Raw genomic sequence first — 144,179 nt, forward strand, 5'->3', positions numbered from 1 at the left:
GGTAACCAGGTCTCAAAATATTGAGGCTTCGTGGTCTACTTTTGTGGTGGTGGTGGTTGCGTGACGGCTATGACCTCCATTTTCTTTACTTTCCCTTATTTCGCAGGAAGAACGGTGCAAGGTACCCTTAAAAATCACGCAGGACCTTTACTTACCTATTTCGAGACGTCTGGAAGCTGTTTGTAATGCCAACGGTTTTCCTGCACCGTACTAGGCGTGGTAATTGTAAAGTTTCCACATTTTCCTCAACCCTTTGTACGTGCATACTTACTTTACTATATAGTGCTTACCATTATCTTCTGTGAACCATCATATAAACTTCATATTTTCTCGCAATACTACTTCAGAGCAAATTTATCTGCTTTTACTCTGTTCTCAACTTTTTTCCTGAGTATTGTCAAGAATAGTGATCTTTGAGTTTCAATGATGGGTTTTTATATCTGTAACGGGTTACCACGTGCTATCCATGTTCTCAAACGATTTTTTTAGTTGTAAAATGTACCAAGCAATGAAGAAATAACGAGATGCATATTGCGTATTCGAGGAACTCTCCCAATTCACATTTCCCAACGGGTCTTCAGTAAGTACTGCAACTTTTTTTTCCTGACAGCAGGTTGGTTTATTCAGGATTCCAGTACATGATATTATTCCCCACTCCTTTGGCTATAATATCCTAGTTTTCAACATTCCGTTCAACGCGACGGCCTTAGGCCACCTAGTTGGGCCTGCCGCTCCACTGTCGCCGTCGGTGCCTACTCCTTGCTGTATCATTAACCTGCCCATTATCCACGTACTGCTTCTCGCGGAGTTCATCCTTCATTAGGCCACACAGACGGAAGTCAGACGGTACTGTAGGGTGGATGAGTAAGGACAGAGCAATGAAGTTACGTGAGGTCCTCTCGGTTGTGTAGTCTTTTGTGAGGCCTTGCGTTGTCATGGAGAAGTTGGTTTTAATTTTTGTTGCGACGATGACTCTGAAGTTGTTACTTCAATTTTCTGAGGGTAGCACAAGACACCTCAAAGATGATTTTTCCACCATGAAGGAGGACATCGAACAGAGTAGTCCCTTCAGAGCCACAGAAAATCGCCGCCATTACTTTACCGGTTGAGGGTGTGGTTTTCAACTTTTTCTTCGGAGAAGATGTGGTGTGGTGCAAGTACGTGGACTGCCGTTTTGTTTCCAATTCGAAGTGATCATCAAGTGTTCTGTGGACTGTGACAGTGTGCGTCAAAAAATTGTCACGATCAGCCTCGTGACGCGCTAGAAATTCCGCACAGGTGCTCCATCGTTGCTGTTGATGGTCGGCGAGGAACCCAGCGGGGGGGAGGAGAGGGGTGACATCTTTGAGTGCCCCAGCTCATGTAGGAGCGCGTCAGCGCAACCAACAGAAAAATCCAGTCATGCAGCGACGTGTTTAATCATCAGCCGGCGACCTTGTTGCGATTATGAAGACGCCTGGTCCAACGGCTCACCGTACTTCTGTTCGCTTCCAGGGCTGAGTAAACTCTGTCCAAGGGCTTTGGATATCTACAATTCCCTCGTTTTCCGTCGAAAGAAACCCAATGTCAGCCTTCTACTTGAACACACCTCTTTTACAGACGCCATTTTGCAGGCTACGTAAAACACCGCCACTTGTCGGAACTTTACGAAACTATAGAGGCTGAAAAAAAAAAAAATAATTCCGCGATGTCTCACAGCAAATTCCCATTTTCTCAACCGAAATCGGCCGAAAAAGCAGGTGTTGCATTACTTGCTGAACTCCGGCGTGCATTTTTAAAACTCATTTTACACATACAAATGCATTTTAACTGATACAGCAGTTGTCTTTTCAGTTGTTGGGTATGTGAGGAAATGAATCCATCGAATAAATGAGTTTCAAAAGATTATTAAACTTCCATTTCGATTCATTGTTTTATGTAAGGTTTAGGACTTTTTTCTCCGAAAGGTCATAACTCGCACACAGCTACCTAGAGCATAATTGGAAGGCTCCCGTTTACGAAGCGTTTGCGCTGCAAGCTTGTGCAATTGGAACTGCGGCGAAAATTCTGCGGTAGTCATGTGACAGTAAGGCGCAGCTCGGCTGCAGCCGATGAAACAAATCCGGCACTGGGGGACCTGCCGTGCTGCCGTGTTTCCTGCCGGACAATGTGGGCGCACGCGAAACAAAGGCAGCGCGCTGGGACAAGCATTCCATTGGCGCGCCATCTGGTCGGATTACTGGTCCGACGCGCCAGGCTCAGCACACAATGTGTGTTAGCGACGCACACAGAGCGCGGACCCACGCGACGTCTGAGCGACCCACTCGCCCTGTGGCACGGCCTCCCTCTCCGATGAAAAACAAAAAAAAGGAATAATTGCCCCGTCCAGTTTTCAGTATCGCTGCCCGTAGGCAGGCATATCTGCTTACTCTGTTCCTACGGATCCAGTTGTTGATGCGGAGGGAATGTTCTGACTGGAGACTCAGGGAGAAATACGGTGTGTAGTGTGAGCCAGCTATATGGTTCCTTTTCTAAAGCGGATACCTAGCTCTCCTTGACAAAAGGGATCCGTTGTTCCACTGTGCTGAATACCGCCGTTCGTGTGTCGTGATTTCATAGAACCACGTGCAGCTCTGAAAGCCAGGAAATGCGAATCGCTGTCAGCAGGGCTCCAGATTACTGAATAGCGTTGCCGCTTTGTGTTTGAACCGTCGGTAACGGTTTCACTGAAACAAAACGTTACCCTTGACAGTCTATTTTCAATCCATTCAGATGTTAATTCAGATTTTTATAACAAGAATAAGTCAGTCAAAAAGTGACTCCACGTGTTACAGGCCAGCCTGTATTAACTCTGAAATACCCAAGCTACTTTATCATAGTAGACACCTGAGATGAGTGTGCGAGAGTCACAGGTGTTTTTTCTTTGTGAAGTTATTTTTTCACTAAGACAACAATGAAAATGGGAGTAAATACTGTTTCAGCGAGGTTTCATTTATACCAGTACACATATTTAATGTGGTTAAGAAACATCATTCTCATTTATTTTTTTAAAATTCATTGAATTGTAAACCCTGGAAAAAAGAACCAGAATTTCTGTGATAAAAATTTGTGTCACATTCATAGACTTTATTTCTGTAAAAGTTCTGTTATTTCACCTTACTTTCTCAGAGGGCAGTTGTTGCACTTCACTACAGAGGTTGAATGCTCACCAAATACGTTGCTTCTGTTACTGCAAACGCCGGCCGGAGTGGCTGAGCGGTTCTAGGCGCTACAGTCTGGAACCGCGCGACCGCTACGGCCGCAGGTTCGAATCCTGCCTCGAGCATGGATGTGTGTGATGTCCTTGGGTTAGTTAGGTTTAAGTAGTTCTAGAGGACTGATGGCCTCAGAAATTAAGTCTCATAGTGCTCAGAGCCATTTTGTTACGGCAAATAATTTTCTGCATTCTTTCTTTTTAGGGTCACACATGTAACTATTCTTCTTTTTTGATGCAGTTTTTTCTTTTATTATTGTACTGAATTTTTGAGATTCATGCACACCACTTTACGTACTGAGCCATTAGTGGCTCGTGTTCGTGCCATCTCTTATTTTATATCCTGTTTTTCTTTTTTTTTCTGGTTTTTACCGTACTGCCACCTCTTTACGTTAGTTTCAATTTCTGTTGTCACGGAGTTGCTGCTTTGCCTGCCCGTGAGCGGCAGCAGCAGAGTTTATCTATATAGCCCTGCCGTATTATCTTTGCTGGCTGCTATTACTGCCCGGTTGACGTCTGTTGTGCAGCGAGTTGGAATGCGCCTGCAGTGCAGTTCGGACATGGCAGTCGTAGAGTTGGGACGCAGCGGAAGGCGGACGGGTTGGAGCAGTAGTGAGGCTTGGATAACTACGACTCGCCTGACTGTCGCCGGCACACATGACTTGAACTGGGGACGGTCTTGGTTGATCGTCGACTGGTCGTCTTACCGGACGACGTCTATTTGCTCGCCGGTCGCTTATGGGTTGGCGGTGTGCGTCTCAACTCGTGGTTCGGCCATGTCACTGCTTTTAGCATTGTTTGCGTTCTTCGTCCTAGTGTTGCTGAAACTGAGTGTAGTTTCTTATCTCGACTGGTCAGTTATTTTAGTGCTGTCTCCGTGCTGGTGTGCGAGCAGTCGGTCGGTTGGTATGGATTAGCCAGGAAATCTCCGCGCAGCGCCGTGGGCCAGGCCCGCTGGCGGGCTCTACGCAGCATCGGAGTGTGTGGGAGCTGTTCCGATTGGTACGAGGTTCGTGGCTCACCGACCCAGGATATCAAAGTTGAGTGGTGATTTAATTACCGAAGCGATTCCGTTCACATTATGCCGATGGTTTTCATGGTTGGCTGTTGGGGGTATTTCCGTGACCAACACCGATTCTTCGAGTTGGCGAAAGTTTGGCCACCATCCGGTGGAGATTAATTGTATTTTGGTTATTTGAAGTCCAAGTGCACCAGCGGAATTTTCTGCCTTGTGGCCGTTAGCGTTCCGGTTACCTGCTCTAGCCGCTGACGCAAAATTCAGGCAGTGTCCTTTCCTCACCTTGTTGTCGCTATTCAACAGGTGTGTGTAGTTTTGACAGCTTATGCATACATGGTTGTGGGCGGCTACGCCTTTTACGTTTTGGCTTTGGAGTTCCTTGTGTATTGGGAAGCAAGTCGTCTTGTCGATGGGTCCGTTGACTGTCTCTTGGCTGGGTTGCCGGCGGATCGGATATAGTTGGGCCGACTGCCTGTCTCCTCTAAGCGAACGTTAATATTTCAAGTGCAGACCGACCCCCGGGAACTTCTGAGTGCAGCTGGCCGTACTGACTTTTCTTATTGATTTTTGATTGTGTATTTTAATGGTTCATAGCTGATGGTTTGAATTTGTATGGTTTTAGCTGGGTTTTAAGTAATGGGTCTTCAGCCACTTTAAAATTGAAAGTTCCTTACTTGTCAAGTCTTTCATTGTTTGGGCCTTCAGCCTCATTTGAAACATTATTTAGGATAAAACCTTGCGGTTTGTGCCATTTGAAAATTTATTGTAGTTGTGTTTTAAATCATGGGCCTTAAGCCGTTTTAAAAATTAAAGAGGTTGTGCCCTTAGGCCATAAGATTGTGTGACATATTCAGTTGATTATTAAGCTCGGAAATTTGCTCTGTAATGTTTGGGAAACTAAATAAAGCTATATGTGTTCGAGTGTAACTGACAGCCGCTCATTTTCGGCTCCTATCCACAATTCCAACTACCTGTTCTGTCATGCGGATTTAACCAGGCGTCTCACATACATTGAACAATTTTGGTCTTCTTTTGATCTGTGGTTGAACCAAATCTTCAGCGAGATCGGCAAGAAGGTTCTGACCCCCAGATTTCATCTTTTTGACGTGATACGTCGGGTTTTTGTTCAGTTCTACATATGTCAATTGCTCTCATGAGTAATGCCTCGGTCAATAGTTTTTCTTATCTAGGAGTAAGTATGCTCCACCTGATGTAATCAGTCGAACCCACATTTAGTCTCATTGTAGTACTTCATTACGTCCTATTTACAATCATCTTCACTAATTGCATTTGATGTATAATGCATTGTAGAACGTAGCACTACATTTTTAACTTTTTTTGAAATTTGTGACCACAGAGTATGATCACTAGTTAAACCGAATGCTGTAGTGCTATAATGGGGTGTACAGCAGGGTAGGAAAAATGGTTCAAATGGCTCTAAGCACTATGGGACTTAACAACTGAGGTCATCAGTCCCCTAAGAACTACTTAAATCTAGCTAACCTAAGGACATCACACACATCCGTGGAAGGATTTGAACCTGCGACTAACAGTCACGCGGTTCTGGACTGAAGCGCCTAGAATCGCTCGGCCACACCGGCCGGCGGTAGGGTAGGTGTGGGCAGGTGGTTCTCTGCTGGTGGTCGTCTGTGGAATGAGTGAAGAAGGCAGCCAATCAGTTGACGGAACTCTCTATTAATGAACACGAACAGACTCGGTTCAGCATAACTGAAGCAGACTGCAGATTACTAGAGGCGAGCCTTGTACCCCAGCACGTCAGTATGGGCGCGCTGACACAGGTGTTTCCCGTCGACCGTAGGAGCGGCCCAGCCACCACGGCACGCTGGTGGGCGGTGGCTGACGGCTACAGGGTGGTGGTGCGGCTGCGAGGCGGTGTTCCTGCGCCAGAGTCAGCGGTCGTAGGTTCGAGGCCTGGAGAAAGCAGTGTTAGAGATGTGGCAATGACCGACACAGGCTGTGCGTCATCACACGATCCGGCTGTGACACTGATGTGTCGGTAGCCATGCCATAAATCCCGTTTCCACATGCTGACAGCTACAGACGGCCCCGTGTATCGATATTGCGTCCAAACGACTAGAGCGAGATCAATGGCCTGTTGTGGCGTAATAGGTAGATGGTCGGTCATACGGCGGGATTCTGCGTCAAGTCCCTGTTGTCAATACGCGGAAGCGCCGGTTGATGGAGAGGTGTCTTTGCTGACGCTGCTCAGCTGGCAGGGCATTGGTCGACGATATTCGACATGGTTCCGCTGCTGATTCAGTTGTCATTGTTTGAGCCGTTACACTATGTTTCTTCCGGATTTTCTTCGTCAAAAATTCCCTGCGCACAAATGCTTTATTTTGTCGAATTGTTCGTACGTCAACCCATGTCATAGTATGAAATCTGCCAGATCCGTGAATGCGATATTTCGGCAATGTTCTGATGCAAGATGACCGACAAGATTAAAACCAACACTTTTAGCTCTCTCATTTACTCCTTTTCCAAGACGTGGGAGTCCTTTCAGTGGAAATAAAGTTCGAGAGTCACATTTACAGAAAATATTTACTCCATACTTACCAGGTTATGAACTCATATACTGCCTAAATGCAAACCGTCAGAGGAATATAACTAACAGTTCACCGATAGCTTGGTAGATAATATTTCCCGAAAGTATTATTTATGTACGCCAAAAATCTGTGAAAGCAGCGAATTTATCTTTCTCTCTTCGAACACTTCTTCTAGCTGTACTATCGAACTCAGCAACAGTAACAATTCTTCCGATCTCTGACAACCTACTGTGGCTTTAAATATTATTGGAGCGCACTTCTTGTTCCACCACACTCTTATTTTTATACTATCACATTTTCTCCAACTCCTCTCAAAATTCTTTCCCTTATACACCCTTTCAGCTTAGATGTTACTAAACAGGACAATAATTTTCAAAGGATGGAGTTTGACTGTATCAGCATGAGATATTATTCTGTTTCCTTACCATTTTTTCTCAGGTGGAATTTTATTCCATCCAAACTCTCTCTCTCTCTTTTTTCCCAAGAATTACGCCTTCAAAACTTTCAGTAAGTGTCATCTTCATCTTCTAGGTTCGAAAATCTGCAAATTCACGCACATCGCTTCCTTCAATGATGTTGTTGTTGTTGTTGTGGTCTTCAGTCCTGAGACTGGTTTGATGCAGCTCTCCATGCTACTCTATCATGTGCAAGCTTCTTCATCTCCCAGTACCTACTGCAACCTACATCCTTCTGAATCTGCTTATTCATCTCTTGGTCTCCCTCTACGATTTTTACCCTCCACGCTGCCCTCCAATGCTAAATTTGTGGTCCCTTGATGCCTCAAAACATGTCCTACCAACCGATCCCTTCTTCTCGTCAAGTTGTGCCACAAACTTCTCCCCAATCCTATTCAGTACCTCCTCATTAGTTACGTGATCTACCCACCTTATCTTCAGCATTCTTCTGTAGCACCACATTTCGAAAGCTTCTATTCTCTTCTTGTCCAAACTAGTGATCGTCCATGTTTCACTTCCATATATGGCTACACTCCATACAAATACTTGCAGAAACGACTTCCTGACACTTAGTTCTACACTCGATGTTAACAAATTTCTCTTCTTCAGAAACGATTTCCTTGCCATTGCCAGTCCACATTTTATGTCCTCTCTACTTCGACCATCATCAGTTATTTTACTCCCTAAGTAGCAAAACTCCTTTACTACTTTAAGTGTCTCATTTCCTAATCTAATTCCCTCAGCATCACCCGATTTAATTTGACTACATTCCATTACCCTCGTTTTGCTTTTGTTGATGTTCATCTTATATCCTCCTTTCAAGACACTGTCCATTCCGTTCAACTGCTCTTCCAAGTCCTTTGCTGTCTCTGAGAGAATTAAAATGTCATCGGCAAACCTCAAAGTTTTTACTTCTTCTCCATGAATTTTAATACCTACTCCGAATTTTTCTTTTGTTTGCTTTACTGCTTGCTCAATATACAGACTGAATAACATCGGGGAGAGGCTACAACCCTGTCTCACTCCTTTCCCAACCACTGCTTCCCTTTCATGCCCCTCGACTCTTATAACTGCCATCTGGTTTCTGAACAAATTGTAAATAGCCTTCCGCTCCCTGTATTTTACCCCTGCCATCTTCAGAATTTGAAAGAGAGTATTCCAGTTAACATTGTCAAAAGCTTTCTCTAAGTCTACAAATGCTAGTAACGTAGGTTCTTAATCTTTCTTCTAAGATAAGTCGTAGGGTCAGTATTGCCTCACGTGTCCCAACATTTCTACGGAATCTGCTTTCTTTGGGATTGGAATTATTATATTTTTCTTGAAGTGTGAGGGTATTTCGCCTGTCTCATACATCTTGCTCACCAGATGGTGGAGTTTTGTCATGACTGGCTCTCCCAAGGCCATCAGTAGTTCTAATGGAATGTTGTCTACCCCCGGGGCCTTGTTTCGACTCAGGTCTTTCAGTGCTCTGTCAAACTCTTCATGCGGTTTCTTATCTCCCATTTCGTCTTCATCTACATCCTCTTTCATTTCCATAATATTTTCCTCAAGTACATCGCCCTTGTATAAACCCTCTATTTACTCCTTCCACCTTTCTGCCTTGCCTTCTTTGCTTAGAACTGGGTTGCCATCTGGGCTCTTGATATTCATACAAGTGGTTCTCTTCTCTCCAAAGGTCTCTTTAATTTTCCTGTAGGCAGTATCTATCTTACCCCTTATGAGACAGGCCTCTACATCCTTACATTTGTCCTCTAGCCATCCCTGATTAGCCATTTTGCACTTCCTGTCGATCTCATTTTTGGGACATTTGTATTCCTTTTTGCCTGCTTCATTTACTGCATTTTTATATTTTCTCCTTTCATCAATTAAATTCAATATTACTTCTGTTACCCAAGGATTTCTACTAGCCCTCGTCTTTTTACCTACTTGATCGTCTGCTGCCTTCACTACTTCATCACTCAGAGCTACCCATTCTTCTTCTACTGTATTTCTTTCCCCCATTCCTGTCAATTGTTCCCTTATGCTCTCCCTGAAACTCTCTACAACTTGTGGTTCTTTCAGTTTATCCAGGTCCCATCTCCTTAAATTCCCACCTTTTTGCAGTTTCTTCAGTTTCAATCTGCAGTTCATAACCAATAGATTGTGGTCAGAATCCACATCTGCCCCTGGAAATGTCTTACAATTTAAAACCTGGTTCCTAAATCTCTGTCTTACCATTATATAATCTATCTGATACCTTTTAGTATCTCCAGGATTCTTCCAGGTATACAACCTTCTTTTATGATTCTTGAACCAAGTGTTAGCTATGATTAAGTTATGCTCTGTGCAAAATTCTACAAGGCGGCTTCCTCTTTCATTTCTTCCCCCCAATCCATATTCACCTACTATGTTTCCTTCTCTCCCTTTTCCTACTGACGAATTCCAGTCACCCATGACTATTAAATTTTCGTCTCCCTTCACTGCCCGAATAATTTCTTTTATGTCGTCATACATTTCATCAATTTCTTCATCATCTGCAGAGCTAGTTGGCATGTAAACTTGTACTACTGTAGTAGGCATGGGCTTTGTGTCTATCTTCAATGATAAAACTTACATTACCGTCTTCTCAACTTGTCTTTATCATTTCGTATGTTGTCCGAACACTGCTCACTGAAATTACTGAGATCACCGGATTCTTTCAATGCTTGAAGAACTTCTTCATTTGTAAATCAACGTTTTCTAGTCATATAAGAACTCCAGCGTATAAGTCTACACTTAAGGGGGGAAGTACGAGAAACAGACCAAAAGTATGAAAAAAAATTTATTCGGTCTTCGTATACTAAATTGTATTGAAATTTCAATTTGGGAATTAAACGCTCAAGTTCCACTTTCAAGTATGATAAAAATAGTAAATAAGAAAGCTAGCACAGGGTCACGCCTCATTATTGTTCTATAATTCCGCATATTATTTATTTCTGCGGTGAACTCTTCCAGTTTCACGCAGTCTGTACAAGTACATGATGAAAGGCCCCCAGGATGCCACAAAATTAACATTATTAAAAAAACAAAAATTGAATCACCGAGTAACCAGAGGGTTGTCAAAGACGTTAATTATGAATGCGCGGTAAAGTGCAGAGAAATGAACGAAGAAACAGTCAACTATTGTACAGGTTTCTTTGTTTTCTTCACACTGACAGACTCTCTCCTATGTACAAGGACAATGAGGATGTGCGATTTTAGATATGAAGTATTGCGATCTCGATGTATCATATGTGTGCGTAAATAATATGATCTTAGAAAACAGGATCAAACATTTTATTTATTGAAGTAAGTGAAGAGGAAAATTACAGGAATAGGATTTTCGTGATTGTGACAAGCGCCGGTGTTCCCGGAGTCCTCCACCACCTGCAGCTTCAACTAGGAGGTCAGCGAAGTCCGATCGCGAAGAAAAATTAAGATAAGCACAAACATTTTAACAACCCAACCATATTCAAAAATATTTATTTATATAATTTTTTTTATTATAACTGTCGATCTGTGTGCCAGGACATCTGGACACTGGTCGTGAACAATGTTTATTAACTATTGTTATCGTAAGAAATTTCTATGATATTGTTATGAATTATAAAAACTAAGTGCCTGTATTTTCTACCTGCATGAATCACGACGGGGAGCAAGTATTACAAAAAGGCAAAAACTGAGGAGAAAAATTTTGAAACGAATAAGAATTGGACCCCGGTCACGTAAGATTTTCCATAGTAAGCTGTTTTGTTCGGCGCAGCAAACGCAGGAAAGCTACGCAAGCTGCTTGCATGGTTGCGCTTGGTAACGCCTCTTTTGATGTAGATAGAAACTTTCCCGCATTATCCCCTTCCTTGAATTTTATTGGCGAATAATTTACAGGAATTTTTCAATGTTTCATTTGTCTGTAAAACATAAAGAATTGTGACACAATAGCTTGCACGTTATAATAGACGAAAAACAGGCTTTGACATTACGTTATTTATATTTATCTAGTGTAATAACTAGTGTATGAAATTTTTAACGTTTTGGTGAAATTTATGTTTTTTGCATTTTCATATAGCATGGCTGAAAAATTATGTCCATTGTAGATGGCGATAGCGGAAACAGAATTAGCCAAGATAGCGCAGAGTTGCGAGATCGAGTAATTGAAGTTCAGGCGCCAGGCATGCCTACTGAGAAAGTTTAAGTAGATCAGAGATGAGTGTCGCAGGAGTGACAAATGATAGAGACGCTCCACAGCAGAACGACCTTGACGACACAATGTTGACAATTGACAAGAGAATGTCACGCATCTCCCAGTGCGGCATACTGCTCATGAATGAAACACTGGAGAGCGATTCCAATAAGAATTTTGACAACACGTTACAAACACCACTTATTCGCAACACAAACACTAACTTTGAAAGTACAGCTGACAGCAACCACAGTAGTTCAATTAACGCATTGCTATGGCAGTTACTATTTAACATGTACACGAAATTAAATAGTATCAATACCAATTTCAGTAATTTGACACAAGATATGAAAACGGTAAAACAGGAACAAAACACTGTTACTGAAGATATGTCACAGTAAAACAGCAAACAAACACTGTTACACAAGATCTAAATGCAATGATGCAAGGGCAAAGACATGTATTCATTGATTTGCAAGACACGGTCTCACAGAAATTCGATGACTTAGCCAAAATTTTCGCACTGAAACCGAGGAAAAATTGAATGATATGAAAACACAGATAAAGCATGAAGTACTTTCTGAAGTTAATCGTAACTTGGCGGAGTTAAAACAGAAGGTAGATTCTTTTAATGACCATCACGATGGAGTAGAGCAACAGATAAGGAAAATCACAGATGCAAACACAAACATTGAGGTCACGCAAAACCAGTTGTGTTCGACAGTAAAAAAGGTAACCACTGTAGTTAACAAAATAAATAGAGACTATGAAGGTGTACCTCTAGCTGTAGAAGAGCTTACGTTAAGGGTAGCAACATTAGAAGTTGACACAGCATGTGCTAAGAAAGAGAGAGAGAAGATTAATGAAAATCTGAGTGATATGATTACTCAAGCTGACGCAGGTAGGCTAGATAAGGGTAAAACCATTGCAGGGAAGTTAGTAACCGGTTGTAAGTTATACACAGATCTAGTAGAAAAGGCTATTCAGAAAAAAGAAAATGAAATCCTTAAAAAGGTAAACATTAACCTACAAGCCGCGGAAAATAGGATCCGTAATCTTTTAGAAGTACAGATTACCTGATCTCGAAATGTGCGTGCAAAAACTACACAGGCTACAGTGCACAAACCACAACCTGTTGGTATATATACACAAATTGTCACGAGTCCCACAGCAGGTACTAGTGACAGTAGTAGATTACAAAATGTAAACAGACCCACAACTCCAATACCTGAACAATTACCAGCCGGAATTAAAGGTAACTACAATAACAACATAAATACGATCGAAAGTGCCACGAGTCTATCTGCTTTTACGGGCGATGGTTTGCTGAGACATCGACAATATCCTATATTTACTACCGAAGGCAAAAGAATGAGTCCCGTAGTACTTATTAGTGCTTTTTGTCATGTATTTCCACGCAACTGAACGGAGACACAGAAAATAAGATTTGTCGTGGGATATACGCTAGGTGATGTGCTTTTATGGGCAACCGAAGTGGCCGAACGTTGGAGCACTTATATCTAATTTGAACGAGATTTCCTCGACTATTACTGGTTTGAGGCAGTGCAAGAAACACTCAGACGCGAGGTTTTCAATCCTGCATCATTCAGTGGCAAATACGGTAGCCTACGTGGATACTTTGAACGCCGGCCGCTATGATCGAGCGGTTCTAGGCCCTTCAGTCCGGCGCCACGCCTCTGCTACGGTCGCAGGTTCGAATCCTGCCTCGGGTATGGATGTGTGTGATGTCCTTAGGTTAGTTAGGTTTAAGTAGTTCTAAGTCTAGGGGACTGATGTCCTCAGGTGTTAAGTTCCATAGTGATTAGAGCCATTTAAACCATACTTTGGAAATTACCTGAACAAGACGCGCTAATGGACGAACCCAATATCACAGGTAGATGTGTTAAAAATTTTGAAAAGTCGTTTACCATCGCATATTAGAAGAAAATTAGTCACAACACTCGGGCACGATACTGAATATTTTCTGTCAGTGCTCGATTCTGCTTAATCTATGAGGAAACACCTGTACCCCATGTTGTTGTTGTTGTGGTCTTCAGTCCTGAGCTGGTTTGATGCAGCTCCCAATGCTACTCTATCCTGTGCAAGCTTCTTCATCTCCCAGTGCCTACCCAAGCCTACATCCTTCTGAATCTGCTTAGTGTACTCATTTCTTGGTCTCTTTCTACTAATTTTACCCTCCACGCTGCCCTCTAGTACTAAATTGGTGATCCCTTGATGCCTCAGAACACGTCCTACCAACCAATCCCTTCTTTTGGTCAAGTTGTGCCACAAACTCCTCCCCAATTCTATTCAATACCTCCTCATTAGTTATGTGATCTACCCATCTAATCTTCAGCATTCTTCTGTAGCAGCACATTTCTAAAGCTTCTATTCTCTTCTTCTCTAAACTACACTCCTGGAAATTGAAATAAGAACACCATGAATTCATTGTCCCAGGAAGGGGAAACTTATTGACACATTCCTGGGGTCAGATACATCACATGATCACACTGACAGAACCACAGGCACATAGACACAGGCAACAGAGCATGCACAATGTCGGCACTAGTACAGTGTATATCCACCTTTCGCAGCAATGCAGGCTGCTATTCTCCCATGGAGACGATCGTAGAGATGCTGGATGTAGTCCTGTGGAACGGCTTGCCATGCCATTTCCACCTGGCGCCTCAGTTGGACCAGCGTTCGTGCTGGACGTGCAGACCGCGTGAGACGACGCTTCATCCAGTCCCAAACATGCTCAATGGGGGACAGATCCGGAGATCTTGCTGGCCAGGGTAGTTGACTTACACCTTCTAGAGCACGTTGGGTGGCACAGGATACATGCGGACGTGCATTGTCCTGTTGGAACAGCAAGTTCCCTTGCCGGTCTAGGAATGGTAGAACAATGGGTTCGATGACGGTTTGGATGTACCGTGCACTACTCAGTGTCCCCTCGACGATCACCAGTGGTGTACGGCCAGTGTAGGAGATCGCTCCCCACACTATGATGCCGGGTGTTGGCCCTGTGTGCCTCGGTCGTATGCAGTCCTGATTGTGGCGCTCACCTGCACGGCGCCAAACACGCATACGACCATCATTGGCACCAAGGCAGAAGCGACTCTCATCGCTGAAGACGACACGTCTCCATTCGTCCCTCCATTCACGCCTGTCGCGACACCACTGGAGGCGGGCTGCACGATGTTGGGGCGTGAGTGGAAGACGGCCTAACGGTGTGCGGGACCGTAGCCCAGCTTCATGGAGACGGTTGCGAATGGTCCTCGCCGATACCCCAGGAGCAACAGTGTCCCTAATTTGCTGGGAAGTGGCGGTGCGGTCCCCTACGGCACTGCATAGGATCCTACGGTCTTGGCGTGCATCCGTGCGTCGCTGCGGTCCGGTCCCAGGTCGACGGGCACGTGCACCTTCCGCCGACCACTGGCGACAACATCGATGTACTGTGGAGACCTCACGCCCCACGTGTTGAGTAATTTGGCGGTACGTCCACCCGGCCTCCCGCATGCCCACTATACGCCCTCGCTCAAAGTCCGTCAACTGCACATACGGTTCACGTCCACGCTGTCGCGGCATGCTACCAGTGTTAAAGACAGCGATGGAGCTCCGTATGCCACGGCAAACTGGCTGACACTGACGGCGGCGGTACACAAATGCTGCGCAGCTAGCGCCATTTGACGGCCAACACCGCGGTTCCTGGTGTGTCCGCTGTGCCGTGCGTGTGATCATTGCTTGTACAGCCCACTCGCAGTGTCCGGAGCAAGTATGGTGGGTCTGACACACCGGTGTCAATGTGTTCTTTTTTCCATTTCCAGGAGTGTATTTATCGTCCACGTTTCACTTCCATACATGGCTACATCTCATACAAATACTTTCAGAAACGACTTCCTAACACATAATCAATACTCGATGTCAACAAATTTATCTTCTTCAGAAACGCTTTCCTTGCCATTGCCAGTCTACATTTTATATCCTCTCTACTTCGACCATCATCAGTTATTTTGCTCCCCAAATAGCAAAACTCCTTCACTACTTTAAGTGTCTCATTCCCTAATCTAATTCCCTCAGCATCACCCGACTTAATTCGACTACATTCCATTATCCTTGTTTTGCTTTTGTTGATGTTCATCTTATACCCTCCTTTGAAGACACTGTCCATTCCGTTCAAATGCTCTTCCAAGTCCTTTGCTGTTTCTGACAGAATTACAATGTCATCGGTGAATCTAAAAAAGTTTTTATTTCTTCTCTATGGATTTTAATACCTACTCCGAACTTTTCTTTGGTTTCCTTTACTGCTTGCTCAATATACAGATTGAACAACATCGGGGAGAGGCTACAACCCTGTCTTACTCCCTTCCCAACCATTGCTTCCCTTTCATGTCCCTCGACTCTTATAACTGCAATCTGGTTTCTGTACAAATTGTAAATAGCCTTTCGCTCCCTGTATTTTACCCCTGCCCCCTTCAGAATTTGAAAAAGAGTAGTCCAGTCAACATTGTCAAAAGCTTTCTCTAAGTCTACAAAAGCTAGAAATGTTGGTTTGCATTTCCTTAATCTTTCATCTAAGTTAAGTCGTAGAGTCAGTATTGTCTCACGTGTTCCAACATTTCTACGGAATCCAAACTGATTTCCCCGAGGTCGGCTTCTACCAGTTTTTCCATTCGTCTGTAAAGAATTCGCGTTAGTATTTTGCAGCCGTGACATATTAAACTGACAGTTCGGTAATTTTCACATCTGTCAACACCTGCTTTCTTTGGGATTGGAATTATTATATACTTTTTGAAGTCTGAGGGAATTTAGCCTGTCTCTCACATCTTGCTCACCAGATCCTCTGCTGCCTTCACTATTTCATTCCTCAAAACTACCCATTCATCTTCTACTGTATTTCTTTCCCCCATTCCTGTCAATTATTCCCTTATACTCTCCGTGAAACTCTGTACAACCTCTGGTTATTTCAGTTTATCTAGGTCCCATCTCCTTAAATTCCCACCTTTTTGCAGTTTCTTCAGTTTTAATCTACAGTTCATAACCGATAGATTGTGGTCAGAGTCCACATCTGCCCCTGGAAATGTCTTACAATTTAAAACCTGGTTCCTAAATCTCTGTCTTACCATTAAATACTCTATCGGATACCTTTTAGTATCTGCAGGGTTCTTCTATGTATACAACCTTCTTTCATGATTCTTGAACCAAGTGTTAGCTACGATTAAGTTACGCTCTGTGCAAAATTCTACCAGGCGGCTTCCTCTTTCATTTCTTAGCCCCAGTCCATATTCGCCTACTATGTTTCCTTCTCTTCCTTTACCTACTGTCGAATCCAGTCACCCATGACTACTAAATTTTCTTCTCCATTCACTACCTGTATAATTTCATTTATCTCATCATACATTTCATCAATTTCTTCATCATCTGCAGAGCTAGTTGGCATATAAACTTGTACTACTGTAATAGGCATGGGCTTTGTGTCTATCTTGGCCACAATAATGCGTTCATTAAGCTGTTTGTAGTAGCTTACCCGCCCTCCTATTTTTTATTCATTATTAAACCTACTCCTACATTACCCCTATTTGATTTTGTATTTATAACCCCGTATTCACCTGACCAAAAGTCTTGTTCCTCCTGCCACCGAACTTCACTAATTACCACTATATCTAACTTTAACCTATCCATTTCCCTTTTTAAATTTTCTGACCTTCCTGCCCGATTAAGAGATCTGATATTCCACGCTCCGATCCGTAGAACGCCAGTTTTCTTTCTCCTGATAACGACGTCCTCCTGTACCCCATAGAGCAACAATAAAATCAGGCACAAAAACAACCTAATTATGTAAATCAGTCAGTAAAACGTGATTTAAACACACAGCAACGTTGGTACACACAACAGCAAAATTACTTACCGAGAGGTAATGAGTACAATCACGGGAACGGAAAAAACAAACTATCTAAATGAGATTTCCATAACATCAGGGGTAATTTCAACGCACGAGAGAATTACATTTCACCATCACAAGGCCCTATGTTGAATATGAATAGAAACTATCAGCCGCAGCAGTGGCCGATGTGCGGCAACATCGCCATACCTTATGCTGTGTCGCAGCCGACTTTTGAGCAGCAAAATAACTGCACAGCAGCTAACGACACAAACTAGCAAAGTACACACACAGTGCAACTCACTGAAATTTTTCGAAGTAATAAACTAAGTCACTCTACGCCGGTCGTAGTTAAGCCCCAGCGTATTGACCTCTCAGAAAGTGGAGGCAAGACAGAACTACTAATCATAAGATTTGACAAGAGAGGTGACATCAAGGACGATTTGTATCAACATGAGTTAGATACAGTAGACAAACTTGTATTTAACTGTCTCATTGGCATGGGCACGTTTAGAACGTACAGAACACAGATTGACATACATAATGGTACATGCCACTTTTATGTAAAGGATCAGATCTTTTCTCTTGATTTAATCAAAACACCTGATGAAAGTAACAAAAACAAATCAGAGTTAAATGTAGTAGTTCAATATTCCTTTCCAGCTGTGTATTTCACAAAATAATTTGGTACTGAACATGAAGCGAAATCTGGGGTTAGTTGCGAAATGGTAGAGACGAAACTAAGTGAATCACAGGTGCTAAGTGATATACAACGATAATAACTTTCTAACTTATTATTTAAGTATGCCGATGTTTTCAGTAAGGAGCCAGGAGTAATCAAAGACTATGGATATAAATTTGAAGTTTATCCACATGAGGCATTTTGTGTTATGTCATATCCTATTCCATGGGGAAAACGAGAGGCGGTAAGGAAAGAGATCAATCATATGATTAAATGGGGAATCATACAACTTTCATTTTCACCCTGTTATAGTCCAATATTACCAGAAAGCAAACCAGATGGATCTGTTAGTTCTCGTTGATAAAGGTATCAGTAAGATTATAGTACCAGTTCACATAAGACGAGACAACTTGGACGAACAGCTTCTAAGGTTTTACGATACAAAATATTTCAGTATACGTGATCTCAAGATGTCCTATGGGCAAATAAAGCTCTACGAAGAAATACGAAAATCTACTGTATTTGTTTGTGGGGGCAGAAGTTACGAATTTCGTGTTCTATCTTTTGGACTGAACATTAGCGCATGAGTGGTTGCATCTGCCTTGGACAAGGTTTGCGGACCAGAATTGCTTAGCAAAGTCACTGTCTATGAAGACGACCTCCTAGTAGCTACACCCACTTGGTTAGAACATATCAGGCTCATTGAACAGGTTCTTAAACGACTTCCAGATTACAGACTGATCCCCGCTCAAGGATTGGGTGTTGTGTTGTCCTTATCGTCTTCATTTCATCCCTATCGACACGCAAGTCGCCGACGTGGCGTCCACTTGAATGACTTGCACCAGGCCAACGGTCTACCCGACGGGATGCCTTAGCAACACGGTATTATGTTTCCCTCTATCCGAAACGGTCAAACGCCAAATACTTGAAGGAAAGAAGAAGATAAAACTATATGTGTACATTTCATAGTCATACATACATGCCTACTACCGGACAAGCCTACACTTAAATGCTTTTTTACACATTTATTTAAAACTCAAAAGATATTCCCTGAGGTTAACACTGTTATAGTGTTTATAGTTCTATAAGTGTTTTTATGACAATTACATAATACATATAAGAACACACTGATTATCAAAACAGTAAATACAGCCATACATATATCCGAAGCTAATCTGTTTAATGTTAACTTGGTCTCCCTGGGATCTTTTTCGTAAGAACAATCTTCTTTAGATTTTCTTTAGTTTTGCTTATAGGTGTTTTTATTTGTTAAATTCTTCATATATTCATATTTATTTTTATGTAAATTGTACACAAATGTCTACTACAGAAGACCCTATGTTTGTCAACAAGAAATATATATAAAATGCAGTAAGAGAAATTATAAACTGTGTTGTGTTTATATGATTGTGTGCTAATTATTTTCGTATAGGCAGCATGCTATGTTGATGACACTTGATTGCCCTCAGCCTCAGGGAGACAGCGACCAAATGGCGATTGAGTTTACAATCCTACGTATGCCGACGAGATATTAAACAGTGACAGATGGCATTTGATTTCGTTTTTACTTGATTTAAGACATTGTTTAAGTCTATTTACGCGGGTGTTAGTTTCTATGTGAGCTCTGATGGTGCAGTCACTATGTGCTGATGTGTAACGCGACATTTTAAAAAAGGTCCCTAGTGTCTCCCACTTACCATTTTAAGCAGAATTGTTTCACTTTTATGTATAACTGTTGCAATATTACTCATAATCTGTATGTTTTTTTTTTCAAATTTTTATATAATTTTCACACAAAAATGTTGTATAACCATGTTTAGCTCAGGTAACATCTTTTGAACTTTAAATAAAAATTAGAATTGGTTGCGAAACAAGGGCATCTTTGTAAGTAAATGTAATCTGATAACTAATTTGGACGCAGAATAGTCGTGTAACAAAAGTTTACATTAGGTAATGTTTCTGCACCTTAGATAAAAATAAAAAATATGACTGTAAAACGTACACGTGGTATTTCTATAAAAACAAAAACATGTGTTCTTTGCAAGCAGTGCCATCTTACATCAGCGCCATCTAGCGATGCTTTCCTTGTAGTTTCGTGTCCACACGTAAGGTAGTGTGCTCTTATGATTCATGAAATTAGCTTTGATGTGACGTTTGTAATAATAGAACTGTGGTAGGTGCAACATCTGCGCCGGCCGGAGTGGCCGAGCGGTTCTAGGCGCAACAGTCTGGAGCCACGCGACCGCTACGGTCGCAGATTCGAATCCTGCCTCGGGCATGGATATGTGTGATCTCATTAGGTTAATTGGGTTTAGGTAGTTCTAAGTTCTAGGTTACTGATGACCGCTATAAGTCATCACCCCATTTGCTGGACAGGGCACCCTCTTGCCATGGAAATGAGAAATCGTTTCCAAAGGTGGAAGAACCAGCTGATGGTCAACGGCATAGGTTGTGGAAGGCAACGGGAAACCACCATATTAAAGAATTACGTTTATCCCAAGCGTCAGCAGTAAACCATGTCAGTATCTTCAGTAAAATTTTCCGGAGATAAAATAGTCCCCCAATCGGATCTCCGGGTGGGGACAGCAGAAGACACAGAAACGTGAAGGAAAAGAATCCCAATTTTAACCAATCCGCTTGGAATGTGAAAACATTCCTTCAATGTAGCAAGCTATAAAATGTAAAACTTGAAATGGAACGACAGCAAATCGATATCCTAGGCATATCGGAGATGAGATGGCCCCAACCAGGTGATTTCCGGTATGGAGAAAACAGAGTCTTTCACACCGGAACTGACCAAGATAGACCAGGAATGGGAGGAGTTTGAATAATTTTGAGGAAAAAGCATGGCTCACGTGTCAAGGGTTATGTGCAGTGTAGCTCTGGAGTAATACTAGTCAAACTTGAAACTAAACCAAAGGACAATGTGATAATACAAATATACATGACAACATCCAAAGAAGAAAATGCAGTCATTGACGAAATATACGAATAAATAAGTAATGCAATGTTAAATGTTAAGGGAGATGAAAACCTGATTTCCATGGGGGACTGGAACGCAATTGTGGGTGAAGAACCGGAGAAAGGAATATTAGCAAATATGGACTTGGAAGAAGAAATGAAAGAGGAGTTCGACTTATCGAGTTCTGCTCAAGGAACCAATTAATTGTTGCAAACACACTTTTCCAACATTAGAAACGAAGAAGATACACATGGAAGGCCCTTGGAGACCTGAGGAGACAACAGATTGATTACATTCTTGTGAAAGCACGTTTTAGGAACCAGATAAAAGATTGCAGTAGCTATCCATCTGCAGACATAGGCAGTGATCATAACCTGGTCCTGATGAAAGTTCACTGAGATTCAAACGTTTGAAGAAGAAGCCAGTAAAACTTAAATGGGAACTAGAAAAACTGAAAACTGAGGGACTGCAAAGCGCTATGCTCATGAAACAGACAACCTAGCTAAGAATTTTCAGCTTGGTGGAGTAAATGAAGACTGGGATCAAATTAAATCTGGTATATACAAAGCAGCAGAAAAGATAGTTGAAAGAACTGAACCGAAAAACAAGAGGAAATGGATTACAGCAGATATTATTGAGCTTATAGAAAACAGAGATTATACAAAAATGCAACTGATGAACAAGAAAAAGGCGAATACAGAATTTAGTTAACAGAGAGGCCATGAAAGCAAAAGAAAATTTTCTTGAAGAAATGTGCAGAGAAGTGGAAGAAAATATGCAAAACGGAAGAACTGATTTGGCCTACAGAACAGCAAATAAATTTTTAACAAACGTAAAACAACACTCTCAGGCACAATAGAAAATAAAGAGGGGAAAATGCTGTTTGGTGAAGACATGGTGAAGAGATGGAAAGAATACATAGAGGAGTTGTAGGCAGGAACACCTCTTTCGGATAAAGTAATAGGAAGAGAAGAGCAAGTAGACGAAGATGACAAGGGACATGACATTCTGCAAGAAGAATTTGACAGAGCTCTAAAAGAACTATAGGACAACAAAACAACGGGTATTAATGACATAACTAATTAAGAATGCTGGTGACAGCATGAAAATGATGCTGCTTAAATTTATTAGGTCCATCTATAATACAGGAGAGATACAACAGACTTCCAGAAATGTACCATTGTTCCTATACCAAAGAAGGCAGCAGCTACAAAATGCGAACAGTACCAAACTCTAAGCCTAAAATGACATGCATCAAAAATTCTCATAAAAATAGTTCTGAAGCGAATTTAAGAGAAGGTGGAGGATATGCTGAGTGAACATCAGTTTGGTTTCAGAAGGGGATTGGGAACAAGACAGGCGATTCTGGAACTGAGACTCGCTATCGAAAAGCAATTACAGAAAAATAAACCAACTTATATTGCCTTTGTAGACATGGAAATGACATTTAATAACGTTATATGGCAAGAGATGTTCAGAGTGGAATAAAGTACAAAGTGTGGTGTCACCGCCAGACAGTACACTTGCTAGGTAGTAGCCTTTAAATCGGCCGCGGTCCGGTAGTATACGTCGGACCCGCGTGTCGCCACTATCAGTGATTGCAGACCGAGCGCCGCCACACGGCTGGTCTAGAGAGACTTCCTAGCACTCGCCCCAGTTGTACAACCTACTTTGCTAGCTATGGTTCACTGACAAAATACGCTCTCATTTGCCGAGACGATAGTTAAGCATAGCCTTCAGCTACGTCATTTGCTACGACCTAGTAAGGCGCCATATCCAGTTACTATTGATATTGTGAATCATGTACCATCGAGAGCGACGTTCATCATTAATGGATTAAAGTTAAGTATTCCACCAGCTACGTCCGTTTTTCTAAATTCTAATTTCCTTGTCCTGTTCCAGACCTCACGACAGCCTGCGTGAGCTAAAACGCGTGCCTTTCGGCCTCTTCTAGTAACATGGTGTTGGCTCTCTTGCCAACCACAACACAAAGACATCCATGTGATAGTTTCTATAAGAATGAGGTGGGAATGGTTAGGAACTGTCACCATGAACAAGAAGCAAATATTAGAAAAGGGGTTAGGCAAGGATGTGCGCTCTCTCCTCTCATATTCAGTGCTTACATCTAGGAAGCTATAGACCAAGTTCGAGAAACTGCTGAGGTGGGGATCAAAATTAATGGGCAGAAGATAGACATGCTACGTAATGCAGATGATATTGCTATAGTCACGGAGACAAAAGAAGATCTAAAGGAAGTCCTCAGAACAATGGAAAAAATTCTATGCAATCAGTATGGAATGAGAATAAACAAGAAAAAGACTAAAGTGATAGTATGCAGTACAGGAGTAGAATATGAACCTCTGAGAATGAGAATTGGAAGAGAGGAGCTGGAAGTGATAGATGAATTTACTTACCTGGGAAGCAAAATCACAACAGATGGTAGAAGCCGGAAAGAAATTGCGACCAGAATACAAAAGGCCAAAATTGCATTTAATCGCAGAAGGAACTTACTCACCAGCAACAACATCAGTTTAAAAGTAAGAAAACGTATCATGAAAGGTTTAGTTTGGCGTGTGGCTCTATACGGATGCGAAACTTGGAAAATTGACGAGAGGAGAGAAGACGGCTAGAGGCCCTGGACATGTGGTGCTATAGAAGGATGTTGAAGATCAGCTGGAGAGACAAAGTAGCAAATGAAGAGGTGCTTAGAAGAGTACAGGAAACCAGATCTCTGTGGAGGCACATCCAAATAAGAAGAGACAAACTTGTAGGGCACATCCTACGACACAACAACATCATTGGAACAATAGCAGAAGGAGCTATTGAGGGAAGGAATCGGCGGGGGGGACCAAGGATATACATGAAACAGATGATGAATGACGTTGGTTTTAACACATATGTGGAAAGGAAGAAGAAGGCAGATAGAAGAGAGGAACGGCGCTCTGCTACAAACCAACCTCAGGGTTGAGCGCTAAAAGAAAGGAAAGAAGTTCTACGTGATTGATGACCTCAGATGTTAAGTACCATAGTACTCAGAGCCATTTGAATCATTTGACAATCCATGTTCATGAGTAGAAAGTGTGATACTGGTGAAATACCATCAGACTTTCGGAAAATCGAATCTTCCACACAGCTCCAAAGATAGCAAGAGTCGACAAGTTCCTGATCATTTGATTTTCGATCAATCAGGTGATATAGTGTGCTGGGTGTGTTTTCACGTTTGGTAGAGTGGAGCGATCTTATGGTGAATTAGCGCTCTTAGTCCGTATTTCTGTGTGAGAACACGCAAAAATGTGACAGTAATGCCGTGAATTACAATTTCCTTAACCAAACGCATCGGAAACAAGCAGCCTCATGGGGACAAACACAATGTTTAGCCATACCTCATGTATTTCTTAATCTATTGCCTGATGCATCTGAGAATGATCTGGGGGAGGGAGGGGCTTTGTAAGGTGGCTTAACTATTCACATAGCTGCACTCTAAATATTTTATTCGTATTTTTATGCTCTAATTTTACTTTCCAGTTCCATTAACATAAATTATGGGTAACTGCGACGTTGTTTTCACAATTCGTACCACTACTTCTCAAAAGCATATATAATTCCACATGTTGCCTACAGTCAAGCGACGAACTGAATTTGCTGTTCATTTAGATTTGGGAGAAGCTGTATTGTTCATTTATTCGGCACAGCAGTCTATCAGAGGGAGACGGTGGAGAGACACAAGCATTCGACCTTCGCCACATCCATCAACATTTAGCTCTAAGTGATGTTCAGAGTGGATGCAGTCCCCTTCCCTCAGACTTCCCACGACTCAGGGTTGGCCATGTTAACGTGATGGGAGGTAATGTCCCGGGCAACTTGAAAGCTCTAGTGCGAAGACGCGAAGCCCACATGGCGGAATGTGTCCTTCATTTAAAGAAAGTGGCAGTCGGAAGTTTTCCGAGGAAACTGCAAGACATAGCGCCTCAACGGCTGCTCTGGGATGTGGCTAGAAAGATAGTTAACTTCTGCACATGTTCCCACCCACAATATAAACAAAACGTCTCACTCTTGCTGGCACTATGTCGAAATCTTGATATTTGACTGGGCCGATGGCCGCAGTCTCGGCTGAAGGTTGGATGGCACTGAGAATCATTACAACCACTGACAGATGATTTGGAGCTCTTACAAAAATGGCGAGAGAAGTTAGAATTTCTGTTTGGTGATACTCGGCCTTCTACCTCCATGGACGACAGTGTTGCTTTCATCCTCACGGCCTGCACACGTCAGCGTTGGGCCAGTACACTATTAATCGCCGTTTGCAGCCGGGGCACACACAAACAGGTACTGGAAGTTTATTTGGCGAGATTCGATCAGCAATGCTTTTCTGTGGAATATTTCAGGGGGTGCGGTATTTGTAGAACTAGTCGTTTCGGTAACTGATGACCGAACTTAGTTTGAATTGTTGGATACACTTTGCAGCTGGAAATTGTGTTTGTTCCTCAGCGTTCACTTTTCATTAACACGTTCTCTTACGCTCTTCACTTGACCATTGGCAAATTTCAATACGCGATCCTAAAATTGATACCAACATCGGAATTATATATAATTTGTCTCTTTAACTTTGCTTTCATTGTTATCTTGTTGAGGGTTTTCCCACTTGAATTGCTCACTAAGGGTAATTAATAGAATCCAATGATTAGTTGCATCCCCTAATGAAATGTGGTGTTGTGTGGTGGTCGACCTGTGTATTTGATGCATGACCATTAACCTTCAAGATACCCAGGAGCAGGGGGGAGGAGGGGGGCAGAATAGATACATTACGTCCGTCTTTTGAAAATATTAAATAATGTAATCTAGTCGGCCGTTGTGGCCGAGCGGTTCTAGGCGCTACGGTCTGGAACCACGCGACCGCTACGGTTACAGGTTCGAATCCTGCCTCGGGCATGGATGTGTGTGATGTCCTTAGGCTAGTTAGATTTCAGTAGTTCTAAGTTCTAGGGGACTCATGACGTCAGCAGTTGAGTCCTATGGTGCTGAGAGCAATTTGAACCATTTGAACTGTAATCTAGTGAGATATTTTATATTTTAAAATTTAAAAAAAGGGTTTTAAATGAATTATTTTACTATATTACATATAGATTTTAAATTATTCAGTTAGACTTGAGACAAAATTTAAGTCTTAATAGTACATGTAACTTTCTGCAGTGAATGTTGTATTCGATATTTTCAGGGTCAGGGCCTTGCTTACACGTCGGTATCGACATAGTACACTGTCAGTAAAGCTCAACAACAATCAACGAAATTTGATTTTTTTATATTTTTTGAAGTTATCATAAAGTCGGTAGTACACATTATTGAAAGCGCATTGATATTGTTAAAGGAGCACTAAAAGGACATTCAACTTCCGCACCTTAGTTACACGTTAGTGCCTCTTTAAGAAGTTTGTTGTTAATATAATTCGACAATAATTAACGAGTTTTTCTTCTTTTTAAATTTTGTAGGGTGTGCACATAGTACACCTTCCCCCCCCCCCCCCCCCCCATGGTAATGTGTACTATGGAAAATGCCTCTGTGTTGCTGGTTTCAACTTTCAAAATTGGACCTACCGCTGTTCATTTCAGATTAAATAAGACGTTATGCGTGCCCGCATCTCGTGGTCGTGCGGTAGCGTTCTCGCTTCCCACGCCCGGGTTTCCCGGTTCGATTCCCGGCGGGGTCAGTGATTTTCTCTGCCTCGTGATGACTGTGTGTTGTGTGATGTCCTTAGGTTAGTTAGGTTTAAGTAGTTCTAAGTTCTAGGGGACTGATGACCATTGATGTTAAGTCCCATAGTGCTCAGCGCCATTTGAACTAAGACGTTATGCGCTACACGACTTGTTACACTATTTTTCAAAAGTAAATTCAAGGAGCGTCACTCCGTTTTCAGATCATAGGACTTTAAATTTGCATCTCAGGGGTATGTAATCTACCGTCACTACCACCGCACCTCACAGCTTGAAGTAAATTATTGAATTCAAATGGCTCTGAGCACTATGGGACTTAACATCTGAGGTCATCAGTCCCTTAGAACTTAGAACTACTTAAACCTAACTTCTTGGCAGATTAAAACTGTGTGCTGGACCGAGACTCGAACTCGGAACCTTTGCCTTTCGCGGGCAACTGCTTTACCGACTGAGCTACCCAAGCACGACACACGCCCCGTCCTCACAGCTTTACTTCTGCCAGTACCTCGTCTCCTACCTTCCAAACTTTATAGAAGCCCTCTTCCGGCCTGCGGAAGTTTGGAAGGTGGGAAACGTGGTCCTGGCGGAGTTAAAGCTGTGAGGACGGGCGTGAATCGTGCTTGGGTAGCTCAGTAAGTAGAGCACTTGCCCGCGAAAGGCGAAGGTTCTGATTTCGAGTCTCGGTCGGGCACACAGTTTCAATCTGTCAGGAAGTTTCATATCAGCGCACACTCATCTGTAGAGTGAAAATTTCATTCTACTTAAACCTAACTAACCTAAGGACATCACACACATCCATGCCCGAGGCAGGATTCGAACCTGCGACCGTAGTGGTGGCGCGGTTCCAGACTGTAGCGCCTAGAACCGCTCGGCCACACCGGCCGGCTGAATTCAAACGTCTAGATGTATTAACTGTTACTTTGATATAAAGGAAAGTTGAATTGCGTGACAAGCGATGTTCTTAAATGCTGCTGTCACTTACGGAATGAAGACATGACAATAGCTTAGCAGAGAAAATGATCAGCGTGGTGGATGCCTCTATGAGAAGAAGGAAAAGGATGTTATAGGCTTGTGCTTGAACCAACATGGTGCGACAGAGAAAGTGTTGCTGAGGACCGAGAACAGGAGAAAATGTTGCTATTACTCACAGAGATTTGCAGGGCTGATAAACTTGCAAATTCGTTAACCGATCTGCACGGAACAAGAGAACAGCAAGAGAAAAACGGTTGTTGGTTACAGATATTGGAACAAGAGAACGAACGTAAAAAGTGTTGTGGCTACAAAAAATCTCTGATCGTGATCTAACAATCAGTACGCCAACAAACAGTGACACTGCGAGTCACAATCATTACCTCGTGGTACAGCTACTCAGTGTGTCGTCGCCGGTCAACAGCAGCTCCGACAGGGACAGACTGTAGTCTCACCTTCAACTGCCGGCCACTTGCTCCTCAACACCCCCGAGAGGATGCACTTTTTAGCGCAAGTTCTGGCCAATCACGAGCCTAGCTACTGGGCGCAGGCCCGTTCGATTCGCGTCAAGATCATGCGCTACGGATCCTTTTCCTTGCCTTTATCTGACAGATTTCCTAAAAGGAACACGGAGCTTCTGCCATGAACTTACGTGCTCCAAGTCACGAATGCCAAGACAGAGACGGCTGGGGTCTTCTGCCACTATTCTCTCCTCATTCTCAGATTCCTCCCTTCCCCTACTCCTCGTCCTTGCTATTGTCCTGTACATTCGGACAATTCAGCGCTACGTTTCTAAGCTGCGAGGGAGTAGAAAATACGCCTTAGCCCACGTCCAAATTAACAGAACGTATTTCATGCAAGAGAGGGAGTGTTCATGAAGTAGAGGCTGCTGATTATAAAGAGAAATTTAGGATTAAGTAAATCACTTACCCTACAGACTGGCACCTTATCGTATCCAGTCGATTTGATGTACTCGTATGATACATGTACTCAAATGAACGAATGTCTTTACTGAACTCAATTCCCAACTTCTCCATAGTGTCTCACGAGGGGACACTGTCGGTGAGGACGTTAACCTCTGTGGTCCTGTTGATGTCATTTTAATGGGATATGTGCTGGCACCATGTATCGCACTCCGTTGATCCGTAACATCACAGTACAACACTCCACCACACAAGGACTTATCACATCAGTGCATACGAAATAAGGACACAGCTTGGACTATAACCATGGTAATGACATTCACTGGGAGGTAGTCATCTGTGCCTGTTCCCAATGTTCATTCCTATGTAGGTATCTCAGCTTCCTCACAATGTTCATTCCTATGTAGGTATCTCAGCTTTCTCTTTCGCTTTAAATTATTAGGCAAATAGACTGCATAAGTTATAGACGTGGCAGTGGTAGATCGCTTCATTCATTGGCAAATAGATGATCAATTAAGAAGCATGACGTAGTAGGTCGAAAGTGAAAGTAAGGAAGGCGATGTCATTAATAAAAGTAATAAGCAAGGAAGACGATACACTACATTGTGTACGTTTCTACGTACGCGCTGTGGACTAAAACGGAAACAACATTCGTGAAAGCGTTAAATCATATGTTGTGAACAGCCTGTCGCGCGTTTATACAGAGAGGGACAGGACTACGTGCCCGTGAATAGCCCCTTGGCGCAGAAATAACTACTCTGTATCACAGGAGAGGCATCCGGCCCGTCGATGGGGACAAACAGACGCTGACAAGCCGGACAGGTGACTGCGTGTTTGCAGGCGGCGCTGCGCTGCTAATCCTGCAGGCCGGTGCGCCGCTGTGTACGCTCGCCCCGGTGTCAATACGCACAGTGCGGACGCGACGTCGCGCGCCACGGGACGCGCTGATCAGCCGCTGCAGGGGCGCCTGCGCTACCGGTTGCCGAAGTCGCAGGGGCGGATCACAGGCAGCGCGCGCGTCTCGTCCCTCTACTAGAGAGAAACACTTGTCTAGTCAAGTCTCCAGCCTACGGCCCGAGCTGAGCTACAGTTGGTCACCCTTGCCCCCCCCCCCCCTCTTCTCCCCCATCACTGTTCAACCACAGCCTCTCTTCAACATTCCCACCGAACACCTCATCCTTATCTTTTTCAGAAACGTGTCACCCGTGCTGACACGTGCACGATGAACCAAAACGCACGCGCTATAGCATCACAGAACAATTCCTTGTGTGCTAGCAGTCATAAAATGCTTCTAACACAATTCCGTGCCACACGTATTATCAGTAGAGAACGAACGTCAAAGGAAAGCAGTTTGGCAAAGTTTGCCATTCAAAACTCTGTAGCTGTGCTGCTCATCTAGCACAATGGTTAGAGCTTTATGATCAAATAATGAAGTTCTAGAATTCAGCTCCATGCCTAGGTACGCATTTACTTTTAATTTTAGACAGCGTGATATAAAATTTGGGTTCTTAACTGTTACACAGCTATTACAGCAGCTCTGACACAAAACACGTGCAATTAATTAATACTAATATAAGAATAAGAGTACATTACTTTTTATCATTTTGCTTAAAAGATTTTATGTCTTGGTTTTGGGAGGTGGCAAGTGACAGCACATAAATAAGTCGCTGCACCGTTTACAAGAAAGAAATTCCTAAAACGAAAAATAAACAGTTCACGATTCTGATGCGAAGGTTGAAAAGTAAAGCTACATCTTGTAAAAATAAACATTCTCGCGATAAATCGCTATTGGGTCGAAATTTGGTTTGTGAGCTGCTTGGGGATATATCCGATGTCGCCGATGAGGCCGGTGTCCTTGCGCCTTGCTGGGTCGACGTCCAGTCGATGGTCGCTTCCGACGTCGACCAAGGAGCAACAGCGTGTCTCGCTGCTAGAAGGCTTCTTCTGAGTAGTCCCTCTAGTCCATCTTTCCGGAGTTGGTTGCGGGACTCTGCTGTTCGGTACAGGATGTTAGATCGAACACCTTTCAGTCTTCTAATTTCCGAACTGCTGTTTTATTTGGCTACAAGTTTCGGTGATTTAAGTACAGCGTCTTCAGGTCCCCTGACTGACATGTAGAGTTCCGCTCAAAATAGGGCCAGCATTCAAATAATGATATCTGTAGATTTCTGCTTGATATAGATGGCAGATGATGGCTGAAGAGATTGAGCAGATTTGTGAAGCGTCAGGATGGAATGCTCCCTTTTCAGTGTTGTTGGATACGTCTAATGATTTTTAGTCAATGATAAACTTTTGATACCTTTTCTAATCTAAAGAAATCGACAATGAAATGCTTTACGCCACGTAATGAGTTTTCAGTGTTTCACCCACATAGCTGCATTGGAAATAACGTAATTTAATAACTGGTCGATCTAAACGACTTCATTACTCACTAGACCCACCAGCTGGAAGTGTTATATTATTCCCCTACACTTTACTTTGCACCGGCCGGAGTGGCCGAGCAGTTCTAAGCGCTACAGTCTGGAACCACGCGACCGCTACGGTCGCATGTTCGAATCCTGCCTCGGGCATGGATGTGTGTGGTGTCCTTAGGTTAATTAGGTTTAAGTAGTTCTAAGTTCTAGGGGACTGATGACCTCAGAAGTTAAGTCCCATAGTGATCAGAGACACTTTACTCTGGTTGCCTACTGGTAATAGCTTTGAGATAAAAACTGCCTGCTTTCCCAAATGTTATCGTTGAAGATAGAAATTGTTTTGTTGAAGGTTCAGTGACCTCTTTAGAACCCTTCTCGTCTATTTAGAGGGTTGGCTGAAGAGCTAAAATTACACGCCAAGAATAAAATCACATTATGGGAGTGAGCCGTGGCGGCTCGGGTTTGATCTATCGAACGTACCACGTATAATATTATCGATGTGTCGCGAAGGAAAGAGAGAAGTGGCGCCCCCTCGTGGGGGGAAGTCGGTGAGGCACCTGGGACAGTCGAGTAGTTGGATTTTGGAGGGCGAGCAGAAACAGTGATATAGGCAGTAGTTCGCGGAGCGTGAAGCCGTGTTTGCCGACGTCGTGTGTGGTGGCGAGAGGAAAGTTTGCCACGTTACCTGATTGTGTTTGGGCGTTTGCGGCGGACTTGGTGGGTAGAGGCGAGGATGCTGTCGGGAACATGCTGCTTCCTTGTTTATGATGGATTTACCGTTTCCTTCTAGTGACTAGATTCTCGTCTCTATGGCTCTGTGACTGATGTGATGCCATTGCGAGCACAGTTGGTTTGGATATAAGCAGCATTTTGTTCTCAGTGTCCATCGTTCTGGGGATTACTGAGTGTGCTTGCCGTTGTGGTGTATTTATTGAGCAGCGTGCTTTGGACGCTTGACCTTACTATTAGGAGTCCATTGCGTAAGGCCGCGTTTATCCTGTGAGGACTTGTGTTCTGCATTTAAAAACTCAGTTGTTGTCAGTCACTGAATTGCTGAAATGCATTCATACTTCTCTACTTAAGTGTTATTGTTTTACGCCCCTCTGAATGGGAAAATGATAACGGGCCTTACTATTACTGACCTTCTTGTGTGCCACTGACTTAGTTGTGTTTTTCAGCCACGTAATTTGTGCGTTTATTGTAACGAACCGATGTCTGTTTCTGATTAATGTTTCCCTGTGACATTGAGTGTTAATCTTGTAACGAAGACTGTTTTAGATATTTTAATCAGTGTGTTGCAGAACATATCCTATTTGTGCCTCGCAAGTGGAGAGGGGGGGCGGTTTATTGGCCATGATGATGTGTTGGTAGATCCATTTCACGAGTCCAGGCCAGTCACGCGGAGATTTAGAAGTTGTATGTTGTGTTAAGTTAGTACTCCTTATCTTAAGCGTAGTGTGTTCATGCACAGGAAGTTTATGTGGTTTTGCGCAGATTGCGCGGTATTTTTAGATGACTCTGAATTCACTGTGTTAAGTGGTGTTCTCTGAGGTGCTGGAAGTAGTGGATAGACAGCTGTTTTGGACACGTTGTATATGCAAATAATTTATGTCCTTATTACGTTGGTGTGTTGCTTGCCCCTTGTGTCACAGGTGGTGCTAATTTCATTAATTTCGCCACCGGTCTTCGCAGAGGCTGCGGGAGGAAACGACCCACTGTGGCAAGCATTTACGTAGTCGCGCTCGCCCGCCTTAGCGGGCGTTGTTTACTAGCCCAACGCCTACCTGTACTTGGTGGCGGGAGCGTGTTGACTGGTTTCTTACAGCTTGCAGTCTGGAAAACCGTGCCTTTGGTGTACACGTGGAAGACTTATGTTATGATTCCAGTACCTCGGAGTGGCTCTGTGTGGGTAATGAGAACGACTTATGTTGTTGGTGGCTCAGGCCGAAAGTGGTTCATTTGCTAAACAGAAGGTGTATATGCATTTCTTTCCCATAATTCTGTAAACATGTTTAGGTGGTTGTGTTTTATAAGTCAATTGAATTGTTGTTCAGAGGTTACTAGGTATGGCATTTAATAGCAAAGAAGTCTATTGAATTATGGTTGCGAGTTGTGTTGATGATGTGGGGAAATTGCCTCGAACAGAGATTTAATTAATTAGTAAACAACTAAATGCTATTTGTGAGTTGAAGTTTATTGTGTTCCTAAACATATTAACTATTATTTTTAGTAGTTCACTTCTGCAGTTAGGCGATTTACAAGGCCTGTTGTGTTGTTTCCTTTTAAAAGTATTACCAGTGTTATTAATAAAGAAATGTGTTGTAAAAAAATAAACAGTGAATGAAGTGCCTCAAATCCCTTTGGTCCACACCTTCCGTCATTCCCCGTTGGGTGGTATTAACAAACTGTGAAAGCCCATTTCAGGGAGAGTATAAATGAAATGGCAGTGAGAGTTTCTGTGTTTCGATAATCTACTGCCGAGACAGCGAATGATCTACAGATTCATCTGTATCCACATCTACATAATACTCCACAATCAACCTAATAGTGTTTGGCGGAGGGTACTACTAACCGATCCCCCATTTCCTGTTCACTTCGCGAATGGCGCATAGGAGGAACGATTGTCAGTAAGCCGGTGTACTGGCTCTAGTTTCTCGATTTTTCTCTTCTTGGTCATTACGCGATAATATGTGAGAGGAAATAACACATTGTTCGACTCTTGCTGGAAAGTACTGTCTCGAAATTTTGATAGTAAACCCCTACCTGATGCACAGTGCCTTTCTTGTAAGACCTGCCAATATGGAGTTTGTTGAGGATCTCGAAAACGCTCTCGCACCGAGTAATCAATCCCGTGACGATATGCGTCGCTCTTCGTTGAATCTGCTCTATCCGTTCCATCAGTTCTACTTGGTAAGGATCCCATATTGATGAACAGTACTGAAGAGTCGCTCGATCAAGTAACTCGCTTCCTTGGATGAATTCCTTAAGATTCTTACTATGAATCTCAAATTGCTATTCCTACTATTTGTTTTATGTGGTCATTCCACTTAAGGTCGCTCTGGATAGTTACTCCTATGTATTTTATGGCAGATACTATTTCCAGCAGGTTCTCATCAACAGAGTAGCTGTACGAAAGACACCGCAGAGGTGGCAGAGAATGACTACAGCTGTCTTGAAGGATCAGATATGTCGGCGACGTCAGCAACACAGGGATTTGACGGGGACGACAGTGGGGCTACGATTATGAGTGCGAACTCCGACCACGATGACTGAGATGACGCTGGACGATCGTTGACAGGTACGCTACAGCGAAAGACGGGGTAACGAAGGCAAGACAAGGGATACTCGAATGGCATCTATAGAACTACCACTAGAGAGTGGTCCCAGCCTGTCTTATAGAATATTTGAGTGGAAATGGGAATGTAAAGAACTAAAACTAAACTCCTCCCGAACAGGCCATGAAGGCCCAACGGTACCGACCAGCCGCCGTGTCATCCTCAACCCACAGGCGTCACTAGATGCGGATATGGAGGTTCATGTGGTCAGCACACCGGCCATATGTCAGTTTACGAGACTGACGCCACTACTTCTCAATCAAGTAGCTCCTTAGTTTGCCTCACAAGGGCTGAGTTCACCCCGCGCCAACAGTGTTCAGAAGACAGGATGGTCACCCATCCAAGTGCTAGGGATATGCGAATCAAGCTCACCGATATGTGCTTAGCATTCGTCTTCCCAGCAGTTTGGAAGCTCTACAACAGGTGTGTCCGACCCGCGGGACGCGGGGCTCCTGCGGCCCAAAGCAAATATCAGTCCGGCCCAAGAAGTAAACATCTGTCACACGATCGGTAAATAAAAGAAACTTAAGAGACCGTTGACGTAAATTTATGATACATTCTACAGTTCCAATTTGAATGTTCCACTACACGATGCTCTTCTCTCATTGGTCCGCCTCGTTCTTAACATTGCCTCCCGTGCTATATTGAACCCAAGAATTTCGTTCTCGTGAGACCAGTCCACTACACGAGCTGGTCTGTTAGCTTACGGCAACTACAGGTGCAGCTGTAAAACTAGTGATTTACTTATTGCTTATATGTAATGTTATTTATTACATGTATCTAAAATTATTTTGAAATATCACGTTGAAAATGTCAGATTAATCACATTTTGAATTTTTAGAATAAATAACCGTAAATTAATTAATTCTAAGTTACTTAAATGTGTTAACTGTATGTTTCGGTTCGTTCCTACTTCTTTTTCTCAGCGGTTATTGCTAGCGTTATATATATGGTTGGTGCATACGTTCGTAGCGTTTTTCCATACGTTTAATAAACGCAGCAGACACACATAACACAGACTTTAGTCATCGATACTATATTCTACTTCATTATTTATAAAAGTCTACCGACGCTGGGGTAAATTTTCTATTCCACGGCTGTATAAATCACGTAGCATTGACGCGAAGAACTCGTCGAGCAATGTTCGGAGTGAATTTGCATCCAGAAAGGAATGTCTTTGAAGACTGCTCAATACAGAGCGGAAGAGGTAAATATTTGAGGGAGCAAGATCAGATGTTTTGTTTTTTGTCCGTGTACCAGAATGCGGAGCAAGCGAGGTGGCGCAGTGGTTAGACACTGGACTCGCATTCGGGAGGACGACGGTTCAATCCAGCGTCCGGCCATCCTGATTTAGGTTTTTCATGATTTCCCTAAATCGCTCCAGGCAAATGCCGGGATGGTACCTTTAAAAGGGCACGGCCGACTTCCTTCCCCAACCTTCCCTAATCCGATGAGACCGATGACCTCGCTGTCTGGTCTCCTTCCCCAAAACAACCCAACCCAAAATTCAGGTTGGCGTTATCGTGGAGTAGCATCATTTCACGAAGTCTTTCTGGTCGTTGGTTTTAGGATTGCAAATGCAAGACGTCTCAGTTGTTAACAATAAATATTAGCAATGACGGCTACAACTCGTGGGAGCAGTTCGTGGTACACCTCACCATCGCTGTTCGACCAGATGCTGACCGTTATCGTTATGGAGGGGCGCAGGTCTTTGTACGGAGAGTAGCTGCTTTGTTTCGGCTCAACCATTCCTTTCTTTTCCCTATGTTGGCATAAAGACACCATTTACATTCACTAATAACGGTACAAGATAGGAATGGTCAATGTTGTTCACGAGTCAATTGACGACAAGCAAGCAGAGATGCTCTTATGGGCTCCCGCTGATTTAGAGCATACGGAACCCACACACTCGACTTCTGATCCTTCCTCGTTGGCAGCAAATGTTGCACGATGGTAAAGTGTTCATCATTCATCACATTTGACCGTTCTCGAGTACACTGACGGAGGTCATTGTGGGTTACAGCATTTGAGAGATCTTCATCAAACCATGGTGTTCCTGAAGGTGGAGAGTCACAAATGTCAAAACGATCCTCCTTAAAACTAGAAAACCATTTCCTTACCTTCCTCTATCACCATACACATCGCAGATTCTGGCTGCCCCTGTTACAGTCACGTCCATGTGAACTCAATCAGAAGAATATGACGGTTATGTTTCGATTTTTCCACCAGGCACTCCATTTTTTAGTATCCGCAGCCCTACTCACTATATCCAAATGATAAAATGAAAATACTGAGATTATATAACTAGAAATAGTGAACTACAAATAAAAAATGACACTTGATAGGTAAACTCATAACAAACAACATGCAAAATAAGTACGCTACGAACTTATGCACCAATTTATTATATTGTGTTCGGCCCAAAAATAATCGTCATATTCCAGCTTGTCCCAGGTAAGCTATACGGTGGGACACCCTGCTGTACAGGGGCTCATCGTCGGCGAGAGTTCTGCTGAACGTTGAGCAACTGTCGCCTTGTAGAGGCCGTTTATTAGAGGCCGTTATCGAGGTTTAGGCGATATTAGCGTAATCTTTCCTCTAGTGCTCTGAGTGCTCATTTGAATGGATGGAATGGAAGTGGTATGGCGAAGTACTCATCTACTCTATCACTTAAACTCGGTAACAGATGCTATTGCACGCGTCCCACGGGGTGTACCAGATGTGCATTGTCGCTGTCTGGAATGCTAGCGCCAGCGGTGGGCGGCACCCGCATGAGAGGAGGCCGGCCAGCTAGTATGCAAATAATCACATTTCCGCTGCCAGCCCTTCACCCCCCACCCCTCCACCCTTCTCCTCATCCTCCTCCGCTTGCGGTCCGCATTCGCCGGCCGCCGGCAGTGCCCCTCGCCGCCGGACCGTACTTTGTATCCGACAAATAATTTAATTAAACTGGGGGCCCGGGACCATTGGCGGCCCCAGTCTGCGCCATCGCGCAAAATAGACCGGACGTGTTTTACACGGTAATCTGTAATTTGCCGCAAGCCACGGCGCGCCGTTGTGTACCACTGGACCGGAGTGTCGCCAGAGCACACAGCTACGAATTTTTGCTGCTGCGATAGTCCCCACGCGGGCGCCTCTGCCCTAAATCCCATTAAAACAGGACGCAGAGCGGCGCTGCCGGCGAATCTCACTTGCAGATTTCGGAACGTGATTCACTGAATGTATGTATATACCGGGGGAGCGCGCAGCTGGAGGAAACAGGGCGCTGATTATGCAACCGTTCTTCCGTTCCCACTCCCCGTTACGTATTCGATGGGTGGTGTAGAAGGGGGAAGTGGGGGGGGGGGGGGGGGGGGCGGTCGCACTGTCCCAAATTGGGACTGTATATACACTTTGTCCACTGCCGAACTCTTTCTCGCCTGATTGGAGAGATCAAGCGCTAATATTTCGAGTGCTTCCGAAGTTAATTCTCTCGAAAACCGTAGGGTAGATTACGCTCCGACCCGAATGCATTAAACGCGATATCGGATTACAGCATCGAAGCATAACACTTGTATCAACGCCGTTATAAAACGGGTCCTGCTGCTGGTGGAGCGATACTTTCTAATTTAATGGACCATTTATAGCTACAGCATTCCGTGCTGCGTAATGAATCCGACTTATAGTACACTGCTTGCAAATTCTAAAAGATTATCTAGTTGTCGGGATGATTGTGTGTGGGTTGTGTGGGTGGGTGGGTGGTAATCGGCGAACTAGTGGGGAATCGAGAAATACGTTGTGTTCGCTTATGGGCGAAATAATCCTGCATTAGCAACGAGATGATATTTTTTCCAAAATATGTGTTTCTGTCATATTTCTCTCATAGGTTGTCGCCGGGCTGGTCCTTACAGATTGAAAAACTGCCCACATTTAAAATGAGAATTGGTGTTGCTCTGGCTGTGCCTGGACAACTTTTCAGATACCGGATGATGCTATGTAGAAGATTAAATAAGGATAGCCTCCTTCATACCAGTAGCGTCCTATTCCAATGCCCTAGAGTAGTTATATTTAATTACACGTCTACATCCACTTATGCAACATGTACTGTGCAAGTAATTTTGAAATAATTGCCATAAAACAGTTAACGAGCAACTAAATTATAGACACATACCTAATGATGTAAAAATTGATTGCCAAACTTTCAGGAAGATTCCTCACGCTTAAAGGAAAAAGATATCTTAAACGTACATGAGTTTGGAAATTCTTGATTTCCACATTAGAGCTCAATCACATTAGTAGTAGTAGTAGTAGTAGTAGTAGTAGTAGCTTTATTCATCCATAGATCTCTTTTTACAAGGATACTGGACGTGTCAAAATATTTACAAATTTACATCAATTTAAAATAAGCTAATTCGTATACACATATGGGTAATGCCACACTGTTCTCTCATATCGCACTATCAGTCACTCCACACACTACGCGCAAATTGTCTCATAACACTTCACTCACTACACACACACACACACACACACACACACACACACACACACACGCACACACACACACACACACACACACATATCCCTACATAATGAGTGAGATGCTGAGCTCAGAAAGAGGAAGAGGTGTTAGTATTGTGTTATACATAGCTTGGGGGTAAATATTTCTAGAAAGGAAAAATGAAGGAAAAAAACATAAAGTGAAGGTATTGTGTGGAATGTTGGATATTTTATAACCATTAATATTATTATTTATTTGTATAACTTTTTTATCAAACCCCTCCTCTGTTATAGCTAAGTAATCCTTCAAAGTATAAAATGTACTGCGTAACAGTTACTTTGTAGCTGCATTTTTAAATAAGGGTATTTCTGCAATTTCTTTAATCTCTTTTGGTAATTTATTGTACAGCTTTATTCCTTGGTAGAAAATGCTGTTTGGAATCTTATGTTTATTTTTTCTTGGCAAATGTAAGTTGAGTCTATCTCTTGTTGCATGGTCATAGACAGAGCTGTTGGTTCAGTAATTACCAATGTTAATTTTGATGTATACAACTGACTGGTAAATGTATTCACATGGAGCAGTTACAATCCCCAGTATTTTGAACGCTTCTTTACAATGAGCTTGACTAGTATTTTTGGCTATTATTCTTATGGCTCTTTTCTGGAGTTTGATAACTGTGTTCATATTTTTGGCATTTGTTCTCCAAAAAAGAACGCCATATGAATAATATGTAACTAGAAGACACTGCATGCTACACACTGATGATAGGATTCTATGGGCATAACATGCTGATGACATTCTGTTTGCAAGTACCCTTGTGGGTTCACACCACTTCAGCTGAGAATCAATATTCATTCCTAGAAATTTTGCATTTGTTACACAGTCTATAGAGGTGCCATTGACATTTAATTTAACATAGTCATTTTTCCTCTTTAAACTGAAATTTTTAGTATTAGTTTTCTTTATGTTCATTGTCACTTTATTGCTTATTGACCGATCACGAGCTTCCTTGAGAGTTTCATTTGCTTTCCCGACAAGGAGTTCTCTTGTTTTCTCAGTGACTATAATAATGCTGTCATCAGCAAAGAAAATTTTTTCACCATGAGTAGCACTACTGTGAAAGTCATTGATGTATATCACGAACAGCATTCGTCCTAAATTGCTACCTTGCAGAAACCATTTGATAGCAACCCCTCTTATTCCTAATGCTTCTAATTTATTTAATAGAATTTTGTGGTGGACTGTATCCAAAGGCTTTAGAAAGATCCAAAAATATGTATGTGAGAGTCTCATCTTCACCAAGACCATCAAGTACAACTACTGGGAATTCTACTATGGCTGATTCCGTATTTTTGCCACTTCGGAAACCAAACTGTGAATCACTTGAAAGATTGTATTTATTCACGTAATTCATTAATTGTCTTTCATAATTGCTTCTATTATTTTTGCAAATGGTGACAGCAGGGAGTTGAGCCAGTAATTTTCTATGTCTTCTGCATTTCCTTTCTTAAGCAAAGGTACAACTCTTGCCTGTTTTAAGGGGGGTCGGATGGTTTTATCTCGGCCTTGTTAAATTATATGACGTTAGGAACATTTTGCTCCCTAACCAGTTGACAAGTTATGATGATCTTTCTTGTTGTGTTCCCTATATTTTATCCTCATTTTAAACTGATAAGTCTTAAAATAATACAAACATATATTTTAAAAAAATATTTTTTTAAAAATTGCCTGTATAAAGTGCAATTTTTTTACTTTAGTAATTTATGCCATAGTTCTTTAAAAGATATTCATATTTCCTCAGTTTAAATTAACAACTAACAAATAAGGAACAGTTTTAAAAAATCATGTCGATAACATTAATAGTAGACTAGAAAAATGCTCCTAACCATTGAAAAACAAAGTTGTCAGGGAAACGCAAATAAAGATAAGACTATTAAATAATGATTTTATTCTTACTTTAGTACATTCCAGTTTCATATGAAGGTCTATCTGGATCTTTTAGTTCTTCAAACTGGTCCACAGTCTTTCTTCTTGCTTGCTGTGTGGCCTGGCGACACTTTTTCTTAATTTCTGTGACAGCTTTGTCTGCTTTTTTAATCTGAAGTTCGTCGTCCTTTTTCAAACACTTGACACAGTTCTTAAATGGAGATATGCCTAGATGATTCAAAATTTTACACTTTGCTTAATTTCCTTCATTGAAACTTGTAATAGCTTCGTACACTCCCAACTGAAATGTAGTCCATACAATATTGTTGAACGACTCTGATTTTGCGTTTCACCATGTGGGTCACAAGAGGTCAGGATGGGCCAAGTCCCTGAATATAGGTTTTATTTGTTCCATGACAGCGAAAGAAAGATGAGTGTGGTCATGGTGGTCATAAGGCTCATTTTTCTCTTGGGCTCTTCGGAATTTGCACCAGCTTGTCTCACCTTTGGGCCATGGTCCGTGTCCAGATGCGTCTTATTTGGTAGCCGTCAAATGAAAAAATTCTGCGCAGACTGCTGCTTCACGTCCTTTAGAGTTTTTGTAGCATTCCTTCCTATAGCTAGGCCATAGTATAGTTATATCTGATTTACAGCCTCACGAGTAAGGCGGCCACGACATCCGATGGTCTTGCTGTGTCTTTATTCGCACGAAGTAATGGCCGCTATCGACAAGGGATCTCAGGTTGATTCCGTATTTCTAGATTTCCGGAAAGCTTTTGACACCGTTCCTCACAAGCGACTCCTAATCAAGCTGCGGGCCTATGGGGTATCGTCTCAGTTGTGCGACTGGATTCGTGATTTCCTGTCAGGAAGGTTGCAGTTCGTAGTAATAGATGGCAAATCATCAAGTAAAACTGAAGTGATATCAGGTGTTCCCCAGGGAAGCGTCCTGGGACCTCTGCGGTTTCTGATCTATGTAAATGACCTGGGTGACAATCTGAGCACTTCTCGTAGGTTGTTCGCAGATGATGCTGTAATTTACCGTCTAGTAAGGTCATCCGAAGACCAGTATCAGTTGCAAAGCGATTTAGAAAAGATTTCTGTATGGTGTGGCAGGTGGCAGTTGACGCTAAATAACGAAAAGTGTGAGGTGATCCACATAAGTTCCAAAAGAAATCCGTTGGAATTCGATTACTGGATAAATAGTACAATTCTCAAGTCTGTCAATTCAACTAAGTACCTGGGTGTTAAAATTACGAACAACTTCATTTGGAAACACCACATAGATAATATTGTGGGGAAGGCGAGCCAAAGGTTGCGTTTCATTGGCAGGACACTTAGAAGATGCAACAAGTCCACTAAAGAGACAGCTTACACTACACTCGTTCGTCCTCTGTTAGAATATTGCTGCGCGGTGTGGGATCCTTACCAGGAGCGATTGACGGAGGACATCGAAAGGGTGCAAAAAAGGGCAGCTCGTTTTGTATTATCACGTAATAGCGGAGAGAGTGTGGCACATATGATACGCGAGTTGGGATGGAAGTCATTAAAGAAAAGACGTTTTTCGTCGCGGCGAGATCTATTTACGAAATTTCAGTCACCAACTTTCTCTTCCGAATGCAAAAATATTTTGTTGAGCCCAACCTACATAGGTAGGAATGATCATCAAAATAAAATAAGAGAGATCAGAACTCGAACAGAAAGGTTTAGGTGTTCGTTTTTCCCGCGCGCTGTTCGGGAGTGGAATGGTAGAGAGATAGTATGATTGTGGTTCGATGAACCCTATGTCAAGCACTTAAATGTGAATTGCAGAGTAATCATGTAGATGTAGATGTAGAAAGTTATGTTTTCCCAAGTTTCTGTTTCAAATTCCTGAGGCGACCACCCAGCCGCTTCTGGACGTGACCGCAACATTCCAATTTCTCAATTAAGAAGTCGGGATCATATTGTTTTGGCCTCACAAACCTGAGAGTAAGAAGCACTGTCCCCGTCTCCTAAATAATACTTGTACCTCACTCCGTATTTCGGCAGCAATTCTTGGAACATTTGTACAACTCCTTTTACCTCCATTGCTCCACATCAATTACCTTGCCTGTGTTTTCTGCTTTACAATTCCATTAAGTGAAATGTGGCCCCTACGTTGCCACGATCATTCAAATATTGCTATCAAGTCTCTATTACCATCATTTTCACCGACACTTTCTTCAACAGCAGCCTTCATACTCTCTTCACAGACCACTCCTGCAGTATCTCGAAGCATCTTATTGTAATATTTGAAAGCTGACGGAGTCGGCAGGTTCATTATACCGCAGAAAGTTTTCGCCACATCTTGACTTTTTCCAATACATCGGAATGCGTAGACTAACCGAACATTCACTTCTGATTGTTTAGAGTCTGGTAAGCATGGAGAATTAGTAGTGGACACTTCAAAAGTACAGTCATTGCAGTTTATTACTATCGGTACTCGTAAGCCTAGCAAGGTTCCAGTAGAGACGGTAAGGGATCCTTTACATTTTACGCACACCGAAATTTGGCTAACTAAGCTTCCTAACCTGTTGATATTAATAGTAGCATAGCAACCTTCTTCTTTTCCATATATCTCATATTTAGCCAAGTTACGGGTAAGCTTCTTAGAAGAAGAGCTTGTTTTAGATGCACAAGCAGCTTCAGTACTAGTACTAGGCTTAGGCTCACCTTCAAAATGAACTTCCACTTCAGATTTACCACTATGCAAAAACTGTTTTTGGTTGCATCTCCCCCCACTGAAATCAGGTTTCCTTTTCTGTTTTGTATTCGCGGCATTTTTACATAATACAAACTTTTTGCTGAGATCTAAACACTCAAATACGAATATCGTAATCAAACTTCACTTTCAACCACCACAAACAAAGAACTGAAAACAATGAAGTAAACTGGCAGCTATTTTCATCATTGTTGCCATCAGTGTTTCATCAGTGCTTTCAAACAGCTGTACTGTAACAAGTAGTCAATAGCGAGTAAAAAGATGGTTGAGTTCATGAAAAGTGTGCGTTGCAGGGTTTTACTAAAACGCTTGTAAAACGGAAACCCGTCAACATAAATTAATAAATTTGGTATCAATTTAAACCCAAATATATGCGTAACAAAAAAGTGCAAAAAATAAAAATCAAAAATTTTGAACCAAACAACCATTCGACTCTCCTTAACTGCTCTGGAAATGTCCCTGATGTGAAGCATTCAATTATTACAATTGTTAAGGGGCCTTGTACAATCCCTATGCAATGTTTCAGTATACTCATTGGTACTTCATCTAAGCCTACTGACGTTTAATTTTTTGTTTTTAGAACAGTTTTATTGACTCCATTCTCTGTGGTTGGAAGTAACATCATTGTACGAGGTGCGGCTAGAAAGAAACCGGACTTATGCTGGAAAAAACATTTATTTACAATTATTTACAATTTCATGCTATCTCCTTCAATGTACTCTCCTCCTCGGTCTCTACACCGCTCCATACGAATTTTCCACTGTCCATAGCAATGCTGCAGATCATTTTCGGTAAGTCCATACATTACTTCCGTCGCTTTTTCTTTTACTGCTTCAACAGTCTCAAATCTAGTTCCTTTCAAAGCTGACTTGACTTAAGGGAAAAGAAAAAAGTCACAGGGGGCCAAATCAGGTGAGTAGGGTGGATGATCTAAGATGGGAATGTTGTGTTTTGCCAAAAACGTCTTCACTGACAACGCACTGTGAGCTGGGGCATTGTGTTGGTGAAGGATCCATGACTTTTTTCTCCACAAATCGTTCCGTTTTCTCCGTACTCGCTCACGTAGGGTAGCCAGGACGCTAATGTATTAATGCTGATTCACTGTTTGGCCCTCTGGTACCCAATCAATGTGCACAATCCCTTTGATGTCAAAAAAAAACAATCATCATTGCTTTGAATTTCGATTTTGACATTCGTGCTTTTTTTTGTCGTGGAGAACCAGGAGTTTTCCAATGCATCGATTGGCGTTTAGTTTCGGGATCGTAAGTAAAAAACCACGATTCATCGCAAGTAATAACATTTTGTAAGAAGGTGGGATCACTTTCAATGTTTCCCAGGATGTCAGAACAAATCATTCTTCGGCGTTCCTTCTGTTCAATTGTGAGACACTTTCGAACCATTTTTGAACACACTTTGTTCATGTTAAAACTTTCATGAAGAAACTGCCTAACACTTTCCTTCTCAACTCCTGTTAACTCAGACACTGCTCTGATTGTTAAACGGCGATCTTGTCGAACAAGTTTACCGATTTTTTCAACGTTTGCATCAGTTTTTGCTGACAATGGTCTGCCAGTGCGAGTATCATCACTGGTGTCTTTGCGGCCATCTTTAAATCGTTTAAACCACTCAAACACTTGTGTTTGCTATAAACAATCATCACCGTACACTTGTTGTAAAATTACAAACGTTTCACTTGCAGATTTTCCTAGTTTGAAACAAAATTCGATGTTAACACGCTGTTCTTTCTGTACACTCAACATTTTCCGACGCACAGACAAAACGTCAACTACTTGAAACAGACGCCACGGGCAGACTGAGTGCAGGAGGCAGATGAAACTCGAGCAGTAGGCGGAGCGAATCTGCAATAGTGAATCGGCGATCTTCACGAATTTTTTTGTCAACCGCATTGACCAAATCGTCTGAAATCACTGATGGTCGGCCACACCGTGGCAGGCCACGCGACTTTCAGCTTTATTGCATTCGTTTTATTGTTTCACCAGTACTAGTCCGTTTTTTTCTAGCCACACCTCATATTTAGTGCAGCATTATTTACAGGTGTTATATTTGTTTGGGAGGATTTTTGCTGTAACCTCTCAGCAATACTTGAAAAATGCTCGTTTACATGGTTTGCTAAGTGCTATGGATCATTTATTACCTTATCCTTCTCCCTTAGCAGAATGTTATTCTGCGTTTGTTTTCCTCTCCCCGTTTCTTTTTATAACATCCCTGACTGCTTTGCTTTTATTCTCTGCATACTATATTATTTTGTCATTAAATGACAATTTTCAAAATTCTTTCTTAGCAGGACATCTTAAATGCTTCGATTTTCTTCTTTTCCTGTTTTCTATTCGTCAACTGAAAGTCAGCACTTGTATTCTACTTTCACCTTTTGTCATGTGCTATTTTTCTGCCTACTAGCAGAATTTTCTGACTTCATCTTGTTCGTGATTACCAATGCTGATCTTAAACTTCTCGCTGTTCTCATTTCTGCTACTTCTCATCACTTCCGTCTTGCTCCGATTTACCCTCAAGTCAAACTCTGTACTGATTATACTGTTCATTCTGAACCGTAACTTATCTCTGGAGTGTTAATGTGTCGTTTCTTTCTTATGCTCGCGAATTGTCGTGGTGTGATTGGTCGCGATCGCCTATGTAGTCGAGCTCGGAATGATTCGGGGGGGGGGGGGGGGGGGGGGGGCTCAGAAGCGACACGCGGTGGAAGTTACTCTGGTTACGAGAGAGGGCAGTGACCACGTCACTCGTCGACAATGCAGTACTAGTTGTGCCATGGTCCGTGGTGGGCCGTGCAAGCCCGGAGTTCGTTTTTGCCGAATACGGAAGCAACGCTCATGGGTAGATGATACAGCGCGAGACTTCACGCTAATATCGGAACTGCTGCCTTTCTACTTCTATAGGACAATGTAGCCGTGCAGAGGTCTGAATCCAGCCGTTAGCGCCTGAATACAACCGTCTGCATACTATCACCATGCCAAGACTTCTGGCTGTCGCTGCCATCTCCAGCTGTGTTTATTCTGGTGGGTAAATTGTTTTCTCATCGAGGATCGTTATTGTACGATTAACTGTTGTGTTTCTCGTTGAGCTGTGGACCTCAAACGTGCTGTGGCGTTTCCTTTGTTGAAATTCCTCGCTCTGTAGGTGCCGTTTTACTTACGAGTACAAGTACTGCCTGTGTCCAATGCGTAATTTATTTTGTCTAACATACGAAAGTCCGCAGCTCGTGGTCGTGCGGTAGCGTTCTCGCTTCCCACACCCGGGTTCCCGTGTTCGATTCCCGGCGGGGTCAGGGATTTTCTCTGCCTCGTGATGACTGGGTATTGTGTGATGTCCTCCGGTTAGTTAGGTTTAAGTAGTTCTAAGTTCTAGGGGACTGATGACCATAGATGTTAAGTCCCATAGTGCTCATAGCCATTTGCACCATTTGAACCTAACATACGAAAGCCGCGCAAATTGTTCAGACATGTAATGCTTGCGTCCGGGAAATTTATTTGGGGTAATAACTGTTGATTTCAAGTCCAATACCTGGTAAATTGTATAACCGCGACTGTGGTAAGGTCCGTTATGTTATTTGAAGTATGTTGTATTGAATAGCAGCATGTGTAGCCTTAATTCCAAGTCAGTCAAATTACTGCTAACGGTTGGTCTTGCAGTACTTGATGCGTACCGGTTACCTGTGCTCAACCATATGCGCAAGCGGCTCACATTGTGCAATGCCATTTAAATGTAATTTTAAAGGTGTTATCTTAACGCCATAGTGAGCTGTGCGTTTATTTCTTTGCGCACTGCTCGAGTATTTCAATAAGACTCCTAATTAAATAATTTGACGGTTTAAACCGTTTTACTTCTTGTAACCCCCCCCCCCCCCCCCCCCCCATGAACCACGGACCTGGCAGTTGGTGGGGAGGCTTGCGTGCCTCAGCGATACAGATAGCCGTACCGTAGGTGCAACCACAACGGAGGGGTATCTGTTGAGTGGCCAGACAAACGTGTGGTTCCTGAAGAGGGGCAGCAGCCTTTTCAGTAGTTGCAAGGGTAACAGTCTGGATGATTGACTGATCTGGCCTTGTAACAATAACGAAAACGGCCTTGCTGTGCTGGTACTGCGAACGGCTGAAAGCAAGGGGAAACTACAGCCGTAATTTTTCCCGAGGGCATGCAGCTTTACTGTATGATTAAATGATGATGGCGTCGTCTTGGGTAAAATATTCCGGAGGTAAAATAGTCCCCCATTCGGATCTCCGGGCGGGGACTACTCAAGAGGTTGTCGTTATCAGGAGACAGAAAACTGGCGATCTACGGATCGGTGCGTGGAATGTCAGATCCCTTAATCGGGCAGGTAGGTTAGAAAATTTAAAAAGGGAAATGGATAGGTTGAAGTTATATATAGTGGGAATTAGTGAAGTTCGGTGGCAGGAGGAACAAGACTTCTGGTCAGGTAACTACAGGGTTATAAACACAAAATCAAATAGGGGTAATGCAGGAGTAGGTTTAATAATGAATAGGAAAATAGGAATGCGGGTAAGCTACTACAAACAGCATAGTGAACGCATTATTGTGGCCAAGATAGATACGAAGCCCACACCTACGACAGTAGTACAAATTTATATGCCAACTGGCTCTGCAGATGACGAAGAAATTGAAGAAATATATGATGAAATAAAAGAAATTATTCAGATTGTGAAGGGAGACGAATATTTAATAGTCATGGGTGACTGTAATTCGAGTGTAGGAAAAGGGAGAGAAGGAAACATAGTAGATGAATATGGATTGGGGCTAAGAAATGAAAGAGGAATCCGCCTGGTAGAACTTTGCACAGAGCACAACATAATCATAACTAACATTTGGTTTAAGAATCATGAAAGAAGGTTGTATACATGGAAGAAACCTGGAGATACTAAAAGGTATCAGATAAATTATATAATGGTAAGACAGAGATTTAGGAACCAGGTTTTAAATTGTAAGACATTTCCAGGGGCAGATGTGGACTCTGACCACAATCTATTGGTTATGACCTGTAGATTAAAACTGAAGAAACTGCAAAAAGGTGGGAATTTAAGGGGATGGGACCTGAATAAACTGAAAGAACCAGAGGTTGTAGAGAGTTTCAGGGAGAGCATAAGGGAACAATTGACAGGAATGGGGGAAAGAAATACAGTAGAAGAAGAATGGGTAGCTTTGAGGGATGAAGTAGCGAAGGCAGCAGAGGATCAAGTAGGTTAAAAGACGAGGGCTTGTAGAAATCCTTGGGTAACAGAAGAAATATTGAATTTAATTGATGAAAGGAGAAAATATAAAAATGCAGTAAATGAAGCAGACAAAAAGCAATACAAAAGTCTCAAAAATGAGATCGACAGGAAGTGCAAAATGGCGAAGCAGGGATGGCTAGAGGACAAATGTAAGGATGTAGAGGCCTATCTCACTAGGGGTAAGATAGATACTGCCTACAGGAAAATTAATGAGACCTTTGGAGATAAGAGAACGACTTGTATGAATATCAAGAGCTCAGATGGAAACCCAGTTCTAAGCAAAGAAGGGAAAGCAGAAAGGTGGAAGGAGTATATAGAGGGTCGATACAAGGGTGATGTACTTGAAGACAATATTATGGAAATGGAAGAGGATGTAGATGAAGATGAAATGGGAGATATGATACTGCGTGAAGAGTTTGACAGAGCACTGAAAGACCTGAGTCGAAACAAGGCCCCCGTAGTAGACATCATTCCATTGGAACTACTGACGACCTTGGGAGAGCCAGTCCTGACAAAACTCTACCACCTGGTGAGGAAGATGTATGAAACAGGCGAAATTCCGTCAGACTTCAAGAAGAATATAATAATTCCAATCCCAAAGAAAGCAGGTGTTAACAGATGTGAAAATTACCGAACTATCAGTTTAATAAGTCACAGTTGCAAAATACTAACGCGAATTCTTTACAGACGAATGGAAAAACTACTAGAAGCCAACCTCGGGGAAGATCAGTTTGGATTCCGTAGAAACACTGGAACACGTGAGGCAATACTGACCTTACGACTTATCTTAGAAGAAAGATTAAGGAAAGGCAAACCTACGTTTCTAGAATTTGTAGACTTAGAGAAAGCTTTTGACAATGTCGACTGGAATACTCTCTTTCAAATTCTACAGGTGGCAGGGGTAAAATACAGGGAGCGAAAGGCTATTTACAATTTGTACAGAAACCAGACGGCAGTTATAAGAGTCGAGGGACATGAAAGGGAAGCAGTGGTTGGGAAGGGAGTAAGACAGGGTTGTAGCCTCTCCCCGATGTTGTTCAATCTGTATATTGAGCAAGCAGTAAAGGAAACAAAAGAAAAATTCGGAGTAGGTATTAAAATTTATGGACAAGAAATAAAAACTTTGAGGTTCGCCGATGACATTATAATTCTGTCAGAGACAGCAAAGGACTTGGAAGAGCAGTTGAATGGAATGGACAGTCTCTTGAAAGGAGGATATAAGATGAACATCAACAAAAGCAAAACAAGGATAATGGAATGTAGTCTAATTAAGTCGGGTGATGCTGAGGGAATTAGATTAGGAAATGAGACACTTAAAGTAGTAAAGGAGTTTTGCTATTTGCGGAGCAAAATAACTGATGATGGTCGAAGTAGAGAGGATGTAAAATGTAGGCTGGCAATGGCAAGGAAAGCGTTTCTGAAGAAGAGAAATTTGTTAACATCCAGTATTGATTTAAGTGTCAGGAAGTCATTTCTGAAAGTATTCGTATGGAGTGTAGCCATGTATGGAAGTGAAACATGGACGATAAATAGTTTGGACGAGAAGAGAATAGAAGCTTTCGAAATGTGGTGCTACAGAAGAATGCTGAAGATCAGATGGGTAGATCACATAACTAATGAGGAAGTATTGAATAGGATTGGGGAGAAGAGAAGTTTGTGGCACAACTTGACGAGAAGAAGGGATCGGTTGGTAGGACTTGTTCTGAGGCATCAAGGGATCACCAATTTAGTATTGGAGGGCAGCGTGGAGGGTAAAAATCGTAGAGGGAGACCAAGAGATGAATACACTAAGCAGATTCAGAAGGATGTAGGTTGCAGTAGGTACTGGGAGACGAAAAAGCTTGCACAGGATAGAGCAGCATGTAGAGCTGCATCAAACCAGTCTCAGGACTGAAGACCACAACAACAACAACAACTTATTTAAAATATTGCAGTTTGCTTTAAGAAATTATGACTCATTGACTGTTTGCAAGGCTGTACGTAATTATCTGATTTAACATCTTTCATATAAAAGGCTGGCTGGTTTCAATATTGGCGTAAAACGGGCCATGTTTTATAGTTTGTCTGGTGTGTTATAAAAGGAACCTCTTTTCTAAGCCGGCTGGGCTGCGCCTTAAGCGCTGCCGCGTGACCAGTGTAACTGAGAGGGTCTACGACAGCCACAGGTTTCCAAGTTTGAACACTACCGTAATTGAGGAATGTATTCTGCCTTCAAGAAATTTTTTTATAACTTAAAATTGTAGCTTGTAATTAATGTTTCTGGTTTTTTGAACAATTCAGAAGATGTCAAACCCTTTCGGACCTGCGAGACTTGTCAGTCCTCTGTCAAATAATTTTGTCTATAGTACAGAGTTATTACAAATGATTGAAGCGATTTCACAGCTCTACAATAACTTTATTATTTGACTTCGAAAGCATCATTGATGGGAGCTCGCAGTTCTGGCACGTTTCTTGGTAGAGGAAGTTTAAACACTGAATCTTTCACATAATTCCACAGAAAGAAATCGCATGGGGTTAAGTCGGGGGAGCGTGGAGGCCATGACATGAATTGCTGATCATGATCTCCACCACGACCGATCCATCGGTTTTCCAATCTCCTGTTTAAGAAATGCCGAACATAATGATGGAAGTTCGGTGGAGCACCATCCTGTTGAAAGATGAAGTCGGCGCTGTCGGTCTCCAGTTGTGGCATGAGCCAATTTTCCAGCATTTCCAGATAAACGTGTCCTGTAATGTTTTTTTCGCAGAAGAAAAAGGGACCGTAAACTTTAAACCGTGAGACTGCACAAAACACGTTAACTTTTGGTGGATTGCGAATTTGCTGCACGAATGCGTGAGGATTCTCTACCGCCCAGATTCGCACATTGTGTTTGTTCACTTCACCATTAAGAAAAAATGTTGCTTCATCACTGAAAACAAGTTTCGCACTGAACGCATCCTCTTCCATGAGCTGTTGCAACAGCGCCGACAATTCAAATCGTTTGACTTTGTCATCGGGCGTCAGGGCTTGTAACAATTGTAAACGGTAAGGCTTCTGCTTTAGCCTTTTCCGTAAGATTTTCCAAACCGTCGGCTGTGGTACGTTTAGCTCCCAGCTTGCTTTATTCGTCCACTTCCGCGGGCTACGCGTGAAACTTGCCCGCACGCGTTCAACCGTTTCTTCGCTCACTGCAGGCCGAACCGTTGATTTCCCCTTACAGAGGCATCCAGCAGCTTTAAACTGCGCATACCATCGCCGAATGGAGTTAGCAGTTGGTGGATCTTTGTTGAACTTCGTCCTGAAGTGTCGTTGCACTGTTATGACTGACTGATGTGAGTGCATTTCAAGCTCGACATACGCTTTCTCGGCTCCTGTCGCTATTTTCTCACTGCGCTCTCGAGCGCTCTGGCGGCAGAAACCTGAAGTGCGGCTTCAGCCGAACAAAACTTTATGATTTTTTCTACGTATCTGTAGTGTGTCGTGACCATATGTCAATGAATGGAGCTACAGTGAATTTATGAAATCGCTTCAATCATTTGTAACAGCCCTGTATTTGCATTGAACAACTAGAATATCTCTAAAGTGTTTTCTTAAAATATCTTTTTTCTTAACAAAAAAGCTATACTGTCCTACTAAGTTTTGTCACAAGCACAAGCATAAATTTAAAGTTTAAAAATATTCTTTTTTTGAAGGAAGTCACTTGCCATTTGTCTTAAATTAAAATTAGTACTCTCAAAGGTTACGCTTCTTACCTTGCAAGAGTTTTCTGAATTTTTGACTTGGTGTATTATTTGAAGAAGTAGTAAGTTTTAATATCATTGTGTCTCTATGTTTGGCTGTTCCGATGCCTAGTAAATACTGAACATTGTTGGGAAACCTCAATGGAATTTAATTTCGCAGAAAGTTGTTTTGACTTTTGAGTATGCTGAGTCAGGGCTTCCGACAACATTTTTATTTTATTTTTCTTTATTTCTTCACATTTTTCATGCAGACATTTCGCCTTAACTTCCCTGCACTTGTTATTTATATAATTTCTGACTCGTATTTCTGTGTTCCTGGATTTCCCTGAAAATTCTGTGCTTCCTTTTATCGTCGATCAACTGAAGTATTTTTGTGTTGGCCATGGTTTCTTCCAGTTACCTTCTTTGCACCTTTCTGTTTATTCCCAACTTCTGCAATTGCCTTCTTTAGAGATGTCCATTACTTGTCAGACAAACTTCTTATGAGATATTCCTTATCACAGTATCTATAGCCTAAAAGAGCTTCAAGCGTATCCACTCATGGCTTTGTACCTCCACACTCTACTTCTTTGCGCATTGATTCTCCGTGGCTGGTCTCTCAAATTTCAGCCTGTTCTTCATCACTACCGAATTTCGATCTGAGTCTTGTCTACATCTGCATCCATCTACATGATTACTCTGCTGTTCACAATTACGGTAGTGTTCAAACTTAGCTACCTTTCGCTGTCGTAGACCCACCTGCAAGCTGTCTCTCTACCGTTCCACTCTCGAATAGCACGCGGGGAAAACGAGCCCCGATTTCTCTTATTTTATAGTTCTGATTTCTCACTGTGTAGGTGGGTGCCAACAGAATGTTTTCGCAATCACAGGAGAAAACTAGTGATTGAAAATTAATGAGAAGATGGTTGCCACTCCACGTATCATGTCTGTGGTACTATCTCCTCTATCTCACGATAACACAACGAGCTGCCCTTCTTTCAACTTTCTCAATGTCATCCGTCAGTCCCATCTGAGGCGGATCCCATACCGCACAGCAGAACTTGAGAATAGGGCGGACAAGCGTGGTGTAAGCAGTCCCTTTAGTAGACCTGTTGCCCCTTTTAAGTGTTCTGCCGATGAACGGCAGTCTTTGGTTTACTCTACCTACAACACCGTCTATGTGATCGTTCCACTTTAGCTTATTTGTAATTGTAATCGTTAAGTACTTAGTTTAATTTACAGCATTCCGGTGTGGGATATATCGCGTAATCGAAATTTAGCGGATTTCTTTTAGTACTCATGTGAATAACTTCACACTTTTGTTTATTCAGGGTCAATTGCCACTTCATACAGATATAGTATGTAGATCATTCTCCAATTTTGGTTATCTGATGACTTTACAAAAAGATAAATGACAGCCCCATCTGAAAATAATCTGTGAGGGCTACTCAGATTGTCTCCTATGTCGTTAATATGGATCAGGAACAAAAGAGGGCCTATAACACTTCTTTGGGGAACGCGGATATAACTTCTGATTAACTCGATGACTTTGCGTCCATTACTACGAACTGTGACTTTTCTGAAAGGAAATCACGAATCCAGTCGCACAACTGATGCGATATTCCATAGGAACACAGTTTGGTTAGAAGATGCTTGTGAGGAGCGGTGTCAAAAGCCTTCTGGAAATCTAAAAATATGAACTTAGTATATGTTCCAAATCCCTACTTCAAATCTACGTTAGTGATATGGGCCTGAAATTCAGCGAATTGCTCCTATTTCCCTCTTTGGGAATTGGTGTGACATAAGCAATTTTTCAGTCTTTAGGTGCGGATTTTTCTGTGAGCGAGCGGTTGAATATAATTGCTAAATATGGAGCTATTGTATCAGCATTCTCTGAAAGGAACCTGACTAGTATACAATCTGGACCGGAGCACTTGCCTTTCTAAGTGATTTAAGCTGCTTTGCTACACAGAGGATATCTACTTCTACGTTTCTCATCTTGGTAGTTGTTCTTCATTGGAATTCAGGAATACTTACTTCGTCTTCTTTGGTGAAGGAGTTTCGGAAAACCGTCTTTAACAACTCTGCTGTCATCAGTAACTTCACTGCGCAGTGAAGGAATTGATTGCGTGTTTCCGCTGGTGTGCTTTATGTATGACCAGAATCGCGTTGGGTTTTCTGCCAGATTCCGAGAAAGAAGTTTGGTTGTGGAAATTATTATAAGCATCTCGCACTGAAGTATGCGGATCTTTCGAACTTCTCCAAAACTATGCCAATCTTGGGGATTTCGCGTTCTTCTAAATTTGGCGTGCTTTTTTCGTTGCTTCTGCAACAGCGATCTGACCCGCTTCGTGTACCACGGGGAATCAGTACCATCACTTATTAATATATGTGGTATATATCTCTCAATTGCTGGCCATACGTTCTGTTCGAAATCATTCCACATCTTTTCTACGCTTACAGTGGATACTGTCTCTTAAAAAGGCGTCACGAGCATGTCTGATCCCAGATACGCCTTAGAATCCAGTATCTGATTTCGGAATCTGTCTGACCATGATGCGATCTAAATGAACTTTACCCATGTCTCCCGGTCTTTTCCAAGTATACATCTCCCCCCCCCCCCCCCCTCCCTAAGAAAAAAAATGGTTCAAATGGCTCTTAGCACTATGGGACTTAACATCTGAGGTCATCAGTCCCCTAGAGCTTAGAAGTACTTAAACCTGACTAACCTAAGGACATCACACACATCCATGCCCGAGACAGGATTCGAACTTGCGACCGTAGCGGTCGCTCGGTTCCAGACTGAAGCGAATAGAACTGCTCGGCCACAGCGGCCGGCCTGGATGCTGCATTTGGTGAGGTTATTGTCACGGCATGGATTCATACACACACAAGATTGTAATCAGTACGTGCACCAGATTTGACTGATGTCGTCCCTGTGGCTGAGGTGAGATTGAGCCTGTTGTTTTGCCCACGTACGCACATGGTGAAAACTAGGGATTTGTGGCGCTCGCAGCATTGCACAAACGTGAGACGGCCGTTGGTATTCTGCCCGCTCTTTTCAATCAAAAAAGTGGCCACTTTGCCTTGAAGTAACTAGTCACTGGCATCGAAATGACACAGTTCAACCACGTTTATGCTTAGGTTTTGTTAATAAAATAGCGTTTCCCCATTTATAGATGAGCGGTGTGTACTTCCATCTTTCCACGGCTCATTTCCTGAGCGTCGTGTGGAGCCAATATTTTTGGTAATCGACAGTTTTGGGCGCTATCGGGCTCTAGCATCTCTTTGCTGTCTTTTATTGCTTCGCTTCTATTTGGTTTTTCCGCGGTTGTTCATGGTTGGTCTTTTATGAAGGTCTTTCGTTTGAACTCCCGCCCGTAGCGTACCCACTATCGATTGCGAGTTCTGTCCTCGGTGTATTTAGAAACCGTAGGTTGGTAACACGACCGACTCACGTGTTTACTGCAGCAGACCCTTTGGCCTGTACTATTTATAGGTGAGCGCGGTCACGGTGGAGGAGGTTGTCGCGCAGTGGCCTTCGTGTCTGCTCTGGTGACGTCCACATCCTGCCTTCCGCATACGGGTGTTGTTATCGAACCCGCACTTCTACCCGTTGAGCAACGCCGGCCTGGTTGGGCCCCTCTGTCTGCTCTTCACTGGTTGTTCGCGAGAGGCGGATGGCAGGCTAATCATCGCTTGCGTCGACGAAGGCAAACAATCAGTAACCATCATGGGGCGTTGAAGCTGCCGTTCGGCGAGGGATTCAGTCCGGGAGCAGTTCGGTTGGGTCGGTGTCTGCCGGGACGACTGGGGTCGGCTCAGAATGGTGCACAGCAGTCCCGGACAAACGACGAAGTGCGCCGAGGGAAAGGAGAAAAGAAGTTAGGTGTGAATGTTTCAAGTTGATCGTCCTTTGGGATTGAGTTCATCCAGTCGTCTTTCCCGCCTTGTGCCCACCGCTGTGGCAAACCTCTGTTCTGTTCACTGGTGCAATTTTGACAATGCAGATTCCTCCACGCATCGTTGCTAACCGGTATAGTGGTGTATTTTGGTAGTTATTTGTGTACGTTTGCACTTTTATGTTTTGGTAGTTCATCCTCCCGCCCTGTGGTTGTAGAATTTCGGGTGGGGAGTTAGTTCCTTGTCTCCCAAGATCTAGTATTATTAAGGTTAATTCTAGTTCAGTCTAGGGTTCTGTTAATTCCTGGGTATATGTGTCCGCCGTATTATTTGCGCTGTATTTATTCTAAGTGAGTTGCACGAACAGTAGTTGGGGGTTCAAGTTCTGTCACCGAGCTGATAAGGGGCCACATTGGTTTCGGCTTGTCAGTTGGAGGGTGTTGCCTTAAAGGTTTGTTAACATTGGCATGTCAGCGTTGTATAGAGCTACCGGGACCTAAAGAAGAATATTGTACTCATTACGGAATGTTGTTACACGTTCTTGTTTTCATTTCGATACCTGTATTTGTGAAGGCAACCGCATGAAGTAAGATCTGTTCTGAAGCTATGCTGGATCTTGCGCTCTTAAGATTTTTGGTTTTGTTTTGATCCCGATTATTTGGGTGTCAGGAATATGGAACTGTGTTGTTAATGTTTGGCTTGAACAGCGGATACGCGGCTAGTTTAGTACGTGTGTAATGGCATGGCGTCCTCGTAAAAGCGTGCCCGCTACATTGCTATTGCGTCTCCTCAAAGTGTAATTTCGACCTTACTAAAACCCCCTTGTTAAAAGGAAGGAAGGAAAAAAATACCTTTAGAAATGCCTTCTATTTGCATTAACTATCTTACCTGTCGCTTTAGTAAATATCTGCTCAGTGATTAAGCTAATGGGAGCACCTATCCTAGAGGCAGCTAGCGCACTTCTGTTATGGTGGCCCTCGTGCCTATTTTGGTCCGAAAGATTGTATAAACAGGCTTACATGCTCCGTATCGAACTTCCGATGTTGTTTTTCGAGTGACTGTGGATTATTAAAATTGATTATAGTGCAAACGTTAATATTTTACCAACCGTGCTTATAAGTTATTAATGTGATTGGCTGGAATGTAATACGAAAGTTTAAGGACCATAGGTTGTCCAGGTAGTTGTGAATTCATGTATTTATGTTTTATATTGCAATAAGAATTTAAATGTGGTAAACCCACGCTTTGTGATTAATAATTAAAGATTTTAGAGTGCGTTCACTTAGCGCTTACTTATGTGTTGTGTTATTATTATTTTTAAAAATTATAATGGGTGTTTTAGTTTCTTAAATTAAAGCCTTTCCAATTCGAAAGTGGTGGCCCTCACATTTTGGGCAATTGTAAGCATCGAAGCAGGATTTACGTAGTTGATGTTATCTATTGTATGTTATGAATAAATTATTTATGTGTTAAATCACGTCTGATATGTCATTTCCTTGGCCGCGTCCACACCTTGGTCGTAATCTTTTAATATTAAATGATCAGACCACCGGTCCAATAGAGATAGTCAGATTGGATTGAATAACACCTTTTATAATCCGCAACCGTGCCTGTTAAGTTTCAAGCAGCATGAAAACGCAAACGAAACTAGAAGCGAGTGAAACCTCCCAGACGTTACCTCCTGCAGAGAAGGTTATCAACTGTGAGATCGAGAGGAAGAATGTACAATCCACTTCATATGTTAATACGTAAAAAGGGTGAAGATCACATGGATCATAAAAGAAGTCAAGAATCTGACTCTCAAACCGAATATAAAATGGGTTGGTATGAAAGCACAGGACAGATACGTTTAAAATAAGAAAGACACGAGATGGTAATCAACAAACACGACTGGCTTCACGCATGACTTACAATACGTTAAAAATCACATGCCATGCTAGGAGACATAAATTATACAGCAACCACAATGTTTTGGAAAAGCCTAGTGGCTGTGTGCAGCCGTTGTTATTCCGTGTTTCGCCATCTTCCGGATCAGAAAAAGGAATACCAGAATCAAATTAGTTGGAGAAGATGTAGCCAGGTTGTTGGCCACATGGGCTACAGCGCTCCTAGTGGCAATATTAATCGAGTGATTCGTGAAGAGGACCAGCACCCACACTTTCATTTAATCAGAAATTAAAGTCTGCAATTAAAATCTTTAATTGTTTGGAACTGCAAGGTCAGTTCATAAAGTGGTATACACGAATTTTATATTCTGACTTGAATTTCCTTGCCCAAGATAATGACGCAGCAAATGTAAAATCTTTGTTGATCGTACGTTTATGGGCGGCAGCTGCAGGTAACTCATCACATATCACAAGCCCCAAATAATAAAATGTCGCCAGCTGCTATTTTTCTGATCTTACATGGCATATATTTGTGTGGATCATGTTACACTCTTAGGAAAACTTGTTATGGAACTGTTAGCTTCCCACACAACTGGTATGTATCATACTTAGGAAGGAGAATGCGTAAAGTTGTGCTGAATAATTCAAGCTTTGTTGTAAGGGTAGAAAATTTTATTGACGGAGCAGAAATCTCAAAGAGAGTCCTGCATGGTTTAATTTTGGATCCAGTACCGTTACTTATGTGACTGAATGATCTCATATTGAGCATCATGAATCAGACAGGGTATTTTTTGCAGAGATCCCTGGTGTTGTATATAATAACATAAAATACCTGTCAGTTAGCAAAGCAAGTTTTAAATCTAACCTAATTTATTTCACCTAGACGCCCCTTCTATTCCATGGAGGAATGTCTGTCTGAAACTTGTAGTCTATTTTATATATTGTTTAATGCAAGTACAGCTGCATGAGCAGAAGTAAAACTTAATGTATCCATTAATGTTAGCATCGAATTGTTCCATATGGTTTCGATATAAATGTCGATTAAATAACTAAGAAGCACATAACTAACTAACTAACTGATTTTTCCTCGTTTTCATATTCTCCTATAGACGACGAGATTATACAAGTGGATCGAATGTTCAATTATCATCGATTGGTATTCGTCTGATATGCTCCATGTTTTACCATTGTCTCTTTCCCAAGATATCACATGCTTCTGCTATTCCAAAGCCATTGTTGTTCCTTTCTTTAGCAAGATTTGAAGGTCTAGTGTTTTTACTCCGTAGCCAACGTTATCGCTTCAAACGATATTTCTCTGCAGTTCGATCGTTTAATTGCCATCTCATAATCCTCACCCAGAACAAATGAAACAGATCATGATTGCAACATTGAGGTATCCGAAGCGTTATGAGTAATTTGGGATTCATTACGCTTTCAAATTCATACCCCTCTACTTCGTCTTCGTGATACATTTCTTCAACGTCGTTTCTGTCTTCAAAAAACACTAGGGAATAGCTGCTCCTAATTGGAGTGGAGAGAAATAGAAGTGCCTGCTTCGGCTAATACGTTGATAATACATTTCGTCTTGCAATTTTTGCACAAATCAAAACACAGCGTCGGCCACCTCCTGCTCGAATTCTTCTGTAACAGGCTCATAGCTCGCCGAAGGCTGCGCGTACTCAATTACTGAAGCTGACTAACTGAGAAGTTATAGTAACCAACACGGTGTTAGCACGTAAGTAAATATGTGATTTACTACAAAATACTGCTCATTGATTCTATTACTTACTGAAGAGCACATGTTTGTCAAGTGTAACAATACTACCACCACATTGGAAATACGTAAAACTAACTGACATTTAATTTTGAGTATGTTATTGGTATTTCATTGTACCAATTGATAAAACGTACCGCTTATATACATTTTTTTTAGAAATATTTCACTTAGCACGTTCCATTTTATGGGGGATAAAATGCATCATGCTCTACACTAGAAAACATGGTCGATGTTGTTAAATGCCTGTTATTGATTTTTCTTTGCGCTTTAATTAGACGTACTATAGGTTATGTACAAAAAAGATTTTCTAAGATTTCTGCGATATTTACCGACTGGATTATGGTAGCGATGCTCTTCAAGAAATTTACAAAACAAATGCCTTATAACAGCTACTACATAGCATAAAAATATTGAAGTGGACTGACAAGGCAGCCAGTCCACAGTGACGGGTAGCCGATAGAAAGGCACGCGTACACACTCACGCCGACGGGCGTCAATTCTGGAACAGGATAACTATTGAATGGTAGCAAGAAAAGTACGTAGCTGCTTTATATTTAACTTTATTATTTGATGACTACAGCATTCTTCTTGAGACATTTATACTATAACTCTCAAAGTAGGTAAGGCTAATGGCGCCTTGCTAGGTCGTAGCCATGGACTTAGCAGAAGGCTATTCTAACTGGCTCTCGGCAAATGAGAGGAAGGCTTCGTCCGTATGGTCGCTAGCAATCTCCTCGTACAACTGGGGCGAGTGCTATATCGTCTCTCGAGACCTGCCTTGAGGTGGCGCTAGGTCTGCGATCACACAGTGGCGACACGCGGGTCCGACATGTACTAAATGGACCGCGGCCGATTTAAGCTACCACGTAGCAAGTGTGGTGTCTGGCGGTGACACCACATTCCTCCCCCGCAAATCGGCGAACGGTCGTGAGATAAGGCTTCCGCCCGCCGTGGGGAGGACCCCATGTTGACGTATGCGACGGGGTGGGGAGCCTAACAACAGGCGAGGCTGTGCCACCCGCACCCGGCCATTCGGTCCGAGGGGAGCTAGGAAACGCCTGAAAAGCTAGTCCAGGGTGCACGTCAACATGCGGTGTATGCGCCCGTAAAGAAATATGAGGGCCGAAGTGTCGAACTCCATGGCGTCGGGGTAGCCGACGCGCGGTGACGTCATGTGGTCCGGAGCGGGCAAGAGTTCCATGGCGGAGGACAGCTGGTCACGGGAAGCGATCGGCGGCGCGTGACCCAGGGAGGTGCGTGGCGGCTGCAGCGAAGCATCTAATGCGGGCGGCGCCGGCGGGAGAACAGGCGGCGGCGGCGGCGGCGGCGGCGGCTGCGGCTGCGGCTGCGGCGGCGCGTCGCCATGGGGCAAAATGGAAGGCATCGTCGGTAACACCTGGGGATGAGGCGAGCCAGTAGATGGGTCCCCAGGGCGCTGACCGGACGGCACCGTCGCTGAAAGCAGACGGGGAGCTGCAGAACCCGTGCGACGACAGAGGCGCAGCTGATTGAGATGCCGACGCACCTCACCAGAGGCCCCCAAAACCAAATACATCGCGCGGTCGAGGCAGCGAAGAATGCGCCCTGCGAGCCAACGCCGTGAACCGCGATAGTTGCGATAAAATACAACGTCGCCTGGAGCAAAAGCAGGAGTCTGCCGCTGCAAAGGAACCTGATGCGGCGGATGCAGCAAAGACATCAAGGTGCGATGAGGACGACCGTGGAGCAACTCAGCCGGCGAGCGACCATCTCGGGGCTGAGAGCGATACGAAGACAAAAAGAGCAACAATGCGTCCTCCCGAGAATGCGACTCTTTCAATTTCAACATCTGTGACTTGAAAGTCCGGACCAATCGTTCAGCGGCACCGTTGGACTGAGGCGAAAACGGCGCGGATGTCAGATGTTGAATACCATTGGCCTGGCAGAATGACTGAAATTCTGCGGACATGAATTGTGGGCCATTGTCGGAAACAATAGTCTGCGGAAGTCCTTCAATGCAAAAGATAGCAGACAACGCTTGGATGGTGGCGGAGGACGTCGTGGAAGACATCCGGACCACAAAAGGAAAATTACTGAAGGCATCGACCAGAACCAACCATCGAGCATTCCAGAATGGACCAGCAAAATCAATGTGCAAGCGTTGCGAAGGGGAAGTGGCTTTTGGCCATGCAAAGACTTTCCGCGGCGGTGCGGATTGTTGTTCGGCACACGCCATGCAAGAAGAACACATATTCGTAATCGCAGCATCGATTCCGAACCAAGTACAGTGCTGACGAGCAAGTTGTTTCGTTCGCACTATACCCCAATGTCCTTGGTGAAGAAGCCGTAAAACAGAGGACTGTAACGAACCTGGGCCCACGACCCTGGACTGATCATTATCAGAACGCAACAACAAAACACCACGTCGAACAAAAAGTCTCTCCTTGTGAGCAAAAAATCGGCGAACCAACGGATCCTCGATCCGAGACTTTGACAAAGGCCATTGCGTAGCAACAAAACGCAAAACAGTAGCAAGGACAGGGTCAGCAGCTGTGGCTGTAGCTACACGACGAAAATCAATCGGAAACGATTCGACCACTTCATCGGTTTCCGAATCAATGAACATGCAAGCAAGTTCGGAAGAATCGAATGCTTTATCCTCAGCAACAGGCAAACGGGACAACGCATCGGCGTTTCCGTGCTTAGCAGTGGACCGATACAAGATATCGTAGCAGTACTGCGAGAGGAAAATAGACCAGCGAATGAATTTCTGCGCTGTACGTGGAGGTACAGGCTTGGTCGAATGAAAAAGCGATGTCAAAGGTTTGTGGTCTGTGATGATGGTGAAGTGACGACCATACAAGAAATCATGGAACTTAGTAACACCAAACACGAGAGCCAAAGCTTCTTTCTCTATCTGTGAATAATTTCTTTGCGCAGACGAGAGCAATTTGGACGCAAAGGCAATAGGGCGATCATGGGAGCCAACTTTGTGCGCAAGCACAGCACCGATCCCGAAATCCGATGCATCTACCATCAACAAAAGGGGTTTCTGGGGATCGAATGGCGTAAGGCACGTATTAGAAAGCAACGCCGATTTCAACTGGCGAAAGGCGCGTTCGCATTCCGTCGTCCAGACGAACGGAACACCTTTACGGCGTAAGCGAGGAAGCGGAGCTGAAATGGAAGAGGCATTGCGCACATTCACTTACACCTTGTGATGCTATATCCTTTAACGGTCGTGCGACCGCATCACGCAATGCGTGGGGAACATTGCGCGCTCTGAAAAATTTCGGTTGCCCGTTTACTTGCAGTCCCAACTGTGCTTCATAGTTTTTAGCGCAACCTAAGCCTGGTGCCAAATAGTCTGCAAATTCGTCACATAAGCGAGAAACGCTGTCTGAAGGCACAGTCTGATTCACTGAGAGGACCTGATTTACAATAGACATGTTAAACAACTGAAATAAATCTAAGCCAAACAAGTTCACTGCCGTAGAAGAACGAAGAACGTAAAATGACACCAGTTTTGTTTGTCCCTTGTATGTGGCAAGAAGGCTGCACTGTCCTAATACAGGTATTGTCTGTCCTGAATATGTGGTTAGCTTAACATTTGCGGAACGCAACGGAGGTTTGCCCAGTTGTTTGTACGTGTCGTGATTGAGCAATGAAACTGCAGCTCCGGTATCGAGCTGGAATGGTATCACTTTGCCTTCAAAGTCTAAGTCCACAAAAAGTTTATTGTTCTGCTGACGACAAGAGCGACTGTTTTGTGCAATTTGAACAGACACTGGTACAGAATCACTTGCTAATTGACGTGATTTCCGGCGACGTCGACGCACAGTTTTTGTGGGACGAACACAGGCACTGTTAGAGAAAGTGTCACTGGACGAATCGGAATGAACGACATGAATGTCCATGGGCGAAGGTCCACGAGCCTGAGTGTCCTTGGTTCGATTCCGGCGCGAAGCAAAGGGCCTGGAATGGTTGTGATTGTCTGAACGGAGCTTTTTCTGGCAAACACTTTGAACATGTCCTTTCTTATTGCAGAGAAAGCAAATAGCTTGGCGTGACGGGCAATGTTCACGCGAATGTCTAGTAGCACACCGCGGGCATGATTTCACTGCATTTGTGTGCTGGCGCGGCACACCTGGCTTAGCGCGCGGCGGCAGCTGTGCGGACGTATGCGAGGGCAGTTGACTGGGCCGCGCAGCTCGAGAGCGCCCGGCGGGCCGGTTAATGTTACACACAGCTGGCGAAGTTTCAAAAGATTCCTGAGCACAGTCAAGTGTGTCCTGTCTATCCAATATGTCTATCACTTGTGGAAGGGAGGGATTAACTAGTTTCAAAATTTGCTCCCGTATGCGAACATCAGAAACGTTCTGTGCAATTGCATCACGCACCATTGTATCTGAATAAGAAAGACCACAGTCACATTCAAAGGCACAGTCCCTAGTAAGTCCTTGCAATGTTGCTACCCACTCCCTATTAGTTTGACCGGCCGTACGTTTTGTACGAAAAAACGTATACCGTTTTGCAACCACATTAACTGTTTCTTTGAAATAGACATCTAATGCAGACAAAATTTCCTCGTAGGACAGAGTTGTTACGTCTCGTCGGGGAAACAATTTCACTATCACACGGTAGGTGGACACACCGACACAAGAAAGCAAAAACGGCTGCCGCTCATTACCTTGAATTCTGTAGGCAGCGAGGTGGAAGGCAAACTGGCGGGACCACTCTTGCCAGGTCTCTTGGTTCGGGTCGTAGTGCCTAAAAGGCGGTGCAACGGCAGGTTGTGGCTGCGGTAGCGGTGAAGCGGCGGCGGCCGCATCGGTGTGCAGCTCACGTTGACCCTGGACGAGCTGTCCAAGGGCATTCAATAACGCCTGCGTCTGCTGATTCTGCAAGCGATAAAATTCGGACAGTACATCTGGCGAAGCCATGACACAAATAAATTAGGGCAAAGCAAAACACAAGATCCTTTGTAGACTCGTCGCCAATGAAGTGGACTGACAAGGCAGCCAGTCCACAGTGACGGGTAGCCGATAGAAAGGCACGCGTACACACTCACGCCGACGGGCGTCAATTCTGGAACAGGATAACTATTGAATGGTAGCAAGAAAAGTATGTAGCTGCTTTATACTTAACTTTATTATTTGATGACTACAGCATTCTTCTTGAGACATTTATACTATAACTCTCAAAGTAGGTAAGGCTAATGGCGCCTTGCTAGGTCGTAGCCATGGACTTAGCAGAAGGCTATTCTAACTGGCTCTGGGCAAATGAGAGGAAGGCTTCGTCCGTATGGTCGCTAGCAATCTCCTCGTACAACTGGGGCGAGTGCTATATCGTCTCTCGAGACCTGCCTTGTGGTGGCGCTAGGTCTGCGATCACACAGTGGCGACACGCGGGTCTGACATGTACTAAATGGACCGCGGCCGATTTAAGCTACCACCTAGCAAGTGTGGTGTCTGGCGGTGACACCACAAATATAATGCAATTACACTGCGAAAATACACACACGCACACACGCAGTACTGGCAATACATAAACGAACTGCCTTGACACGCTTTTGTGAATGAACGAAGAATGTGTTTTCACGAGATTACTGTGATGCATCAGAAAAACTGCTTATTTTCGTAAGATGCAAATGTAAATTTGCAATACTCCGAATACTGATGTACACAAATTAGTCATAACGGAAGACGGCTTTGGTGGAACAAGGCAGAGATGGAACATGGTTCAATGTATTTGAAATGGCGGACCTCTTCGATGGAACATGCAAGCAGGATACAAGAATCCTGGTGTGGAAAGCTGCTGGGCCGGACTAATCGAATAACCTTAAAAATTTTTTTTACTAACAACAACTCCACAAGTAACACATGTGGATATTGTGAGCACATGAACAAACAATTTAAACTGATATTTTGTAGTCAAAGTATTCAAAACAGCAACGGCCACTGGCCTCCAAAATATTACCATAAACAAAAACCAGCTATAAATGTATAATTCAAACAGCGTCTGACAGTTTTTACACGTTCACTGGATTGTAAAATACAGCGTTTTGAACAACAGCGAAAGTCCCTAAAAATATTATTTACTCAAAAGGCAAAAATAAACACTATTTAATAAAGCAATTTTAAGTAATGTGGTGGTCATAGGTGTTTACAGGGAAGAATAGTTCATTTAACTGAAGGAATGTGGCAATAGACCCATGAAAATTTACAGTAAACAAAGACGTCATCACGTATTACTGAATTTTTTGAATTTTATTCAGCAGCGGTTGGTTTTTCACTATAGGTAACATTCAATAACAATAGTGGACTGCCAATGGCCTAAGTTACTTTAACTATACTTAGCAGGTTTTACTAAACTCTGCAACATTTGACAATTTAAATGCAAGAGTAAATTATTAAAGGAAAAGTTTCACGCTATTCTTTTACTGAAACATTACATTCACAACATGACTCGAACATATGTGTTTTCTGACACCAGCGAAATTTTAGGAAATGATAGAGACAAATTATTTCAGTGGAAGTTGTTTACAATATCAGTGCTTGACCAGGGGTGCCGAATGCTTAACATTTTCGAAGATTAAATGGAAATAATTAAAGAAATAGCAATAAATAACAGTAGTAATATCGTGTAATAGTGTCTTGGAAAGTTAATTGACGTCACCATATTGGTTTACACTTTTTTATTTCATGAATTTTCACATATTGATACTCAAATCACAAGATGATCATTAGAGGAATAAACCAACAGCCGTCTTACGTACGTTTGTGATTAAGCACTGAGGTCATAAAGAAAGAAAGTAAAATAAAAATGTTTCGTAATGTCAAGCTGCAGCTATTGACACATTTGTAAGTCTAGGTCTTGCAAACAAAGTGTAGACCACCAATGAAGCAGAACTTTGTAAACTTAGTCTGCCTTTCATTCACGATTCATTTGACGTTAGATGATGATGACATAAGACAGTAAATAAACCGTGCAGTATCGAAACCCAACGAGAATAGGAAGAACATACTAATAGCTCCCACATTGCTCTATTGGGTCGACTAACATTTATTTACTTTTTATACCAGACCAGAAGGATTGACACCAGGAGCTGAATTCTGTGTATTTATATATATATATGTTGATCAGCTCTTACGTACTTGCTTGTCATACTGGTTAGAAAGTATTTATGAATAAATAATAGGAATCATTTGCTTATGAGGACAGAATTCTAGGAATTGACAAAACAAATTAGAAGAAGACTAGCAACCGTGGAAATGGATTTTCTGAGAAGTCGTAGAGTTTCTAGGCGAGATAACATCCCAAATGAGGGAACAGGGAAGCGAATGAAAACCACCTCTTACAATACCAAAAATTTAGAGAAATGGCTTCTAAAATGGCACGAGTGTGTGATGAGGTTAGGGGATGAACCATAGCCAAGGAAAAATACTTTTTTGGCCATCTCCATTCAAGAGAAAAAAAATGGAGACACAGTACAGAATGGAAAAATGATGTAATGGAGGTTATGCAACGAAGATTTATAGAAAGATCGAGAGGCTTGGTTACGAGGTTGCGAGAAAACAGCAATAGCGAACTCGCAGATACATGGTGTAACGGGCATGGGTGCGTATATTTTTGCGAATGGTACCTTAATATGTACTCTTATCGGTGGGATGTTTTTTTTTTCCCTGTGCCGAACAGTCTTACCACAAACACTCCACATTGTGCTCCGCATGGTCGTTTCACACTGGTAGAGACAAACTGTTTTGTGTCAACGCTTCAACACTGACGTGCTGCGCAAATAAGCTTTAATAGCTTGCTCTTGCCACATGTAGTAAGAGGGTTGGGGTTGGGTTGTTTAGGGGAAGGAGACCAGACAGCGAGGTCATCGGTCTCATCGGATTAGGGAAGGAAGTGGGCCGTGCCCTTTGAAAGGAACCATCCCGGCATTTGCCTGGAGCGATTTAGGGAAATCACGGAAAACCTAAATCAGGATGGCCGGACGCGGGATTGAACCGTCGTCCTCCCGAATGCGAGTCCAGTGTCTAACCACTGCGCCACCTCGCTCGGTACATGTAGTAAGAGATACTAACCAAGCTAAAAATATACGACTTTTAATGGCTACAATTATTATTCTGCAGATGACGAAAATTTTGATGTAACGTTGTTTAGTATACTGTTCTCAGTCACCAACAGAGATATCTGCACTTACAACCGTTACACCCTGTATAGAGAACTGGATAAGGAGGTCTTGTATTTATTCGACATGTGCACTCCCTTCGTATTGCAATATTACGAACTCTCCTAGAAGAAACAGCCATATGTACCGCAGTGTCTCTGAGCAGTGCGCAGCTGTCGCCGTTCCACTCAGGCGCGGTGGGCGGTACGCCGCCGAATCTCGAGGCCTGGCCACGCTCCCAATCTGCCGGAAGGTGGCGCCGCTTGCTGGGGAGGGCCGGAGTCAGTGGCCGCCGAGGGCACTCGTCGACGCAGCGTGGAACGGTAGATAAATCAGGGGCCGAGTGGAGGCCGTAAGTAATTGAGAAATTGCGTAAGTTGGCGGATAAACCGTCGGCGCGCTTGATTCATGGCCGCCATGCTTTACCCCGGGCATTAAATGTCTATTAACCGGCGGAAGGCGGCGGGCAGGGGATATTCCTTAATACCGGGGCTCTGCGAGGCAGCCGGCTAACTGCGACCTGAAGCGTCGCACGCTGCCGCTGCTGTGACGAGGCGCGCCTTCTCCCCTCAGACCCTTGCTGTGCCTCAGTCAACTTCATTCATGATACGTGAGAGAGGAATCCTCATTACCCCTTTCAGTTGGCGTACTTGACTTTCTACAGGGTGAAACCGAGCTACATATGGTTGTTCGGGATTATTTTCTATTTTCGTGCAAGATACCACTGCGCCTCCTGTGGCTTGTTACTGAGTAAAAATGGAATCACGATATATTCGGCTTCTTAACCCAATTACCTTTGTTTCTGTAAGACTTTCGAGAAGCATGTGATACGCAATCACCGAACCGTACTACACAAAACACAGAATAGTACAACAACCCTGGGGTTCCAAGGTAGTGTTGCTTTCGGTAGAAAATCTAAAACATCTGTGGGAAACGGACACTGAATACAAAATTTAGCTAGTCATTTTCTCATAAGAAATCATAAGGGGACAAATAAATCCATCACAGCCGGCATTTTTCCTGTATTCTGTGGACAGTGCCCACGGTTTGTTATTCAGAGGGCGTGAGGACACTTTAATATCAGTTTTCAGCAGATACAGTCAAGCAGACGTTGATCATAGTGATTGTCCATGAACATTTAACATGGGAAAACCCATTATTAACTTTCAGGCGTTTATTATAACCCTATGTATCTACTGCTATAAGTCTCTGACCATCATCACAAAACCTAAGGTGAAAGCAAATCTGCTGAAGGTGTATTTCTTTCTTATGGGGTCATGTAATATCAAAGTTATAATAGCGAATGAACACCAACATAGTAAAATGCACACTATCGTAATGATTAATACCCAGTAGCCGGCCGGGGTGGCCAAGCGGTTCTAGGCATTACAGTCTGGAATCGCGCGACCGCTACGATCGCAGGTTCGAATCCTGCCTCGGGCATGGATGTGTGTGACGTCATTAGGTTAGTTAGGTTTAAGCAGTTCTAAGTTCTAGGGGACTGATGACCTCAGAAGTTAAGTCCCATAGTGCTCAGAGGTATTTGAAGCATTTGAATACCTAGTAATTAATAATTTCTGTGATATTACTCTATTACTGTCAGTATCTGCACTTTACTACTCACTGGGAATTCTCACCGTTATTATACTGAGGTTATACGCTGAAGCGACAAAGAAACTGTTATAGGCATGCGTATTCAAATACACAGGTATGTAAGCAGGCCGAAAACGGCGCTGCGGTCGGCAACTCTTATATTAGACAACAAGTGCCTGGCGCAGTTGCTAGAAAACGTTCAAATTTGTGTGAATTCCTAAGGATCCAAACGGCTGAGGCCATCGTATAACACTATCATCTGCTACTGTTATACCTTAACCTCAAAACTGGAGGAAGTTCGTATAGTGAAATTATTTTTATTCAAGCAATTATAGTATAAAGAAGCAGAGCAGTGTTATCCTCTGACAGATTTTAGTTGTGTTGACCGTGAAATACCTAACGGAGGTAGCTTATCGGAAGTGAATGTCAGAATTACGGCCCGCAGCTCGTGGTCGTGCGGTAGCGTTCTCGCTTCCCCCGCCCGGGTTCCCGGGTTCGATTCCCGGCGGGGTCAGGGATTTTCTCTGCCTCGTGATGGCTGGGTGTTGTGTGATGTCCTTAGATTAGTTAGGTTTAAGTAGTTCTAAGTTCTAGGGGACTGATGACCATAGATGTTAAGTCCCATAGTGCTCAGAGCCATTTGAACATTTTTTGTTCATAATTACGTAAATATTTAAACAGTAACAAACAATAATGGGACACAGTATCTCCGAGGTACCGATGAAATGGGGATTTTCCCGTACGACCATTCCACGAATGTACCGTGAATAACCGGAATCCGGTATAACATCAAATCTCGATCATCGCTAAGGCCGGAGAAAGGTCCTACAAGAACGGGACCAGCGACGACTGAAGAGAACCGTTCGATGTGAGAAAAGTGCAACCCTTCCGCATATTACTGCAGATTTCAATACGGGGCCATCAGCAAACGTCAGTATGGGAACCATTCAACGAAACATCGATATGGGATTCCCGAGGCGAAGGCCCACTTGTGTAACCTTCATAACTACAAGTCACAAAGCTTTACGCCACGCCTTGGCCCGTCAGTACCAACATTGGACTGTTGATGACTGGAAACATGTTGCCTGGTCAGATAAGTCTCGTTTCAAATTGTATCGAGCGGATGTACGTATACGTGTGTGGAGACAACCTCATCAAACCATGGACCCTGCATGTCAGCAGGGGACTTTTCATGATGGTGGAGGCTGTGTAATGGTTTGGGACGTGTGCAGTTGGGGAAATACGGGACCTCTGACAAGTCTAGATGCGAGTCTAACATCTGACACGTACGTAAGAGCCGTGTCTCAACACCTGCATCCATTCATGTACATTGTGTATTCCTATGGACTTGGCCAATTCCAGCAGGAATGGGCGACACCCCACATGTCCAGAATTTCTACAGAGTAGCTCCAGCAACACTATTCTGTGTTTAAACACTTCCGCTGGCCACCAAACTCCCCAGACAAGAACATTACATAGCATATCTGGGATGCCTTGCATAGTGGTATTCAGGCACGGACAGTCCTGCAGGATTCATGTCGTCAATTCCCTGCGGCCCTACAGGATATTAAGCAGGTATAGAGTTTCTTTGGTTCTTCAATGTATGAGCCCACAAGCAACGTGAAATATGCTTTCATCAAATCTGATTTCACCTTACGTTCTATGTTGATGATCTATGAGTGAAATCGGAAGACACATTAACTGTAAACATTTGCTTTTGCGAAACTGTATTGTGTTACTTCTAGGAGCTCGAGCCAGTTTTGCTTGTCGTAATAGTAGTCCCCCTCAGGTGCCTAGCATCTGCAAGATTCTCTTACAACCTTATCTTACATTCGATCGAAATATGTTCGAGAAACTCTTTTCCTTAACAATAACAGCTAGCTAATCACAGAAATAAAGCATCGTGTTGAAGATATTATCCTGCACGCCTAAATGATCGATTTCGTAATCTAAAACCCAAATTTCTATACATTAATAATGATAAATTATACTTTGCGATTCAAGATGATAGACCTCCCATACAAAAATTCGTTAGAAATTGTAGTCAGTGTTGCTCTACTTATTTTTACTATCTTCCATTACATCCCCTGTGACACAACTGCACCTCTATCGTTGCATGACGAGAAAATTCGTACGCACAGCTCTTCCCTATATCTTGGCACATTTTATTTAGCACAGCGTCTTTATGTGGTACCTATATTATAACTTCAGCCTATTGCTGCACTCAGAATTATTGAACAATATCTTTTGTAACTAATTATTATTAAATATGCCACCAATAATTGTGAGTCATAGAATAGTTAAATTTTGTTACAAACACATAAAAATGTGCGTATACAGTACATCATCAGGTATGTGACATAAAGAGGTAAAACATATAAAGTTATACTTCACGTATTTATGAAGTCAGATATTTTTCCATCGTGTACAAACTCTATTGGTATCGATGAGGGAACATGGAGCAAAAAAGGTCTAATGAACTAATGTCCGGAAATCAATGGTTTCCATGCCAGAGACCATATATTCAATAATAGATTATAACAGAGACTGCCGTCTAAACGCATTGTACCATGCAGCCACAGTTACAGTATATGTGGAAAATGGTTCCCATGTGCCTAAACGCATGCGTGTACGCGCCGTAGCATGATCGGTCTCACACGTTCACATCGACCAGGCTGAATCCGACCAAAGGTAACATGAATACGCTATTCCAGTGTCTCCACATCTGGAATGGGCTCTGTATATACGATACTTTTGAGGTGGCCCGCTAACAATAAATCGCAATGGTTGAGATCCGGTGAACGAGTAGGCCATGTAACTGGACCCCTTGTCCGATCCGTCCACCAGATAAGGCACGACTGAGATGCGTTCGGACGTTAACGTGGGCTGGAGCACCACCGTGTAGCAGCCACGTAACTCTTCTAAACATCAATGGCCTTTCTTCCAGCATGGGAGGTAAAGTCACCCGCAAGAAATATCGGTAGGTCCGGCCTGGCAGGCGACGTGGAAGAAAGACTGGCCCCAATATACGCTCGCCAATTATCCCCGCTCACACAGTCCGGTTGTACCGACGCTGACGATTCGCTGTCAGCATAACATGTAGGTTCTGCATGCTATACCACAGATGACTCTTATGGAGGCTGAAGATTCCACCCCACGTAAAGGTCGCTTCATATGTGAACAGGATGGGTGACAGAAACCCTAGAATCGTGGTTGCCTGGTGCAGAAATCAGCAACAAAACCGCTCCCGATGTGGAAAGTCTGTCGCTAGTAAGCACTGCTCACGCTGTAAGTGATAAGGGAGTACCAACTGTCATGGAGAATGTTCCACACTGTCGTCTGGCTTAACCTGTACTGGTGGGCCAAATATCTGGTACTGACAGGCGGTTGCCTTACACAGTGTTACTCACATTTTCCTTCAGGTCTGGTGTCTGAACATTTCGGGTATGTCCTTCATGATTTCCTGCTTACTGTCAAATGGCGAAACGCTATTGAATGCTGTGGCTGTTGTCGGCGGGGATAGGCCTCCTGGTACAACTTTGCTGCCCTCCGCCCGTTGCCATTTACTTTTCCGTGAGTAAACACCACTTCGGTAAGCTCTTCATTCGAAAACGAAACCATTGTGTAAAACGCAACACACCCACTGCAAGGTGAGTCAGTAAGGGAAGTGAATCTGACTCAACATTACCGATTACTGTGGCAGGAGAGGGCGCTAGGGAATGACGTAAGAGGAACAGTACCGCCGTCCAGGAGGAAACCATGCATACTGTATCAGTGGCTGCATGCCTCAGCGAGTATTATATCACAGTCTCGTAACAAAGTATGATTGAATAAATGGTCTTGAATATGGAAACGGTGCATTTCCGGACATAAGTTTATTGTAGACTTTTTGTTAATTATCTTCTCATCTACCAGTCCATAGAGCTTGTAAACGGTGAAAAAAATCACTCAGTATAGCAGTGCACTGCTTTCTTTTGGAGAAGATGGAGGACACAGCATGAAGTGTTGGGGGAGGGGCTCTAGAATATCGTAATGTGTTAGTAATGGTATCGGGTCGTTTTAATCCCGTCTTAAAAAGGCTACGTTGGCAATGTTTGTGGGTGATAGGGAGACATTATTACAAAAAGGAAGTTAACCTAAACTTGCTTGATCTATGGCCCTGACATTTCTAGTGTCACCACACCACCACAAAACATGCAGATTCTTATTTTTAACTTTTTGGTTCTCGTAATACGCCAGAGTAGTTTGAATGAAAGTAGCACATTTCACAAGCAGACTCTCTGTAGATATAAATTTTTGTTTTCATTTAATGCAAACGCGAATACTGATCGACATTACACTCATAATGGTGTTATGTGGTGGTGTTTCACAAGTTCAATCGACGTATTGTTAAAGATGGTCAAATCAACAAAGATGTACAAATCTAAATAATACATATTAAATGGTTGTATTTGTATCTGGTAAATGATTAACACAACCGTCGCTAAGACCAGCATGAAAACTGTAAGGAATTTTGAAATTTTAAGTTCTTTCTTTTCTCACTGAAATCATTTATTTTAACTTTAGCCTTAAGCAACAAACTTTACTTGTTACTGAATAGAATCATTTTCTTCTGTCAAAAAGTGACGGATTTTTCAGAGCGTTGCCTGTTGTGGAATACTGTGTGTTTGTGGTGATTTTTTGCGAGAAACAAGAAAACCAGTAAATGCACAGCTTTATTGTTTCTATTGTGTGAGAATCTGGGTGCACTGCCTGAAGTGAATTGTGGAGTATAGGTGTAGAAGTTTTACGGAAGCATTGACTGCATTTTAAGGTACAACACAATTCCATTTATTGAGTCCATTAACACGTTTACTTCATCCACGTAGGTATTAAATAAGATACCAATATCGATAAATCCCAGGATTCATTTTATACTCATAGAAAGTTCTGAATGATATCGGTAGCTGATTAAGACGGTATCTTGTTCGATCACGTAATTGAAGCGGGTTGAGGACAGCTTAATGCTGAAGATTCTTTCAGTATTTGAGATTGAGTAATCTGACAGTGACAGCGTACGTTTGATATCCAACATACGTGGAAGTCAATTAAGAACATCACTAATGATGTAGCTTGTTATTGACGCCCCACCAAATTGTATTAAGAATGGCATTTCACTGGCGCCTCTAATTGCTTGGGATGCCGATGTCGATTCGATCGTGTGTCGTGAGCTGAGGTCTTTTGGTCGAGGTGTGGTGGTGTTATTTTGGCAGAGCCTGGAGGGTTGATTGGATGGAGGACACATGGCTGGAGATATGAGGCTTTTAGGAGACTCCAGCTGTCCGTCGGTAGGGGCAAAGCTGGCCGTCTCGCTTGAGGATTGGTAGCGGCAGGCTGCTCGAAGACCTACGGCCCTCGCACGCAACCTGGATGGCAACCTCCCGACTTGCTCTGCAAGCTTAAATTTCGCGGGAAGTCGACGACAGCCTCTCTGGTTTGGAGGCAGTAACACCCCGGCTGGAATCCTGAATGTCACGGCTCTTTCACGCCTGAGTGGAGTTAAGTGTCGTTCTCTCATTTTTGAGTATTTCGTAGTGTATGGCCTTGTCTGTGTTACATGGAATTGGACGTGTTATATTGATGCTCCTACGAGTGATTCAGCGCAGGACCATTGGTCAGTATTACTTAGTGCAATTTGTGTTTTAGTACATAAGTCATACAAGTGTAAGCGTATTCCCTGTTATACGTAATTTGAAGGGGATCAATTGTAAGATACTCAGTATGGAAGGTAAAGCAATCTTGGTACATGTGTATCCTTGAGTTACTACATCAGCAGACGACGATATTTTCGCTTCTGAATAATAGTAATTGTAAAGAGTGTTAATCTTAGTCTGTATCGGTATCCACTTGTGCCGTTAGTTCAAATTTTTCTACTCCTTGGCCATTCTCGCGTTCCCTTTCGGTATGTGTTTGCTCTGTTGATATCTGTATGCAAGGTAGCTTTCGCGGCGAACGGCGCTTTTCTGTTCCCTGGGCCCTGTGCATGCATTTGCCACGGCGGCACTTCTATCGTCGTACGTCGTCTTGGTTGACCAGGAGTCTGCCACCCCTACCAACCGCGTCTTGGTGGCCTCAAGTAAAGTACAGTTGATCGTTTGATGCGTGCCAGGACGAGGTGTTGCCATTTATGCGGATGAATCGCCCGCTAAATACGATGGGCAAAACTGGTGATTAGGATTGTGGAAAGGGCCAAATAAGGTGGCTGTCAGTTTCACCTCATAATTGTAATTTGTTGTAATTTAATAACACATTTAAACGAAAACAGCACATAGCCGAACCTTTACAACTACGAGTTTCAAAATCCAGATCTTTCGCGGCTGAAGGCCTCCAAACAAGTAATCTTAAAAATCAATAAAATAAATTTCAAGTGACTGAAGAGACGCAGTTAAAATTACAAATTATATATATATATATACATATATATATATACATATATATATATATATACATATACAGACACACACACACATATATATATATATATATATATATATATATATATATATATATATATATATATATACAGGATGAGTCACCTAACGGTACCGCTGGATATATTTCGTAAACCACATCAAATACTGACGAACCGATTCCACAGACCGAATGTGAGGAGAGGGGCTAGTGTAATTGGTTAATACGAACCATAAAAAAATGCACGGAAGTATGTTTTTTAACACAAACCTACGTTTTTTTAAATGGAACCCCGTTAGTTTTGTTAGCACATCTTAAAATATAAACAAATACGTAATCAGTGCCGTTTGTTGCATTGTAAAATGTTAATTACATCCGGAGATATTGCAACCTAAAGTTGACGCTTTAGTACCACTTCTCCGCTGTTCGATCGTGTGTATCGGAGAGCACCGAATTACGTAGGGATACAAAGGGAACGGTGATGGACCTTAGGTACAGAAGAGACTGAAACAGCACATTACGTCCACATGTTAACACCTTTTTATTGGTCTTTTTCACTGACGCACATGTACATTACCATGAGGGGTGAGGTACACGTACACACGTGGTTTCCGTTTTCAATTACGGAGTGGAATAGAGTGTGTCCCGACATGTCAGGCCAATAGATGTTCAATGTGGTGGCCATCATTTGCTGCAGACAATTGCAACCTCTGGCGTAATGAATATCGTACACGCCGCAGTAGATCTGGTGTAATGTCACCGCTGGCTGCCACAATACGTTGTTTCATATCCACTGGGGTTGTAGGCACATCACGGTACACATTCTCCCTTAACGTACCTCACAGAAAGAAGTCCAGAGGTGTAAGATCAGGAGAACGGGCAGGCCAATTTATGCGTCCTCCACGTCCAATGAAACACCCGTCGAACATCCTGTCAAGGATCAGCCTAGTGTTAATTGCGGAATGTGCAGGTGCACCATCATGCTGATACCAGATACGTCGACGCGTGTCCGTTGGGACAATTTCGAGCAACGTTGGCAGATCATTCTGTAGAAACGCGATGTATGTTGCAGTGCTCTCCGATACACACGATCGAACAGTGGAGGAGTGGTACTCAAGCGTCAACTTTAGGTTACAATATCTCCGGATGTAATTAACATTTTACAATGCAACAAACGGCAATGATTACGTATTTGTTTATATGTTCAGATGTGTTAACAAAACTGACGTGGTTCCATTTAAAAAAACGTTGGTTTGTGTTAAAAAACATACTTCCGTGCATTTTTGTATGGTTTGTCTTAAACAATTACACTAGCCCCTCACCTCACGTTCGGTCTGTGGAATCGGTTCGTCAGTATTTGATGTGGTTTACGAAATATATCCAGCGGTAACGTTAGGTGACTCACCCTATATATATATATATATAGGCTGAAAGCCTCAAGGTTAAAGTGGATAGAATAAACATATACAGGGTGCAATACAAATGGCTGAAGGTCACGATTAAATTTCAAAATTTTAAAATATAATACAATAATCATTTAAGGGAGAAGGCCGCAATGTTGCGCTTAAGGGGAAGTTTTGAGAATAAGGCTTTAAGCGACTGAAGGCCCACAGTCGATTTCCCAAAAACTCAAAAAATACCTGAACCTTTAAGTTTTAAGTGGCCGAAAGCTCACTAAATTAAAAGCAACGCAACGACAATAACTAAATTTAAGAATAAGGATTTAAGTGGTTGAAGGCCCAAAACTGATTTTACAAAAATTCTAAATATGTGAAACCTTTAAGTTTTAAATGGCTGACAGCGCACTAAATGAAAAGGCAGCACAACAGTAATTTTCAGCAAAGTATCCACTTCCCAGAATTCAAACTTAGTGATACGGGCTGAAGGCCCTTGATTTACAAAAAACACAATATTTTTTTTTTCTTTTAAAGCACTGGCTATACCAGATTACTATCAAACCAATAAACACCAAAGGAAAGGAGAGTATAGACATCGGCACCCTGACGTCTCCATGGGGGGGGGGGGGAGGGGGTGTCGTTGGCCTGCCCACAAAACATAAACGTTCACTTAGGTGAGACAGATGGTGGGCCCTCTTACACTTGATCCGTTGGTAACCCAACCAAGAGCCAGTCACGGACCGACAGAGCAAACGACTTGCTAGCCACCAATCGGTACATGAACTCAAGGACCAAACTGTTACAGACATGATTATCCGTGATGATATATGTATTAAGCTGTCAAAACTACAAACCGTGTTGGACAGCGACAACAGGTGAGGAAAGGACACTGCCTGAAATTACGTTAGGACTAGGGCAGGTAACCGGAACACTAACGGCCACAAGGCAGAAAATTACGCTGGTACACTTGAGTTTGAAGTAAGGTTATATAGTTATCTCAACCAAAAAGAACACTACCTGAATTTACGTCAGTGGACAGGGCAGATAAGCAGAACACTATTGGCCACAAGGCAGAAAACTCTGTTGGTACACTAGAATTGTAGTGAACCAATATACACTCCTCGAAATTGAAATAAGAACACCGTGAATTCATTGTCCCAGGAAGGGGAAACTTTATTGACACATTCCTGGGGTCAGATACATCACATGATCACACTGACAGAACCACAGGCACATAGACACAGGCAACAGAGCATGCACAATGTCGGCACTAGTACAGTGTATATCCACCTTTCGCAGCAATGCAGGCTGCTATTCTCCCATGGAGACGATCGTAGAGATGCTGGATGTAGTCCTGTGGAACGGCTTGCCATGCCATTTCCACCTGTCGCCTCAGCTGGACCAGCGTTCGTGCTGGACGTGCAGACCGCGTGACACGACGCTTCATCCAGTCCCAAACATGCTCAATCGGGGACAGATCCGGAGATCTTGCTGGCCAGGATAGTTGACTTACACCTTCTAGAGCACGTTGGGTGGCACGGGATACATGCGGACGTGCATCGTCCTGTTGGAACAGCAAGTTCCCTTGCCGGTCTAGGAATGGTAGAACAATGGGTTCGATGACGGTTTGGATGTACCGTGCACTATTCAGTGTCCCCTCGACGATCACCAGTGGTGTACGGCCAGTGTAGGAGATCGCTCCCCACACCATGATGCCGGGTGTTGGCCCTGTGTGCCTCGGTCGTATGCAGTCCTGATTGTGGCGCTCACTTGCACGGCGCCAAACACGCATACGACCATCATTGGCACCAAGGCAGAAGCGACTCTCATCGCTGAAGACGACATGTCTCCATTCGTCCCTCCATTCACGCCTGTCGCGACACCACTGGAGGCGGGCTGCACGATGTTGGGGCGTGAGCGGAAGACGGCCTAACGGTGTGCGGGACCGTAGCCCAGCTTCATGGAGACGGTTGCGAATGGTCCTCGCCGATACCCCAGGAGCAACAGTGTCCCTAATTAGCTGGGAAGTGGCGGTGCGGTCCCCTACGGCACTGCGTAGGATCCTACGGTCTTGGCGTGCATCCGTGCGTCGCTGCGGTCCGGTCCCTGGTCGACGGGCACGTGCACCTTCCGCCGACCACTGGCGACAACATCGATGTACTGTGGAGACTTCACGCCCCACGTGTTGAGCAATTCGGCGGTACGTCCACCCGGCCTCCCGCATGCCCACTATACGCCCTCGCTCAAAGTCCGTCAACTGTACATACGGTTCACGTCCACGCTGTCGCGGCATGCTACCAGTGTTAAAGACTGCGATGGAGCTCCGTATGCCACGGCAAACTGGCTGACACTGACGGCGGCGGTGCACAAACGCTGCGCAGCTAGCGCCATTCGACGGCCAACACCGCGGTTCATGGTGTGTCCGCTGTGCCGTGCGTGTGATCATTGCTTGTACAGCCCTCTCGCAGTGTCCGGAGCAAGTATGGTGGGTCTGACACACCGGTGTCAATGTGTTCTTTTTTCCATTTCCAGGAGTGTAGGTAATTCCACCTCACGGCAGCTCAATGATTTCACCACTAAAAACATTCGGTGTTGCTCACAGGAAAAGCTCCCGAGAAGCGAACCACCGAAACGAACGACACAACATGCACGGACCTGGCTTGGGTACTTAAGACACCAGTCAACTTTGACGTCCTGAGTCGTTGAGCCACGAAGCTCGTGGCGATTGGACAGCTCCACACACGCTCCAACACTGTGCAGCGACCGCCAGCAGACCCAGCCGACCGCTCTGCGCGGAGATTTCCTCCCTGGTCCGCACCAAACGACTGACTGCCCGCACACACCCTAGCTAGAAACTATATGCACAAGACCAAAGATGGTACACGGTGAAAATATCGATACACATCGCTACTGCCACACGTAGAAGGAGGAAGAACCACGGCATAACCGCAACAACGGCGGGAACCGAACGCAGATAGACAGCCAAGTTCAAGAAATCGCCTAGTTTGGAGTGAGCACGGCTGAACCTCCTCCTCCCAAACTTAACCCAGGAAGGGGTTAATTCAAACCCCAAGCTACTTGAACTTAACTTAAGGTGAACCCGATATTGCTTGCCTGAGCTGTTCTCCTTAACCAAGAGATTTAACGGGCTGATATACGCATAGTATTGCAAGGCACCAGAAAACGAAGAGTAAATTTACTGAGTTTACCGCCGCGCACCTACCTCCCTTGGAAATTGCGGACAAACTTGGTCCCCCAGCCTACCCATAAAGGTTTCCCGATTACGATTATAACGCTCGGCTTGCTTATTATGAGCCCTGAGTATATTACACCTGGCCGGGTTCCAGTTTTCCTTGATGACCTGAGGATTAACGTCAGGTGGAATAAGATCCTGAATTTGCCACAAGTTGGAAAAAGGGGAATTAACTGGGTAGGAAAAGGTCAAGGACACAGGCGTAACTCGCGAGGCTTCATGAATGGCGGTATTAAAGGCAAAACTGAGCCAGAGAAGTCTGGAGTCCCATTTGCTGGGTATTTTCTGATGATAAATAATCAAAGCGGAGTTAAGATTCCGATTAACCCTTTCCTCAAAGGACCCCTGGGGATAATACGGTGTGGTGGTGACATGCTTAACATCTTTCAGAAAGTAGAAGGCCTTAAATGGCCCCGAAAGAGAGGCAGGAGCGGTATCACTAACCGGCTGCTTAGGGCCCGATAACACTGAAGGCACTAGTCAAGTGATTAATCATGGTAGTAGCGGTAGCGGTAACGTTACGGCTCGGAAGGAGCCACGTAAACCTAGAAAATGCATGAATCATGATGAATACATATCGGTGACCCCTTTTAGTCCGAGGAAATGCCCAAAATAATCAATATAGATAAAGTGCATGGAAGAGGACTCTCGTTCAGGACTAAGTCAGCCTTGTTGAAGGGCATTGCTGGGTTTGGCTACGTTACACAAGCGACATTGAGCTATCATTTGGCTAACATCCTGGTCCATAGATGGCCAAGTTAAATGCTCCCTGATCTCTTGGAGCGTCTTATAAGTCCATAAATGGCCAACCACCAATGAATCATGAAAACAACGGAAGCCCGGACGCACCTAGGTAGCAGGAAAACAGATCTTGGACTGCTTAGCATCGCCCACCTTCCTGCAAAGAATACCCCTCTTAATTTCATATTCTTCCGAGAGATCTCCTGCCAACATGCGTTCCTTAATACCATCCCACACAGGGTCCTGATCCTGTCTTCAAACAAAAGGGGAATTTCACCTAACACCATACAATTAAGATTGTCACCGTCTACTTGCTCCCTTCCCTGACTAGGCATGTCTTCGGTAAACATCCGGCTGAGAACATCAAATTCAAATGGTTCAAATGGCTCTAAGCAGTATGGGACTTAACATCTGAGGTCATGAGTCCCCAAGACTTAGAACTACTTAAACATAACCTAAGGACATAACACACATCCATGCCCGAGGTAGGATTCGAACCTGCGACCGTAGCAGACGCGCGGTTCCAGACTGTAGCGCCTAGAACCGCTCGACCACAGCGGCCGGCGGCTGAGAACATCCGCCAAGATATTTTCAGGAGCTTTAACATGTTTAACTTCGAACTGAAATGCCGAAATACGTACTGCCCACCTAACAATACGGGGAATCTTACGCGGCCTCGCTAATACCCAGCTCAGCGCTTGATTGTCGGTTTCCAATTGCAAAACACGATGCTCAAGGTAGAACCGATACTTCTGTAATGCAAACAAAACAGCCAAGGCCTCACACTCATAGACAGAGTACTTAAGCTCGGCATCTGTTAACCGCCGAGACGCGTAGGCTAATGGTTGTCTCTGCCCCTTAAATTCCTGGAGTTCAACAGCTGAAATACCGACATTAAAAGCATCAGTCTGCACGATAAACCTTTTGCCAAAATCGGGTACCCCAAGAATCGGCGCGTTGGCTATTGCTGTCTTAATATGCTCAAAGGCAGCCTCCTGGGCAGGTCGCCATTCAAAACGCACGTCTTTACGGCGTAACTGATTTAAGGGTGCCGCCAACTGAGCAAAATTGGGCACAAAACGCCTAAAGTAACTATAAATCTAGCGATTCTCCGGTTATCAACAGAGGACGCAATGCCCACAGGGCTCTTGTCCGCTGTTGGCCAATGCGAATATTCTGACCTGAGACTATATGGCCTAAGAAAGGTACCTCCCGCCTAGCTAGAGTAATTTTACAAGGTTTAACAGTTAGACCAGCTCGCTGTAACCTCAAAAGAACGTGCCGGATATGCTTGAAATGATCCTCAAATGAACGACTATAGATAACCAAGTCGTCCAAATAATTGTAGACCCAGACTAACTTAAAAGTCCCCAAGAATATTATCCAATAAAAGTACCGCCGCTCCGGTAGCTAACCCAAAGGGGGCTCTGTTAAACTCGAGAAAGTCACAATCAGTACAAAAGGCAGCGACATGTTTACATTCCTCAGCCAACGGAATTCGATAATAGGCCTGATTTAAATCAAGAACAGTAAACCAATTAGCGCCGTCAAACCGTAAAAGAATTAAGCAAATCCGGCAAACGTACTGATTCAAGTACAACGTTGGCGTTCAAACGCCTGTAGTCAACTACAGGTCTAAAATCCCGCCCTCGACCCTTGGGCACAAGAAAAATTGGAGAAGCGCCAGCAGAAGTAGAGGGTCTGATGACTCCTTGTTGCAGCATTTGAGATATCTTAGTCCTGAGTATCTTAACTTTCGGAGGTGAGAGGCGGTATGGAGATTGCCTAACGAGGGTGTCATCGGACAAACGGATATGATATTCAAGAACGCTGCTGACACCCAGCAGTTGAGAAAAGCTGTGCAACAAATCGCGCAGCTGAGACGCCTGATTGGGCAAGAGATGGGCCAGATCAAACTCATTAGCTGCAACCTCTACGCCAAAGGTACCGGCAGATCGCCATACACCAGGTTTAGCGCACTTGCAAAGTCCCAACTTCTCACCAGGGGAGAACTTATAGGAAAATGTGTACCCGGAATGATCCAAGATGAGCCCGGTTTTATAAATGAAATCACACTCCAATATTAGATTAACAAGCAGTCCATTAACCAAGGCTAAAGATACAGGAGAGGAAAAATTGGCAACCGATATACTCCCGTGGCCCCCACCCTGCAAAGGGAGCACCTGACGATTTGCCACCCAACCTCTATGCACCGGAGACAGTCTAGTAAGATGCCCAAACTAGAGAAACCACTCAAAACTCAACAATGACAAGGAACTACCGGAATCCAAGAGAGCGCAAACAGGCTCGCCACTTACCCGAGAACAAATATAAGGCAAAGTGGATGATGCAGGGGTGGCCACGCGAGTACACCAAGTCCTAAAGTTTCGAACCCGGGTTCGCGTGCAAATTCTGCGTCATCTATTAGCTCTAGGAGCATGAGGCTGATCACAAGAGCGTAAAAAATGAGCTGTCCTGCCGCATCTGAAACAACGCCTGGGTTCCCTTTTGCTAACTTCAACGGATGTGGATAATCCGGAATCGGCCCCTATGTCGCGCCCTGCAACCTCCCGACGCCTGTGGCTCTCAAGGGGTAATGCGGATGCTGCTATAACCTCAACACGGAGTTCTCCCCAGGTCTCAGGCTGCCTACGGAAAACCAAATGCGACTTATCCGCCTCACGCATTCCTTTGAGGACGATAGACACTAATTCGCGTTCAGGTAGTTCAATCAGCAAGGCCAAGGAGGCTGTGTGGACTCTATCGACATACTGATATAACTGCTCGTCATCCCACTGCACTTCCCAATTGTGGTGGCACTCAAGTTGTTTCCGAACCCCGGTGGTTAATCTTTGACTAATTACGAGCCCCCTTAATTGTTGCAAGGTAAACTCTTCGGCCATGGCTCGCGAGAGGATATTCTGCAATTCGCCTCTAGCTAGCGGGTATAGCAACGACAGGATCACGTGGTGCGGAACGCCAAAAGCGGCCGCGTGCTGTTGGAGACGAACCAACAACCACAATAGATTTTCCACTTGATCAATTCGCTCTACAATCGATTCGGTCAGACCCTGGAAGAAATAAGCCAGAGGGTTAGGCGACTTAGCATACACGGCATCTAACTTAACAGCCGCTGGAACAATGCCACCCCGGCCTGGCCCCCATATTCCGTCTGACAGCGCAAGTTGCTTACTTCAACCTTCCTCCCATCCAACTCCAAGCATGTAAGCTTAAACTGCAACACGCTCACCAGAGTTCCCAACTCAGCGGCCGATTTTTTGTGACGCTCTCCCAGATATAACGTACTCAGATCAGCCACCCGATTAGTTAAATGCGCCAACTGTGCCCGCACCCGACCCAACTGACTGTCACTAGGCTGGGTTCCTTCTAGGAGACCAATAGTAAGCTCAAGACCTTTAAGGGCCACATCGAGAAATTGGATGGCCGCACCTGTCTCACCGATCAATTCCGAGGTGGCGTCAACCGGCTGCAGCACTGCAGCTCGCAAACGGGCTACCAATTATGGAACACTACCCTCCGTCGGTTGGCGCCTTACTGCCAACGCGTAAACGAGTAGAGGCCAATCCCCGAACACTGCCTGACTGCCATTATCTTAACACCTGAAACAACGACAAGCAAAACAATACGATGCCACAGACACAATAGAATCAACAGTGAAACTGACCGCAACTACGTTTGTAAGCACAAGCAAAACCACTCTCTGCTACCAGTGACACACCCTCTAAACCCGCTGGGCAGAACAGGTGGCGGTCAGTTTCACTTCAAAATTGTAATTTATTGTAATTTATAACACAATTAAACCAAAACGGCACATAGGCGAATCTTTACATCTATGAGTTTCAAAATCCAATTCTTTCACGGCTGAAGGCCACCAAACATGAAATCTTAAAAATCAACAACATAAATTTCAAGTGACTAAAGACACGCAGTTAAAATTGCAAATAAAATAACTAAAATACTTAAGTATATGTGGATAGTAAAAACATAGATAAGGTGCAATACAAACGGATGAAGGCCACGATTAAATTTCAAAATTTTAAAATGTATTACCATAATCTTTTAAGCAGAAGGCCGCAATGTTTTCGCTTAAGGGGAAATTTTGAGAATAAGGCTTTAAGCGGCTGGAGGTCCACAATTGATTTTCCAAAAATTCTAAATACCTTAAACCTCTAAGTCTGAAGTGGCTGACAGCGCACAAAATGAAAAGATAGCACAACAACAGTAACTTTCAACTAAATATCCACTTCCTAGAATTCGAACTTACTTATATGGCATGAAGGACCTTGATTTCTTTTAAAGCACTGCCTATAACAGATTGCCAAGTGACCATTAAACACCCATGAAAAGGACAGTATAGACATCGGCATCCAGACGTCTACAGGGGGTCGGGGGGGGGGGGGGGGTCGTTGGCCTGCCCTCAACGTGTCGCTGAATGTGCCCACAGTTAAGTTTCGGTTGGGTGCCACTTTGAGATTGTGCAGATTACTTGACGCACTTTTAAAAGCTTTTATTTAAAGGCCTACACCGTTAAAATTAAATTATCTTGCTCTCAAATGCTCACTGAAGTAAAGTGCATATGGTAAATTTCATCATATCTAAGTTTTTGCTTTTCTGTGATCTTAATTTGGAAATTGCTAACTACTCATTTCTTTCTTGGAGGCTACCCTTTTAAGTTTGCCAATTATGTGAACCATGTGGAACTTTGTAATTTTAATAATTTGTAGTTCAAACATGCATTAAGGAATTATGTTAATTATGTTCAATCCCTGTGTGGCTAGACATTCCTTGTACTTCCTAGTACAGTTGTATTGAGGAGTCCCAAGATTCTTCTCCAGATTTCCGTAGCCAAACGAAGACAGGGAGTTGAAAAAGTTGGGTATCAAAGTGGCCAAAGTGAGGTCCCGATTTGGAAAAATAAAAAAAACATGCTTGAAAGCAATCAGGAGCAAGAACAGCTGCTGCTAGCTAATTAAATGTAATGTTAAGAAATATCAAATAACAGCATAAATTGAAAATTTTCTGCCTACTCTGTATCTACATAATCATAATAATAAGTGAATACCAATCATTATTTAAATGTACTATATTTCAAGGTCCTTGAAAATAATTTGAAAAAAAATGAAGTCAAACAGTCAAATGTTTTTGAAACGATTTGGCTAAAAGTAGGAAATGGAATGCAGAAACATTTGACATGCCTTTAAGTGACGTTCAAGATCAGGTACATCAAATGAGATCTAAGGTTTAATGTTTAACTCTGAATCTCAGAATTTTAAAGAGCGCTAGAGGGTATTCGTTTGGTGGCATTTCACGTAGTGGTCTCCATACGTCACTAACGTATGAGCATCTCAGGTGCTGTACATAATTTCGTGCATCATTCAAACGCACGTCAATTGTTTCTCTAATCTGTTTTAGTCCTAACTTATGGACAAACCATTTCACAAAACAGTTGACATCTTTTTCCATTTTTTAATGGATAATGTCTGTTAAGCAAGAAAAAGATGAAACCTTTAGAGTAGACGAAACCCTTAGAGTACTTCCCGGAGAAGTTATTCTTTCACTCCAAAAGGAGAACTGGGGTACTCAGATGATTAGGCTCGCTCCAGGAGATACTGTTTTGCTCTACTTCTAAGGGGCGAGTGCCCCAATATGCAACGAACTCATTAGGAAATGCAGCAGTTTATTTGAGCAAGTGGAACAGCTGGTATATATTCCAAAAGGAGGCAGACGCATTGACTGAATCTTTGCTAGAAGGTTGACCGTATTAGTACCCCAGCAGTCTGAATCCAAAGGCTACAGAAAGTCACCAGACCTATCACGGTGGATACCTTACAATTATCCGGTCCTCCGAAAACTTACCACCATTGTAGGATGGGAAAATGCCTACTGCTGCCCAGCGTCATCCGTTGTACAGTAATCAGGTGCCACCACCCAGACTTCGGTGGAAGTAAATGTTTTAAAGAAAAAGCGACATACTTAGATTAGGGAAACGAATGGAACTGCCATTGTACATGATGAACGACGCTGCTGGCTCTGAGCTTCCTTATCTGACCTTCAAGATCCACAATCGTGTATGGATGGCAGTTTCAAGAAGTGAAGCCAAAATTGTTAAATAGGGATAGCCGAATGGGAAGGTGTAACTGAGGACAGTCTAAGAAAGATGACCATCATGACTTTTTCCAAATGAACCATTAAAGCCTCTCTCCCTGTGTGTGTTCCTGAAATAACCTGTGACAAAATTGTTTCCGAAATAAGTTATTATTGTATGACTCTGTACTAGTTTATACTAGTATACCAAACGATATTTCATCCCATAGAGGTGATTCTGAAATTGCCTCGATGCTCTCTCAGTGGGCACATGTTGGAGGAAAGGAGACGTGAGCATATTGGCGAATGCTGGCACGTTGTACTAATATGATAATACGGTAAACGACGGCTGATTGCGGATGCAGATGTATTCCTGCTGATTGGCCACAGTCAGGCCTGTTTACTCAGTATTAGGCTGCTGGAGATGGGGCATATGCTTTGTGGCAGACTAACGTAAGTGTAGCAACTTTATGCTGTGTATGTTGAGAACGACACTTTCAGATCCACTTAGCAGAACAGAAGGTGAAGTCTGACAGTAGTGTGATGTGTTTAAGCGCTACTTAACAATTACGTGTACCAAGAGTATTAGTCTACAGCTTTCATTAGTTACTTATATCGATGAACAATTCCTTAGGAATTTGCTTCAGGATTGTGTTTCTATTTATGAAACAACTCTTCAGGTGAAATGTCTATGGCAGTCCTTTACTAGAAGTGACACTTTTTAATAGCTCCTTTGTTTGGATGCCAAACATTAATTAGTTAATTAATTTCCTACATGAATGGGCTGTAAAGGAGAAGTGTTTCAGGTGAATAAAAATGTTAGTGTATGTAAAATAATACTGTATATTGCATGAGGCAAGTAGATATAGAAGAAAGAGCTGTATAACGCTAGGAGCAAATTGGGAACAGTATGAAAACAGTCGAAAAACTGACTATTTTTTTGCACAGATGCAGTGTAAATAACTATAAATGAACATACCGGATTCAACAGAATTAAATCGGATTTAGAAGTTACAGGTGTATTGTTCTAACGTTGCAGATGTAACTCATAAACTATTTATAAGGAAAATAGTAACTCCAAAATTAATGCTCCTAGTACTTATTGCGTATCCTCGCTTATTTATTACGTCCTTATTGGGTATCATAGCTTATGTTTTACGAAAGAAGCTGTGATAAAATAAAGTTTAACCTGTGTCACAAAATAGATTTTGTAAACATGAAAGTTGTAGAATATTAAAATTAAAAATGTGTGCAAATGACATTTGAAACGTAACTGCAGTCTGAAATTATTAGTGTCCGGCACGTATTTGATAATCAATATTTTTCCTGATCGGTGTTGTAGTAGAGAATGTTCATGAGGCTAGCAGACTAATGCTTTGTGACCTATATTCTCAGAGTTGGAACGGGGAAGCACTGAGAAAGTACAAGGACGCAACACAGGGTTGAATGTGCTTATCCTTAGATTTTTAATGCCGCAATATGTACAGTAAATTTCATGCAAAATGAGCATGCATGTATAAAGTGACAGTGTAAACATAAATGCAAATTTTTTCCATTTCTCTCTGCCCAACATAGGTTCATCACGGAGAGAGGGTGGTACCTTGATCTTGTTGAGGTTGTTTGAAAGAGTTTTATATATATTAATAGGCATGTCCTGACCTATTTTCTACACCTTAGTATTCAGTATATGATAAGAGAAGTACGTTTTCTTGCCCATTCACACCATCATGTTGGGCTTTGGTGGAAGTAGGGGAAATCCGTTACACCATACAGTAATTTTTATCCTCAGAAAAAGAAGAAAACAGTATCTGTTTTCTATCGAGAGATTTCTGGCGATGTTTCCAGTCTGGGCAACAAGAGTCTGAGCGATGCATTACTAACATTTTGAATCGTTGTTTCGCTATCATAGCCTCACATATTTTGCTAGATAATAGGACATGCAAATGCATCATCCAGTTTCCAGATATGACTAAATGAGAATCGCCAAAATATGATTTCTCATAGTTATTGTTAATGTTTTAGCCTATAGTACATTTCTGCAGCTTTCCACGTTAGTCTGTCCTGTAAAAGTCTGTTCATCTATTCGTTTCTACTGAAATCAACATCCATTTCAATGTGTTCACTGGATTTTACATTTACTTTGCAGCTTTAAACCCCCCCCCCCCACACACACACACACTCGCAAACACATACATACATAGAATTCTATTACCAAACTAACTATTACCTGTTGGCTCATGATGTGTCCTATTAACCGGTAGTTTCTTTTAGTCAGATTGTGGTAACGTAGTTTTACTTTCTGGCTTGTCTTGACTGACTTTAATAATTGAGATACGTATTTTTAGTGTATCTTTGACCTACCAATGTGACACACAACCCTTAGAAAGCATTGTTAGAATGGTATTTTTGCTGTGTAAAAGGATAGTACTACACCCACAACAATGCCTCAGTGTATGCGACGTTCTCTACACAAACTAGTGCCGCCCCCCAGAAAGCAGTATTTGACCGTGTTTGCAACATCTCCCTCGTCCTCTGGTAATTTCTCTTCAGCAATAATCCCACGTTCCATATACTGAGGGGAGGTCACTAACTAATGTGGGAATCGTAGAAGTTCAGTCTCAAGGGACACGTATGTGATTATGGTTGATAATTCTCAATTTTTAAAGAGCCGCGCTCCATACATAGTTTTTATGATTTAAAATAAATATATACATAGTTGAGGAAATACTTCAGAGCCAATATTGCATTTAAATATTTGCTTCGAAATGGCTGGTTTCGGCAGTACTTTGGTGTCATCTTCGGCTCTCGTTATGCCATATATTTTAACAATATCGACAGCTAGCTGCTGTGGACACTGGTCATTAGTCCAAAATAAATATTTAAATGCGATATTGGCTTTGAACTATTTCTTCGAAAATTACAATTTGCAGATCTACCCCTGATCATAATGTCTCTAATATATAAATATGTACATCTTATTCTATGTAGCGTGGGCTCAATACATATTTCATTGGTGGATGAAGGGCTTCGACAAGACTTTGTACACACAGTGGAAATCTTATAAACACCGCAATATTTATTTTTCAGTATGTCACGTTTCTAAATACTTAACGGGTTCTGATTTTGTTGTTACTTAATTGAGCTGCATCTATATTTCTTCGTTCTGTTATGACAGATAATTGTAAAACATTGTGTTTTATCGAAATGATCAATGAATAGTTGAAATTTGTTCAACGTATTATGGAATCTGAAGCTATCAACTGAGATATGTACACAGAAGTACTGTAGATACCCCTTTTTCCAGATTTTTTCTATGTTATTTGCAAATAATGCTGTGTAATCTAATGATGCACTAATACTCTCAAAGACATTAGAGAATCTAATGAACAGTGATTGTTCTTCGTTTACTCTTAACGTAAAGAAAGATACCGTAGTAATTTGTGTTGAGTATCCACCAACTATTGTGTTCCGTATGTTATATGCTTGCGTGCAACTCTCTATGTGACCAAGTGTCGTATTGTTCAAAAGAAATTTATAATTTCTATTCATAGTATTTAACTGTAAATATGTAGAAAGTGACTCGTAAGTAACTGTATACATTCTTAACATTTGCCTGTAATACCTTTTTTCACAGGTTTCTATGTTATCGAATTATCGTTATTGTTGACACCGGAAGCACACCTTAAATGAGTGTCCATTTATCCACAGAGAGCATTTTGACGTCTACAATCTCTGTCACTGTCCTCGTGATATAAGTCAAAATTTTACTTTTGTCTGTCGTCGTACTTCCCCCAGACAGCTTATTACCTCCAACAGAAAACGGGTGTTTTTTTTACGTCTTTTAGCTTTTAACTTGGTGTTGTTGGTATATAACGGCGTTCCATATACAGATGATAGTATTCGGACGCATAATCTGCAACCAATGTTCCTAGTATGCATAGATTAAGGGGGTCAACGTTTTGTGGATATACGATAGTTGAATTGGTTTGTGACCATTGTTCCTCACCATGGCCTTTTTTCTGTTTTTATCGATGCCTTGAAATGTTCTGTTGTTTATATGAAACTGGCCGTTTTAATAAAGAAGTGACACGGTTATTGTGCAAAATAGTGATTTTTTAGGACACCAGCTTAATGCCGGACAATAGAAACAGTTCAGCAAACATTCCAACCAGAATCACCTCTTCGTTCGAGGGGGGGGGGGGGGGGGTTTACAAGAACCCGTCGCTATTCGGTGTACGTATCTGACCGATAAACACAGGGCATACATGATAGAGAATAGTTCCTCCCGCAATGACGAGCCCTCTGCAGTTTGGTACAGCCTGACGGCACACTACTGATGTGTCGAAACTGATGTTAGGTAATGTGTTACGCTTGCCACTAATGAAGTGTTTGTATGGGTTTTGGAGCAACGGTGAATCTTTACATTGCTTGGTAGGGGAGGTCTTGCTACGGCACCAACGCCACAGACATTGCATCAAGCCGTTTTAGGGGAGGTCTTGCTACGGCACCAACGCCACAGACATTGCATCAAACCGTTTGTGTAGAATTGCTTTAGAATGCATTGAGGAACACTCCCTTGACACCTAAACACTTGCGTTTGGTTTCTGACCTGAGTCATGACGGACATATATGGGACGCTATTGAACGACGAAGGCGCAGCTCCAATACGTATGCGCCATGGAACGGGAACTGTTGATACTGTTTTCGGCCTCTCGTTATGACAGTTCCACGACATACTGAGACAGTCGTTTGAGACGAATCTAGATAAGGGATATACTACATAATTCAATGGATCAAGATAATGCTTTGCTGTGTAGTTAATACGTGACTCAGTAGAGTGGAATGAAAGAAGTATTTGAAGGTATTCGAGAGCTTCCCGATGAAGGAGCCCAATGATTATCGTAGCATTATGTTATCTTGCAAACTTCTGGAGAGCTCAGCGGACGATATGGACTACAAATCCGTTGAGAGTCCCATCAAAGAGCTGTTTAGCCCCAACCTTCACGCTAATATCGCTTTACAGAGAAGAAAAGTTACTATGCCATGCGAATTTGACTTCATGATTAGTATATTACCTAATTATTTTGAGAAATATTCGACAGCATTGACAGTTGCTACAACTGGATTTCAAAAGGTAAATTACACATTATGATGACAGGACAAGTTACCTTTACTAAATCTGAAATGCAGTTCCAAGTGACAAAGCTACTTGTCATAATTTTTCTACTACTTATCAATGAAATTATTTCTCTACAGTCATCAAATCTCTGTGAACACCGGTCAGAACGATCTGCCAATTTGTCAAGTTCCTCGATGACAGAGTTTAGCTCGCTGATCACGGAGCCATTTAAGAACAGCTGTGTGAGTTCCTCAACATCGGATAGTCAGCGATTACTATGGATCAATTTTTCGATTCCCTGAGCATTGTTTTGGGTGGTAGAGGCCGACAGCTTCGTTTCGATCCGCATCACTCACGTCTGTGTGGCCGTGGTCAAATAGTTGGCACCGTATCTTTACGGCTTGATGCCAGACAGGATTAGACCTATGCATTCCAGAATTTAAAGGTGAATCTGCGTGTAATATAGACTTTTTTCCACGGAAGTCGTACTGTCCCTTGTATTTAAACTATGAAGTAAGCGTCCTGTTGCCGCGTTATTTCACTCCCACACTGTGATGCACCTGTTGTCCGTACTGCAACAGAACTACGTCTGTAGGAAATCTTAAACATATATTTGTATTCTGACGAAGCGCTACTCAATTTACGCTAAGTTCTTACAAAGGGACGACCCCTACTCAACATCATCGATTATGTCCACTTATGAAAATGACAGAAGTTGGTGATACGGTTCGCCAAGCGTTTAGAAAACAAAAATAGCTTCTTTATGGTTTGTGTGTGCGGAGGGGTGGGGAGGGAGGGGGTGGAGATCGGGAGTAACATGTGCCATTTACATTAGCGTAGTTTTCTTTCCGCACTGGCGCAACGGGAAGAGCACCGGACGGTAATTACAGGTTGGGTTGAATCCACATTATGATTTTCTTTTGTTTCCATTTGGTACATTACTACATCGCAAATAACCAGAATCAGGAAACTTAGCAACATGTTTTAAAAAAAGAATTTGACTGATGTAGTGAAGCCCTACGAGCAAGTGACAACAAATTTGTTTTCTTATTGACTCTTGTATTGTATTGTATGTTAACTGGTGGCCTAGAAAAAAAGGAGAGGCTCCGTCCCCACCGCAGACGCAGTGGTCCACAACCCCACGACGTCTACCACAGTCCACTTCACCCCTCCGCCGCCCAACACCGATCAACCCTTGCAGTGTTATTGTGGGGTTCGGCCCCCGGTGGACCCCCGCAGGGAACGTCTCACACCAAACAAGTGTAACAACTATGTTTGCGAGGTAGAGTACTGGTGGCGTACGCGTACGTGGGGAACTTGTTTGCGCAGCAATCACTGACACAGTGTAGCTGAGGCGGAATAAAGGGAACCAGCCCGCATTCGCCGAGGAGGATGGAAAACCGCCTAAAAACCATCCACAGACTGGCCGGCTCACCGGACCTCGAAACAAGTCCGCCGGGCGGATTCTTACCGGGGGCCAGGTACCCCTTCCCAGTCCGGAAAACCGTGCGTGGGTGAGTTGACTCTTGGATAGGACAAATAAATCCACAAATGTATGAATTAATGCTCTCAGGAAGATATCCGTTAACAAAATACTCTCGGGTTTCAAGACGCATCAAGTGATTAACTGCCCACGAGTTTTCGGCAGAGTTCTCCTCAGCCAATGTCAGTATTTTATTAAATCCACAAATATATGACGAGATTTTTCATGATGAAGAAGGATTCCCATCGTGCAGTATTAAAGTGTTTCCCCCAAACGCGATCTGCTAGTGCATCTCTGTGACGTCTGTTTGTATCATCAGATGAAGAATTTGACAAAAAGACCTTCGAAACTGCTCTTATCTGACCGAGAGAGAGAGTGAAACGGCATCCCAGAACGGCTGGATCAAAATACAGTCGACTGCATATCACTATCTATCCTCACCGACATTTGGCGAAACAATGCGCTACACGCGGTTTGTTGCCAAACTGTGTGATTGGAGTGACCCTTTCATGAATGTGAAACAAGTTTGTTTTTCTTTAGAAATGTAAAAACCACTACGTAATCGCAAAAATGCAGCTTTTGTATAAGATACCGAGCAAGTATAAAATAACATCTAATTTTGTATACGAAGCTCCCGAGTACGCCTTATATTCCTTTCCAGGAAATTTATTTTGAACCTCCTACTTTCTCAAGCCTTTCCTTTTCAGGACTTTTATGGAAACATTCTGAAGGGAAATATATTCGGCGCGCAGGGTAGCCGTGCGGTCTAGGGCGCCTTGCACGGTCCGCACGGCTCTCCCCGTCGGAGGTTCGAGTCCTCCCTCCAGCATGCGTGTATGTGTTGTCCTTAGTGTAAGCTACTTTAACTTGGATTAAGTAGTGCGTAAGCTTAGGGGCTGATGACCTCAGAAATTTGGTCCCGTAAGATCTTACCACAAATTTTGTTCACAGTGACTCGTGACCGCAACTCTCAAATTTCCGCTGCTCTAGCCACTGCCCTAAACTATACTAAAAACTTATATCTCACCCGACTCTTGCCAAATATACCATATTTTTTTGTAAACGCTTCTGTCACTTCCTTTTCTGGTCAAGTCCTGCAAATACCACACATCTGGACAAAGTCGGGAATGATGAGTAGTCCCCTTGTTAGCGATATGTGTCACTTCCTTTACTATTCTGGAAACTTAATCAGTATCAATAAAACTGTTCCTTTTCATAGCTGCTTTAGTGTCTACCTAAATAGAAACAACTAACTGTAATGCACACATCAAAAAAGGTTTGCATCACTTCGGTTCCGAGAGTTCCGGAACCTGTACTGATAATTGGAACAGATATCAACATATATATCATTTCTGCTCTTTTTATTGCTCATGAAAACCACAGATTGCACTTTGTACCACCATAGAGCGAGACCTTCTGTTGTAGTGGTCCAGATTGCTGTACACACCGGAATCTCAAATCCCCAGTAGCACATCCTCTTGCATTGAAGCATGCCTGTGTTCGTCGTGGCATACTATCAACAAGTTTATCAAGGTACTGTTGGTCCAGATTTTCCCACTCCTCAACGGCGATTCGGTGTAGATCCCTCAGAGTGGTTGGTGGGTCACGTCATCCATAAACAGCCTCAATCTATCCCAGGCATGTTAGATAGGGTTCATGTCTGGAGAACATGCTCGCCACTCTATTCGATCGATGTCGTTATCCTGAAGGAAGTAATTCACAAGATATGCACTATGGGGACGCGAATTGTCGTCAATGAAGACGAATGCCTCGCCAATATGCTGCCTATATGGGTGCACTATCGGTCAGAGGATGGCATTCACGTATCGTACAGACGTTACGGCACCTTCCATGACCATCAGCGGCGTACGTTGGGTCTTCATACACAATGCCACCACAAAACAGCAGGGAACCTCCGCCTTGCCGCAGTCGCTGGACACTGTGTTTATCTACATCTACACACACACACATATACACCGCAAGCCACCGTATGATGGGTTGCGGAGGGTATCCTATGTCAATGCTAGTCATTTCATTTACTTCCTTGTTCCGCTCGAAAATAAAGTGAAAGAGGAACAACTGTCTATATGCTGCCGTACGAGCCCTAATCTCTCTTATTTTGTCTTCATGGTCCTTACGTGAAATGTATGTTAGCTGCTATAGAATGAACCCGCAGTCAGCTTCAAATGTCGATTCTCTAAATTTTCTCAATAGTGTCCTTCAGAAAGAACGACACGTTCTTTCCAGGGATTCCCAGTTGAGATCCCGGACCTACCGATAAGAAACCTAGCATCTCGTCCCGGACCTGATTCGATGTTTTCCTTTATTCAGACATGGTATGGATCACAAATACTCTAATAGTACTCAAGAATGGGTCGCACTATTATCCCATATGCGGTCGTCTTTATAGATGAACCACACATTCCTAAAAATCTCCAATAGACCGAAGACGACCATTCTCTTCCCTGCTACAGTCCTTACATACCCATTTTACTGCGTGATTAGAAAGTCAGTAGAAATTTGAAAACTGAATAAATCACCGAATAATGTAGATAGAGAGGTACAAATCGACACACAAGCTTGGAATGACATGGGGTTTTATTAGAACCGAAAAAATACAAATGTTCAAAAAAGTATATTTCTAGATGCGTGAAAGATCTCTTGCGCGCTTTGTTTCGTGATGATCGTGTGCTCACCCGTCACTTTCGTCATGCTTGGCCTCCCAGATCCCCAGACCTCAGTCCGTGCGATTATTGGCTTCGGGGCTACCTGAAGTCACAAGTGTATCGTGATCGACTGACATCTATAGGGATGCTGAAAGATAACATCCGACGCCAATACCTCACCATAACTCCGGACATGCGTTAAAGTGCTGTTCACAACATAATTCCTCGATTACAGCCATTGTTGAGGAATGATGGTGGACATTTTGAGCATTTCCTGTCAAGAACATCATCTTTGCTTTGTTTTACTTTGTTATGCTAATTATTGCTATTCTGATCAGATGAAGCGCCATCTGTCGGACATCTTTTGAACTTTTGTATTTTTTTTTCTTTTGTTCTAAGAAAACCCCATGTCATTCCAAGCATGTGTGTCAATTTGTACCTCCCTATCTACATTATTCCGTGATTTATTCAGTTTTCAAATTTATACTGACTTTTTGATCACTCGGTATTTTATGTTACTTTGCAACGTTGCTTCTAGATATTTAATCGACGTCACTGTGAGAAGCGGCACACTACTAATACTGTATTCGAACGTTATGGGTTTGTTTTCTTACTCATCAGCATAATTTACATTTTTCTACATTTGTAGCTAGCTGTAATTCATCATACCAACTATAAAACTGATCTAAGTCATTTTATATCCTCCTAGAGTCACTCAATGACGACACCTTCCAATACACCTTAGCATCATCAGCCAACAGCTGCAGAATGCCGCTTACCCTATCCGCCATATCATTTATGAATGTAGAAAAAAACAGCGGTCCTATCAAACTTCTGAAGAGTTTCAGCACGCATACGATTTTACTACGGCATCATATGGTTTCCGTTGCCTGTAATTATATATTTCAATACACACAAAATCAACTTCATCTGCTAGGCAGGTATCAGTGTTTGCTCATGATTCCTGCCTCAATTTTAAATGGGAAAAATGACGAATGATCTGTCAGTACACGCATTGTTACTACTCTGATTTTACGATTGCTGTCACTAACGGCAGGTATGATAGGACTCTTGTAGTACGCACACGTTCCAGTTTAAAAATTCTTCACTTTTCCTACGTCCATTTTCAATTATGTTACCTGATGCTCTATGGCTTTCTGTAATTTCATATTTCCTGGCATATTTTTTTGGGTTTTCTACGAGTCAGTGCCAACGTTCTTTGTGAACGTTCGTTTGCCTTGTTCATTCAGTCTGATACTGACCTCATCCATCCAAGCCTTCCATTCTAAACAAAGCTGCCTAGTACCATTGTGTGAGTAATATATGGTCTGACAGAAAACTGTAGTGGTGACAAGAGATCGCTATTCTTTAGATTTCTGTCTGCATAATTATTTGAATAAGTAGGTTATTCAAACAGATTTATAAGGCCAAAAATTACCTGTAAATTAAATAGAGAATAACGTATAATCCCATTGTATTTTATTTGTTTACTTCTAGTACAAAATTATATTTGTTCCCTTCGCTCAGTGTAGTTCTGCTTTATAAATGACTTTTTAATGATTTGTCCATGTGAACTCGATCTTCTGTTGTGGATAGGCGATGTCACCACAATGTCAATGCTGTGGCAACAGGATACTCACCTACCACAGCACTACGAAGCACCCTTTGCGGTAATTATCTGGCCACGATCCTACTTCTTCAAGTCCGCAGAAGCTCCCATCAAACATTTATAGAGTTCTGTGTCTATTTTTATGTTACATATGATTAATGTCCTTTCGTAATTTATGTGAACATATGTACTTTGTTTCAGAACAAAAACAGTCTCGGCTCTGAATGTCTATGACGCGTTTCACCCTTTTGGGGTGTTATCTCATTGCCCACAATACAGCATACCCATCAAATGGACACAATTTCAGGAAAATAGCTTGATCCCATCTTGCAATGCTACACAAACAACGTGAACTAAAATTACTTAAAACATACGTAAAAGTTCGTACATTCGTGACCTATTAGTTACAAAACCACATGTAATGCAAAATAGACTCCAAGGTAACCGAATATATAAGCCATCCCTCATGAAACATCTATACCACGCAGTGCACACAATACAAGGAGAGAAACAGACAGAATAGCACCGAGAAAGTACAAATACGTGACGGAAAAATTTTCCACAATTGTTGCATGTTACCTTGGGCTCACCAGCTGGCTACACCGTGGCAGTGCGAGATAGGACCACGCTTGCAAAACCGTGGTATGAGCCGCACACACCACAGTGTCTGTATTGGCGCGGAGACGAACATTACTATGAGAAATTGAGATGCAGGTGCCGCGTATAGTACAGCAATAAGTCCCCAGGTGGCGCGTATGACCGGCTTAAGACATATTTTCGAAAAACAAAGGTGCATAAAACTAGTATATAAGCAAAAAAAATGCAAACACATAAAACCCAAAAATAAAATAAAAGTTCCCCCTTATAACGTACGAAGAATAGGAAAAATGATTACATGAAAAATATGTCATTGTATCTGATTGGTTACTTATTTTTGTAGTCATACTGATGATGTTCCGAAAGGGTGAAACGCGTCATTGACATTATATAATTTTTGTTCTGAAATACTTCTAAATCGGTTGCTGTAACAGCCTTCCATGATGAAACGGGAAAATTAAAAAAAAGGGTTATGTGTACTTTCCTTTCTTTAAAAGTATTCTTCTTGTTGTGTGCAATTCTCTTCCTTTATTTGCTCTGGCATACGTTAAATCAATCAACAAGTAAGTAAGATCACTGCCGATCATTTTAGGGTAACAAGTTAGATTGGAAAAATCTCAAATTAAGTGATCGTCATCTTAATCCACTAAGTATCCCGTGGCTTTCGGTGCTTCGCGTGTGACTGTAACGCGCAATACAATAACTGCAAAGCGGACACTATTATTTTATTTGAAGTCGTGAGGAGGTAGGTAGTAGACACAAAGGGAATTCGCGTTTCAATCTCACGCGGAGTAAATGCTGAGCATTGCGGCGAGTCGGTTGGCCGCTCATCTGCAGCCATTTGTATTCACCGACCAGTGGCAGTGGCGCGTGCAATCTGGCCGCGCAGCGCGGGGCAGCATAACTCCAGGCGCTCCGCCTCGCCCCGCTACGCTAGATATTAAGCAATCCTGCACAGCAGTTCCTTCCGGCACCACGGCACCGCGCATGCACCCACTGTGGTCTTCTCACAGACGGGATGTGTCGGCTGCAGTTCTTCTGCCTCTCACAGCTTGCGCCGTATTCCCGGAACGGTTTCTCTGTGTACCTCAGTTCTGTCTTCTTCTTCTTCTTCTTTCTCTTTGTGTCAAGCCCACTCCCTTGGATATTAACAGCCAAGTGGAAACCCTTTCTCAAAGTTTTGAGATTACAATTTATTTAATCATAAACTATTTCTCAGCTTTAAAGGCTATTGGCCTGTGACATTGCACTTGAGCGTCAGTATTCTCAGGCTCCTGGAAGCTTTCGCAGGTGAGGAACTGCTAGTCGGCATAATTGGGATTCATCGTTTATATCAAAGCAGCCGCTGTACTGGGAGGGCGGCACATTTGAGACCCGAGAGCATGGTTATGATTCAACATGCAAACAATATGAACTATGATGTAAAAATAAACCAAGTTCGCAGATTTCACAGTAAGAATGTGACGGGAATAGTGAGACTACGAAGTCGTCTGTAATTGCTACAAGCAATTTAATTGAGTTTTGTATTTACATCATATAATGGAACATGATAGGAACAGCAGCTTCTAGTCATTATGATAACCGAGAATGTTATCCAAAATACATACGCAGCACAACCATCTACCATGTATACGGTGGTTATAATAGCAATTTTAACTGAATAATGACATGTAAAAAGATTTATTAGGCCAATTACAACTGAACTCGGACATCGCCAGTAAATGTTGATGTGGCGTCGGACAGCATGTATGACACAATTTTACAAATACGAAGTGTAATGGGTGTAACTGCAGATGTTTTTTTTATGTGGTATCGTAACGTGTATGCAATCCACTGAGTTGGTTGTTGCTTTTCTGTGTCAAACAATATTCCCACAAAAAAGTGATATTTTCTGCACTGCTGTAACTGTATCATTAAGTGAGCTGCACCTCTCAGTATGCCTAACCATTCTGCATCCATTTTTCTACAATTTTTACACTTCACTACCTGACTTGCTCTCCAGAGGAAAATAAGCATTAGAGACTTGTTCTGGCCACATGTACTTAGAGATACTAATCAACCTAAAAACGTTCTGCACTTATAGCTACAGGTATTAGTCTCGAAATGAAATTATTACGGGTATAATAATGTTCAGTACGTCATCATCAGTTACCAACATAAATATCTGCATTAATACTCGACACACCATCTATGAAACTGCACAGCATTGGTGTAACCATACCTGCGTAGTGTGAGGTCATATATTTTGTTAAACATGGTGATCAAGCTACACACACGCACACACACACACACACACACACACACACACACACACACAGAGAGAGAGAGAGAGAGACATGTGTGCGCTAGACTATTAAAATGACAAGCAGCAGTGTAAGACTGTAATGAGCAGACTTAAAATTAAATACGCCTGAAACGATTAGTAATTACATTTAGCCATGTTTAATATAATTAGTGTTTTCATAATTAATTGAGACCATAGTACCAAAGTAGTGAGACCAGACCTCGCTACATTAAATGTAATTAACAATTGTTTATTGGATTTTTAAATTAACTGTACAGTAAACGGAAGTAGCGTAATCCAGAATTTAAGAATTGTGCATCACATAGATTAACATATATTTTAATTCTGTTTACTCCTCACCTAAAAACATGTAGCGTGAGGTATAAAAAAGGCGTGTTTGCTGACGTGCTCCGTTTAAATATCCTGCTATTCTTATAGGATAGCTTGTAGAAATGAAAGTATACTCATAAATATTTAGCATGACGATTCACTGGCAGGCATAGGGCAGTGCGAGCAAATAGTGAAAGACAGCTGTTCTCTGATAAGGGAAAATTTCTGCTTTGAGCTCTTTTCGTAGTGATTCTGCGTTTGGGATACGTCTGATACAAGAGCAATGGTAAGTTCAAACTTTAAGGCGTCAGTGTGGACTACATTGTTGATGGTTTCCCTCAAATGGCTGTTGTCTGTTCAGAGAGTAGTAACGTGCATTTTCTCTGGATTTTCGACTTATATTTGTAGTTTGGTTTTTGCAACACGTAGCAGGAGTCAGCTAAAATACTGTTGAAATACTGCTCATCATGTCTTTTCTGCGACACCTAGTTTTGACAAAAAGCTTTGGTTAGCTTCCTGTTACAATCAAACTGATTTTAAAACCCAGTTTTATGTGGCCATTTATTACGGCCATCCCAAAGTAGACTGTTGCGATATTCGTGTGAGCGGTATGTACAGAAAGGGAGAGTATAACACATACAATAACCAGTACTCCAGCAGCGACTGAACAGCGCTGGTGAATGGTAGTAACAGTCAGTGCGGGTCACGGCTTTGCTATCGCGGCTTGTCCATCATGAGTCAACCGTGTACTACAGATAATCTGGACATTTCAGTCTATGATGGGCAAAATAGGAGAAGACGGGGGAAAGGTCAGTTAGAATACATCATGGTCAGGCAGAGATTTTGAAATAGGATATTGGATCATAAGGCATACTACAGCCCTGAAACCATGTGGCCTATCTGCACGGCCTGCATGCGCCTGTGATGTGTGAGTGAGGGCCGTAATACGATTCGTGAACGCTGGCAGTAGTTGTCGAAGTTTACCGATGCTACTGACAGCCACGTGAGAGCATGTATACGCGGCTGGCACAGCCGCATGAGCCACGCGGTTTTCATGTGCCTTCACTCACTGCCACTCAGGCTAGAAATTTACAGTCTGCACATGAGTGAAGCGCTTTACGTAGCACCAGACTTGTGCGAAATTTATGCGAATGGCAAGCAACGAATACAGATATGTATTACTGTTCGTTATTCCTGAATTACAAATATTATCTGAAACATTATTCACTCACGACAATAAAAACACTTATTCATCATCTGTGAATAAGAAGTGTTGAGGATAACAGATAAATTTGAAATCAGATTTAATTTATAGCTCAATTTTTTTATCATTCATTAAACAAATAGATTTTTCGTTTCTGCTAAATTAGTTTTCAGAACTATTTTCTAGGTACGCCTCATAATAAACGTTATGTGATTTACAGACATTTGCCGTTATTACATTAAAGAAAACGTTCTACACGTGCAATGCACTCCTGAATTCGTCTTCGATGATGACTATGATGTGCGACTTACAGCTCAAAAAGTTCTTCAGAAAAGATTGAGAAATCATCAATTCCGCTGTAGTTTTTGGCAAATAATTCGTTGAGATTAAAAAAAAGAACATCGTGCATTGTAGCCCATGTACTGAGCCACTTCGAGAGTCAGGTGGCTCAGTGCTGCTAGTTAGAAGCAAGTCGTCTCGTGGAGAACATATATGGCTGCCTTAATGGTCGTTGAACTTGTCGAAGCAGCCAAACCTTCCTTGCATCCTAAAATAAATTTCATGATTACTACCGATATCTTGTACAGCTTGGGACAATTTCCAGTTCTGAAGGGTCGTGCAGTGGGACTTAACATTTATAGTCATACCTTCCTGGAACATTATTTTGTACTCCTAAATATGGTGCAACTTTACTTGGCATTATTGGCATTATTATACATGAAAGGAGCAATAATAACAGAGAAAATCTCTGAAACAACTGAGGATCGAAACCTAGCCTAAATTTTGTACTCTGGAACTTAAGCCGCTCAGTCACAAAGGCGTGTTACTGGACAACGCATTAATAAGTTTTAACTCTTCGGTCTTTCCCGGCGACCTAACGACATCTTGGGTTTTTGGGTGTTTTGCCGGATATCAGCGCCGTTCTTACACGCTATTTCGGTAACGTAGCTCGAAACCTTCATCAGGTGCGACCTGAGACTGCTCCTCGAGTGGATCTGGTCCAGTATTTATGTCTGTGCCCGTGGCCTCCCCACTCCACTGGCGGTTGCAGGCGATCCCTCTGTGGTCCGCGCCCGCTTGCTGTGGGAGCACAGCTATTCCGTTTTCCATCCACTGCAGTTCAAGGCCTTCCCTCTGGTACCAGTATTTGGCAGAATTGAAGATCACATCAACTCCAGAGCGGCGAACAAGAAAAACGCAGAGTGAGCATGGCATTGGTGAGAGACAGGATCCGAGATAAGCACCACAGATTAGATGTTGTAGCAAGAGAGTTGTTACACTTTCATCTGTACTTGACAGCCTCCTTAGGAAGTCTGGAACTGGGTAGACCGCGCGTCTTGGTCCTTTGTGTAGTGTGCACAGAAGGAATGTCTCATCTTGGCAATCTGAAAAGTTTGACTGCATGAGCAAGAAAGCACAGCAGATGGAGGGGACTAAATGTCATATAGTTTGATGATACAACCTTAAAGATACTCAGCAAGGGTTTCAACTTTGCAACGACCCCTAGAAATTTGAACATTTTAGGTTTCGTCTGTGCCATAGAGAAAATTGCAGCGACACTTCCACCTGCCAGAGGAGGTCCAGCGAGAGACTTTAAGGGCTCTCACCATCGCTAGGCCGCCTAAATCGAATGTCACAACTGAGAGAGACGTGCACTCAAGAAGCTCTGGGAAGACAACAATATTGTAGTACTGCTGGCAGATAAAGGTATTCTACAGTTTTTATGCAGGAGGGGGATTACGATGAGAAAATAGACCAACTTCTGAGTGACCTTTCATATAGAACCTTGGAGTGTAACACCACTGACAAGGTGGACAAGAAGACCAGGGCTCTTCTGAAGGAGATGGGAATTCTCGATAAGATCATCAGACAACTACGAGCTAAAACACCAGTACCACCTAGAGTATACGGTTTGCCTAAAATACACAAGGAGCGCTTGCCCCTACGCCCAATTGTCAGTAATATTGGGCACCTACGTATGCAACAGCCGAGTACTTGAAAGACCTGCTGTCTCCGCATGTGGGGAAATGTGTTCACCATAACCAAATCTCAGAAGAGTTCCTTCAACGCCGCAAGCAACTACACATCACAGATTCAGACATCATGGTTAGTTTTGATGTGGTATCACTGTTCACTAGGGTCCCACTGAAAGACTCACTAGAACTAAGTGCGGAAAAATTGGACAGTGCTGTATTGGAGCTGTTCAGGCATATACTGACATATCCTGTGTGGGAACCAATATGACGAGCAAACTGAAGGTGTAGCTATGGGCAGCCCACTGTTTCCTGTGGTAGCCAACATGTTTATGGAGAGATTTGAGGAGAGGGCATTAGAGACAGCCAGATATAAACCTACATGCTTCTTCACGTATGTGGACGACATCTTTTTGATCTGGCCTCATGGGAAGGACAAGCTCAATGAGTTCCTTGAACATTTTAACTCCTGCCACCCAAATATCAAGTTGACCATAGAACTGGAGAAGAATGCTTAGCTGCCGTTTCTGGATTTACTAGTTGAAAGGAAAGCAGATGGATCAATTGGCCACAGTGTGTATCGAAAACCCACACACACTGTGCAGAAGAATGGGGTTCTTAAGACATTGGTCCATAGAGCACGTATCCTGGCAGACCAAGAGAGTCTACCAAAGGAAATAGAGCATCTTAAAACAGTGTTCTGCGACACTGGATATACTACCAAACAAATTGAGATGGCACTCCAACCAATCAGTACACCACAGTTTCCAGAAGCAGAGTAAGATGAAGCAAGGAAGGTGGCGTATCTGCCATATTCTTGTTCTATTGTCAGCTGTACAGCCGGCGTGTATTTGTGGTCTATGTATTACATCCACCGTCGCGGGTTCGAAACCCGCCACCGCTTAGGCTTTGCGTAAAATTCGTCAGCATTGGCGGCCAGAGACAGCCGGCGTATGAAGTCAACCTCATTCTGCCAACTGCATTGTCGAAGAGAGCGGAGGAGCGTACAGAAGTTCAGGGCACCCTCTTGCCCTTAGGGAGGGAAACGGAGCTGAAGTGGAAAAATCAGCAATGATCAACGGCATGAGGTTGCAGAAGGCAATGGAAACCACTGATTGAAGACACAAAATGCCACTAGACATATGGTCTGTGTGTTGTGATGTTCTCCATTGACAAAAGATTCCGGAATAGTCCCCCATTTGGATCTACAGGAGAGGGGAGTCAAGGGTGAGGTGACCATGAGAAAAAAGTTGAATAACCAACGAAATGAGCACGTTCTGTGAGCCGGTGCCTGGAATGCCAGAAGCTAGAAAACCTTAAAGAGGAAATGCAAAGGCTCAGTCTCGAGAAAATGGTGGCCACTGAAGTGAAATGTAAAGAAGGCAAAGATTTCTGGCCACATGAGTATAGGGTAATATCAGCAGCAGCAGAGTGCGGTGTAATGGGAGACAGATTCGTTATGAAAAGGAAAATAGGGCACTCATCTGTTCAGTGATAGTGCTGTTCTCATCAGAATCGACAGCAAACCAATACCGACAACGATAGTTCAGGTATAAATGCCGACGTCGCAAGCTGAATGTGAGATAGCGAAAGTACATGCGGTTGTGGGACAGGTAATTCAGTATGTAAGGGGAGATGCAAATCTAATAGTCGTGAGACCGGGACGTAGTTACAGGGGAAGGAGTAGAAGAAACACTTAGGGGAGAATATGTGCTTGGTACTAGGAATGAGAGAGGACACAGATGGAGCTCTGCAATAAATTTCAGCTAGCAGTAGCGAATACCCTGTTCACGAATGGTAAGAGGCGGAGGTATACTTGGATAATGCAGGATGATATGGGAAAATTTCAGTGCGAATACATCATGTTCAGACAGAGAATCCGAAATCAGATACTGGATTTTAATGCCTACCCAGGAGCAGGTAGAGACTGAGATCACAGTTCAATAGTGATGAAGAGTAGACTGAAGTTAAAGAGATTATTTAGGAAGAATCAATAGCCAGAGAGGTGAGATACGGAAGTACTAAGCAATGAAGAGCTACGCTTGAAGTTCTCTAAGGAGTAACTCAGTAGGTATTACAGTAGGTATTACGGGGAAGAGAAATGGACGTATCTAGGTACAATAGTCACAGACGTTGGAAAGAAAAACGTAGGTACAAAGAAATTAACTGCGAAGAAACCATGGGTAGCAGAACAAATACTTCAGCTGGTCGATGTACGAAGGAACCAGAGAAATGTTCAAGGAAATTTAGAAAAGGAATACAAGTAGCTGAGGAATGAAATTAATCGGAAATGCAGGGAAACTAAGACAAAATGACTGCAGAAGTCGAAAAAGAAATGGTAGTTGGAAGAACTAACTCAGCATATAGAAAAGTCCAAACAAACTTTGGTGAAATTAAAAGCAAGTACGGCAGCATTAACACTGCAATGGGAATTCCACTGTTAAATGCAGAGGAGAAAGCGGGTTGGTGAGAGGAGTACATGGAAGGCCTCAATGGGGAGGAAGACTTGTACGATGTGAAAGACGAAACAGAAGTCGATATAAAAGAGATACGGGATCTAGTGTTAGAACAATAATTTAAGAGAGCTTGGGAAGACTTAAGATCAAACAAGCCAGAGGGGTTTGATGATATCCCATCAGAATTTCTGAAATCATTGTGGGAAGTGGCAACAAGACGACTGTTCACGTTGGTGTGAAGAATGTACGGGTCTGGCGGTGTACCATCTGACTCTCGGGAAAATATCGTCCACGCAATTCCGAAGAGTACAAGAGGTGACTAGTGCACGAATTATCCTACAATCAGCTTAACGGCTTAGGCATCCAAAACGCTGACAAGAATAATATACAGAAGAATGGAAAAGAAAATTTATGATGTGTCGGATGACGATCTGTTTGGCTTTAGGAAAGGTAATGGCACCAGAGAGGTAATTTTGACGTTGTGGTTTATAATGGTAGTATGACCAATGAAGAATCAAGACACTTCTTAGGACTTGTCGATCCGTAAAAGTGTTAGACAATGTGAAGTGGAGCAACATGATTGAAATTCTGATGGAAATTTGGGTAAAGAGTAGGCGTAGATGGATAATATAAACTATTTACAAAAGCCAAGAACCAATAACAAGATCTGAAGATAAAGAACGAAGTGCTGGCGTTAAAACCAGTGTAAGACATGAACGTAGTCTTTCGCCTTTAGTGTTCAGTCTACACATCGAAGAGGCTATGAAGGAAATAAAAGAAAGTTTCAAGTGTGGACTTACACTCAAGCTGAAAGAATATGAATCATGAGATTCGCTGATGAATTACAGTATCTACTGAATGGAATAAAAAGTGTGAGAATACAGAATACGGGTTGAAAATAAATCTAAGAAGGACGAAAGTATTGAGGAGTAGCAGAAATGAGAAAAGCGAGAAAATTTACATGAGGAGTGATGGTCAAGAGGTAGATGAAATTAAGTAATTCTGCTACCTAAGGAATATACGGAGAACGCCGACAAGAAGAAGGGACAGGATGATAGATCATCTATTAGAGTACCAGTCAGTAACTTCCATGGTACTCGAGGGAGCTGCCTTTGTACGCTTACCTCGTTCACCCCTCCAGTCCACAGCCACATGTTCTATTTTTCGCTTCGATCCCGTTATTTATTTAATTTAAACTGAGGCCTATCGGTGTCCATGTCTCAGAGCACCTAGTTAGTGCGGTGTCTTGCGACACCCTCCTCATGACGTCGTTTTGCTGACTCAGTCACAACAGGCACCTGTCTCGCTAGGCGGAACCGTGGCGCAGCAATACAGTCGCTATCCAGACGAGTAAGCCATGATCACAACTCTCTGATACAGACTTTGTTCCTTGCCACGGCGCACTGCCCTTGCTGAAGGATAACCAGAGCTCATGGTTACATGTGCCTAGCAGCGCACACCTGCCCTAGCTCAGGATTCCAAAAAGATACAAGCCTTTCTTTTCCAATACTTTGGATATATTGGCAGCCCTCCTCCCCCCCTCCCCGAATCCTTTTGCTTTTTTAGGACTCAAATTCCCTTAACCTGCTGAATCAGTCGTTAGGTACTGACTTTCATCTTCCGTTCTGTGTAATGTTGTTATATATCTATTGTGGCCTTTGTTAACAAACATCAGGCCTTAGAATGCTTTTGCACGCAGCCTCATAATGAAAATGGTGGTTCGTTGCTTAACAATTTTCTACTTTGCACAAAGTCAAGTGTTTGCCATCTGAGAAGGGCAGTTTTATACACTTATTTGCAAATTTCAACTTCTCATCTCTCTGCACTGTTAGGGATTCATTGTCGTAGTGATGGTCAATGGTATAATGTGTGTATTCATAAACTAGGCTCCAGCGCATGATTTTCACGAGCGAATGTATAACGTTTAATTTTCGTGAGAAAATTAACGTAATTGTACAAAAATCTAACACTGCGATGCAATACTTAATTTGGCCTATTTTATATTTATAGAAACTTCTCAGTGTTCTGGCGTCAGTATGAAGTTTGAGATTCCAGAGCGTGTTTTCTTACGCGATAATCATCTACTCCAATGCAGCTTGAATCTTTTGTAGAATCAGTCTTAAATGATTTCTTCGGATAGTTATGTGAGGTAATTACCCAAGAATTTAAGAGTATGACATAGTACAATAAAGCACATCATGAATTTCAACATAGCTTTCTCATACAGCATAAAGGTTGGGGTTAACTGTACTCTGATATGGAAGGCTGTGTAACTGGGAATACGCAATACATAAGGAATGGTATATTACTGATCGTATAAATTTAACTAATTTCTAACCTTTTGGTCCTGATGGTAGTATCGTGCATGAAAATGAATCACCGATATAATATTTTCCCGGTGGGGTCTATTGGGGTACTTAAAAAAAATTTGAGTTGTGTTCTGTGTCAGAATAATTACTTTAAGATAGCAGCAGTTTCAACACAGCAGTTTCACTGGACCGAAATATTTATTTCATATCTTTGGTAATATTTCAGTTGCTAAATGCAAGTAAATAACAGCCTAAAATGGCTGACAATTAACTACTCACATAGAAATGCAACTTGTTACTTTGTTAATTCACCTTTATATTAAAAAGGGGCAAACTTTTGTTACTTAGGATCTCAGAGGTAGCTTTTAATCAATCACAAATAAACATTTTGACTTTGTTCACTTCTCATACTTTTTATAACGTTTCTTTCGCTTTGATCTGCTTCATCAGCCCGCTTATGGAATACCCTATCTGCAATCTTCTGGAAGCAATATAGCAATTGAAATTGCTTCCTGTTCTGAAATACAGTAATTTCTTTCAGGAAGGTGCAGGATCTACTAACGAAAACTATAGTTTTATTTGCCGTAGAGTCCTCCTCCTGTGGTAGTTGGGACAACTAGGCTGCAGTCACATACCCAGATGAATCTGCTGCCACACAAATGGTTCACTATAAACTATACAATGCAACAGTTTACCATCCTGTAAGCGTGCTTTCAGTGCGACACTACTCAGTTCACACCCTTGGCTAATTCCCCTTTGATACGTTATGTAGACATGGCGCATAGGACCTTGGTCTGAGACGAAATACCTATAAAAATGAGTGGACCTAACATTTCCCGAAATCGAGTTTTATTTCTGAGAGCGACTGATTGTTCAATAGTCTTCAGCTTCGTGGATCCAGATCATGCCTATCTTCACTGATAGTGTGGTTCACGAAATGTAACTCGCTCTTTTTTATTTGAGTCATCAGTCTTCTGATTGGTTTGATATAGCACACAACAGATTCCTCTCCTGTTCCGGACTTTTCAATCTCAGAGGAGTACCTGCAACCTAGGTCCTAAATTACTTGCTTTCTTCTACAGTTTTTACCTCTTACAGCTCCCCTAGTAGCATGGAACTTATTCCGTGATGTCTTAACAGACACCATCCTGTGCCTTCTTGTTCTGAATGTTTCCCATATATTCTTTTCCTCGGTGATGCTTCAGAGAACTTTATGTTACCTTATCAGTCCAAGTAATTATCAAAATTCTTGTGTAGAATCACATCTCATATGCTTCGATTGTCTTCTTTCCGGTTTTCCCTCAGTCCGTATATCACTATAACACAATGCTGTGCTCCAAACGTACTTTCTCAGAAACGGCTTCCTCCAATTAATAAAAAATTAATAAAAAACATTGCTTATCTTGGCCACGAGTACTCTTTTTTGCCAGTGCAGCTCTTCTTTCTGTGTCCTTCTTCCTCAGTTCATTCTGGGCTATATTGCTGCCTAGGCAACAGATTTCATTAACCTCATCTACTTCGCGATCACCAGTCCTCATGTCAAGTTTCTCACTGTCCTCATTCCTTCCGTTTGTCATTACTTCAATCGTTTTTCGTTTTACTCTCAATTCATATTCTGGACTGATCACATTGTTCACTCCATTCAGCAACGTCATCATGGAATCTTATCATTGATAACATTAATAACATTAATATAACTCTTGAGCTGTTCTTTAATTTCCGTCATTGCTTCTTCGATATATGGATTGAACACAAAGGGGAATGGGGGGGGGGGGGGGGGGCAGAAAACTACAACCCTGTCTTACACCATTTTTAAGCCGAGCACCCCATTCTTGGTCTTCCACTTTCATTGTTCCCTCATGGCTCTTCTACCTATTGTATGTTACCCGTCTGTCCCTATAACTTAACCCTATTTCTCTGCGAATTTCGAACATCTGACCCCATACTACATTGTCGAACGTTTCTTTCAGTTCGACCAATCCAATGAACGCGTCTTCACTTTTCTATTGTCTTACTTCCGTTATGCTTATCAGCAACTTGGGTGCATGAGCTGTTAAGCTAACTCTACGATAATTCTCGCAATCGTCAGCTCATGCAATCTTTGGAATTGTTTGGATCCGGAGGTCAGATGGTATACGGCCTCACTCATGTATTCTTCACCAAAAAGTGAATAATCGTTTTGTTCCCATTCCGCCGATACTTTTAAAAACTCTAATGGAATGTCATCTATTGCTTCTGCCTTATTCGATCTTCAGGCTTGGAAAACCTTTTTGAAATCTGGTTCTAACACTGGATCCGCTATCTCTTCCCTATTGACTGTAGTTTCTGCTTCTACCGTGTCATCAGACAAGTCTTCTTCCCTCGTAGATGCCCTCCATGTAGTCTTTTTACCTGTCTGCTCCCTCTTATGCATTTCGCAGTGGAATTTACATTGTACTCTGAATGCTACAACCGTTGCTTTTAACCCTCCGGTAAGTGCCCCACGGAATATGCACCGCAAATTTTAATTTCCTTAATGTCCACTGGCTGGTGCTAATAGTAAGTTTTTGTGGAACCAAGTATGCTATCTTCATCATGGATGGAGAGTGAGTGACGTTGTTAGAAACCACACCTGGCCATTGTTTAGTTACATCATTGTTAACTTAAAATTAGCTTTTGGGGTGTATTTTTCAAATTTACCTGTTTTTGATTTGTGACGCATATTTTCAGTATTTATTCTCATTTGCAATTATAATATTATTGGAAAAGACAATGAAACCCTTTGGGTTAGTCAGCCCCTAGCTACAGGAAGGACAAGTTCTTAAACTATTATTATATTTTTACATGGACTAAAAGTGATTGCCAAAAATGCAATTACACAGTTAGATGTGTTTTTGTGTTTACCACTGGAAAGATTATAGAAGACATCGCATCTCTTATTAACAGATAGACTGAAAGAAAAAGAACGTAGCGATACCAATTATTCTTATGCTCGCGACTGTAAAAACACTACAGTTCAAGAAACTCGTGCACTTCTTGGGAGATTGTTTTTGATTTGCATAAAGAGGGAAAATCGCGCCATTTGCTGTGAACTGTGGGCATCCTGTGACTATCTTACGATTTCATTTTTCTTCGTGAAGGAATTATTTTTGACAGTATAGAAACTAGAATTGATCGAAGATCTGCAGATAAATTGGCACCTCTTCACGGGTTTCACCAAAACTTGGTCGGTAACAGTTTTGCGTACTGCAATGTCAGAGAATTTGTTACAATTGATGAATTTCTGCAGGCTTTCAGAAGCCGTTGTGGGTTTTTACTGTATATTCGAAATAAGCCTGCGAAATATGGTATCGAAATATACGCTCTAAGCGTCGCAAAGACATTTTCTACCCTAAATTTCCAAATGTACTGCGACAAACAGCCGCCTGGGCCATACTTAAAATCAAACAACCCTGAAGATTTTGTCAAAAGACTTATAACTCTCATAGAGGGCACAAATAAGAATGTTACGACCACCAGTTATAATCTACCTCAGAATATGCTGGATAAAAAGTTGACCACCATCAGTACTTCTTAAAAAAAACGGAAATCTCAACGAATTTCAGGCTAGTAGCACAAGGCAAATCGAAACGACACTCAGTGGCTTTCAGTAGGATTTCAGTCGAAGGATTGACGCATAAAAATGCAGTGATACTCTTCTCTACAATGCATGAAACAAATTAAATTTAAGTCGAAACTGAAAATTCGGCAGTAAATTTAGAGTAGAATAGAACAAAGGGAGGGATGAATACGGTGGATCAGATGTGTACATCATGTACAATAGCGAGAATACCCAGGCGATGGTCGCTTGCAATATTCTACCGCAACTTTGATATCGTTGGTCTAAAATCGAATATCGTCTTCAGCCACAAGAACCCAGATAACAGAGATAGGAGACGGCTTTTTCCAAAAAACCTATCATATAGTCTTATGGATGCCCGTCTAGTACAAAGGGAAAAACTAACGAACCCTCCAAAAGGTTCATGACGAATCTAAAACTTGAATACGTCCCATATGTGAGCAACACACAAATGTTAGGACGAAGACATCAAGTAGCAGGTGTGGACACAATGTTCGAAACAAGCATTCTCGTCAGAACTTTGTGTATTTCTCCTGTGATCTAAATGGCCAGTAGATGGAAACTTGTTCTGATTGTGTGTGTTTGTTGATGTAATCTATTTTAATAATGTTGTCTTCTTCTTTACATATTCTTACGTGAAATATATAGTTAACACGATGACAAGAATTCTTTTTACTTTTTACCTTCCGATTTGCCTAGAAGTGATAATTATGTGAAGATGAAATTCCGGTGTAAATGCCACTGCACGCCCACTCACACGAAATCAGGTGGCCCACTCACCGGACCGTTAATTTCACCGAAGGGTGCTCTGACTTTTCTGTATGCTGAATCAGTCCTTCCTATAATTATTTCTTTTTAGATTTCTTCCAACTTTTCATGGAGACCATTTCTGCACTTCCTTCTTATTACATTAGTTAGTGACTCGTACTCCTGTATTGCTTAATTTCCCTGAACTTTTTGTATATCTTTCTTTCATCGATCAACTGAAGTATTTCTTCTGTTGCCTATCGTTTTTTTCGCGGTTATCTTCCTCGTCCCTTCGTTTTCCTTTCCAACTTCCGTGATGACTATTCCTCTTCAACTGAAATGTTTCCTGAGCTATTCATTACCGCAGTATCTATAGCGTCAGAGGACTTCATTCGTATCTCTTCATTTCTTAGCTCTTCAGCATCCAATTTCTTGGCACATTGTTCTTCTTGAATTATATCTTAATCTTCAGCCTACTCTCCATCACCAGTAGATGGTGTTTTGAGTTAATATCTGATCCTAAGTACGCCTTTAAACCAGTAACCGATTTGGGGATCTCTGTCTAATCATAAAGTAATCTAACTTAAACCTTCCAGTATCTTAATGTTTTTTCCGAGTTACCTCCCCACATGGGATTCTTGTACAGATTATTCGCTGTTACTAGCTGACCTTTATTGGAAAAGGCGAAAAGTGTTTCTCGTTTCTCATTACTAGTGTTCTCCCTCAGCACTTCCTTCTTCAGATTTTCATCTCCCTTTAGTACTGAACTACCTGTTCTACAGCGTCATATGCTTTCGGTACCTCTTCGTCGTCGGCTTGCGACGTCGGAATGTATACCTGAACTATGTTTGTCGGTGTTGGTTTACTATCGATTCCGATGAGAACAACCCTATCACTGAACTGTTCACAATAAATCACTGTGTGGCCTGTCTTCCTACTCATAACGAATCCTGCTCCTCTCATACCATTTTCTGCTGATGTTGATATTACCATTTACACATCCGATCAGAAATTCATGTCTCCTTTCCATTTCACGTCACTGCCCCCACTATATCTAGATTGAGCCTTAGCATTTCATTTGTGGAATTGAATTTTAGCTAGTTTCAGTTTAATTTTTCCCTTTTCCATAGCATCTAAAAGTCTGTTTCTGGCTCGTCGTGGGCGAACTCGACGAGTGACCTGCCGTTTGTTCTTTTTTTAAGAAAATGTTGAGAACCGTTGTAAACGCTATGAACCATGAAGGAACGTTGCACTCAACGACAGCCAAAACACCAATTCATTCAATTTTACTGTCGCATAGTGGCACGTATCGGAAACGCGTAACAGCTCAAACGAGAACGGTCGATCGTTGTATCGTATGAGAAGTGTTGTGATCTGGAGACGGACGTCATTGTGGTATACGTAACATGTAATTCTCAGACCGCCACAGCCAAGGCACCAAAAAGAGAACAAAGCTCAACCTATAGATCTTCTGGAGACTAATAAAAAACTTTTAGCAGTCGCTTAAAACGTCTTTGCTTGTACGAAGCAATACCATCTCATAGTTGAGAGTCTGTCGTGCATGCTTACATTACACAACCTATTTCATAAGATTCATGCAGACATCATATTGTTCGATGGTCAACGAATACAATGCAGTCATTTAACGCAAAGAAATGTTGGAAAAATCAGAAGTCGTAACTGTCACAGAATTGAACAAATTTTATACAAGCGACGACAATTTTGTATTACTACAATCCTGAAAATAGCTGCATAATAAGAAGTATTTGTTTACCGATTCAGATGTACTGCTGAATCGAGAAGATTCCCGTTGTCTCCACCTGAAGCGACAAAAGTCATGGGATATCTCCCAACGTCATGTAGGACCTCATTTTACCCGCCCTAGTCCGACGTGGCATGACCTCAACAAGTCGTTGGCAGGTCCCTCGAAAATACAGAGTCATGCTGACTCCGAACCCATCCATAACTAAGAAAGCATTACCGGTACAGGATTTTGTGCACGAATTGATGGGATCCACGTCGGGCGATCTTCTTTATTCGCTCGAATTTCCCGAAGTGGTCTTCAAACTGATCGCGAAAAACTGCGGCCCACTGACATGGCGCTTTGTTATCTACAAAAATTCCATCGTTGTTCGGGAACATGAAGTCTTCAAGCAGCCGAATCTCCATAACCATTTCGATTCAATGATCGGTTCAGATGGATTAGAGGACAGTCCATTCCACGTAAGCACAGCCCACACCATTACGGAGCCACCACCAACTATCCCACGTTCAAAATTTTTAAATTCCAGTCGTGCGGCCACAATCATGTCGAAAACCTTTTCACATCAGTAACCTGACTACAAATGACAGCTGTGACAATTCACAGCCCCCTTATATCTTGTATATGCGATACGGTTACCATCTGTATATGCCCATATCGCTATCCCATGACTCCTGTCGCCGGCCGGAGTGGCCGAGCGGTTCTAGGCGCTACAGTCTGGAACCGCGCGACTGCTGCGGTCCCAGGTTCGAATCCTGCATCGGGCATGGATGTGTGTGATGGCCTTAGGTTAGTTAGGTTTAGGTAGTTCTCAGTTCTAGGGGACTGATGACCACAGCAGTTAAGTCCCATAATGAAACCCACAGAGAAATCAGCAGTGACAGAGAGCTGCATGAACACAGATCACACTTTTAGATTTGGGAACACTAAGTTCCGGTAACGAGCTACAGGCTATTGAAACGACATCGTAATCGAATCCTTAGATATATTCATGCACGAGAATATAGTCAATGGGAGGATAATCTACTTGTTTTGGCATGGAATCCTGTGGCAGCATCAACAGGAGGAGGGAGCGCCACCCACAGCCCAACACGCCAGACGCAACTAGAATATTTTCTCACAAGGAGACCGCACGGTTTATATATATACACGCATTAAGGGATTTCCTGACTGACTGATTGACTTACCATTACCCCGTCAAAACCTCTGACAGAAACTTGAAATTTGGAGACAGTGGTAATCTTGTAATGTAGATGGAATTTATGAAGGGATTTTCCGAAATTCCATCCCAATGGGATTAAATAGGAGATGAAAGGATTTTGAAAATATGTCGCTATTAGGGAAATTTTGCACCTAGACCTACGAAAATTGTTATTTGGTTTGTCGGTCAGATATAATGAAATACATGTTCTACGATTTTAGGAATTTCAACCCCTATACATGTGAAATGGTATGTGAATTTTTTAACTAAACCGTTGTTGAAGAACTGTTACAGTGTTTCTGAATAAAAACTGGTTTTCGACTTCTCGATTACAAATAAAAGATATGTGCATTTTTAGAAACTAAACACCTAAGAGGGCGGAAGAGGGGGATGAAATCTTTTGCAAAAACGTGTCATTATAAAGCATTTTTGAAGCTAAACCGAAATCTTTATATCTACTCCTTTCACCACCGTACGGTGCGTGGCGGAGGGTACACTGTAGTCAATTCCTTACCTGTTTCACTCGCAAATAGAGGGAGGAAAAAACGATTATCTATAAGCCTCCGTATGAACACTAATGTCTCATATCTTATGTTCGTCGTCCTATCGCGCAGTGTATGTTGACGGCAGTAAAATCGCTTGGTAGTCAGCTTCAAATGCTGTCTCTCTAAATTTTCTCAATAGTGTTTCTCGAAAAGAACGTCGCGTTCGCTCCATAGAGTCCCATTTGAGCTCGAGAAGAAGTTCCGTAACAAGTTTTGTTCGAAAGTATCGGTTACGAATGTATTTAATTGCTTCGATGTCTCTCTTCAGTACGATCTGGCACGGATCGCAAACACTCGAGCAGTACTCAACAATAGGTCCCACAAGCGTCCTACATACGGTGAACCACTCTTTCCTAAAATTTTCCCAATGAACCGAAGTCAACGATTCGCATTCCCTGCCACAGTTCTCACATGCTCCCTCTGAAACGTTGTGCTCACAGATATTTAAATGACTTGACACTGTCAAGCGGGACACTAGTAATACTATATCCGAACATTGTAGGTTTGATACTTCTACTCATCCGCATTAACATATATTTTTCCACATTTAGGACTCTGCCATTCATCACACCAACTGGAAATTTTATCTAAGTCGTCTTGTATCTTCCTACAGTCACTCACTTATCGTGCACCAGGGCATCATCAGCAAGGAACCGCACATTGCTGCCACTCTCTTCGCCAGATCATTTATGCAAACAAAGAACAACGGCGGTCGTATGACACTTCCCTGGGGCACTCCTGACGATACCCTTGTCCCTTATCAACACTTGCCGTCGGCGTCAGCTTACTGGATTCTATTACTTAAGATGTATTCGAGCCACCGGCCGCTGTGGCCGAGCGGTTCTAGGTGCTTCAGTCCGGAACCGCGCTGCTGCTACGGTCGCATATTCGAATCCTGCCTCGGGCATGGATGTGTGTGATGTCCTTAGGTTAGTTAGATTTAAGTCGTTCTGTGTCTAGGGGACTGATGACCTCAGATGTTAAGTCCCATAGTGCTTAGAGCTATTTGAACCATTCTTGTATTCGAGCCACTTCCATATCCGTTTACTTATTCCATACAATCATACTTTCGTTAACAGTCAGCAAATGAGCACTGTGTCAGATGCTTTGCAGAAATCTAGAAATATGGAATCTATTAGCCATAGTTCGCAGTGTATCATGTGAAGAAAGGGCCTGCCGAGTTTCGCACGACCGATGCTTCACAGTGCCAAGAAAGTTTATTATATTCGACTTGAGAATATGTTCTAAGCATCTGCAGCAAGCCCAAGTTAGGCACACTGGTCTGCAGTTTTGCGGATCCGTTATTTTACCTTTCTTGTATGCTGGAGTCACTTCCGCTTGTATCCAGTCCCTTGGGACTTTGTGCTTGGGGAGAGATTCATAATAAATGCCGTAGAGCACTCTTTGTAAACCCCAACTGGGATTCCATCCGGACCCGGTGACTTCTTTGCTTTTAAGCCTTTCAGTTGTTTCTCTACGCTAGGGATGCTTATTACTATGTTGTCCATAAGGGATTATGTTCGATGGTCAAACGATGGTATGTTTCCACGATTCTCGAGTGTGAATGATTCCATGAATGTGAAATTTAAAACTTCGGCTTTCGTTTTGCTATCTTCAGCTGCCACACCGGACTGGCCAACAAGGGATTGAAAGGAAATCTTATACTCGCTTAGAGATTTTACATACGACCAGAATTTTCTCGGATTCCCTGCCTGATCTTTAGATAAGGTGTGACGGTAGCAATTGTATGGTTTAAGCACCGATATTTTCAAAGACGCTCGAATTTCTACTAACCTTCGTTTGTCGTCATTTGTGCTTCCTCTTTTGAACCGAGAGTGCCACAGTCTCTCCTTCTTCTGCATCTTCAGAACTACGGTGGATATTTTACAGCCTTTATCCATTTACTAGGCACATAGCTCTCCAGACCACGATTTACAGTCTGCTTCATTTTTGCCCATAATTTCTCTACATCCAACTTACTGGAACTAAGTGATGCTAATTCATTGTCTAAGTGAGATGGTAACAAATGCTCATTTGCTCTATCTGGCAGAAACACTCTCCTATTCTTCGTGACTGATTTGGTAACTTTCGCAATCACAGTTTTTATAATTACGTTACGCTCGCCTATCCCCGTTTCTATACTGAAATTGTCGATTATGTCCGGCCTATTTGTAGCTACAAGATCCAAGTTATTTCCATTGCGTGTGGACTGCCAAGCTGGCTGCTCAAGACAATTTTCAATAAACGTGTTCCGAAGTACTTCGAATGAGTGTCTGTCTGTCTCGCCCCCCGCCCCTCCAATCACACCCCAGTATAATCTCTGAAGGTTAAAGTCGCCTCCAGCTAGTATTACATGATAAGAGTAGGCTTCTTTGAATGACCGCTATGAATTCCTCTCGTGCGCCAGTCACTTCATTTCAGAGTAGAACTAGCATCGTACATTGTCAGTTGTCTGCTGGATGTATTCCAATCTCTTTCTTCATCCTACAGTTTTTACTCTCTACAGGTCCCCCTAGTTGCATGGATGTTATTCCATGATGTTCTTAACACATGTCCCATCATCCTCTCCCTCTATCTTCTCATATTTTCCAAAAGTTCCTTCCATAGTTAATTCTGCGGCTAACCTGCTCACTACTTTTCTAATCAGTCCATCTGTTTTTCGACATTGTACTATAGCACTACGTTTCAAATACTTCATTTTTCTTCCCTTCTCCTTTTCTCACTGTCCATATTTTTCTTCCACATAACCCTCTGTTCCAAACGTACATTTTCCGAAATTTCTTATTCAAATTCAAGGATGTCTTTCATACCAGTAGACTTGTTTTTTACTTCTTTTTGCCTGTGCTTCTGTAAAGGTCTCCTCTTGTTACTGCTGTGGAGGCCGAGTTGTTACCGTAGGCCGAACTTGTGAGTTCGTGAAACGACTTCTGGTGTGGTACACTGCTAAGACAATTTCTCGCTGCCACTGTTACGCAGCTGTGCCACCGGGTCAGGTAAAATGATAGGAGAACGAAGGTTCTACAACACTTCAACAAATTACTAACTAATGAGCTAAATATTTTATTTATCTTTGTGACTTGTCGAATAATTAAATCTGTAACACTGTATATAATATAACACAAAAAGGTCCTCAGTGGCTAAGTGCTAATAATCGCGGTAAAATTCAGCAAACACAATTACAGCAACTGTCTGTTCAATTCTAAGAGTTCGCTAAATGACGTTCCCTGTCGAAGTCAGCCCTGGACAATGGTCTATGACCAGGTGGGCGAGAGCTGCTCTTCTATCTTCCGAGTAGGCTTCTGTCCGTTGCTGTCCGGTCATTGGCGGATTGTACACGCTCGGCAACTGGCCGAGGCGAAGTCGACGTCTTCATCCTCAGCGTCGCCAGTGGCGCTGGTGGTACTTGCGCGAGTGGCGAGTCTCTATGGCACTGCCACCAGCTCGCATCTTTGCGCCTATGGTGGTTTTGCCCGAGTCTGCTTTTTATGTCCTCCTTGTTCCGTCCATAATATGTTATTTTACTTTCAAGATAGAAGAATTCCGTAACATTTTTTACTGTATGATCATCAATTTTATGTTAAGTTTCCGACTTTTCTCATTTCTGCTACTTCTCCCAAATTTTGCCTTTTTTCGGTTTAGTCTCTATCCATATTCTGTGCTCATGAGACAATTCTGTCGTTTTGATAGATCCTGTAATTCTTCTTCACTTTATCTCAGGGTAGCAATGTCATCAGCGAATCTCATCATTGATATCCTTTCCTGATGAGTGTTAATTACACTGTTGAAATAGTTTTTTATTTCCGTCATTGCTTCTTCGATGTGTACAGTGTGAGCGAAATGCTACATTCCCCTCTTAGACCCTTTTTAATCGGAGCTCTTCGTTCTTGTTCTCCTCATATTGTTCTCTTTCGATTCTTGTACAGATCATACGGTACCCGACTTGTTTTGTAGCTTACTTCTATTCTCCTCCGAATTTCGAGCATCATGCACTATTTTACATTTCCGAATGCTTCGTCTGCATCGACATCGCCTGCAAGCATGTCTTGAATTTCCTTCAGCCTTGCTCCCATCATCAGGAGCAACGTCAGGCGCAACGTCAGAACTGCCTCTCTAGTGTCCTCACCTTACAAAACGCCAAGCTGACCGTCAACTAACAGGTCCTCAACCTTATTTTCCATTCGACGACATATTAATCTCATCAACAACTATGATGCATAAGTTCTTAAGCTGATTGTGTTATAGTTCACGCACTAATCGGCTCCTGCTTTCTTCGGAACCATGCGGATGGTATTTCTTCGGAAGTCTGGTGGTCCGTCGCCAGGCTCATAGATTCTACACACCAAATTCGTTTGGCTGCCACTTCCCCCATTAATGTAGGAGATTTTGATGGAATTTTATCTATCGCTTGCACCTTATTCCGTCTCAAATCTTCCGGAGGTCAATAATTTTGTACCACTTATCTCTTTCATATCGACTTCAGTTTCTTACTGTATCATGTCATCAGACACATCCTTGCTATCAAAAGGGCCTTCAATGTATTCTTTTCACCTATCCGCTCTCACCTGCGCTTAATAATGAAACTCCCATTGTACTCGTAACCTTACGACCCTTTCCTTTAACTTCACCTGAGGTTGTTTCGACTTTTCGATACGCTGAATCTGTCCTCCCGACAATCGTTTCTTCTTCGATTTCCTCACATTTTTCCTGCAGACATTCGCCATGGCTGCCCTGTATTGCCTATTTACTTCATTGCTAAGCGATTTATGTTGCTATATCCCTGTCTCTCCCTAAACATTTTTGTACTTGTTAATGTTGACGATCAATTAAATGATTTCTTCTGTTACACAACGTTGTCTTTCTTTTGTATCTATGTTTTTCACATGTGTGCATGCCCTTTACGGAAAATTCTACTGTTCTTCAACTGATGTGCCTGTTCTTGATATTGCTTATCGCACTATCCCTCTCCTTAGCGAACTTCAGGCGTGTCTCATCATTCCTGAGTACTTCCGTGTCCCAGTTCCTTCCACAATGATTTTTCCAGCCGTTTCTCTTAATCTGCACTTCATCGTTACTAAACTGTGATATGAGTCTATTTCTTCTCCTGGCTACGCTTTTCCATGCACTGTCTGATTTCTGAATATCTGTCTGAACATAATGTGAACTCCCGCGCCTCCAGGTCTTTCCAAGTATACCTTCCTATCTTGTGATTCGCTGTCACCATGTAGAACTTGTTGCAGAACTCATATAGTCTCTCTCTTCTCTCATTCTTGCGACGTCGGCATTGGTTTGCTCTCATATCTGAGGAGAACTTCATCGGTCTGTTTACAGTACGCTACCCTCAGTCCTACTTTCATAAAGAACTCCACTGCCCTTGTACCATTTACTGCTGCTGTTACTACCCTATATTCGTCTGACCAGAAATCCTTATTATCTTTCCATTTGATTTCCTATATCTAGATGGGGTATTTGTATTTGCTTTTTTAGATTTTCTATGTTTCCTGATACGTTTAAACTTCCAATACCTCGTGCCTCGACTGGTAAATGTTATCCCTTCGTTGGTTATTCGATATTTTTCTCATGTTCACCTCCCCCTTGGCTGTTCTCTTCCACAGATCCGTATGGGAGACTAATCCGGAATCTTTTGCCAAGACACTCTTTTCAGTTCCACGTGGCAGGTCCTGCCGATACCCATTATTTGTCTTTAATGCAGTACTTTCTGTTGCTTTCTGCATCCGTTCACATATTGCGGTTCGTTGTTCGTTACTCCACTGAGTTCCTCGCAGTGTTCTGTGTTTTCGTATTAATTACACTGCGTCGTCATAGATCATAGCTTCAGTGTTAAATAAGGGTTTAATTTTTTAAGGCCGTTATTGTTTAAACAGTCCACCTCCGTCCCCAGTATTGCCGGGGATATTTACTTGCTGGCAGGCTAGAGGAAAATTTAAGTCATCTTCGTGACGTCAACTGAGGAGCAACTTGAATGAGAAGTTGCGGCTCCAGGGTTTGCAAAGCCTACAACGGACGGGAGAGCATTGTGCGGACCCAGTGCCCTTCAGAGCGCTTCCGCATGACGCCACGTGGCGGTGGACGACACGGCTGCCGGTCTTCATCTCACGGTCTTGTAGGCCTTACCTCAAAATTGTCGACGACGGCAACGACAGACTGCCATATAACTTTATAATCATAACAGAAGCTCGGTATCGATGAGCTGACAAAGACTTTTGCGTTACTAGGAAGAAACGTATGATTGTCAACTCTTGTATCTAAGGGAGAGGATTTCCTGCTTCTCTCACTACTTGCACTCTTCGCTGCTATGAAATTTGGGAGAGGTGATCCGATAATTATGTCGGCGGTGCTCGAAGGTAAGACTGATGTAAGAAGGTAAGACGGATGACCATTAATCGAAGTGTTCGTTATCCTTCGACAATTTTGCTCTCATTTATCTGTAACGATTGCTCTTTCAAGCTAACAATATCAGGGCTCACCTAAAATCCGACCATGGACCCCAAGAAGCCTAAGAACCTCTGTTCCTCTCCTCTGCCACAGCGCTACATTTTCGGGAAAATTATGGTACAAATGGCTCTGAGCACTAAGGGAATTAACATCTGAGGTCATCAATCCCCTAAAACTTAGAACTACTGAAACCTAACTAACCGAAGACATCACACACATCCATGCCCGAAGCATAATTCGAACCTGCGACCGTAGCGGTGGCGCCGTTCCAGACTGAAGCGCCTAGAACCGCTCGGCCACACCGGCTGGCTTGCAAATTATTGCCAGCAGTTGTAGACTCGGATAAACATCTCTTTTATAAATTAATAAGGTATTCTGAATGCAGTATGCGTAAAGTTACATTTCCCGATATAATTACAGATGCAGACAAAATTTGAAATTTCACATTCGTCGTAAAGAGAAATTTCCAGAAATTTATTACAGTGGACTTCTTCACGATTTTTCCATATACCCTGATTTCATTACTTCACAACCAACACTTCCCCTAAGTAGTTTGTCATATTTCAAATTTATAGGATAAGGACATTTCTGAACGTACTAAAGGCTGTGAGAGACGCCGAAATTTCCCCTTTTGTACGAATCGCAATTTAATATCAATTCCGTATTAATTCCACACATGCTCATCCAAGTACGCAGTACGTAATATTTGCTGCCGACTTTGTGCTGCAATTTAATTTCATATATGCTCCGAATAACTTTCCACTTCGATATTAAAGGCTCTTCAGAAGCACAAAATCGTAATCATTGCGCTCCAGGTGCCTCTCTCAACAGACGTTTCATAACGGCTCGCTTTGCAGGCGCTATCTTTGACTCTCTACGCGTCGTATTTATGACTATTTTATGACTTCACCATACAACTGGACAAAAGTATACACTCGGGTAATTAAGATTTGCTTCCGTGCGTTATAACGGACAGCATTTAATTCACCACAAAAATCATTTTTACTTACCTCACATAATTGCACAGCAAAATAAACGTCGTTGATACATCGTTTCAAACATCTGATACTTTCTAAGAGTATACACAAAGTTTAATCCGTACGCAACAGTGTTCATTTCCGACCTCCGATGGGTATCTTGAAAGTGATTTCTCGAGATTTATTTGAGTCCGGGCAGCGAGCACATTTCCATTTGTCTCAAGTGTGTCAAAAATAGCTCATCAGCTTCACCATACAGTATATTTATACCACCTACAGGGAAAGTGGAAGATCATCATCCATAAACGCAAAACGATAAGGAAAGTGTGTGTTGAGCGAACGTGACGGACGGTCACTGAAGAGAATTGTGACGAAAAATTAGAGGGCGACAGCTGCTTACGTCACTGTAGAACCGAATGTAACACCCCAACAACTGTCTGCACTAAAACACCACGATGAGTGCTGCATAAGCAGGAAACTGAAGGGCGAACTGGAATTCTAAAACCACTCATCAGTAATGCAAATGGCCATAACAGGAAAAAATGGACCGAAGCCATAAAATCTGGGCTACAGAGCAATGGAAGTTTCCCATTTTGTCGGGTGCGTCATGTTTCACACTGTTTCCAACGTCTGCCAGAATTTACGTTCCAAGAGAGGAACGCGGGGGGAGTTCGGCGATATTTCGGGCAGCCATATCGTGGTATTCCTTGGACCCAGTGGTTACTCTGAAAGTTTTATATGTCTATTTCGGCTGATAAGGTCCATCCCACGGTAGAATGTTTGCTCCCCATTTGTGATGCTGTATTCCAAGAAGATTGGGACCTTGTTCGGGTATCTCCAATCGTCCATAACTAATTCTGCGAGCAGGAGGATGAACTGTTATGTCTCTCCTGGCCACCATAGTCAAAAGATCTCAATATTATTGAGCCTTTGTGGTCTACGTTGGAGAGAATGGAGCATGACCGGTATCCACCTTCACTATCATTACCTGAACTTGTCACTATTTTGCAGTACAAATGGAATAAGAGTTCCTTGGAAACCATACAGTACATGTATTTGTACATTCCGAAATGACTAGTAGCTATTTTAATGCCAACGGTTTTCCTACACCGTGTTAGGCATGGTAACGTGTTGTGCTTGTGATATTTCATGCTGCTGATTTCATGATGCTAATTTAAAATTCAACCTGTTCCATGATACCTTTGTGGGTATATTTGAAAACAGTTTCCTTATGAAAACAGTGAAATATAATTGGAAGAAATCATGTAAAAAGCCATAGCTTACTAAAGGGATAAAAATTTCTTGTGAACAGAAAAGGGAAATGTAACTTATAGCTAGGAGGAGTAATGATCCCAAAAAAATGAAAAATTATAAAACTACTGCACTTTCTTAATAAAAGTTATTAAAAAGACCAGAAGTATGTGCATTATGTCTGAGATTAGCACATCTGATAATAAAATTAAAAGAATTTGAAGTATTGTGGAAAGGGAAATAGGGCAACAGAGAGTACAGAAATACATTATTTCTATGAAACACAATGAAAAGTTTGTTAACAAGGAGTCAGAAGTAGAAAACGTTTTCAATAATCATTTCAAGTGTTGTAGAGAAAATAGGAACCAGCTACTCATTAGAAAATGCAAGGCAGTATATGGAAGTGGCAGTACCTATGAAATTTGATAAAATTGAAATTCAACTCACCTCTCCTACTGAAACTAGGAAAATATTAAATTCATTCAAAAGGAAAATCTCACATGGAATTGATGGCATTTCCAGCACAGTACTTAAAGCTTGTTCCCAACTCTGACAATTAATAACTCTCAGTTTCCTTAAAACGATCGAAGTACACGGTGTTAACTACTATTTCGCTGGAAGGATCAATATCATCATCATTTCCAAATATTACGTCGAAATTTTGAGTCTCGCTAAAACTACAAAACTTTCGGGCTACTTTATAGTTTTCAGTTGCCCACATTTGAGGTACCAACATTCTTTCAACTCTGGTCTGCGCGACGTAATCACTCCCTTACGAATCACACTATTCTTCGCTTAGACAATCAGAACACAAAGGATTGACAAAAATTGCTCTTTACCTTGTACCGTGGTGAACATTTTGATCCCAGCCGGTCTACCAGCAACTTTTAAGCTACTCGCACAATCAGGCTTGCCTCCCAGTGTGTCCTCTATAGTATTTACTGTAACGTTCTGCTGTTCAGCAAATTGACCGTCAGCGCACAGAATGCTTTCTGCGTTCCTGATCACCACTTCTGCTACGAGAGGATTCTCTTACTGTACGTTAATACTAAAAGCGTCTACCACCGGAACTACTTCAGCGCGATGCACACAAAAATATATTGTCTTTGCCATCTACTGCCGTTTATGATCACTCGCTCTGATTTTTAAACTTTAGGGCTGCTAAACTGATTCACTTAACCTCCTTCCATAATTACAGACGATATAATACAGTGACAACGGTATCTACACACGCTGTTGTATCCACCTGTCTCTTTCAAAATTTCCTATCAAACTGCCTCCAGCTGCGCCACAGTTCTTTACTTTCCAGTACTGACTCCATCTTGAACACTGATTCCCCATGATGATTATGAACATTCTGCATTATCGTAAACAAACCTCCAGTCCTGTTTCCATAATGACACGGGACCACAGTTGGGAGAAAAACTAGTTTCTCAGCTGCTCCTCTGATTACTTCCGTTTTACTTCCCGTTACTGCCGTGCCTATTATTTTCTAGCCGTTCCCATCCTTCCACCGCTATGGGAATTCATCTGAGAGTTACTCACGTTACGCTGGAAGCGCTCCTGTTCAGCGTTCTCTATACCCTGCCGGTTACTATCTCGCCTACTGTTCCCATTATTCCTTCCACTACCTAACATTCGATCGAAAAATATGTCTACATAAAGATGGTTTGAACATGGGAAGTGCCATATCAGGTCATTCAGCAGATACTTCTTTAATCATTTAGAAATAAAGTTTTTCACCAGTACCCCATTTAGCTTAGAGGATAATATATTATTACTGATATGTACGTGATGCACGCCTCTTATCAAGGGCAATAGGTCCGACATCAATGAAATGCTAACAAATTTAGCTGTCTGCGTGTAAAAATCGTCTTCATAGTGCAATTGTCAAAACGGGTGCTATCAGATTTGTGGATCAAACTATAAAGAATGGTAACGGGAGGCGCGCATTTGGAATTTTCAGAAATCCTCATATATAATGTTATTATGGACTATAATGCTAATAACTGTAGCTCACATAAAGAGCCTTCTTCCACGTTGGCTTTAATTGAATTTTTAAACTACCTTTGTCAAACTCTGACCAAGAGGCGGAATTTGAAATAATACAGTATATTGTTGGAAAAAAATAACTGTCTCTGTGAATATGTAGTGAACATCGACAATACAATTGCTAAGAAATATGAACAAAAAAATACGAATACCAAAAATAATGTAAGGAAATCAAGGAAATATGTCACATTGCCACTTTACACTCCCACGAAAAAAATTTCAACTGTCAAGAAACAGAATAAAATGGTTTCCTTTGCAACAGAAAGTAGGCTGGTCCATCTTTAGTCTATACCACCCACAGATTCGACTATTTGCAGAAATCAAGAGGCCATAACTTGTCGTGTCCTGAACGTAATGTTATATACACTACTGGCCATTAAAACTGCTACACCACGAAGATGACGTGCTACAGACGCGAAATTTAACCAACTGGAAGAAGATGCCGTGATATGCAAATGATTACCTTTTCAGAACATTCACACAAGGTTGGCTCCGGTGGCGCCACCTACAACGTGCTGACACGAGGAACTTGAGGAAAGTTTCCAACCGATTTCTCATACACAAACGCAGTTGACCGGAGTTGCCTGGTGAGACATTTTTGTGATGCCTCGTGTAAGGAGGAGAAATTCGTACCATCACGTTTCCGACTTTGATGAAGGTCGGATTGTAGCATATCGCGATTGCAGTATATCGTATTGCGACGTTGCTGCTCGCGTTGGTCGAGATCCAATGACTGTTAGCAGAATATGGAATAGGTGGGTTCAGGAGGGTAACGACGTTTGCAGCAGCATGGACTATCAGCTCGGAGAACATGGCTGCGGTTACCCTTGACGCTGCAACTCACACAGGAGCGCCTGTGATGGTGTACTCAACGACGAACCTGGGTGCACGAACGGCAAAACGTCATTTTTTCGGATGAATACAGGTTCTCTTTACACCATCATGGTTGTGTCGTGGTTGGCGACATCGCGGTGAACGCACATTGGAAGCATGTATTCGTCGTCGCCATACTGGCGTATCACCCTGCGTGATGGTATGGGGTGCCATTGGTTACACGTCTCGGTCACCTCTTGTTCGCACTGACGGCACTTTGAACAGTGGATTTCAGATGTGTTACGACCCGTGGTTCTACCCTACATTCGATACGTGCGAAACCCTACATTTCAGCAGGATAATGCGCGACTGCATGTTGCAGGTCCTGTACGGGCTTTTCTGGATACAGAAAATGTTCGACTGCTTCCCTGGACTGCGCGTTCTCCAGATCTCTCACCAACTGAAAACGTCTGGTCAATGGTGGCCGAGCAACTGGCTCGTCGCAATACGCCAGTCACTAACCTTAATGAACTGTGGTAGCGTGTTGAAGCTGCATGGGCAGCTGTACCTGCACTCGCCATCCAAGCTCTGTTTGACTCAATGCCCAGGCATATCAAGGCCGTTATTACGGCCAGAGGTGGTTGTTCTGGGTACTGATTTCTGAGGATCTATGCACCCAAATTGCGTGAAAATGTAATCACATGTCAGTTCTAGTATAATATATTTGTCGAATGAATACCCGTTAATCGTCTGCATTTCGTCTTGGTGTAGCAATTTTAATGACCAGTAGTGTACATAGGACAAACTGGAAGAAAGCTAAAGATGAGGTATAGTGAGCACATGGCATTAGACACAAACGATATAGTGGAGAGTTCTAATTTCGCAGAACATTTTGTGACCACGGGGCCTACTCCCCAGATTGAACGTCAAAGCTTAAGATGTTACGTAAGGGAACTAAGGGTACATATATCGATCTTCTCGAAGAGATGGAGATACTGTGCAATCAAAATTCACGCGACAATATATTGCTCAATGATCAGACGATGACGCACATCATCCAATTTTAGGAGTTCTTCGTGAATTGGCTGACTCCCCAAGTTTAAAGATGAGTTATCAGCCTCGTGGGAAGACGTTAATATACCTTCTTTTTCGTTTATTATCATTTCATTCCCCTCGCCCCATATGACAGTGGTGAGGGAGGGGAGGAGGGGCTACTCGGTGAGATTGGCTGTCAGTGGATACAAGTCGCCGCTCTTCAGGCATACGAGAGTAAAAATTTTGAAACATATTATAAAAGTGGACACCACAGTTGTCAAAATGATTGGCATAGTATAGTATATAGTACGCGCCATCGAAGCTCTGTTTGATTCAACGCCCAGGCGTATCAAGGCCGTTATTACATCCAGAGGTGGTTGTTCTGGGTACTGATATATATAGTTGTATAATGTAAAATATAAAAGCCGGAATTGTTGAGTAATTAAAATACTGAAAGTGCTGAAACGGCAAAAGACTGTTTGAGAAAAGATAAAAGCCGGTGTATTGACTGATTAAGAAAGAGACAAGCCAAATAAGGAATGGGCCCAGACTGCCTTGAAGACGTATATCATTGGGAAAACAGCAGTTGGGGTAGTGTGTAAGAGGGTGTTTGTGAGGACAGATGTTTGGAGGAGGAATTCGAGAGAGTGAAGAGGGATGCTATTAGGACCAATTATTACGATGTGGGTGGACAAGAGTTCACAGAAAGAGAGCTCTGAGATGAGTAAGTGGGGTGGAATCTTCTACATCTGGTAGGACGAGTGTACATCAGGACGGATTTCATATTCCGGTTAGAGAATGCGACTAAAATTTCATTTGGAGAGAGGGTGGAGAGTGTGAAGGTGTAACGTTGGGGGAATGCAGTGACAGAGGTGCGGCAGAGTGCCAGGAGCAGTAAGTAGGGTGGAAACTAGATGGCGGGTTGTGTTGACTATATGGGTAACATAGAATATTCGGAAGTATTCAAGACGGAGAAGAGAGAGGGGAATTTTATAAGTTGGTAGTAGATGCAAGTAATGGAGAGTAAGCGGATTCGAAAGGCAAGGCAGAGTTTATAGCGTTCGAGGATTTGTACCGTGTGAGGAACGGAAGTCCATGCCACATTTCCTTGACAGATGATGGGTCGGATCAGAGATTTACAGGTATGGAGGATTGTGGAAGGGTGAAATCCCTATGTTGGGCCAATTACTAATTGTAGTAATTTTCTTGTTATTGTCGGCTTTCTGTTGAATGGTTTATAGATGGGACTTTCAAGTTAGTCAGCAATCAAGTGTTAGTCTGAGGTGTTTAAGTGTGTTAGTTAACTAGATAGGACGGCCTTAAATGATAAGGTAAGGTCGTGCAGACGACAGCTGCAGGTGATTCGGCCTGTAATTATTGCCTGAGTTACGGTAGGGTTGATTTTGAGAAACCGCTGGTTGCATCAGGAGGTGAACTGATTGAGATCTTTGTGATTTCGGAGGGTAGAGTAAAGTGGGAAGAAAGCAGTGTCATCAGCATACAGGAGGAAATGAATGGGGGGAAGGGGCTATGGAATATAAGCGGCGTAGGACGAAATCCTGGGGAATACTGCAGTAGGACAGAATATAAGAGAAGCGATGTTGTTGATGGTGACATAAGGCGGATGTTAACAGAGAAAGGGTGTAGTGAGACGAACATAATATATTGGAACTGCTTAGGTCTGAAGCTTAAAGAGGAGGCTGGAGTGCCATACATAGTCACATGCTTTATCGAGATCAAGGGAGACAAAAATGGTTTATTTGAGGTTGTTGATTTGATGGGATAGGAAGTGGTCATCGGAGGAGATACTGTGACAGCAATCACATTCATGGACACGAACAGGTAGGTGTTGTTGTAGATGATTATGGATACAGTGGGATGGGATGGACTCAAAAACCGTGCTAAATACGGGGGTGAGGCTGATGAGACGGTAGGAGGAAGTGGCAGTGGCAGTTTTATTAGGTTTGAGGAAGAGGAGGATTCGAGAGGCTTTCTTCGCCTCAAGGTAGAAACCGATGTGAAGGATTATATTATATAGGATGGCTAGGAATGAGAGGGGTCTTCCTTCCAGATTTATGTAGGTTATGCAGTCGTTACTGGGAGCAGTGTGGCGTTTGTTGTAGTGTATCTGTTGAATATCTTGTTATTGAGTTCTGTCTGTGGCATGTCCTCGAGTTGCTGGAAGCTAGAAGTGGTGGTTTGGAGGGAGGTTTACCCTACGCTCAGAGACCGTCAGGCACAAGTGTTAATCGAGGTGAGGGTGGTCTGGTATGGTGAAGGGTCAGATAGGTATGATGCAAAGTGTTTGGTTTCGCTTGTCTAAGAGAGCGTGATTATTATACATGTGGGAGTAGGGGTTTGCACGGTTGTTGCCAGCAAGACGTTGAAATGCCTTTCAGTAAGTGGAACAGTTGAAGGGCAGTGAGGCGTTGAGTTTGGTGCATGTTTGATATTTTTTTGCATTCAGCAAGTTTCGGATGTCACAGTTGTCAGTGGCGTATACGTGTGTATCAGTCATGCGTCTGCAAGTAACTATGGTTAAGTAATGGGACTCACTGAGGAACAGGAGAGCACATGGAGGGAGTGTGTGATGTTGTGGATAGATGGATTTCGTCGGAATGTGGTGAGTTATGGCGTTTGACAAGGTATGTTGTATGATTGTGGCAGCATGGCTGATGTCACTGAGGAGTTGGAAGATGAGGAATGGCTTCCAAGTTGTGGAGCAATAAATTCCCTGTTGGTATTCCAGCTGGTACAGACATAGTCCTGGATGTGTTTGGAAGAGGCAGGAGGAGTGTGAGCGCAGGTAGTGTTTGTGGTGTAGGTGATGGTCAGCAGGACTTGGAGATGGTCACTTTCGATGGGTCGAGGACTGCCACAGTAATGCGCCGAAGGAAGGTAGGAGAGTTGAGGATAACATCAGAAGTGGAATTTTCAGGTTTGGAATGGAGTGAGAGAAGGACTATATAACGGTGGATGGAGTCAGTAAATCTTTGTCACCGCTGGAGCTCAGTATGGGACTGTTAAGGTTGGTGGCAATAATATATGTTGAAAACTTATGGTCAAGTGGGTCCGGAAGTCGCATGGGATGGGATGATGTGGTCAGATATAGATAGTGTCACAGATAATAGTTATGGTTTAAAGGAAGAGAGTGAGAATTAGATGTTCAGTCAGAGACTTGTAGAGAGGCTATGGCAGAACAGTGAGATTCTTTTGGTGGCCAATAATAACTTCATCTTGGACTACGAGCATTGGGTTACCTGCTAGGTGGAAGATGTATAGCGAAGTGTAGATAATATTATGAGGTTGGAGAAAGGCATCATTCAAGATTACGTCAGTGTGGGGGTTGGGAGAGGGTGTGCTTGAGAAGGTGTTTGGGGGCTTATAAGGAGCGTATATTGTGGAACAGGATATTGTACTGCTGTTGCAGAATGATTAAGGGAGAGAAGGGGTGGTGGATAGGTAGCTGGAAGGAGTTTAAACTAGGGCATCGAGATAGGTGACAAGAGAGTGGACCTTGTTGTGGATATAGGTGGCTTTTGTGTTGAGGAGGAAAACAGAGTGGGTAGCAAAGGAACTTTGATGTAGGCTCTGGGGTCTTTGCAAAGGATAGTTGTTTTAAGAAACTATGATCTTAAAATGGATAAAATTTTCAGCTGTGGGAGGTGGATGGAGGGAGTTATTGAGGTTGAAGTTTGAGGGAGTTGTCTGCAGATCTAATGGAACTGTCACCTCAAATTAGACAGGTTGAGATTGAATTTTGCACTAGAAAGACAAATCAGGTGGGTCAGATTGCAGGTATCACGTAAGTAGGAAATCTTATGACTTTGCGTTAGGAAATGGAGAGATTTACAACTGGGACAGGTGGAAGGGCTCTGCAGTCGATGGTTTGGTGGTTATATGCATCAGACATCTTTGGCGGTGGTTGGATTGAGGACAGGGTCTGAATGGCTCCATAGTGTGTTGCTGTTGGTGTATCAGGGCCCCGCAGAGGAGAAGATGGTCGACTGTGGATGGAGATTCATTGAAGATGCGGACATTGAAGGTTGGGCCAATATTGGCCAAAGTACAGACTTTACGTCACCTGTTGTGGTCTCAGGGACAATATCTTTGACCACAGCAGTGATTGTGAGGGCATGGGGAGGAGGTTGTGGTTATTTGGTCCAGGTGGTTGTGGGAGAGCATAAGATGCTTGCATAGGGTTCTTCTAGAGGAGCTTGGTGTATCATTCTGGATCAGAGGATTTGATGAGAACAGAATCTTTTCTTTTTGATGAGCTGAGTGATGAGTAAGGAAGTGATGTATTTTCTGACTTCAGGAAGGAGTGTTTTAGGTTTCATGATGTAAGGATGGGAGAGTAGGAAGGTATGAAGTTCTGTAACCATAGTCGCTGGTGGGTGAAAGTAATAATTAATCAAGATTAACAGGTAAACGCACAGAAGAAATCTCGACGACAGAATAAAGTGACAATGAACAGGCACCGAGACACAAAGATACACACACACACACACACACACACACACTCACACACACACAGAAGAAGTCTCAAAGACACAATAAGCGACAACGATGAATAGATACAGAAACCATAGGGTAATGGAGAATTGCACCTATCACCTTATAGTGTAAAATACAGTAGCAGCAAGCGAAGTAGTAGTAGAATATAAAGGAAGTGAAGAGTGTTGGGCTTAATGTTCCGTCGACATCTAGGTCGTTAGAGATGGAGCACAAGCGCTGATAGCGTCAAGAATGAGGAAGGAAATCGGACGAGCCCTTTCGAAGGAATCACCGCGGCATTTGCCTGGAGCAATTTAGGGAAGTCATAGAAAATCTAAAACTGGTTGGCGGGACGCAGGTTGGTCACATCGTCCTCCAGAATGCGAGTCCAGTGTGCTAACCATTGGGTCACCTGGGCCAGTATTAACCGAAGTATGCTGTTAAAACCTCTTTGAGTGAAGATTTATATATTGCCACGATAACTGCTCACAATTTGAGAATGTATCCCGTACAGTTTACCTGTACACATGTCATTTGGTACCTTGGTCCTCTTTGGTACTGATAATGACTCCTAACATGAAACTTTGTTATGGTATCTTTCATTACTTAGATTTGCTAGTATAAAAAGTTGATATGCACGTCTTGTAAAGCACTTTGTATCCATTCACATAGTGGTCAGCATCTGCACATAAATATTTTTAAAACAGTCTGTCAGAAATATACACATTAGTTTATGTAAAGAATAGAAAGTGTTACATCTGTAATTTTTACACACTATCGTGTCAATAAATTTTAATATGAAAGTGAAGTTTGACTTGAAACGCCAGAGGGCATAGCTGCGTGATCTTATTTTGGCTTTCAGTTCCAAGTGGTCAAGATATTTCAATAAGAAATGTTTTTATTCTAAACGTCTGCCACAGTTTTATTGATGATATTATGATTTCATTAACACATATTTCTAGAAACGATAATTCTATTGGTAGATAAGGAGTTCGATGTCACTTGATATTCCATTCAACAACCTAGCTAGCTCTAGTTGCGTTCATATTATCGTGCGCTACCTTTTTATAGCAATATATTTTTTGTTCTCTGATTCTGTATTTTATTTAATATAAATCTCTGTACAAGCAACTGTCCTCTATTATCCAAACAAATGCTGTGTATCGTAAATGCATTCAATAAAGAGTACGTTGACGATGTTGACCACAAACAAGGTGCTTGGCTGCAAAGACTTTTGTAAGCAGCTGGCTGTTTGACTCTTACCCGCTAGTTGGCATGTTCTTCACTATGACAGCTAAACTTGAAGTTACACTACCTGTACGAGTCCATTGGACTTTACCTTGGTATGTACATCGCAACGCTAAAAAGGAATCAATGTACAGTAATGAAATTTCGGGAACACATTGGTCTAGGTGACATATTTAAGTGATTAACACTGCAGGATCACAATGATTGTAAGTGCGAGATAAACCATTGATAATGTGAAATACTGGTACATTATTAACTGATGTGACCACCACAACGATGAATACAAGCATGAAAACGTGCATGCATTGTATTCTACAAGTACCGGATACGAGTTTTTGGGATAGAGTTCCATGCCTATAGCACTTGATCGGCCAGTACAAGCATTTGTGGATGGTAAATGCTGTTTGTGGATGACGCTGGAGTAGTCACTCGATGATGTACCAAGTATGCCTCATCATCTGACAGGCCAAGGCAATATAGTCTGCGTGGGATAAAGACGAGAGTGCTCCTGCTGTCATACGAAATTGTACCCCAGGTCATAACTCCAAGTGTAGGTCCAATGTGTCTAGCACGCCAACTGGTTGATGGCAGGGTCTCAACAGGCCTCCTTGTAACAACACACGGCCATCAGTGGCAACGAGGCAGAACCAGCTTTCATCAGAAAACACAACAGACCACCACCCTGCCCTCCAATGAGCTTTCCCTTGACAGCACTTGAAGTCACGAATGGTGGCGATTCGGGATCAGTGGAATGCAAGGTAAAGGGCGAGTGTCTCGGAGCTGTCCTTGAAGTAACCAATTTATAACAGTTTTTTGTGTCTCTGTAGTGCCGACTACTGCTCAGATTGCTGTTGCAGATCCAATACGAGGCGCCAGAGCCATACGTCGAATGTGATAGTTTTCCCTCTCTGTGATGCCACATAGCCATCTGGAGCCAGCACATCTTGTGGCCATAGGTTCTCGTGAGCACGCTGCCAGCAATCATGTACATTACTGACAAGTCTTCCTTGAGTATTCCAGAGAGAACATCCAGCTTATCGTAGCCCTACAACAAGACTTCTTTCATACTTAGTAAGGTGCTCATAGTGGCGTCTTCGTCGCCTTAAAGGCTTTCTTGACTAACATCAACTCACCACGTCAAATCACAAAAGCAAGTAAAGTTTATGATCGTTACTGCACGCGTTTGAAGCAAACCTGAGTTGCAAGCTCATCTTGGCGCTACTAGCGCGTCTTCTGCGACTGGTGCGAAATCTGGGCAGATATCACCTTTCAGACATAGAAACTCAACTAACGTCTCTCGTTTATGTCGTACAACTCTCTCATGGTGCTGTGGCTGTTTATGCGTCATTATATTTTACCCTTTAGTACTCAATGTTCTATGTTGCAAACTGACACATTTGTTTGTACGTTTATCGTTTCGGTCTGACTTTGTGTGTTCTCATTTTATTTTAGCACTGAGGATAATCACTCTGTGATTGAAATCTCTGGAGTTAGGAACTTGCTATTCTGTACAATAACTAGTAGTAAATAATAATAGTGATGCTGTAACTGTTAGTTGGTAGTGTTTACTGACAAAATGTAACCTAACGCTAGATTGCGTACTTACGGCTATCCTGTGTGGGCGGTTTTTAGTACGACTTAAAAAGCGAGAGTGATTATTAATTGATCACCGATGCGTCGGTTCTCGATTGTGTTCAGCAGATATACGGATTGATTAAGCGAAAGGGTTTGCTTAATTGATCTTTCCACCCGGATTTCCTTCAGAATCTTCGATGATAATACCTAAGGGACTTATTTGAATATAAAAATGGAAACGAAAGCAAATTAGTGGAATTTCGTAAGAGAAAGATTAACAGATCGGAAGTTGAACACATTAGTGGTCTCCCAAATACAATCGAGACACCGCGATAAAGACCGAACCTGTAACAAAGCTCTTATACAATTTGAACATCATTTTTGGTTAGTGAAAGGAAAGAATAAGAAAATTACTACATCGTAAAATATTAATATATTTTTAACAAATTGACATTAAACTTCTAGACATTGACAAATACACAATAAATGCATGACTTACTTCTGATATTTCATTTGTACATGTCGCAGTCCTATAATCGCTGCTTTGTCAGTCCGTTCCTTCTTAAAATTAAATGTCCTTGCGTGTGCGTAAGTACATTGTATCCTCACCCGAGTTACCAAAATGTTTGTTCGTCGTTTCACATAGTTTTTACACAAAATAAAAATACAACTTGCAGCAGTGCTATGTAGTACGTCTTAACATGTCGGCGACCAAAAGTATAATGGATAATGTAGTCTCTATAATATTTCTTAACAAATGATAGATTGTTCTTTCGCAGCTTCTTCCTATCAAGCGCTGCGGCAACGATTTTAGATATCTGGGCCCAGCGGGTCATTGTGTTCATTTAGAGTATTTAAACGCTGGCTGCGCGTCTTGGTATAGGCGCACATTAAAAAAACATATTTCGACTCTTTACTCTCGCGCTGTGATGCTTAGCATATTTACGAACTACAGCTGGTTGGCTGTCCTTTTCTTTTCTGACAAATATCTCACATGCAAAGTATATGAAATCCAATAATATTACAAATCGATATTGTTGTTGTTGTGGTCTTAAGTCCTGAGACTGGTTTGATGCAGCTCTCCATGGAGAGCTACTCTATCCTGGGCAAGCTTCTTCATCTCCCAGTTTTTACTGCAACCTACATCCTTCTGAATCTGCTTAGTGTATTGATCTCTTGGTCTCCCTCTACGATTTTTACTCTCCACGCTGCCCTCCAATGCTAAATTTGTGATCACCTGATGCCTCAGACCATGTCCTACCAAACGGTTCCTTCTTCTTGTCAAGTTGTGCCACAAACTCCTCTTCTCCCCAATTCTATTCAATACCTCCTCATTAGTTATGTGATCTACGGATCTAATCTTCAGCAAAATTGATAAGCAATAATAAAAAAAATCTACATGACCAGTGCTGTCTGTAATCCTGCTTGTCTTTTCCGACTGTTTATACGCTCAAGGAGTACAGTTAAGTCATGTTACATGCATGTGATGATTTAACACTAAATGTTCTCGAAAATAAATACGAATAAAGACGAATGTTTGCCGAACAGTGCAATTGATAGCTAAAATAGTTTTCTGGGTTCAGATTTCAGCCTGGTGGTATCTCATCAAAGTGGCATATGCCCCAGTGGAAGATATTGCCTATATGAGGAATCTGTAGAACCTATATAAAATATGACGTAGACTGATCGTCGGGTATCTGACATGTCAGCTGCTTTGAAAGGCAACAGCCAGCGTTAGGTCATTCCTTGGGTGTGACGCGATACGCTGCCCGCCTGCTGTGGCGGTTTGGCCGGGACGAGACGTGGCCATTACAGCGTCCCTGGGCGCTTGTCGCTATTTATCGAGCCGTTGCCCGCAGCTGCCGCCGCCAGACGTGAATATCTCGCCGGCACGGGTGCGGCGCGCCTCGCCGGCAGCTGGCTACACGGCAAAGCTTTCACACCCCGCCGCGGCCCCCGGGGTCCGACGCCCGGGGCCACGCATCGATACCTGCCCGGCCCACGCCTTCCCTAACACTGACAGATGGCCGGTCAGTGGGTGCAGCAGTGCTTTCCTAATGTAGGCTAGAGGTCGGCAGGAAGGTCAGGAAAGGGAACGTAAGATATCGTTGCCATTCCCATCAGGGGAGCACTACCTCCCATGTACCGCAATTATAATGCAGTCTTCTGTGTCGTGGCCTACCGCAGAATAGGCAGGTCACTATCATAGACGTCGTTGCTTGTGGTTAGCAGGACCGACGTCAAGTCGATGGTCGAAAACACTGTAGGGAGCGAACGATATGACTACAAGTAAGGTCTGCTGGAAGTAGTACTGATGAACCAAATCAGTATCAATGAAATTTTACATTCCGAAATAGCAGCACGAAAATAGAAATGCCGTGTGACTAGGGCCTCCCGTTGGATAGACAGTTCGCCTGGTGCAAGCCTTTCGAGTTGACGCCACTTCGGCGACTCGATTGTCGATGGGGATGAAATTATGATGATAAGGGCAACACAACACCCAGTACCTGGGCGGATAAAATCTCCGACCCTTCCGGGAATCCAGCCCGGGTCGTTAGGCGTGACATTCTGTCATGCTGACCACTTTTTTTCTTTTTTAAGAACCGCTTCTTATTTTTATTTTGTTAACCACTTTTTTTTCTTCTTCTTCTTTTATTCAGAAAATTGTACACTATCACAGGGGATCACTACCTCCCATGTACCGCAATTATAATGCAGTCTTCTGTGTCGTGACCTACCGCAAAATAAGCAGGTCACTGTCACAGACGTCGTTGCTTGTGGTTAGCAGGACCGACGTCAAGTCGATGGTCGAAAACACTGTAGAGAGCGAACGATATACAGTAGTTGTTCCTCTAATTTTTTTCTTTTTTTTTGGGAGGGGGGGGGGGGGGGGAAGGTCAGGGCGTGGTACACGCCGCACTAGCATTGGGGTATCTTCACGGCACTGCCGGTGCGTCGAGGCCCAAACCCCTCCCACCCCTTTTTTCGTGTCCCCTGTTGGGTCACAGCACTAAGTGTGCAGAAATCTTAACACAAAACTCCCATTCTTCGATGTAAGAAAGACTTCTCTGAGTAGAAACTGAACATGCATAAAACTTAACAATTCTTCTCGAATTAGATAAATACTTTGGAAGTCGAATGCGAGTAATTCTGAACAAAATGTTTTGAAAGAACTCGTCGTGTAACATAGAAGTTTTGGAAGCAAGGTAATAGTAATTAATAATAAGAACACAAGTGACTTTTAATTATCTTCTGTTCGTTCTCGTTCAAGGTGTTTGATTGGTTCGACATATTTAACCGACACCCATTCTTTCAAAAATGATCTTCAGCATGTTGCCGTAGTGCTTCTTGTGGTTGCGATACTTGCTGATTTTTGTGTATTCCCACTTCATGTAAACGTGGAATTCTATCTCGTTGTCCGACCCAAGTTTGTTGATGACATAACTAACATATTTTCCCATTAACCAGCTAATGGCGTTGGTTTTTAATTTCGGAAAGTACGTCATGTCTGGTCTCAGGAGGAGCGATGGCGTTATATATTCCGTCGAGGATCTGGTGAGAAAGGCGAATTGTTGCCTGATACAATTCCTGATTTTCACATTGCCGCCACAGGTGAATCTGTGGATGAGTGTATCCACCAGATCGCATTTTCCACAAAGGTGTGTCTGGTTTAAATCGATCCCATATAGTCTCTAGTTGGTGCTGATGACATTGTTAACTGCTTTGTACCATGCGAAAATAGCGTCTGTAGATAGCTCGGCATAGTTCATGTTCCGCCATACAGCTTTCCAGTCACACATAGGGAATCTCCTTTCAATTTTGTTTGTGCCCTCATTTAACTTCCTTTCAAGTATGATGTCGCGCGCTGTGATGCATGTGTTGCTTCTGATTTCGTCACTAAGATAACTTGCTTCGAGGAAAAAGTTCCTCACATACTGCAGACGGGCATTAATCCTTCGCACATCAATCGGTGATTGCAGGATATGGGGTGTCACAGCCTCAAAGAGCTTTGCGGTTATACACTGTGGAAATTCTCTGAGTATATGGAAAGTCCGTTTGAGGAACAGAGCAGACGCTTTATTTCGAATTTCCACCAAACCGAGGCCCCCGTTTCTGACATCCAGTATAACGGTAGTCTCACCAACCCTGAATATGTTTCCTCGCCAGAAATAATGGGTAACAGTGGACATGATCCCTTTCGCTACTAGTTTGGGGATTGGAAATACCTGCGCAGTGAAATACGCCTCAGACAAAATGCAGTAGTTGATGAATCTGACTTTTTGCACCTGGTCCATAGTTCGATGGATGTTCTCCTAGTTTTCATCCAGTTAAAAGCAGCCATCCTCATCGGACATGCCATTATGGTTAGTCCCAAAGTTTTATGTTTGTTGTCTTGTTTTGCCCATGACAGTCGGAGGTGATCTAGGCTCTGCAAATTCAATATTTTGCTTTTGTTTTCATTTGTTGTCGCTCCTGACGCTACACAATACTTTTGGATTTATCTTTCCAGTGTAACTGTCTCCTCCTTATTCCTTATTAAAACACCCACGTCATCAGTATAAGCTCGTATGACAGTTTTCTCACCACTCAATGATATGCCTGTTAATCTTGCGTGGACAGTGCGGAGAGAGGGCTCTGAAGAGACGGAAAATAAAAACATTGATAAGGGACTGCCCTGTGGAACCCCACGCCTTGTCTGTATGGGTTTAGATGTTTGTCCATTGATTGCTATTTTCTCATTTATACCTGTTCCAATATTTCTTAGCATGTTGAAAATCTGAGGGTGGAAAGCCACTCTTGACAGCGTCGCAAAGAGGTATCTATGACTAATGCTGTCAAAAGCTTTGTGGAAATCTATAAAGTTTAAAGCACATTTTATACTTGTCACTGAGGTAATTGCAATGACGTCTCTGTATGCAGATAGACTTTCGAATATCGTTCTGGTTGGAGAACAAGGTTGATGATGACTCAATATTTTGTGGAAAAGGCAGAGAGTCTTTTGTTGATAATACGTGGAATTACGAGGGTTATTCCAAAAGTAAGGTCCGATCGGTCGCGAAATGGAAACGACTATGAAAATCCGATAAAGCTTTGCACAGATGTGTTGGGTAGTGTCTCTAGTATAACCCCAGTTAGCATCACGTCGCTCTTCTCATTTCTGAGCTCGCAGTGAGTGCGTAAAGATGTCTAGAAAATAGTGTCTGCCGCCAAATACGAGGGCCTGGTGAGAAATTTCGCCTGAAGCTATGCAGCCAACATTACATAACTGTCGTGCTGTTTCGTCTTCACGACAATTCTCAGCCGCATTCTGCAGGGGCAATGAAGATGCTCCTGCATCGTTTTCAAATGGAAATGTTAGATTACCCACAATACAGTCCGCAATTGTCTCCCCCTGAGTTTCATCTCTGGTCACATGAACCGCTGTCTTTGAAGACAACATTTTGACACAGACAACGAGGTGTAGGCCAGCGTGGAGAATTGGCGGAAAGCATTGGCGGCTGCCTTCTATGATGAGGCTATTGAAAAGTTGGTACAACGCTATGACAAAAGTCTAAGTCAGAACGGCGACTACGTAGAGAAGTAGCTGAAAGGTGTAGCTAATTGTTACAAGTAAAACATTTCTGATGTTCACTGTGGTTTCAATTTGGCAATCAATCGGACCTTACTTTTGGAATAACCCTCGTATTTTGTAATCAGAATTTAGTAACGAAAGAGACCGAAAATTGTTTAACTTGGTTTTGCCTTTACTATTAAGAATCAGTACTATTTTACTTTCCTTAAACTCTGCAGGGACCGCTCTTCCGTTCAGGACCTCATTCGCCATAGAAGTGATCTTGTCCCCAATTATAGACCAGTAGCGGGCATAAAACTCCACAGGGAGGCCATCAAGTCCCGGAGATTTTTTCAGAGGTGAGTTATGCACTGCCGCATGCACTTCATCTTTGGTAATAGGTGACAGGATGTCAGCGTTTTCTGTTCCCGACAATTGTGGACCTAAAATACTGAGACAGTCCTCGAGAGCTGCATCGTCCACTGTGGTGGGGGCATATAAGTTGTCATAGTACTTGTGGACTTCGGCCAGTATTTCTTTCTGTCATGTGAGCCTTGTACCAGTATGCGTCTGGAGTTCATCAATAAAAAACGAAGGTAGGAGACGAGATACTGGCAGAAGTAAAGCTGTGAGGACGGGGCTTTAGTCGTGCTCGGGTAGTTCAGGTGGTAGAGCACTTGCCCGTGAAAGGCAAAGGTTCCGAGTTCGAGTCTCGGCCCGGCCCGGCCAGGAAGTTTCATATAAGCGCACACTCCGCAGCAGAGTGAAGATATCTTTCTGGAAACATCCCCCAGGCTGTGGCTAAGCTATGCCTCCGCAATATCCTTTCTTTCAGGAGTGCTAGTTCTGCAAGATTCACAGGAGAGCTTCTGTAAAGTTTGGATGGTAGGAGACGAGATATTGTCAGAAGTAAAGCTGTGAGGAAGGGGCGTGAGTCGTGCTTGGGTACCTCAGTTGATAGAGCACTTGCCCTTGAAAGGCAAAGGTCCCGAGTTCGAGTCTCGGCCCGGCACACAGTTTTAATCTGCCAGGAAGTTTCATATCAGCGCACACTCCGCTGCAGAGTGAAAATCTCATTCTTCATCAATAAAAGTTTGACATCTGTTTTTAGCGTGCCGCACCAAGTGATACAGAGAAGCTGTTTCATCT

The sequence above is a fragment of the Schistocerca serialis genome, chromosome 2 (assembly GCF_023864345.2).
Source record: "Schistocerca serialis cubense isolate TAMUIC-IGC-003099 chromosome 2, iqSchSeri2.2, whole genome shotgun sequence".
Lineage (NCBI taxonomy): Eukaryota > Metazoa > Arthropoda > Insecta > Orthoptera > Acrididae > Schistocerca > Schistocerca serialis.